Raw genomic sequence first — 144179 nt, 5'->3', positions numbered from 1 at the left:
GATGTACTCAAGTATATAGAGGGTGGAAGATTGGAGGCCCGCCAGGAGACCATTGGAATGATCAGCTCTGGAGGTAACAAAGGCATGGATGAGATTTCAGCAGCAAATCAGCTGACGCAAGGGCGGAAACGGGCGATGTTACGGAGGTGGAAGTTGGCGGCCTTGGTCCAGGAGTGAATATGTGATCGGAAGCTCATTTCAGGGTCAAATAGGACGCCAAGGTTGCGGACAGTCTGGCTCAGCCTCAGACAGTGGAAAAGGAGAAGGATGGAGTCGGTTTCTAGGGAACGGAGTTTGAGGCAGGGACCAAAGACAATGGCTACAGTATTACCAATATTTAATTGGAGGACATTTTTGCTCATCCAGTACTGGAGGTCGGACAAGCATTGTGACAAATCAAAGACAGTGAAGGGATCGAGAGAGGTGGTGGTGAGGTCGAGCTGGGTTTCATCAGCGTACATGTTGAATCTGATGTGTTTACGGATGATGTCGCTGAGGGGCAGCATGTAAACGAGATATAGAAGGGGGCCAAGGATGGAACCTTGTTGGACTCCAGAAGTAATGGTGCTGGAGCTTGAAGAGAAGACATTGCTGGTGATTCTCTGGCTACGACTGAATAGTTAATAATGGAAGCAGGCGAGCGCAGTCCCACACAGCTGGACGACGGAGGAGAGGCGCTGAAGGAAGATGGTGTGGTTAGCGTGTCAAAGGCTGCAGACTGGTCGAGACAGATCCATTCAGCTCATAAACAGACACGAGCACTCCTACACAGAGGCTGCGAGCTCCTACACAGATCCAAACTGCTCCTAAGCTTACCAGATGACTCCAACACAGTCCCACTAAGCTGGATGACAGACGAGAGACGTTGGGGGAGGATGGTGTGGTCAACCGTATCAAAGGCTGCAGACTGGTCGAGACAGACCCATTCAGTTCCTACACAGATCCAGACTGCTCCTACACAGACTTATGGGGATCTTACAATGACCTATGGAGATGCTACATAGAGCCAGAAAGCTCCGGCCCAAGCCCAGACAACTGCCACCTAGACCAAGACAACTGCCACCCAGACCCAGACAACTGCCACCCAGACCCCACAACTCATTTAGAGACCTATGGAGATCCTACACAGGCGAATGGAAATCTTACACAGAACCAGATACCTCCTCGGCAGACCCAGACATCACCACCACAGACCCGGATGTGTCGTAACGAGACGCAATCACCGCCTACTGAGATGCAGACACGTTCTATCAAGACGCAGACATCTCCTACCGACAGGCAGCCTGTTCCAACCAGACGCAGACATCACCCACCCAGACATCTGCTAGCAAATCGCAGACAGCTCCTCCACACAAGCAGATATCTCCTATTCAGGCGCAGACAGCTCCGATCCAGACACAGATAGCTCTTATCAAGACCCAGATAGCACCTACCTAGAGGCAGTCACCTCCCACCCAGACACAGATAGTTCCGACTCAGGCCCAGACAACTCCTTGCCAGTCCCAGAAAGCTCCTAGCCAGTCCCAGACAACTCTTACCCAGAACCTGAGATCTCCTACACAAACCAATTCAACTCCTTTCAATGGCTCATTCAGCTTGTTTGACAGGCACAGACTACTCCTGGACAGACCCTTTCAACTCCAAGACAGACACAGGCACTAGTACACAGACGCAGCGAGCTCGTAAACAGATCCAGACTGCTCCAGCATGGACCTGTTTGGCCAAATGGCCGGAGTCTGTGCTGTGCCGTACATTCTATGTAATCCTACTCAAACCCAGGCACTCCTACACAGACCCAGACAAACACTACACAGACCCAGTGAGCTCCTACACAGTCGCATAAAGCTCCTACCCAGTCCCAGACAGCTCATACCCAATCGCAGAAAGCTCCTACACAAACCCATCCAACTGGCACCCAGACCCAGACACTGCCACCCAAACCCAGACAACACCCACGCAGACCCAGGCAGCTCCTACTCAAACCTATGAAGTTCCTACGCAGACCTATGAAACTGCTAGACATACCCAGACACCTTCTGCACAGACCCAGACAAATGACACACAGCCCCAAGGCAACTGCCACACAGACCCAGGCAGTACATATGTAGAAGTATACAGCGCCAACACAGACCTACGGAGATTCTAGTCAGACCCAGACAGCTCTTACAGAGACACAGACGGCTCCTACTCAGACACTGTCGGCATCTACACGGACCCAGACAGTTCTTACACAGACATAGACGGCTCCAACGCAGACCCAGACAGCTCTTACACAGACACAGGCGGCTCCTACACATACCAAGACAGCTCTTATACAAACACAGACGGCTCCTACACAGAGTAAGACAGCACATATACAGACATAGACATCTCCAACACAGACCTATAGAGATCCCACACAGCCCCAGACAGGTCCTAAACAGACAGACTGTACCTACACAGACCCAAACGGCTCCTAAACAGATCCAGGCATCTCCAATCCAGAGGTAAAAGAGGGAACTATAGGCCAGTTACCCTGACATCATTAGTATAGAAAATGCTGGAATCTATTTTTAAGGGTGCAGCAACAGGGCACATAGGAAATCAGAATATGATTAGGCAGAATCAACACGATTTTATCCAGGTGAAATCGTGTTTGACATCTATTAGAGTTTATTGAGGGTGTAACTAGCAGGGTTGAAAAGGGGTAACCAGTGAATGTAGCACATTTAGATTTTCAAAAGGCATTCGATAAGTTGCCACGTAAGAGGTTGTTGCTCAAGATTAGAGCTCATAGGATTGCGGGTCATATATTAACATGGATAGAGGATTGGTTAATGAACAGAAAACAAAGAGTAGAAACAGAAATATAGAAAATTTACGGCATGGATGGAGGCGATTCGGCCCATCGTATCCGTGCTGGCATAAAAAGAGCCACTCAGACTAAGAGCACATGGAATCATAGAATTATAGAAAGGTTACAGCATGGAAGGAGGCCATTCGGCCCATCAAGTCTGCGCCTGCTCTATGCAAGAGAAATCTAGCGAGTCCTATTCATCCGCCGATAAATTTCTGAAAGTTGATAAATCAGCAGGGCCTGATAATCTGCATGCCAGAGTACTAAAAGAGGCAGGACTGTCGTATGAGAAGAGATTGGGTCGAATCGGCCTGTATTCACTCGAGTTTAGAAGAATGAGAGGGGATCTCATTGAAACGTATAAAATTCTGACAGGGCTAGACAGACTGGATGTAGGGAGGATGTTTCCCCTGGCGGAGGAGGGTCCAGAACGAGGGGTCACATTCTCAGGACAGGGTAGGAAATTTAGGACTTAGATGAGGAGAAATTTCTTCACTCAGAGGGTGGTGAACCTGTGGAATTCTCTACCACAGAAGGCTGTGGAGACCAAGTCACCGAATATATTTAAGAAGGAGCTAGATAGACTTCGAGATAAAAAAGGCATCAAGGGGTATGGGGAGAGAGCGGGAATATGGTACTGAGATAGAGGATCAGCCATGATCATATTGAATGGTGGAGCAGGCTCGGAGGACCGAATGGCCAACTCCTGCTCCTATTTTCTATGTTTCTTTATTTCTATGTTTCTAACCCCGTAGCCCTGCAATTTTTTTGCTTTCAAGTACTGATCCAGTTCCCTTCTGAAGGCCACGATTGAATCTGCCTCCAACACCCCCGCAGGCAGTGCATTCCAGATCCTAACCATTCGCTGTGTTAAAAAAGTTTTTCCTCATGTCACTTTCGGTTCCTTTGCCAATGAACTTTAATCTATGTCCTCTGGTCCTTGACCCTTCTGCCAATGGGAACAGTTTGTCTCTATCTGCCCTGTCTAGACCCTTCATGATTTTGAATACCTCTTTCAAATCTCCTCCCAACCATCTCTGTTCCAAGGAAAACATCCCTAGCTTCTCCAGTCTATCCACATAACTAAAGTCCCTCATCCCTGGAATCATTCCAATAAATCTGTTCTGCACCGTCTCTAGTACACCCTTTCCTAAAGTGCGGTGCCCAGAACCGGACACGATACTCCAGTTAAGGCTGAACCAGTGTTTTATAAAGGTTTATCATCACTTCCATGATTTTGTACTCTATGCCTTTATTTATAAAGCCCAGGATCCAGTATGCTTTTTAACCACTTTCTCAACCTGCCCTGCCACCTTGAACGATTTGTGCACATATACCCCCAGATCTCTTTATTCCTGTACCCCTTTTAGAGTTGTACCCTATAGTTTATATTGCCTCTCCCTCTTCTCCCTACCGAAATGTATCACTTCGCATTTTTCTTTGTTAAATTTCATCTGAAACGTGTCCGCACACGCCAATAGCCTGTCTACAGCCTCTTGAGGTCTATTACTATCCTCCTCACTGTTTACTACCCTTCCAAGTTTTGTGTCATCTTTAAGTCATCCAAGTCATCCAAGTCCTAGTCATTAACATATATCAAGAGCTGCAGTGGTCCCAGCACCGGCTCCCGGGGAACACCACTGTACACCTCCCTCCAGTCCAAAAAATAACCTTTCACCACTACTTTCTGTTTCCTGTCCCTTAGACAATTCTGCATCCATGTTGCTGCTGCCCCCTTTATTTCATTGGCCGCAATCTTGATGTTAAGTCCCGCACGCGGCAATTTATCAAACGCCATTTGAAAGTCCAAATACACCACATCAACTGCATTGCCATCACCGACCATCTCTGTTACCTCATCAACAAACTCGATCAGGTTAGTTGAGCACTTGGTCCGTAGCCTTATAGGTTACGGCACGTCAGGCGCATATCCGGGTAATTATTAAATGTGATGATGTTATGTGTCTCTATCACCCTTTCAGGTACTGAGATCCAAACCACCACCACCCTCTGGATGGAAAAGAAAATCCTCAGCTCCCCTGTAATCCTTCTTCCAAACATTTAATCAATGTCCCCTGTTTATTGACCTCTTTGCTAAGGGAAATAGGTCCTTCCTATCCACTCTATCTCGGCCGCTTATCATGAATACATCTCAATGGACTCTCCCCTCAGCCTCCTCTGTTCCAAAGAAAACAACCCCAGCCTCTCTATTCTTTCATTATAGCTAAAATTCTCCAGTCCTGGCAACACCCTCGTAAATTTCCGCCGTACCCTCTCTGGTGCAATTACATCCTTCCTGTAATGTGGTGACCAGAAATGTACGCTGTCCTCAAGCTGTGGCCTAACTTATGTTCTATGCTGTTCTAGCATAATTTCCCTGCTCTAAAATTCTATGCTTCGGCTAATAAACGAAAGGAAATAACGGACGAACGGGTCATTTTCAGGCTGACTGATTCTAACTCTTGGGGTGCCGCAGGGTTCTGTGCTTGGGCCTCAGCTATTTACAATCTGTATTAATGACTTATTCGAAGGGACCGAGCTTAATGTATCCAAATTTGCTGACGATGCAAAGCTAGGTGGGAACGCAAGCTGTGAGGAGGAGACAAAGAGTCTGCAAAGGTTAAGTTAGTGGGAAAGAAGGTGGCAGATGGAGTGTAATGTGGGGAAATGTCAGGTTATTCAATTTGGGTGGAAGAATAGAACCACAGAATACCTGTAAAATTGTCAGAAACTATTAAATGTTAGTGTTCATAGAGATTTGGGTGTCCTGGTTCACGAAACACTGAAAGTTAACATACAGGTAGAGCAAGCAATTAGGAAGGCAAATGTTATGTTGACTTCTATTGCAAGGGGTTTGGAGTCAAAGAGTAAGGAAGTCTTGTTACAATTATAAAGGGCCCTAGTGAGACTGAAGTACTGTGTACAGTTTTGCTCTCCTTATCTAAGGAAGAATACACTTGCCCGAGGGACGGTACAACGAAGGCTCACGAGATTAATTCCTGGGATGAGAGAGTTGTCCTGTGAGGAGAGATTGAGTAGAATGGGCTTTACTCTGTGGAATTTAGATGACTGAGAGGTGATCTCATTGAAACACATAAGATTCCAGCAGGGATTGACAGGGTAGATGCTGAGAGGATGATTCCCATGGCCCGGAGAGCCTAGATCTAGAGGGCATTGTTTCAGGATAAGGGGTCAAACATTAAGGACTGAGAGGAGTATGAATTTCTTCACTCAGAGGGTTGTGACTCTTTGGGATTCTCTACCCCAGAGGGCTGTGGATGCTGAGCCGTTGAGTATATTCAATGCTGAGATCGATAGATCTATGGACTCGAGGGGAATCAAGGTATATGGGGATCGGGCTGTTCAGTAGAGTTGAGGTTGAAGATCAGCCATGATCTTGGTGAATGGCAATGCAGGGAAGGCTCGAGGGACCGTATCGCCTACTCCTGCTCCTATTTCTTGTGTTCTTATGAATGTGGAATAGGACTGGGCTGGAGAGGAGGTGATGCTGAGCTCATTGAACCGAGAGTGTGGAATAGGACTGGGCTGGAGAAGAGTGAATGGTCAGCTCATTGAACCGAGAGTGTGGAATAGGACTGGGCTGGAGAGGAGGTGATGTTCAGCTCATTAAACGGAGAGTGTGGAATAGGACTGGGCTCGAGAGGAGGGGATGGTCAGCTCATTGAACCGAGAGTGTGGAATAGGACTGCGCTGGAGAGGAGGGGATGGTCAGCTCATTGAACCGAGAGTGTGGAATAGGACTGCGCTGGAGAGGAGGGGATGGTCAGCTCATTGAACCGAGAGTGTGGAATAGGACTGGGCAGGAGAGGAGGGGATGGTCAGCTCATTGAACCGGGAGTTTGGCATAGGACTGGGCTGAAGAGGAGGTGATGGTCAGCTCATTGAACCGAGAGTTTGGAATAGGACTGCGCTGGAGAGGAGGGGATGGTCAGCTCATTGAACCGAGAGTTTGGAATAGGACTGTGCTGGAGAGGAGGTGATGGTCAGCTCATTGAACCGAGAGTGTGGAATAGGGCTGGGCTGGAGAGGAGGTGATGTTCAGCTCATTAAACGGAGAGTGTGGAATAGGACTGGGCTCGAGAGGAGGGCATGGCAGATCATTGAACCAGAGTTTGGAATAGGACTGGGCTGGAGAGGAGGGGATGGTCAGCTCATTGAACCGAGAGTATGGAACAGGATTGGGCTGGAGAGGAGGAGATGGTCAGCTCATTGAACCGAGAGTTTGGAATAGGACTGGGCTGGAGAGGAGGGGATGGTCAGCTCATTGAACCGAGAGCATGGAACAGGATTGGGCTGGAGAGGAGGAGATGGTCAGCTCAATGAACCGAGAGTGTGGAATAGGACTGGGCTGGAGAGGAGGGGATGGTCAGCTCAATGAACCGAGAGTGTGGAATAGGACTGGGCTGGAGAGGAGGGGATGGTCAGCTCATTGAACCGGGAGTTTGGCATAGGACTGGGCTGAAGAGGAGGTGATGGTCAGCTCATTGAACCGAGAGTTTGGAATAGGACTGCGCTGGAGAGGAGGGGATGGTCAGCTCATTGAACCGAGAGTTTGGAATAGGACTGCGCTGGAGAGGAGGGGATGGTCAGCTCATTGAACCGAGAGTGTGGAATAGGACTGCGCTGGAGAGGAGGGGATGGTCAGCTCATTGAACCGAGAGTGTGGAATAGGACTGGGCAGGAGAGGAGGGGATGGTCAGCTCATTGAACCGGGAGTGTGGCATAGGACTGGGCTGAAGAGGAGGTGATGGTCAGCTCATTGAACCGAGAGTTTGGAATAGGACTGCGCTGGAGAGGAGGGGATGGTCAGCTCATTGAACCGAGAGTTTGGAATAGGACTGTGCTGGAGAGGAGGTGATGGTCAGCTCATTAAACCGAGCGTGTGGAATAGGGCTGGGCTGGAGAGGAGGGGATCGTCAGTTCATTGAACCGAGAGTCTGGAATAGGATTGGGCTGGATAGGTAGGGAATGGTCAACTCATTAAACCGAGAGTGTGGAATGGGATTAAGCTGGAGATGAGGGGATGGTCAGCTCATTAAACCGTGAGTGTGTAATACGACTGGGCTGGAGAGGAGCGGATGGTCAGCTCATTGAACCCTGAGTGTGGACTTGGACTGGGCTGGAGATGAGGTGATGCTCAGCTCATTGAACCGTGAGTGTGGTATAGGATTGGGCTGGAGACAAGGGATCGGTCAGCTCATTGAACCGGGAGTGTGGAATAGGACTGGGCTGGAGAGGAGGGGATGGTCAGCTCATTGAACCGAGAGTGTGGAATACGACAGGTCACCTCCCGCATCCTGCAGATGGCCGATCAGCTGGAGAAGTTCAAGAGCCGCATTTGTAAGACAACGCAGAAGGTATGTAAGGCCATGCAGATCAATCTGGACAATGTGGCAGTCCAGGTGATTCCTGCAGCAGCAAGGGATCTGGTGGAGATTCTAATGGCGTCCGTTACTTCAGGAGTGACAACCATTACCGCTTCCAAGAATCACTGTTTGATGCCCTTCATAGCATCATATGTCAGGGCTCTCACAGCTTCATTTCAACAATTTGTTCTGTCTCACGCTGAACTTCAGCCCAACCGAACCCATTCCCAGCACTAATGACCTGCAATGAGTGGTTGGAGATTTCACTGTTTCTGATGACGTGGATAATGAGGTTGTGTCATTCCAGTGTGTGGTTCTGCACTGAACCCAGTAGGCATTGCATGTACAAGTGAGATGAGAGCAGAAACAGGTCCTGCAAGTATATTAACATCCCATTAGTCCAAGCCGCATTGCTGCTGCTGTGTTCGACCTGGCACAGAATGGCTGGAGGGAAGATAGTTTGCGGCTACATTGATAACAGGGATAACATTGAAATGTTATGTTCCTTATACCCAAGTTGACCGAGGCACCCACACATTGTATTGATACAGGGACAAAGTGTTTGACTATTCGAGATGTGGAATGTGAATTTACACTTTGGGCTGCTTGACAGATGGTCAGTGAGTTCAACCTGGAGTGAACGTGCTGAGCGCCCCGGATCAGGTCGGAGGCTGGTGGGAACACTTTGTGGATTATTAGGGATCCAATATAACTTCGACAGGGCGGAATTACAGGCTGCAGCGCATCGGCCGCCCATTTTACATTCCGTGACTTCAATGGAAAGGAGAATTGAGTGGGATGTATAATAGACGGCTCATCCACTACCGACTGTGTTGTGTCCTGGTCGAAGTTGAATTTTACTCCCATTATTTCTGAGTTGCTTTCACCAGGGTTTTCAGTCATTCCACGTTTAGAATCTGCTTCTTTAGTAACTACAGGACTGACACAACTGGCCGAGTAGCGGGGTGGGGAAATCCCGGCCCCAAGGACGGGTTTCTTCTATTCCAGTCGGTTTAAATTAGTTGGCAGAAAATAAAGCGCTTCGGCCATGTTGCTGAAAGATGGGCCCTCGCTGAGAGTGCGCTCATCGCTGGGAGCGCCCGTCCGTGGAATCAGTCCAGACATCAACAGCACTTACAGAAAGAAATAGTTCCATCACAAGCTGCCCTCTGGTGGACTGTCCACACAATCGCAGGGTATCACGTCGCACACTATTTACCACCATGAATTACAGAATTCAATGCTCTGTAAAAAAAAAACTGGGGGTGAAATTGGCCTCGGGCAGTGGTGCAAAATGATCGATAGTGAATCAGGAGAGCATTTTGTTGTTGGTCCCGATTATCATAACAATTGACTTCAATTGAAAAGGAAATCTGGAGGATTGTAAAAGGGGCTGCTGATTCGTTACCGCCCGTTTTACACTGCAGCCCGAGACCAATTTATGCCCGAGGGATCACAAAGCTTTCCACAGCTCATGTCTGGTCTGCTGTAGACCAATTTATACCCTAGGGATCACAAAGCTTTCTACAGCTTATGTCTGGTCTGCTGTAGACCAATTTATGCCCGAGGGATCACAAAGCTTTCTACAGCTCATGTCTGATCTGCTGTAGACCAATTTATACCCTAATATTCACAAAGTTTTCCACTCCTCATGCCTGGTCTGCTGTGGACTAATTTATACCCTAGGGATCACACAGCTTTCCACAGCTCATGTCTGGTCTGCTGTCGACTCATTGGGGTAGATTATGAATTTGTGCGATCGTGCAAAACGGGTGACAGCGAATCCACAGCCGGTTTCACATCTCTCCCCATTTTAATTTCAATTGCCTTCAATGAAATAAAATTGTTGAGATGTGAAAGGGGCAGTCGATTCACTCTCACCCGTTTTACACCATCGCACATGTCACAATCTACCCCATTGACGGAGATCGATTGCCATGATTAATCACGAGCTCCTTTATGGTTGTATGGAACTAGATGGACTTTGCTCATTTTTTGTCCAGAATTCTTATGTTCTTCCGAGTTGATATTTATATATAATTCCCTTTTTATCTGCGCATTCAGTCCCCTACACCCTATTATTCCACATCTGCTCCCTGAGGTGATTTTTTAATATTTAAGTCCTCCTTTATTATACTTTCTTCATGTTTTGCGTCACTCCCTGCGATCCGGAATTTCATTTTTAAAACTGAATTCCCAATTTCAGACCCTAGCTCCGTGTGTTTTTCCTTGTGTCCCTCTAGAAGTTATATGTAGATTTAAATCTTTGCTGATTCCCAGTATTAGATCCTTCTACTAATTTATTCGCTCTCTTGTTCCTGAGGTGATTTTCATACTTTATCTCTGCACATTCCGTATCTGCAGGAAATTCCCAGTCTATCTCCTGAAGTGCTCGTGGCCAGTTCCAGGCCTTCTCTGCATGTTATTTCCTTTTTTCCTTCTTATGGCGATTTATGTCCTTAAATTATTTATGTTTGTTCTCCAGTTTCAGATCGTCTCTCCATGTTTCCTCTCTCTCCTTCTGGAGGAGGTTTATTTTATATTTAATTATCTGTACAAATGTATAGCACAATCTATAATATAATAAGAATAATAGGTTAAGTATACATAAGTAAATATTAATGTAATATGAGAATGTATTCTGTCTGATAGAGGCACAACATGGTTTAGATTAGGTCGTTAGGATTCCATAGGGGAAGGTAAAGTAAGGAGAAGCTGTCAGGTTAATGCAATTTAAGAAGCACCCAAGGTTTTGTATAAAATTTATAGCCAGTTTGGAGACAACATGTCTATGTTTCAGCTGTCATTATTCTATTAAAGTGTGATGTTTATGAACATGTAAAATTATCTCATCTTCTCGATGAGGAAAACATACATTCCAGTCAGAGCTTGCTATGGTGAGAGACAGGGAAGGGCTTCATTTGCTGTTCCTGTTAATTCACTGTTACACTTTAGTTAAAGATTCAAACTGAGTGAGAATGTCACTAGCTGCCGTTTAACTCAAAGACAGCGGTGCAGTGAAGGAATTAAACACCAAAACGTGAACTTCTGCGACAAAATGGATTAACATTTGGTATTTCGACGTAATGCTTATGGAAAAGGAAGGACAGGCATTCGGAGGAAAGTAAAATCGACCCTTTTGTGCAGAGAATGCAATGCTTGCGTCTATGAAATAGATCAGCGTAAGATTGGATTCAATCTGAATATAGTTCTGATCTGGGATTTGGTTTACTTCTCCATTATTCATATTTTCTTTAAACTTAAACATTAACATTATTTTAACAGTAACAGAGCAGGAGAGTGCTGTGGGACCTTTTCCAGTTTAGTAACACTGCAGAAGGGGTATGGATGCATTGTGATTTATTACAAAATGTAGCAGGTTTTATATATACATACAGGGAAAGTTAGACATGGTACTGATGTAGGACTAAAAAGGTGCAAAGTGATTTTACAATTTAATTTGGGGCAATGCCTTTTTATCTCCTCAAGGTTTAATTTTATATTTAAATTAATGGGCTCTTTTTCCTAAAGAAGCTTCAGACACAAACCCTAGCCTTATAGAGAAAACAATCATTTATTAATAATACGCTACAAAAATTGGCATTAGGATTGAAACTACATCATGGGTTTAGAATTGCTTTACCAAGAATAAAACAACACATTCTGAATTCCCAAAATGCACAATTGTTTGGAAAGCAGATGTCTATCGAGGCATCAAGCCGTGAAGGAGCGAGCAGTCATGAAGATTTCAGGTGAGGCAGTGCTGCCCAGAAGCGAAAGACGAGATTGAAGCAGTCGTGGTGGATCTGTGCCTCTCCTCACTCAACTTCTGCCCAGCTTTTAAAGATATTTTTAACACAGAACCACACCTCTGGGGCAGTGGCTTTTCAACAATAGGATCCTACAAATACAACCCATGATTGATTGACACTTCACTTGTTTTGTCTTTGTGTCTACAACATAACCAAATTAAGTCAGCAGGTGTTCAAACCTCCTGCAGCCCCCCTGGAATGGTTCTTTTTGCTATGGTGATCTGTCCTCTCCCGTGTGGTATTTCACAATGTGCCATTAACAACTCTTGTAACAGTCCTTCCACTTTTTAAGAGTCCTTTTCCTCGAGACATGCTGAAGGCAATTTGGTATCAGGCTTTCATTTATCACATGAATGTTTACCACTGAGAGCAGCTGGGGAAACTCCTGCAGTAAATAATGGGCAGGGTCATGTACACAAGACTAAGTGACTTTGTTGTGCAGCCTCCAGGCATCACCTCGAGAACTGGCAAAATTAAATCTAAAAGTATGCTAACCCAGAACAAACATGAACAGCTTCATCTGCTGCTGTTCTGCTGGTCAGCACTCACACTCCAGGCAGATTACACAGTTTGTTTGTTTCTTGAATGTTTTCTGTGCTCTATTCTCACTCATGTCTGTACCCTCCTGTCCCTTTACATGTTTATCCGTCTTTCACTATGTCTGTTCTCTGTGAATATCGTTTATTTTCTGTGTGTTTTTCTATCTTTGTTATTTCCACTTCTACTTTAATTTCTGTCTCTCTGTCACTGTTTATGTATCTATCTTTTTCTTTCTATTACTCTTGGCTTTTTTTCGATGCGCCTCTCTCTTTGTCTTCATGTCGCTGCGTGTCTTCTCTGTCTTTTTTTACATCTGCCTCACTGTCCCTCTCCCTCTCGTTGTCTCTCTCCCTCTGACTTCATCCGCCTTTTTGTCTTTAAACCTCTGTTTCCGTATCCTTCTCTCCCTTTCTATTTGCCTCTGTCTATCTCTGTTTTTGTTTCTCTCTTTGTATCTACTTTTTCCTTCTCTTTCCCTCTATTTGTTTCGTACTCCTTCCCTTTTCATCTGTCTTTGTTTCATTCTGTTTGTTCCCCACTATCTCCAACTCTGATTATGTCTATTTCTTTCTCTCTGTTGCTAGTTGCGTTCGCGATCTCTTCTTTGCATCTGCTTCTGTATTTCATTCCATTTTTTCTATTTCTGTTTTAATCTTCGTATTTCGCCCCCTCGCTCCGGTTTTCTACGGCTTTCCTACATTTCTATTCCTCTTTCTCTCTTTTTACGTCTTACACCCTCCTGCGCTGCCTCTCTCTCAGTCTCTAGTTATTTTGGTTTGATTTCTTCTGTCTATTTACCTCTCCGCTTCAACCTTAGGAACATAGGAACACGCAAAGGCCATTTAGCCCCTCGAGCCTGTTCCGCCTTTCATTGAGATCATGGCAGATCTGTGACTTTACTCCTAATACCAGCCTTCGCCCCATATCCCATAATACCTTTGGTAAACAAAAATCTATCAATCTCAGGTTTAAAATTAACAGTTGACTTAGCATCAGCTGCCGTTTGTGGAAGACATTTCCAAACTTCCACCACTCTTTGCGTGTAAAAGCGTTTTCTAGCTTCACTCCCGAAAGTCCTGCCTCTAATTTTTAGGCTATGTCTCCTCATCCTTGACTCTCCAACCAACGGAAATAGCTTCTCTCTATCTACCCTATCAGTTTCCCTAAATCTATTGAAAACGTCGATCAAAACACCCCTAAATGTTCTAAATTCCAGGGAATACAACCCTGGTTTGTGTAATCTTTCCTCGTAATTTAACCATTGGAGTCCAGTTATTATTCTAGTAAATCTACTCTGCACTCCCTCCACGGCCAATATATCCTTCCCAAGGTGCGATGCCCAGAACTGAACAGAGTATTCCAGGTGTGGTCTGACCAGAGCTTTATACAGTTGTATCATAACTTCTACCCTCGTGTACCCTAGTCATCCAGATAAAAAGGGCAGCATTCCATTAGCCTTTACCATAAAGTTCTGAACCTGTCCATTACATTTTCATGATCTATGTCCATGGACCCCAAAGTCTTTTTGGACCTCCAGTGTTTGGAGCTTTTCACCACCTAGAAAGTTCTCTGGTACCTTTTTATGTACAAAGTGAATCACCTCACACTTGTCCACATTGAAATCCATTAGTCCCAGTTTTGTCCAAATTACTGTAATTCTTTTTCAGTGTCTCTCCCGTTTCATCCATGTTTGCGCTCTCCCTCTCTATCTCTCTCTACATATAATTTGCTTTCTTTGTCGCTTTATTTTTCTTTCTTGTCTTAATAACTCTCTCTTTATTTCTCTCCGTCGCTGTCTAACTCTGTGTCTGCCCGTCTTTGTTTCTTTCTCGCTTTCACACACTCACTTCCTCTCTTTTATGTGAATCTGTCTTAATTGTCCGCGTTTATTTTAATCGTTACATTTCTTTTTTTCTTTTTGTCTCTCTCCGCGTCTTTCATTCTATTTCTATTTTTGTCTCTCTCCATATCACTTCTTTCCTCTGGCCCACTTTCTGCCTTCTCTCTGTCTCTTCACATCCTTCATTTCCCTTTCTGTCTTTTTATGGACAATCTCTGTTTTGTTTCTCCGACTATATCTCTATCTGTCTTTAAGTCTTTGCAGTGGTCTCGTATGTTTTTTCTCTATGTTTACCTTTCTTAACTCAGCCACTCTCTATAATTTTGTATTTTCCATTCCCTTCCATTCTATCTCTCTCATCCCTTATCTCTCTCTCAATTCCTCTATACCTGTTTCTGACTTTGACTCTGCCATTCCCTCACTCTCCCTTTCTATCTGCCTCTATTAGTATGACTGTCTCCCTGCCTATCCCTGTCTCCTCCTTTTCATGACTCTCTCCCTCTCTATCTTATTTCTCTTTCTCTCATCCACACGCATACACACAAACAAACACAAACACAAGCACAGACACATATATTCCCTCTCCAGAAGCACAATGAATATCCTACGGGGGTAATTCTATACATTGGAGTTGTAGGATAGTAGCAGACTTCAGGGGGCAGAGACAAACCGGTGAAATGGGCAGACACATGGCAGCTGAAATTTATTGCAGAGAAGTGTAAGATGATACATTTTAGATGGAAGAATGAGGAGTGCCTGTAAAAAATAAATTGTACAATTTTAAAAGGGTGCAGGAACACAGAGATTGGGGGGTGTATGTGCACAAATCTTTGAAGGTGACAGGACAGATTGTTAAGGCTCATAAAACCATACTGGGATCCATGGCTTTATAAATAGAGCCAAAATGTATAAAAACAAGGAATGTAAGCGAAACCTTTAGGAATCACCGTTTTTGCCTCAGCTGGAGTATTGTGTCCAATCCTGGGCACCCGACTTTAGGAAGAATGTCAAGGCATTCGAGAGGGTGCAGAAGATATTTACAAGAATGGTTCCAGGGATGAGGGAGTTCAATTATGTGGAGAGACAGGAGAAGCTGGGGTTGTTATCCGTAGAGCAGAGAAGGTGAAGGGGAGATTTAATAGAGCTGTTCAAAATTATGAGGGGTTTCGATAGACTCCTCGCTCACTAGCTACCTGTTCATCGCTCTTTCTCTATCTCTCGTTCTGGCTCACTTTTCCTCTGCTTTTTCTTTTTTGTTTCACTGTCTCTTTCTCTCTCTATTTGCTTCCCTCACCCTCTGTGTGTGTGTGTGTGTGTGTGTGTGTGTGTGTGTGTGTATGTGTGTGTGTGTCTGTTTCTCTTTCTCTCTCTCTCTCTCTCTCCTTCTGTCTGTCTCGCTTTCTCTGTCTCTCTCTCTTACCCACTGCCTGTCTCTCTCTCTCGATCTCCCTGTCTGTCTATCTCTCTCCCTCTGTATGTCTCTCTCTGTCTGTCTCTCCGTCTCTCTATCTGTCTATCTATTTGTCTCTCTGTCCATCTGTCTGCCTCTCTCTCTCCCTCTGTCTGTGTGTCTTTCTCTCTTTCTCTTTCTATCTAACTGTTTGTCTTTCTGTCCCTCTCCTTCTGTTTGTCTGTATGCCTGTCTCTCTTTCTCTCTCTCTCTGTCTCTCCCTGTGCCTGTCTCCCTTTCTCTCTCTATCTCTCTGTCTCTGCCTCTCTCTGTCTCGCCCTCTCGCTCACCATTTATGTGGAGTGTACCCATTCTGATCAGGCTTACAGCAGCTACTTTGATTGGCAGGTGTGCCCACTTTCCAGGGATGCCGTTTAGTTGAAGTCCAGCTGAGCTCTTTAGAGCCACCTTTTTGAGAATCAATTCATGAGTCGTCTGTAGAGCAAATAGCGCCTCAATGGATCAAATTATCATTAAAATATATCAGAAACTGATTTATGATAATTTTATGGCTCTGTTTTGCTTATATAAAATGTAATTTCTCTCCCCAGCGTAGTGTTGGGGATGGAGTATGGAATGGGATTCAGTTCTAGTACTTGAAACCCTTCAGCTCTTTCTATGATTTCCCTAATTTAACAAATAGATTAAATGGGTATTTCACCGCGTTCACCACCTCCTCTCTGAATTTAGTCTGGGTCATGACATAAATACACGTGTTTGTGCAGGAACTGAGAACCTGCAGCATCTTTGCTGTGTGGCTTGTGATAAAAACAGGGTCAGTGTAGGAATAATAATACCGAGTGTTTGTAATTCGCACATAAATGGTAAATACAACCTGTGTCACCCATAACAATATAAAACTGCCCGATATACTGAAGATTAAAATGACGGCTTTCCTTCGGTTCTCCATTTCTGGGTCCCTGCGATTCTCTCCATTGCTGCAGCTCTGGAGTCCCCTGCGGACTCTACTGGCCGCTATAATACGCCTGACCATCAAAACATTGAGCAGCAAGATCAGACAGAATGGGACACAAGGGATTACAATGAGGTGAAATACATCAAATGCGGTCCATGCGGGGGAGTTACGGAAGTTCACTTTAGCCCCACAGCCCCAGGGAACGTTATCAATTATATATGCAGGTTCATTCACGAAGTACCAGGGGACACTCTGTAAACAGCCCAGCACACTCACTGTTCCCAGAACCACAGTCGCCGTTTTCTCGGTGCAATATTTTGTTTTCAGATTCTCACAACAAATGGCCACAAATCGATCAAAGGTGAAAGCGACCGTGAGCCAGACAGAAACCACCACAGTTGCAAAAGCAAAGGAAATAATAAAACTACACACGGGAGTAATTCTCAGGAATGAACCAAGGAAATAAATCGAACTAATCTGCCTCAATATCACATCAACGATAACGACCAGGAGATCGGTCACTGCCATTCCCACCAGGTAGCGACTGATACATTTGGAGAGACCGCACTTTCCTCGGGACAAGATCACAATCGCCACCAAGTTAACTGTAAGAGAGAGAAAAGGAAGCAGAGAAATTACTGATCAGTCCTGGAGCCAAATCAACAGTATGAGAATATCTGGGGTGAAATTTCCCGCTTTGTTGCTGTATCGAACGGTTGAAACTGATTCACTGAGCTGGGCAGCACTTTAGGGCAAATAAATGTTTTTGATCACAATGATTAATAATGATTTGGGAGATCAGAACGGAAAGTGAATAAAATGAGCACCAGATACATTGGAAGGGCTGAGCGAGGGCGCAGTGCCGGTGGGGAAGGGAGACGGGGTTTTACGGAGCGGGAATCCACCGGATCGAAGCCGAATTTGGGCTCCAGACGGACAGGAAAGAGAACGAAGTTCGGGAAGGTGAGGAGACAGGGGGAGGTACAGCTGATTTGTTTCTCTGGGTTAAGAGAGACGATGGGGGCTGGCACTAAACTGGAAAGGTTGCCGAAGACCGAGCCAGTGAGTGAGATTGGGAGGGAGACAAGGAAAAAAGACATGCACTAGCTGGAGGAGAGTCAGGAGCAGATGGTTTGGGAAAGCAGACAATCTGAAGCAACGGATAGGCTGACGGAGAATTCAATGCAGTTGGAGGAGAGACGAGGATTCACAGAGAGAGAATGCAGCAGAGTGTTAGAGGAAATCTAATCTATAGGTCCCACTAACACAATTCAACAATACATTCAACAGTTCAATTCTGTGACTATTGGTGTCAGGGAACCAGTGTTGGGTATACAATGTGCCATAAATTTACTTTATACATTCAATTAAAATTAAATTTACAAGTATTAATTCTATCAAACTCGTTGTATTTAATTTAGCCGAGCTTTTCCATGTTTAATTGTTTCTCCCTTTCCCTCTCAGTTGTCGTCTCTATCACTCACTCTATCTCTTTCTGTAGCCAATTTGCATATCCGATTTAATCCTATCATCTTGGGCCTGCATTCTGTTCACCAGCCCCGGGTTCCACCGATCCTATTCTCAGTGTCAGTTTGTTAAATAGTAAAGCCTCAGCCAATAGTAAAATGTTTCTACAACTCATCCACGACTTCACTTGTTCAACTATACTATTCACTTCGTCAACAAATCATGTAATAAACAGAATCGAATGTCTCTTCCAGACAGATCTCACAATAATTGAGTTTCCTTCTCTTGTAATTATGAACTAAAGCGATAGATGGCGGGATTGTTCAATTGACAAAACGCCAACATCACACTTATAATCTACAGATAAATAGAAGGGGTCCTGATTCCTGATTACAGATACAGTGCACACCGATACAACATAACATCAAAACATTTCATTTTACAATCAAGTCCAGTGACAGTCAGTGAACTCAGTAAAGCAGAAAAGGAGATGTGAAAGAATCAGCAGCAAACTCAATTCAGTAGCCAGACATCTGAAGCGGAGTCAGATACACACATAATGGAAAAATATTTCATGACAGTGATAGCCAAAAAATACATTGAAACCCCAGTTAAACTAAGGCATGTGATTGGTGTGAGGGGGTGAGAGGTCCGGGAATTGCGCTGCCTCCTCGTAACACTAAGACCGTGAGATGTCTCATTATCAATTCCAGAAAAGACATTGACGAAAGCATGTTGCAGGAAAGGTTAGTTACCCAACAAGGCATTGCTAACAGCTCATGATGGTCTGATACCAGCTGTGATTCCAATACAATCAGTACAGAGAATAATCCATTCACAATGGATATACAAATATAATGTAACTCCTGTAAGACCAAACGTTTAGAAGTTAAAGAGGTACCATTATTCAACAATATATTCAGCACTGAGAATAATCCAGTAACAATGCCAGAGTTGGATATACAAAGGTTATTACAGGTATAATATAATTTCTACAAGGCAGTACGTTTAGAAGCTAAGGACATATCGTTATGCAACTGATCATTCAATACAGATAATAATCCAATAATAATGCCAGCAATGGATATAAAAGTTCATTACAGATATATTGCAATTGCTACACGACTGAACGTTTAGATGCTAAAGAGACACCATCATTCAACAGAACCTTCAGTATAGTGAGTAATCCAGTAACACTGCCAGAGATGGATATCAAATGCTCATTACGGGTACATTGTAGCTCCTACAAGACTGAAGCAGCAGAGAATTAACACATTACATCATTCAACTGCTAGAACAGAACAGGCGACTGTGTAAAACATGCAGTGAGAAACAAAATGCCAAGTACAGCAGCAGAGTTAACACCGATTTACACCATGAACAGATGAGACAATGGCTTACCCGGAACTCCAATGGCTGCAATAACAGGATAATAAATGTCTTCTATCCGATAGATTACTGGATATCCCATTTCTGTGAGAATCAGTGACTTCTGTTGGTCTGAAAACCAGACCAGTACCGGGCAGGCAATCTGAGCTGATCCATTCCAACAAGCCCTGATTTATACAGGGGTTAAGTCTCCACTGACACGGTTATACCCCTGATCATTGGTATTAGTTACAGTCGCATGAACAAACAGCAGTTTTGACTCCGATATAAATAATGTGGTGGATAAAAAACAACCATCTCAAACTCCAGGACATTATCTTGATCAGACCTCTCTCAGCAATAAGTTAAAAGCTGAGCTCCAACAATAATGAGCGGCTTCATTTACAGTTTTCATATAATTGTATTCACCATATTCACTCCTGGCAATTCATTTATAAATTATACCGATTCTCCATAGTGTATCCAGGGACACAAGCAGACCTGTTTCACCCTGTTCCTCTGTCGGGAATAAGGCTGAAAGCTGTACTCATGCAGAACTGTTCCAACAATAGTGAGCAGCTTCATTTACAGTTTTCAGATAACTATACTGACCATGTGCAATCCTGCTAATTAATGTATAAATATTATCTATTTCGCCACAGTGTAGAGTGAATCCAGGTACACAAGCGGATCCGTTGCACTCTGTTCCTGCAGTTTCCGAGTTAAAATATAAATTGTGAGTGTCTGACAGGAGGGCAGCTGCATGCAATATTCAGGATTGCAGCCGAGAAATTGCTTTGGGTAATATTAGGGGACGGACACTGAACGTGCCCCAATGATACTCCTCTCTCCGCTATTTAACTGCAGATGTTTACCCGTTTATTCTGCATTGGTTAACGGCTCCAGTAAAATTGGCACCGTGTGACACTGAGCTGAGCTCATGACACGATTTGAAGTCCATCACAAAGTGCCCCGTGCTTCTCTCACCCACCTCCATTGCTTCCTCAGCCCATTGCCATTGAAACCCTCATCAATGTTTCTGTCCCCTCCAGACTCCATTCCTCCAAAGCACTCCTCGCTGGCCACCGAATCTCCTCCTTCCTTCAACGTGAGCTCGTCCAAAACATTAAAGGCGGTCTGTGCATAAAGTTATTTTTGATTTTCATTGGAATGTGTTCATTAATTGTCCACTGTTCCAGCTGAAGTAATTTCTGGGATCATATTCTTGTACCAGAAAGATATTTTTATTATAGATGGACTTGAAATAAATTAGCATTGGGAACATGGAGTCCAGTATCACTCCGTTTTTTAAGAAAGGAGAGAGAGGGAAACCGGGGAATTATAGACCAGTTAGGCTAACATCTGTTGTGGGGAAATTTCTGGAGTCTATAATTAAGGATAGGGTGACTGAACACCTCGAGAATTATCAGTTAATCAGAGAGTGCCAGCATGGATTTGTGAAAGGTAGGTCATGCCTGACAAAACTGATTGAATTTTTTGAAGAATGACTAAAGTAGTGGACAGGGGAATGTCAATGGGTGTTAATTATATGGACTTCCAGAAGGCATTTGATAAGGTCCCACATAAGAGCCTGTTAGCGAAGATAGAAGCTCATGGAATCGAGAGAAAAGTACGGACTTGGTTAGGATGTTGGCTGAGCGAAAGGCGACAGAAAGTAGGGATAATGGGTAGGTACTCACATTGGCAGGATGCGACTAGTGGAGTCCCACAGGGATCTGTCTTGGGGCCTCAATTATTCACAATATTTATTAACGACTTAGATGAATGCATAGAAAGTCTCATATCTAAGTTTGCCGATGACACAAAGATTGGTGGCATTGTAAGCAGTGGAGATGAAAACATAAAATTACAAAGCGATATTGATGGTTTAGGTGAATGGGCAAAAGTGTGGCAAATGGAATTCAATGTAGACAAATGTGAGGTCATCCACTTTGGATCAAAAAAGGATAGAACAGGGTACTTGCTAAATGGTAAAAAGCTAAAAACAGTGGATGTCCAAAGGGACTTAGGGGTTCAGGAACATAGATCATTGAAGTATCATGAACAGGTGCAGAAAATAATCAAGAAGGCAAATGGAATGTTGGCCTTTATATCTACAGGACTAGAGTACAAGGGGGCAGAAGTTATGCTGCAGCTATTCAAAACCCTGGTTAGACCGCACCTGGAGTACTGTGAGCAGTTCTGGGCACCGCACCTTCGGAAGGACATATTGGCCTTGGAGGGAGTGCAGCGTAGGTTTACTAGAATGATACCAGGACTTCAAGGGTTAAGTTACGAGGAGAGATTACACAAATTGGGGTTGTATTCTCTAGAGTTTCGAAGGTTAAGGGGTGATCTGATCGAAGTTTATAAGATATTAAGGGGAACAGATAGGGTGGATAGAGAGAAACTAATTCCGCTGGTTGGGGATTTTAGGAGTAGGGGGCACAGTCTAAAAATTGAAGCCAGACCTTTCAGGAGCGAGATTTGAAAATATTTCGACACACAAAGGGTTGTAGAGGTTTGGAACTCTCTTCCGCAAACGGCAATTGATACTAGCTCAATTGCTCAATTTAAATCTGAGATAGAGAGCTTTTTGGCAATCAAAGTTATTAAGGGATATGGGCTAAAGGCAGGTATATGGAGTTAGATCACAGATCAGCCATGATCTTATCAAATGGCGGAGCAGGCACGAGGGGCTGAATGGCCGACTCCTGTTCCTATGTTCCTATTTCCAATAAGACCTGCTACAATGTCTCGGATGAAGCTTTATTCGTTATTTGTTTCTTTTCCTCTTTGCTTATAACCCGTTTTACTGCTCCCTGGAGCTAATGATCAGAATGCAACTTTATTCGTTATTCTGTTCGGTTAAGAATGTTAGACTTTTTGCCATCCTTTCTGTGATAACACTGCTCCCTGGGGCTGATCGATTAAGACCCCGTGTCTTATGACATTGTCGTGTCTTGGTATGAAATTAGAAAGCTTTATTGCCTTGGGAGGGAGAGAGAAATCCATTTGACATTTACAGACCAGTGGCTCGAACCTTAGTTATGGAGAAACTCTTCGAAACCATCCTTCAATCTAAAGCTGTGAAGCATGTAGCAATGCTTGGGTAAATCAAGGGCTACCCATGTGCCAAACCCCAATCAGTCACCACTATAAAACGTCTTCTTAAACCCCTATCGCCAGCCACTAACCCCCCACCCTCATCTCCAACGAAATGTACGAGGATCTCATGGACTTCTTTATTGCTATGACTCAGACTATCCGTTCAGCTGCCTCTGCAGCATCCCTCCCTTTCCCTAGCCCAGTAAGCTAAATTTGGCATACGGTTCCCCTTGCCCTAGCCCTGAACTTGCATCTTTCTCTAGTTCCTCTCCGATTGCCCTTCATGCCCTCTCCAAGCTCATCCTGACCATGAGACCCACCTCCTGCTCCCTCGACCCTATTCCTACCAAATATTGACCAGCCAACTTCTCTTCCTGGCCCCCATGTTAGCTGATATTGTTAACGGTTACCTCTCCTCAGATACTGAACCCCTCTCCTCGAAATATGCCGTCATCACCCTCCTCCTCAAAAACACAAACTTGATCCCCCAGTCCTTGCAAACTCCTGCCCCATCTCCAACCTCCATTTCCTCGCCAATCCTTGGACGCGTTGTCACCTCTCAAATCGGTGCCCGTCTTTCCTGTATGTTTGACTCCCTCCAATAAGGTTTTCGCCCCCGCCACAGAACTGAAAAGGCCCTTGTCAATGTCACAAATGACATCCGATGTGACTGAGACCGTGGTAAACTATCCCTCTTCATCCTTCTCCACCTGTCTGCAGCCTTTGACACGGTTGACCACAAAATCCTCCTCCAATGCCTCCCCTCTGTCGTCCAGCTGGGTGGGACTGCACTAACCTGATTCCATTCTTATCTATCCAGTCGTAGCCAGAAAATCACCAGCAATGGCTTCTCTTCCCGCTCCCGCACCGTTACCTCTGGACTCCTCCAAGAATCTATCCTTGCCCCCCTTCTATTTCTCATCTACATGCTGTCCCTCAGCGACATCATCCAAAAACATGACGTCAGGTCCCACATTTATGCTGACGACACCCAGCTCTACCTCACCACCACCTTACTCGACCCCTTCACTGGCTCTCATTTGTCACATTCCTTGTCTGACATCCAGTACTGGCTGAGCAAAAATATCCTCCAACTATATATTGGGAAGAGTGAAGCCATTAACTTTGGTCCCCGCCACAACCTCTGTTCCCTAGCCACAGACTCCATCCCTCTCCCTGGCCATTGTCTGAGGCTGAACCTGGCCGTTTGCAAATTGATGACCTTTTTAACCCTGAGATGAGCTTCAAACCACATATCTGCTCCATCACCAAGACCTCCTAATTCCACCACCATAACACGGTGCGTCTCTGCCCCTGCCTCATATGAACATACGAATTAGGAGCAGGAGTAGGCCATCCAGGCCTTCGATATTGCTCTGCCATTTGATAAGATCATGGCTGATCTGATTGGGACTCAGCCCCCACTTTCCGGTCCACCTACTATAACCTCTGACTCCCTTGTTAATCATGAATCTATCTAACTCAGCCTTTTAAAAAATCAATGATCCTGCCTCTTCCGCTCTCTGGGGATGGGAGTTCCACAGACTCACTGAGAGAAAAAAGTTCTCTTCATCTCCTACTGAAATGGTAGATCCCTTATTTTAAACTGCCCCTGGGTCTAGTCTCTTCCACAAGGGGAAACATCCCCTTAGCATCGACCCCTTCTAGTCCCCTCAGGATCTTATATGTTTCAATAAGATCACCTCTCATTCTTTTAAAATCCAGTGTATACAGAGCTAACTTGTCCATTCTTTCCTCATAAGATAACCCCCCCTTCCCAGGAATCAGTCGAGTAAACCTTCTCTGAACCGCCTCCAAAGCAATTATGTCCTTTCTTAAATAAGGAGACCAAAACTGCACACAGTATTCTCGATGTGGTCTCACCAATGCCCTGCACAACTGCAGCAAAATATCTTTACTTTTATATCCCATTCCCCTGGTAATAAATGACAACATTCCATTTGCCTTCCTAATCACTTGCTGTATCTGCATACTAGGGCACCCAGATCTCTCTGTACCTCAGAGTTTTGCAATCTCTCTCTATTTAAATAATAGACTGCTTTTCTATTCCTCCTGCCAACGTGGACAAGTTCACATTTTCCCACATTATACTCCATCTGCCAAATATTTGCCCACTCGCTTAACCTATCTATATCCCTTTGCAGACTCCTTATGTCCTCTTCACAACTTACTTTCCTACCTACCTTTGTGTCATCAGCAAATTTAGCAACCATATATTCGTTCCCTTCATTCAAGTTATTGATATGGATTTTAAATATTTGATCAGTTGGTCATCTGCTGCGAAAACCGTCGTCTATGCCTTGTTATCTCCAGGCTTGACTGGGGCTGTCCTGGCCGGCCTCACATCTTCCACCCTCAATATACTTGAGCTTATCCAAATCTCTCCTGCCCGTATCCTAACTTGCAGCAAGGCTTGTTTACCTATCACCCCTGTGCTCGCTGACCTACATTGTCTCCCGCTCTATCAAAACCTTGATTTTAAAATTCTCATCCTCATGTTGTAATCTCTCCATGGCCTCACAACTTCCTATCTGAACCTAGATGTGTCAGCGTTCTCTGAGCTCGATAGTGTTAGCGCTGTGCATTCTCTGAACTCGGGTTAGTTAACACTGTGCGTGCTCTGAGCTCGGGATTGTTTGCACTGTGCGTGCTCTGAACTCGGGAGTGTTTGCACTGTGCGTGCTCTGAACTCGGGAGTGTTTAGCGCTGTGCATGCGTTAAGTCGATAGTGATAGCTCTGTCTGTTCACTGAAATGAGTTGTGTTCGCATTGTCTGTTCTCTGAAATCAGAAGTGTTAGCACTGTGCCTTGCCAGAACTCTGTAGCCTGCCTGACAACGACTGGATCAAATTGCACATTCCAGACAAAGGTTTGGCTGAGTATTGTCCTTCCAATCCTGTCGGTGGCAATACAAGAATGTATTACTGCCGCCATAGTGGTACTTATTATTGAGCCGAGTACAATCGCCTCCTCTGTTCTGGTGACATCCGGTGCATCTCCTGGCCTCTGACAGCCTCTCAGGAGCCGGCTGCCTGGCGGGACTCAGAGGTGGGATCGCAAATTCGGTGCTGGGAAATGTAACACTTGCCCACAGCCCCTGCAAACCTCCCTCATTATAAGTGACCCGCGGCCAGGACCCAGCAGAGAGAATACACTCATGGACACCGTGCTCGGAGTCGTTCCCAGCCGCTAGACGCATTCTCTCCACGGGGATCCCGAGAGTCAACCTGCGATTGGACCCACTCGAAAACCTCTTCTCTCCTCGCCACTGGGACTATCAACAGGTGAGACCAATTCTGTGGGGGGGGGGGGGTGCAGGGGCGGGAGTGGGGGCTGGTCAGCTTCCACTGCCAACCAGGGCCTAGGTGTCTCGCGGAGTGAGGCATCACTCGGTCGAAGAGCAGGGTCTGCCAGCTCATCGGTCGAGAGTGCGGAATAATACTGGGCTGTGGAGGAGAGGATGCTCAGCTCATTTTTTTTTGTGTTTAGGCCCATTTTATAAGAAGGGGGTTTTGCCTCTGCTTTATTTTTTAAAAAGCAAATCAAAGTCAAATAACAAACAAAACCAAATAATAATTTTATTATACTGGTCAAGGAAGCACTCCAGCCCCTGCGGTGCCCACCGGTCACGGGAAGCATCAAGCACCCCGGCAGACACCGCGTGCTGCCTCTCCAGGGCCATCCGGGCGCGGAGAATGTCGCGGAAGTGATGCAGACAGTCAGAGCGACCGCCCCCTCGGGCTGCTTCGAGCCTGGACCTGTGGATAGCCACTTTGGACAGGAACAGGAGCAGATCCACGCGGACCTCCTCCAAATTGCCCGCCCCCACCTCACTGGGTGGCCAAAGATCAGGAGCTTGGGACTGAAGTGCAACCAGAACTTAAGGAGCAGCTCCCTTAAATCGTGGAACAGGGGCTGCAGCCTCCCACATCGTGTGAATAAATGGAACACGGCCTTATCCATCCGCAGTAAGTGCAGGTGGAATGTGAGTCTGTAAAATGGCTAAAAATCATGTTTGTAGGGAATGCTCCTTGCAACACTCTCAATTCCAGATCCCCAATGGCACAGGGGAGGACAATCCACTGGGGACCCCCACCTCCGCCGGCTGGCAATATAGTATGTCAGGGCGTGTCCGGACGAGAGACGACGGTGAAGAAGAGGAGAGTGTGCAGGAGCAGCCCGCATAGGAAACCTATCCACGCAGAGTGAAATGGCACGGAGTGGATTTCCGGGAGATGGCTCAATTTATGATGCACAGCCCCCCGAGGTAAGTTTCGGGGCCTGGTGCCGATTAGGAACTCCGTCTGAGCGGGGGACTGGATCGTTCCACACACTTGAGCCTCCTTGACACATCTACTGGAGTCAGGGCCTAGTGCCACTTTCAATACGGAGATGGCGTTGGCCGCGTACCAGACATAATGGCAGGACATTCGTGCAGCCAATGTTCCCGGCGAAATCCCGCCCGTGCCTCCACCATCCAGGGCGTCTTCGGCTCTGGTTACTTTACAGCCAGGGCCCTCCACTCCATCAGCCAGGTGTCGCCTAGGCCAAGACTGCGGAGGTGCGGATTCCTGAGCAGCGGCTCCTGAAGGATGGCTGCCATCCCTGTCGGGGGAGAGCACTGGTAGGAGGCAACCATACTCCAGACCCTGATCAAATCCTCATAAAGGACAGGCAGTTCCTGCAAGGACGTGGCTGCCCGGCAACGTGTTAAACAGGAGCTGCATGTCGTCGTTCAGGCCTTGCAGTTCGTGGAAGCAATGCATCGCCAAACCACACCATCTTAGAGGATTCTCAACGTACAGGTATCGCTGCAGGGTCCAAAGGCGGAAAGTCGATACCTGGGCGTGGACGCACACCAGGCCCTGACCGCCCTCTCTAAGCGAGATACTCATGACTGCAGCAGCGACCCAGTGCATCCTTTTGGCCCAGAAAGAGTCAACGAGCTTCTTCTGAATCTTGGTGACAAACTCAGGAGGGGGGATCAAAGTGATCCACCAGTACCACAACATTGCGGTCAGCAGCTGGTTTATGACCAGCACTCGACCCCTGTAGGATGATACTCAGAGCAGTCCTGTCCAGTGCCCTGGGCCAGCGGTGACTTTGGCCTCCAGCTCTTGCCAGTTCGCCGGCCGGGCACCCTCGGCAGGGCGAATGTAGATTCCCAGGTACCGGAGGTGCGTGGTGCTTCAGGCAAAAGCCGTAGCTCCTCCGGCATGGAGTCCGCCCACCACTGACCTACAAGGAGTCCGGAATATTTCTCCCAGTTGATCCTTGCGGAGGAAGCGGCAGATTACACCTTTTGGCACTCGCGCATCCTCCGCAAGTCAACGGGATCCGTGTCCACGAGGAGCACGTCGTCGGCGTAAGCCGAAAGGACGACCTCCACGGCCGGCCCGCGACAACCTCTTTCGCAAGAGGCGCAGGAAAGGCTCCACGCAGACGGAGTATGATTGGCCAGACATGGGGCATCCCTGATCCATTCCTCTCCTGAAACGAAGGGGCACTCTCAAGGATCCATTAACATTAATCAGACACTCCATGGCAGCGGACAGAAGTTAGATCCGGGCAAAGAATGGTGACCTGAATCTGAGTGTGCGCAGAGTCCTGAATAAGTACTCGTGATCCACCCTGTCGAACGCCTACTCCTGATCCAGGGAGGGGAAAGCAACCGACAGACCTTTCCTCTGGGAATGATGGTACAGGTCCCGGACCAAGTGAATGTTGTCGTGGAATGTCCAGCTCGGGACCGTGTAGGACTGGTCGGGCAGACATCGCCTTGGCGAAGACCTTGCAATCCGTGCTGAGGAGGGAGACCGGCGCCAGTTTTTAAGGTGACGGTGATCCCCCTTCTTCTGCACCAGGACAAGGACCACACTGCGCCAAGAAAGGGTATCTCCCCGGTCGCCAGACAAAAAAAGATCTGCCGCAGCGGAGTATCTCTCTGAGAGAAGGAAATGCGGCCGGTGATCTTCAGTTCATATTTATTTGAGCATTGAACAAAATGTAAACAATAGCATTGCTAACAAGATTCGAATTTTCACCCAAACACCTGGTTGAGTTTCAGATCTAACGCTTTAACCATTTTGTCACCAGAAGTGGCAAATCGCGAAAACAACAAAGCTTATTAGGGAATTGAACCCAGGACCTCGAGTATATCAATCAGTAAAACACCCGAAGCAAAAATCATACCACTCGGCTAACATGCCGCGAAAAAGGCACCGCTGGAAATCGAAATGAGGACTTGTTGTTTCCGAGACAGGCAATTTGCCCAGCTGTAAAACGGAGACAAATCAAACTACAATGGCCCCAGCAATTTGAGTAAAGTATATTTATGGTAGAATGTATAATGTGACGATGCCGAGACAGACAACGATGTCGTTTCAGAACAATTCATTCTGCAAAGTGTCACTTGATAATACTGGTCGTACATTGAAAACGAACTTGATAAAGAGAGACTAATATTGTAGTTATGAAATAATTAGTTTAGAACCTGATATTGCTCTAGATCGTACATCGTACAAGAAAGCGAGATTGGATGGACATAATGTTCAAAAAAGATGGCGGATCCGCTTCATGGCAGCGAAATTTTACAGCGGCTGCACAGCTCTGTCGCCAGTTGATCTTTGGGTCTGATTCTCGCTCAGGGAGTTTCATGGTTCAAATCCCGAATGAGCCGAGTTGTGTCCCCATTTTTGGTCAAAAATCACCAATTGGATTCGCACATCTTTTCAGCGGTGTTTGACTTATCTCCAGCAGAGCTTGTTTGAGCACCAGAGGACAGAATGCAAAGGGTTTGTCCACGCAACACACGTAGACGAAATGAAGATAATCTTTTAAGAAGTTGTACAGATTGAAGCCGGCACATGAATTTATCCCAATTCAGACAATCTCATGGGTACAGAACAGAACAGGTAAAGGCTGCTGAATTGACCTGGAACCAAACCCCTGGTTTTCTGCTGGTAGGCGAGGATTCTACCAGTGAACCGTCAATGCACACACTGCAAGTATAGCGTTGGATGCATATCTGGAACATTTAGTCTGGCAGATTTCCTGCACTAACCCTACACATTCTGCTCTACAGCCGAGCGGTATCTGTGGGTTACATAACGGGTGGATTAAGTCATGGCCTTAAAATTAACTGGAGATTCAAAACCACCTCACATCGCCACTGTGGAATGCTCAAATAAATAAGAGCTGTAATTAGCAGGCAGTGTTTACTTCCCTCAGAACAAACGGGATAATCCAGCCCAAAGTTCACCGATAAGATTTCACGAAATGAGAGGGGATTTATTTTAAGCTGCACCTTAAATTCTGCTCATTCACAAAATTTGGAGATTTATACTACTTTTTTTTCTTTGCATGCATCTCTCTATCTCTGCCTGCGTTTCTTCTCTCTCTGTATTTCCCCCTGATGGACTTATCAGGCTTTCTTGGATGGCCAGGTCTGCAAGCCCGGCATGAGAAAAGGCTGTCGGATCTTCAGCCCAATTGTTGTATTTCGACGGCATGAGCTTTGCTATTTTCCGTCTCCGTTTTCGGAAAATAGAAACCCAGATGGGACTTCCCCTCCTCGGGTCCCTCACCTACGGGTAATGGGAATGAACCCGATCTAGCGCTGGTTTAATATCGGTATTCTCATTGCTTAAGAATACAATAACGGGGTTACAATTATTTTCAGGACATATTTTAGAAATTAACACGTAACAGACTTATTCGAAAACTACAAGCACGTATTATAAAAGGACCAGTGGTAACGTGGGGATGTAATTGGCTGAAGGGTAGGAGGCAGGGAGCAGTGATGAACGGATGTTTTTCTGACTGGACAGAAATATGCAGTGTGATCCACCAGGGGTCGGCATTAGGACTATTGCTTTTCTTGTTATATATAAATGACATGGATGTGAGGGAGTACAATTTCGAAGTTTGAGGATGATGCAAAACTTGGTAACGTAGTAAATAGTGAGGAAGATAGTAGCAGACTTCTGGAGGACATAAACAGAATGGTGAAATGGGCAGACACGTGAAAGATTTAATACAGATCAGTGTGAAGTGATGCACTTTTACAAGAAGAACATGGAGAGGCAGTATAATCTAAATGGGACAATTTAAGGTGAGGGGGGTTGCAAAGGCAGAGGGACCTGCGGTGCATATTCACAAAACAGGGCAAGTTGATAAGACTGTTAAGAAAGCATATGGGATATTTGGCTTTGTAAATAGACATTGAATATAAAAACATGGAAGTCATGCTCAGCCTTTACGTATCACTTGTTCGGCCTCAGTTGGAATATATTGTTCAGATCTGGGCACCATACGACAGGAAGGATGAAAAGGCATTGAAGAGGATTCAGAGCAGGTTGACCTGGATAATAACTGGGATAAGGGACTTCAGTCATGTGGAGAGATTGGAGAAGCTGGGATTATTCTCCTCAAGGTTAAGGGGAGATCTAATGGAGGTATTCAAAATAATGAGGGGTTTTGAAAGAGCAGGTAGGGAGAAACTGTTTCCTTTGGCAATTGGATCGGTAACCAGAGGTAACAGAGTTAAAATATTTGGCAAAAAAACTAGAGGGGAATTGAGGAGAATTTTTTTCACACAGAGGGTTTGTGAAGATCAGAAACGCATTTTCTGAAATGGTAGTGGAAGTTGATTCCATAGGATCATTCAAAAGGCAATTGGACATGTACTTGAAGAGGATTAATTTGCAGGGTTATGGGGAAAATTCTGGGGTGTGGATCTAATTTGGACAGGTCTTCGAAAGAGCCAGCACAGGTACGACGGCGGAATGGCCTCCTTCTGTGCTGTAAGATTCTATGATTCTATGATTACCTTCGGAATCATTGCAATTGATGCTATTCAGTGTTGAGGAACCAAGAAAATTCGAACCATGATATTCGGCTTCACCATTCCCTTATGAATATCGCAGATTATAATGTTCAGGCGGGGGTGGGTCTGAATGGGGGATAGAGTGCGGAGATTGGAATGGAAGCCCAGCAGAATGAACTTGGACTCATCAGTTTTTGTTATTTTTCCTACCAGTTGCCCGAAGCAGGCGGTGAACCTTCTTCTCGAGAGAGGATCGTCATTTCAGTTCAGAAGGAAAAAGGTATCAAGAAAATCGGGTGACACAGACAGGGAATGATCCGGGACTTACAGCACATCCCTTTTAAACAGACACAAACACGGAATGATCCGGGACTTACAGCACATCCCTTTTAAACAGACACATACAGGGAATGATATGAGACTGACAGCACATCCCTTTTAAACAGACACAGAGAGGGAATGATCCGGGACTTACAGCACATCCCTTTTAAACAGACACAGACAGGGAATGATCCGGGACTTACAGCGCATCCCTTTTAAACAGACACAGACACGGAATGATCCGGGACTTACAGACATCCCTTTTAAACAGACACAGACACGGAATGATCCGGGACTTACAGCACATCCCTTTTAAACAGACACAGACACGGAATGATCCGGGACATACAGCACATCCATTAGAAACAGACACCGACACGGAATGATCCGGAACTTACAGCACATCCCTTTTAAACAGACACAGACACGGAAAGATCCGGGACTTACAGCACATCCCTTTTAAACAGACACAGACAGGGAATGATCCGGGCCTTACAGCGCATCCCTTTTAAACAGACACAGACACGGAATGATCCGGGACTTACAGACATTCCTTTTAAACAGACACAGACACGGAATGATCCGGGCCTTACAGCGCATCCCTTTTAAACAGACACAGACACGGAATGATCCGGGACTTACAGACATCCCTTTTAAACAGACACAGACACGGAATGATCCGGGCCTTACAGCACATCCCTTTTAAACAGACACAGACAGGGAATGATCCGGGCCTTACAGCGCATCCCTTTTAAACAGACACAGACACGGAATGATCCGGGACTTACAGACATCCCTTTTAAACAGACACAGACACGGAATGATCCGGGCCTTACAGCACATCCCTTTTAAACAGACACAGACACGGAATGATCCGGGCCTTACAGCGCATCCCTTTTAAACAGACACAGACACGGAATGATCCGGGACTTACAGACATCCCTTTTAAACAGACACAGACACGGAATGATCCGGGCCTTACAGCACATCCCTTTTAAACAGACACAGACACGGAATGATCCGGGACATACAGCACATCCATTGGAAACAGACACCGACACGGAATGATTCCGGGAATATATCATAATTATGGTACGTAAGTCTCTCTTACGTTGGCCATAAGATGTACTCTTTTTACCAAGACACACTGTACATTTTGATACTCCGCGACCTTACAATCTCAACACCTTCGTAGAAGGAACTGTTGCTGATTTCAGCATACAATGCAAAAACCAATCCTGCCGTTTCGAGAAAGTTGGGACTTCAAGCCTTCTGGATGGACCGAACCAAGTAAAAGACTTCCATAAAATGACGACGAGGATGGCATTCGAACCCACGCGTGCAAAGCACAATAGATTAGCAGTCCATCGCCTTAACCTCTCGGCCACCTCGTCACATAACAAATAGGGAGAAATCCCTTTTTATTCCAAATGAAAATACTGCCGATGTTGGCAATCTGAATTAGAAACAGAAAATGCTGGAAATACTCAGCAGGTCAGGCAGAATGTGTGGAGAGAGAAACAGAGTTAACGTTTCAGGTCGATGACCTTTGGTCAGAACTGAGTCAGAACAAAAGCGCTTTTATTTTCGTCTTTCTCAATTTAAAGCCCTGGACTCTGAGGACAAGAAAGTCTGACCGTACAATATGACCTTCCCATGCACCCAAATCGAGAATGGTGAAAATATCCAGTTAGCTGCTGTAAGCAAACATTGGTGGAAGAACAGCTTTTGCCATTGGATGCAATGATGTTCGAAGGACCAACGAGTTTAATGGCGAACATGGAGAATTGCCAGGATAACAAGCAGAACGATTCACTCGATATTTTGGCGGAGAGGCTGTTGACGAATTTCAAATGGAACAGCAACATGCTGAAATCCAGTCGGTGTGTGAAAGAAAGCGAGTGTTGATGGAAGGGGCTGGGAGTTCAGCAGTGTGGGACCGTGTGTCGAACCACAGCAGTAAAATCCGATTTCACAATGAGTGAACCGATCCAAACGGAGTGGGAGGCGATGCAAAGCGACCGTAGCATTACGTAAATTCCCTGATAATACATCCTAATGTGATGCAAAGAAGAAATTTATATTTACAGTCCATATTTTTATCTTATGCTGACCATAAGAGATACTCCGTTTAACAGGGCGCCATTGTGCACTTTGATTGATACTTCACCTCGATCACACCTCACACTCCCAACACCTCCGTATAAGAAACAGTTTGGATGGCAATCAATACTTTGCTGATTTGAGCAAACAGATGTAAACCAGCAATGCGAAAAAGCACTTCTCAGGAACGAAGGATTTTTAGTGAAGAGGCCAAAACAAACAACTCCATAAATTCTGGTAGCGGTGGGATTCGTACCCACATACCCGCTAATGACGTACTTTAAAATCTGACACGTGAAGCAGATAAGCCACGCTCGCAAATGGCCGCTTGCTGAGTTCGGCTGAAAAAGGTGATCGAACTGAAACGTTCCCTCTGGTTCTTTCTCCACAGGCGCTGCCTGAGCTGCTGAGTGTTTCCAGCATTTTCTGTTTTCATCTTTATGATTTCACAACGGCTGTTTTCCTGAAAACACTTAATTTGACTCAAGGACGCAGTTCCAAGCAGAACTTTCTTCTGCTCTTCACATATGAAAGATGGCACTTTACTTTCCTGCTCAAGCGCTTTAAAGTCTGCCGTTTCCGAACAAAATCCCACCCGGGCTTTCAAAGGACCTTTCACTCAAGGCCAACCTCCTATAATCGACAATTTCTCGCCACTGCCGCTCTTTTTATTTCTCCTCATTCTCTTTCAATCGTACATTTCCACAGACCTTTTAAGATCAAGTGGAACATTTCCGACCTGACTGCACCACCCAGATTGCTCAAAGTACACCTGTCAGCCGTCATTCGCAGCTATGCAGCACCGCCCGTCTCTCACGCACACGAATTGCTCAGGGAAAAGCGCCAACGACCATGAAAACAAAACCCAGTTCTTCAGTTAACATCCCCCGTGTCACAAGAGAACCTAAGAAAGTTTCATGGAGAAGTTTGCCGCTGTCCTTCCGAATGCCAGCCCTGCTTTCTTAATGCTTGTCTCTGGAGCAGTCACGCAGATCAAAATGTATCGACTGGTTTCAAGGCAGAAATGAATATTGGTACGAACGGGACATGTGCCGTTAAAACTCTCCCAATCCTCAGACTTGCTACTATTCTTCGCAATATTATAAGCCTCTTCTTTTAATCTAATACTTTCCTTAACTTCTTTAGTTAGCCACGGATGGATCACTTTTCCGGTGGAGTTTTTATTTCTCAATGGAATGTTTATGCGTTCAAAATACTGAAATGTTTCTTTAAATGTTTGCCATTGCTTATCTACCATCATACTTTTAAATCTAATTTCCTAATCTACCTCTCCGACTCGCCCCTCATACCTATGTAATTGGCTTTATTTAAGGTTAAGACAATAGATTCGGACGTAAGTATGTCACCCTCAAATTAACGAAAAATTCTATCATATTATGATCACTCTTTCCAGAGGATCCTTGACTATGAGATTACTAATTAACCCTGTCTCATTGCACGATACAATATCCAAATTAGCCTGTTCCCTGGTTGGCATATTGTTCTGGAAAACTGTCTCAAATGCATTCCATGAACGCCTACTTTGCCAGTTTGATTTGCCCAGCCGATATTAAAGTTCCCCCGGATTATTGCAGTACCTTAGTCAAGGAAGCTCATATGATTCCTTGACTAATACTCTATCCAGCGGCATAGCTACGGTTAGAGGGCCTATAAACTGCTCACACCACTGTTGTCTGCCCCTTGTTATTTCTTATCTCCATCCATACTAAATCTATTTCCTGATCTTTCGAGCCAAGATCCTTTCTCACGACTGCTTTTATGTTATCCTTTATTACCAGTGCTACAGCTCCCCCGCCACCACCCCCACCACCACCCCACCCCGACCCCCGACCAACACTTTTCCATTCTGCCTGTCTTTCTGAAACGTCAAGTACCCTGGAATATTTAGTTCCCAACCTTGGTCACCTTGCAAACACGTCTCTGTAACGGCTATTAGGTCAAACCCGTTTATCTCTATTTGTGCAACTAGTTCGTCTATTCTGTTACGAATGTTTCATGCATTCAGACCAAGAGCCTTTAATTTTAACTTTTTACCATTATTACCTGCTTTGCACTTATTCGCTGGTGCACTATTTCCATTAAAATCCCTGTCTCCAGTACTGGTGCCAATGCCCCATGAATTGAAACCACTTCTTCCCACACCATTCTTTGAGCCATTTCACTCTCTGGTCTATTTGACCATATTCCAATTTACACGTGGCTCAGGTAGTCATCCAGCACAGACTGGCGGTGGAACCTGGGCCGCTTCTGCTGAGTGGCTCAGTAACACATCGGGTGAATTCAGGCAACTCATGTAATACATTTGGGGAGAGCAAACAAGCAAAGGAATACACAATAAATCGAAGGATACTGAGAGGTTTACAGGAAGAAAGCTACCTTGGAGTGTACGATCACAGATCTCTGAAGGTAGCAAGATAGGCAGGAAAGATGGTTAAAAATGCATTCGGGATACTTTCCTTTATTAGCCGAGGCATAGATTATATGAGCAGGGAGGTTATGCGAGAACTGTATAAAACATTGGTTAGGGCACAGCTTGAGTGCTGCGTACAATTCTGGTCGCCACATTACAGCAACAACATGATTGCACGAGAGAGGGTACAGGGGAGATTGACGAGGATGTTGCCGGCGCTGGAAAATTTTAGCTATTAGAAAAGATTGGATAGGCTGGGGATGTTCTCTTTGGAACGAAAGAGGCTGAGGGGAGATTTAATTGAGGTATATAAAATTATGAGGTGCCTAAATAGAGATGATGGGGAGGACCTATTATGCTTAGTAGAGGTGTCAGTGAGCAGGAGACATTGATTTGAAGTAATTGGTAGAAGTATTTGAGGGGAGCTGAGGAGAACTTTTTTCATCCGGGGGTGGTGGGGGTCTGGAACTCGCTGCCTGAAACGGTGGTAGAGGCAGAAACCCTCAACTCATTTAAAAAGTGCTTGGATGTACACTGTAAGTGCCGTAACTTACAGGGCTATGGACCAAGTGCTGGAAAGTGGGAGTAAGCTGGATAGTGCTTTTTCGGCCACGGGCACGATGGGCCGAATGGACCCTTCTGTGCCGTAATTCCTATGATTCTATGAATGTATGAACTCCACACGAGAGTCGAACCTGACCCTTCCTGCTCTATGTGGGATCAAGTACCACACCAGATGAGAACAGCTGACACAGCACAGGACAAGGATGGGATCTGGGCCATTCCTGCTCTGGAACTGATCCTGAGCTTTTCCTGTTCTGTGTGGCTCAGCTCCACTCCGGGTGAGACCAGGTACCACAATACAGGAAACTGGGCTTTTCCTATTCTCTGTGAGGCCCAGTACCAATCCGAGTAAAATGAACTAACAAACCTAAAGCCTGGGAAGCAACCTGAGCCCATCCCGCTCTGTGTGGCTCAATAACACAATAGTTGAGATCCGCTAACTCGGCTCAGGTTGGGGACTGAGCCTCGGCCTTTCCAGGTTTCTGTGGGGCTTAGTTTCACTTTGGGTTGGAACAGGTAACACAGCACAGAACCGAGTATGACGGAGGGAGAAAAATACACGTGTTATGTGCTGTATCATTTTATAAATGCATCAGTGTATTTCTCTCTACACTGTCAGCTTTAAGTGTTTATAAAATGTGTAATTTTGTAATTGTTATTTTGGATCAAACAGACGGGGTCGGTGCGCGGAGGTTTTGTTGGTGATTTCCGTTTCCCACCCCTTTATGGATTGAAAAGAGGAAATAACTAAACTTATTGAATTCTTGGAAGAAATAACATAAAGAGTAGACAAGGGTAATGCAGTAGATGTAATATGTTTGGATATTTCGAAGGCCTTCGATAACGTACCGCATTGTAGACTCTTGTCTAATGTTAGAGCATGTGGATTCAGAGGACAGGTAGCAGAATGGATAGCGAGCTAACAATCGGGTTTAGGGTAGCTACTCAGACTGGCCAAAGATGTGAATTGCTGTTCCACAAGAATCGGTGCTGGAACCACTGTTCACAATTTACATTAACGATTGGGATTCGGGAATTCGTACAATTTCAAAATTTGCAGACGACACAAAACTGGGGGGTTTCGTTAATACAAAGGAAGAATGCGTCAAAATGCAAGAGGACTTTAATAAACTTCCAGAATGTGCGTGCAATTGACAAACAAATTTCAGGATCGATTAGTTGTGCATTTTGGAATGAAGAATAAGGAGGCCACAAACTGCTTGGATAGTAAGAGTCTAAACAAAATAGAGAAGCAAAGGGACCTAGGGGTACAGATACACAAATCACTAAAAAGTAGTGACACGGGCTAATAAGGCCAGAAGCACCAGGGTTAATTTCTGGAGGGATAGAATTGAAAAGCAAAGAAATTATGTTAAACTTGTATAGAACCTTGGTTAGACAGCACTTGGCGTATCATGCACAGTTCTGGTCTCCATATTATGAAAAGGTTGTAAAGGCTTTGGAGAGGAGACAAACAAGATTCACAAGGATGATACCAGAACTGAGAGGATATTCATATTAGGAAAGGCTGAACAGGCTGGGGCTCTTTTCTTTTGAAAAGCGAAGGCTGAGGTGATCTGATAGAAGTCTTTAAGAAAAAGATAGGGTTTAGTACGGCAGACGTAGAGAAAATGCATCCAATTGTGGGGGAATCCAAAATTCGAGGTCATAAATATGAAATAGTCGTTAATAACTCCAAGAGGGAATTCAGGAGAAACTGCTTTACCCAAACAGTGATAAGAGAATTAGCTACAAAGGAACAGGGAGAGCCGGAGCGTGACAGACAGAAACAGATACGTAGTGAAACAAAGAACGAAATGGTCATTTTTTGGGCTACAGATGTACAATGCAAAGATTCCTTTGAACAGTTGCATTGAAGTCAATGGAAATAAAAATCACTGTAGATGTAGAACGGGCTGCCGATTCGCTATCACCCGTTTTACAGTATAGCACAAAATCAAAATTATCCCCAGAGAGTACATACAGAAAGCACTGAATAATTTAAAAACTAATTATTATCAGCCTGGAGAAACATTTCTTCACTAAAAGGGTTGTGAATCTTTCGAATTCTCTACCCCAGAGGGCAGTGGATCATGTATCGTTGAATATATTCAAGACTAAGATTGATAGATTTTTGGACACTAAGGGAATTAACGATATGAGGATAGGGTGGGAAAGTGTAATTAAAGTAAAAGATTAGCTATGATCTTATTGAATGACGGAGCAGGCTCGAGAAGCCATCTGATCGACTGCTGCTCCTATTTTTTATTTTCTTCTGTTGGGCCGAATTAAGTCATTTGTATAACAGGAAGTGTAAGGGCCGGTTTCCATTCCTTAAAGGACTTTAATGATCCAGGTGCGTTTTTGCTGCAACATTTGAACCCTGAATTAAAATTCGACACTGGAAGGACTCGAACTCACAACCTTAAAATGCCCTTTTAACAATTATCCAGAAGTCCAGATTCAGCAGATTGATACCAGGGCACAACCAACTGATCAAACCGTGCCTTCTCCTTGTCTGTTACTGCAGAGGGGCAGCTGTTGGCTCCACCCCACGGGCTCAGCTTGTTCTCCAAACCATAAACCAGCTTCCCCTCAATTCCCAGGTTTATCAATAAATCGACAAAGAAAAGTCGAATAAAGCGATGGATTCCGCTCACTGATCGATAATAAAACTCACATCTCCTGCTCTTTTTATCTTCCAAACATTCACATCCATTTGGCTCAGTATTTATTTCTCTGTGTCTTATTCTGTTCGCGCTTTTCCTTATATTGTATTTAAATTGCGAACGACGGAATATATGAACACGTCTTATAAAATACCGTCTGTCGCAGAAGGCGATAAAACCCACGACTCAATCGTTATAAACACCGCGCACCAACCAATAGAACAACATTATCTTCAACTGGGCTGTTCCTCACCTGCTCCGTATATCTACCCTGTTCTGCTTTCTTACCCCAATTACTTAGACCTTATCGACCGTGGGCCCCCTCATTTCCCGTCTCACTCTCGCCATCTCTCCACCCAATACCCATTCGCCCCCTCCCTATTCGCCCCTTCCCCATTCGTTCGCTCCCCATTCACCTCTTCCCCATTCGCCTCCTTACCCATTCGTTCCCTCCCCATTCGCCTTTACACCATTCGCCCTCTTCCTCTTTTCCCCTTCCCCATTCGTTCGCTCCCCATTCGTCCCTTCCCCATTTGCCCTCTTCCTCTTTTTCCCTTGCCCATTCGCCCCTTCCCCATTCGCCCATTCCCCATTCGCTCTCTTCCTCTTTCCCCTTCCCCATTCACCCCTTCCCCATTCATCTCTTCCTCATTCTCTCCCTTCCCCATTCGTTCCTTTGCCATTCGTCCCCTTCCTCTTTCGCCTCTTTACAAACCTCCCGGTTGAACAGCACCTTCCATCAGTTCCACCGCTCCAATGCCATTAATGTAACAGGAAAATATTCTCAACCTGACTTTTCCGGACAGTGAACGTTACATTAAGATAAGTTTAAGTTCAAAGAAGATTAATTCCCTCTAAGCACGGGGTGAGCAGGTCTCCGTGTTCAGGCTGAGAGTCAAGTGTGGTTTCTCCAGCTTTGTTCAGAGGGTGACAGACGTGTACCTTTGGCCATCAGGTGTACATGTGAATTTATTTCGTTTTGGTGCAGGCTGGTCGACCCACTTGTAGTTGGATGTAAAGTGTAAGATGGAGCGGGCTGTTAAGTCTCGATGAAGCAAACATGTTACTCACTGCTTGTTAAGGTGAGAGATCCGGAGTAGGTTAAATGAATGTTCCTGTTAAATCTCTGTCTGCACTAAATAAAAGGTTTCCACTAAACGGGATTGCAAACTTTCTTAATATGGCACGGGCTAGAGTATAACACAGAGACAGCAGACCAGAGAGGAAATTAAACCCCTGAAATATGAAGTACAGTAAAGGGATGGGCAATAAATGCCGGCCTTGCCAGCGACGCCCACATCCCGTGAACGAATATTAAAAAAAATTAAAAATGGAGCGAAGTTATTTACTTCGAAATAATATTTATGGAGATGGAGAGATCGATCACTCTGAGGGAAAGCTGCGCCGGTCATTACCTGTAGAAAATGCAAACACACTTTTATTACATAAATCTGAATAAAATTAGGTTGGATCTTAATGTAGTTCTGAAATGTGATTCAGCTTATATATCTTTTTCATCATTTTTTTTATAACCTGAAACAATAACAATATTTGTAACAATAAAAGAAAACGGGGGAGGGGGGGGCAGTGCTGCGGGACCCTGTCCAATTTAGTAACACAACAGAAGGGTAAGAGTATATTGTGATTTATTACAAAATACAGCAGGTCACTGGGAAATTTACACATTTTCCCGAACAGTTGGGAAAACTCATGCAGTAAGTAATGGGCAGGGTCAGTTATACTGGACTGAGTGACTTTATTGTGCAGCCTCCATGCATCAACTTTACAATTGTCAAAATTAAACGTGAGAGTGTTACCCCAGAAAAAAACATTAACTGTCTCGCCTGTTTCATCTGCTGCTGTTCTGCCAGTCAGCACTCACATACTCCAGGCTGATAATAATGAGTTGTTAAATTATTCAGTGCTTTCTGTATGTACTCTCTGGGGATAATTTTGATTTTGTGCTGTACTGTAAAACGGGAGATAGCGAATCGGCAGCCCGTTCTACATCTATAGTGATTTTTATTTCCATTGACTTCAATGCAACTGTTAAAAGGAATCTTTGCATTGTACATCTGTAGCCCAAAAAATGACCACTTCGTTCTTTGTTTCACTACGTATCTGTTTCTGTCTGTCATGCTCAGGCTCTCCCTCTTCCTTTGTATCTAATTCTCCTTGCTTGACTTTTTCTGACTATATCACTGCTTCTTTCTCTCTGTCATTTTTCTGTGTGTCCGACTTCTTATATCTGTGATTTCTCTCTGTGTCTCTGCCTCTTCCTCCTCCTCTCTCTGCTCTCTGTTTTATTTTCTCTCCCTTTCCCAATCCATTTCTTTATTTCCCCCCATCTCTCACTCACACTCCATCGAACTTTGTCTCTGCTCCTCAGTATATTTCTCCATCTGTGTACGCGTCTCTACCCCTTTCCCCTCTCACTCACACATACTCACCGTCTCTTTTAATGTTAATCTGTGTTATTCATTTCCGGACTCTCTTTAATGTATTAATGTTACTGTTTCGTATGTGCGTGCGCTCTCTGCCTTTCTTTCACTTTTCTCTTTCACTTTCTCTTTTCTCTGCCTCCGACTTTCTTTCTTTCTCTCTTGCTTTCTCTTCCTGTCTATCTTTTTTCTCTGTCTGAATGTCTCTCCGTCTGCGAGTTTCTTTATCTATATCTCTCGCCCTCTGTCTCGTTGTGTTTTTATTAGTCTTCCACGTGTTTTTCTTTCTTTACCTTGTTATTTTTGTCTATGACTCTCTGCCCCTTTTTAATCTTTAGTACTGTCTCTCATTTTCTGTTGATCGATCTGTCTTCCGACCTTTCCCTTCTGTAGCCGTTTCTAGCTGTTTTCCTTCTCTCTGTTTTTGACTTGTCCTCTCTCTCAGTTCCCCCTCAGTCTGCCGCTTGCTGTGTCTTTGCCTCAGTAACCAAAGCTTCATTCCCCTTTCTCACGTTATCTCTCTCTCGCTTCTTTCTCTCTCACTGTCACTTTCCAAGTGCAGCTGAAGGGAATACTATGGGTGGAAGTTGTACAGTAAAAGATCCAGAAGGTTTATTTCTCTCTGTCTCTCTATTTTATGTTTCTCCCTTACTTTACAAAAAATAATCAAAAATGCTAATCGAATGTTAGCCTTTGTCTCAAGGGGGCTGGAATAGAAAGTGGTAGAAGTTAGAACGACATAATCATAGAATGCACAGAGGGAGGCCACTTGGCCAATCGTGCCTGCTACGGCAATTTGAACGACCGATCCAATTAGACCAGCTTCCCTGCCCTTTCCCCATCGTCCTGAAAAAGTTCCCCTTCAAGTATTATCCAATTCTCTTTTGAAAGTTATTGTTGAATCTGCTACCACTACCTTCAAGGCCGTACATTTCAGATCATAACAGCTCGCTGTGTGAAAAAAAAAAACATCTCTCCTCATTTCGCCTCTGCTTCCTTTGCTAACTAACACCAATTTGTCAACTCTGGTTACTGACCCATCTGTCTCTGGAAACGGTTTCTCCTTATTTACTCTATCAAAGCTCTGCATGATTTTGAACACTTCTATTACATCTCCTCTTATCCTTCTCTATTTTAAGGAGAACAACCCCAACTTCTCCAGTCTCTCCACATAACTGAAGCCCCACATCTCTGGCACCATTCTAATAAATTTCTGCAACCTCTAAAAGGCACTGACATCTTTCCTAAAGTGCTGTGCCCAAATTTGGAAGCAATTAAATAGCTGGGGCTAAATATTAATTTATAACGGTTTAGCCTAACTTCCTTGCTTTTGCACTCTATGCTTATATTTATAAATCCAAAGATCCCGTATGCTACAGTTGTCTAAAGCTCAGGTAAGACTGCATCTGGAGTATTGCTTTCAGTTCTGGGCACCGCACCTCAGGAAGGATATGTTGGCCTCGGATGGAGTGCAGTCCAGATTCACCAGAATGATGCCAGGTCTAAAATGGTTAAATGATGAGAACACATTGAATAGACGAAGCTTGTATTCCTTTGATTATAGAAAATTAAGCGGTGATCTAATTCAGGGCATTAAGAGGCACGGAACCAAGACATGATCTAATTGAATTGCAGAACAGGATTGTTGGGCTGAATTGCCCACTCCTGTTTCCATTTTCCTATGTTCTCTCCGTCCTTTCTTTCTTGGTTTGTCTTTCTCCGTTTCACGCTCTCCCTCTTTCTCTGTGCTTCTCTCTTTCTTTCTCATTGTTTAACTCCCTTTGTTTCTCACTTACTTTGTTCTTCTTTCCCCTTTGCTCCTATCTGTCTCTCTATATATTGTATGTTTTCTCTCTCTCCTGTCTCTCTCTCTCTCTCCCTGTTTCTCTCTCTCTCTCTCTCTCTCTCTCTCTCACTCTACCCTTCTCTCTCTCCATTTTGGTGGAGTGCACCTTGTTCTGATCAGGCCCACGGCTGTGACTGTGATTGGCCAGTGTGCCCATTTTGATTTAGGTGCAGGTCGGCCATTTAGTTGAAGTCCAGCTGAGCTCTTTAGTGCCGCCTTTTTGAGGAACAATTCATGTGTCTGCAGAGCAATTCCTGCCTCAATTGGTCAGATTATCAACATAATATGTCAGAACCAGACTGGCTTTGTGCTGCTAATATAAGATGTACTTTCCGTCCTGGGGAAGTTTAGGGGATGGACTGTGAAATGGGATTTAGTTCTAGTGCTTGAAACCCTTCAGCTCTTTTTATGATTTCACTAATTTAACAATTAGATTGAGTGGGTATGTCACGATGTTCTTCAGTTCCTCTCTGAATTTAGTCTGGGTCAGGACATAAATACAAGTGTTTGTGCAGGAACTGAGAAGTTGCAACATTCCAGTTGTGGATTGTACGATATAAACAGAGTCAGTGTAGGAATAATAGTAACGACTGTCTGCAATTCGCAGATAAATGTTATACACAACCCGGCCCACCCATAACAATATAAAACTGCCCGATATACTGAAGAGTAAAATGATGGATTTCTTTCTGTTCTCCATCTCTGGATCCTTGTGATTCTCTCCATTACTGCGGCCACGGAGTCCCCTGCGAACTCGACTGGACACTAAAATGCGCCTTACCGTCAGAACATTGAGCAGCAAAATCAGAATGAACGGAGCACAAGGGGTTAAAATGCGGTGAAACATGTCAAATGCGGCCCATGCGGGGGAAGTAAAGAAAATCGTTTTCAGGATACAAAACCAGGGAACATTGTCGACGATCTTTTCAGGTTCATATGGAAAGTACCAGGGCACACACTCCAAACAGCTCAGCACACTCACTGTTCCGAGAACGACAGCCGCCGTTTTCTCCGTGCAATATTTTGTTTTCATCTTCTCACAACAAATGGCCACAAATCGATCAAAGGTGAAAGCGACTGTGAGCCAGACAGAAATTTCTATGGTTGCAAAAACCAGGAAGTAAATGAGACTGCACACTGGAGTAATGTCCAGGAATGAAAATGAGAAATAATTCCAACCAATCCGCCTCAATATCACATCAGAGACAACGACCAGGAGATCGGCCACTGCCATTCCTATCAGGTAGCGACTGATACATTTGGAAAGACCGCACTTTCCTCGGGACAGGATCACAATCGCCATCAAGTTAACTGTAAGAGAGAGGAAAGAATGCAGAGAAATTACTGATCTGACCTGGAGCCAAAGCAGCAGCTTGAGAGGATGTGGGGAGAAATTTCCAGCTTTGTTGCTGCATGAAACGTTGGAAAGTGATTCATTGACTTGGGCAGCGTTTTCGAACAGAGAGATGTTTTAAACACAATGATCAATAATGAATCGGGAGATCGATACAGAAAGTGAGTAAAGTGAGAACCGGATCCACTGGAAGGGCTGAGTGAGGACGCAGTGCCGGTGGGGACGGGAGAAGGGGTTTTACCGAGCGGGAATTCACCGTATTAAGGCTGGATTTGGGCTTCAGATGGGCGGGTACGAGAACGAAGGTGAGGGGACAGGTGGAGGTGCAGCTGGTTTATTGATTTGGATTAAGAGAGCTGACAGGGGCTGGCACTAAATCGGAAAGGCAGCTGGAGACCGAGCCAGTGAGTGAGATTGGGAGGGAGACAAGGAAAAGGCGGAGCTGGAGGGGAATCAGGATCAGATGGTTTACTAAAGTGGATCAACTGAAGCAACGGATGTGGAGACAGAGGATTCAATGCAGTGGGCGGAGAGACTGGGATTCACAGGGAGAGACTGCAGCAGAATGTTGGAGGTATTCTAATCTATAGGCCCCAGAAGCACAACGCAATCAATAAATTAACCTGTTCATGTCTGTGGTTATTGGTGTCAGGGAACAGCTCGTGAGGTACATAATGTGTGCAATAAATTTACTTTGCACGTTCAATTAAAATTAAATTAAAATATATTGAGTAAATCACCTCGTTATTTATTGAATTAAGCTGACACATAACTTTTAGAATACAGTACCTAATAGTTTATTGCGATCAAGAAATCACTGATTCTATTCTTTAAATACTTTCAGTAAGGCCTTCGATAAAGTCCCCCACAGGAAACTGGTCAAGAAGGTACGAGCCCATGGAATCCAGGGTACCTTGGCACTTTGGATACAAAACTGGCTTAGTGGCAGAAGGCAGAGGGTGATGGTCGAAAGTTGTTTTTGTGACTGGAAGCCTGTGGCCAGTGGGGTACCACAGGGATCGGTGCTGGGTCCCTTGCTGTTTGTGGTCTACATTAATGACTTGGATATGAATGTAAAAGGTATGATCAGTAAGTTCGCTGATGATACAAAAATTGGTAGGGTGGTAAATAGCGAGGAGGATAGCCTCAGTCTGCAGGACGATATAGATGGGTTGGTCAGATGGGCGGAACAGTGGCAAATGGAATTTAACCCTGAAAAGTGCGAGGTGATGCACTTTGGAGGGACTAACAAGGCAAGGGAATACACAATGAATGGGAGGACCCTAGGCAAGACAGAGGGTCAGAGGGATCTTGGTGTGCAAGTTCACAGATCCCTGAAGGCGGCGGAACAGGTAGATAAGGTGGTAAAGAAGGCATATGGGATACTTGCCTTTATTAGCCGAGGCATAGAATATAAGAACAAGGAGGTTATGATGGAGCTGTATAAAACACTGGTTAGGCCACAGCTGGAGTACTGTGTGCAGTTCTGGTCGCCACACTACAGGAAGGATGTGATCGCTTTGGAGAGGGTGCAGAGGAGATTCACCAGGATGTTACCAGGGCTGGAGCGCTTCAGCTATGAAGAGAGACTGGGAAGTGTGGGTTTGTTTTCCTTGGAGCAGAGGAGGCTGAGGGGGGACATGATTGAGGTGTACAAAATTATGAGGGGCACAGATAGGATGGATACTAAGGAGCTTTTTCCCTTCGTTGAGGGTTCTATAACAAGGGGACATAGATTCAAGGTAAAAGGCGGGAGGTTTAGAGGGGATTTGAGAAAGAACCTTTTCACCCAGAGGGTGGTTGGAGTCTGGAACTCACTGCCTGAAAGGGTTGTGGAGGCAAGAACCCTCACAACATTCAAGAAGCATTTGGATGAGCACTTGAAATGCCATAGCATACAAGGCTACGGACCAAATGCTGGAATATGGGATTAGAGTAGACAGGGCTTGATGGCCGGCGCGGACACGATGGGCCGAAGGGCCTCTATCCGTGCTGTATAACTCTATGACTCTATGACATTTCAATTATGTTTGTGTATTTATTCAGTAAATAAGTAAAAGGAACATTCACTTAAACAGACTGAGGATCTGATAGCCATAAACACAGCCGGCGAGAGTACATTGAAACTCTCACAATCTGACAACATCCTAACAACACCTTCAAGTAACATTTCCTCCTCATAATTGTGCTGGAAATTTCAGCAGTTCATTCCATGAATTGTTTACACCGCTGCCGCTCTCTGTCTCTCTCTCTCTCTCTCTGCCTGTTATCTCTCTCTCTTTCCTCGCGTTCCATCTCCCCTCTCTCGCTTTGCTTCTCAGTCGCTTTCTCTATCGCTCCTCTCTTGCTCTCCGCACTGTTTGTACTCTCTTTCTCAATGCCCCTTTTCAAATCCGATGAAATCCTATCATCCTGCGCCTGCATTCTGCTCACCAGCACCGTGTTCCAACGATCCTATTTTTAGTGTCAATTTATAAAATGCTGAAGCCTCTGTGAATAGTTAAATGCTGCTACAGATCACCCAAGTCTCCACCTGTTCACCTACGCTGTTCACTTCCTCTATATTGCATGGAATAAACAGAATGGATCGCCTCTTCCAGACAGATCTCACAATAATTGAAATTTCTTCTCCTGTAATTATCAAATACAGTGATAGGGAGCGGCATTGTTCAAAGAATAAAAGGCCAACGTTATCACTACGACTTATAATCTACAGATAAATCGAAGTACTCCAGATTCGAACAGATACAGTGCAAACTGATACAACATAACGTCAAAACATTTCATTTCACAATGCAGTCCAGTGACAGCCAATCAATCCATCGAAAGTGAAGCAGAGAATGAGATGTGAAAGAGTCAGCAGCAAACTCAGTTCAGTAGCCAGACATCTGAGGCAACGTCAGACACAAACATAATCGAATAATATTTCATAATAGTGATAATCAATAAATACATTGAAATCCCAGTTGAACTGAAGCATGTTCTGGGGAGAGCTGACGTTGCGATGCCTCCTTGTAACACTGAGACCGTGAGCCGTCTCATGATCAATCACTGAAAACACATTAATGAAAAAAATATTCCAAGACACTTTAGATCCACAATATTAAACTGTTAACCGCTCCCAATGGTCTGATACCAGCTCTTACCCCTGATAGATGATTCCAATACATTCAGCACAGATAATATTCCAGCAACAATGCCAGGCTTGATACAAAAAAGCAAAATACTGCGGGTGCTCGAAATCTGAAATAAAAACAGAAAATGCTGGAGTAGCTCAGCAGGTCAGGCAGCATATGTGGAGACAGAAACATAGTTAATGTTTCAAGTCGAAGAACTTTCATCACAACTGATCATTACAAATAATAATGCAATTGCTACAAGACAGAAAGAGCACTCGCTTAGGACATTTCATCATTCAACTGATAGAACAGAAGAGGCGGCTGTGTAAAAGATGCAGGGAGAAATAAAATACCAAGTACAGCAGCAGATCTGATACCGATATACAACATTAACAGCTGGAGATAATCGCTTACCAGAAGTTCCAATGGCTGCAAGAACAAGATAGTAAATGTCTTCGATCTGATAGATTACTGGGTATTCCATTTCTGTGAGAAGCAGTGACTTCTGTTGGCCTAAACCCAGAGCTCCGGCAGACACTCTGAGCTGATCCATTCCAACAAGCCTTGATTTATACAGGGCATAAGTCTCCCCTCACAAGGTGAAGCCTCTGATCATTACTGCTAGTTACAGTCACTTGAACAAACACATTACATCAGCAGCTTTGACTCCAATATTAATTATGTGCTGCATATAACACAAACATCTCAAAGCCTAGGAGATTATCTTAATCAGCCTTCTCTCGGGAATAAGACTAAAGGCTGTACACATACAGGACTGATCCCACAATAATGAACAGCTTCATTCTCAGTTTTCATACAGTTGTATTGAACATGTGCAATTCCCCCAAATCATTTATAAATTTTACCGATTTCTCCGCAGTGTGGAATTAATCCAAGGTCACAAGCAGACATGTTTCACTCTGTTCCGGTAGTTTACCAGTTAAAATATAAATTTTGAGTGTCTGACAGGAGGACAGTTGAAGGCCACGTTCCGGATTCCAGCCGACAATTTACTGTAGATGATAAAAGGGGAAGGTCACTGAACGTGCCCCAATGAGATTCCTCTCTCCGCTATTTTACTGCAGATATTCTACATGGCTGCAGTGAAATTGGTCCCGTGTAACACCCAGCTAAGCACATGACCCAATTTTACCTCCATCGCAAAGGCGCCGTGATTCCCTCACTCGCCTTCATTTCATACTCAGCCCATTGCCATTGACACCCTCAACGATGCCTCTGTCCCCTCCAGACTCCCTTTCTCCAATGCGTTCCTGGCCGGCCTACCATGACCTCCTTATTCAATGAACACTGGCCTCTTTTGGTGGGACTACCCTCGCTTGGTTACACTCACCAATCTCATCATAGCCAGGAGAAGCTTTTCTTCCCACCCTATTATCCTTATCTTTGGTGATTTAAAAGGTTCAATCCTTGGCTCCCTCCTCTTCCTCATCTCCATCCTGCCCTTTGGTGATGTAGACTACAGATAACGACCAGCTTTCAAATGTACACTGACAAAACCACCACCGCTCTTGACCCTTCCAATGTCTTTGTGTTGTCAGACCCACATTCTGTTATAGATTAGCCTCAATTTCCGCAAGATAAAAACTGGGAACTCATGATCTTTCGCCCCATAATATCAATACCCTTGGCACGGATTCCATCCCTACTCTTGTACTTTCATTGGTGAGAAGCTCCCAAATCAGCCAAGCCCTCACTGATCTGCATTGGATTGCTGTCTCCTAAGCCTGCAGTTTATTTTTATTCTTTCTTACACTTAAATCCACCAGGGCCTCCCCACCCCTATCTCTGTAACCTCCTCCAGCCCTACAATCCCTTCCAAGCGTTCTGCTATTCACCCCCTGGCCGCCTGTGCATCCGCAGTATATTTGCCCTACTTTTGACAGTCGTGCCTTCAGCCATATTTACACTCCAGAATGCCCTCCCTCAGCCACTCGATCTCCCTCTCCTGCTTTCAGTCAGCCGTGGCTCAGTGGTAGCAGTCTCACCTCTGAGATAGAAGGTTGTGAGTTAAGTCCCACTCCAGACACTTGAGCATATAATCCAGCTGAGATTGCAGCGCAGTACTGATGGAGTGGTGCACTGTCGGAGGGTCAGTAATGTGGCAATGCTACACTGACGGGAGTGCCGACTTTCGAAGGACACGTTAAACCGAGGGCCCCATCGGGTCTCTCAGGTACATGTAAACGATCCCCCTGCACTATTCGAAAATAGTGCAGGTGAGTTTTCTCCGGTGCCCTGGCCAATATTTAACCCTCAAGCAATATTACTAAATCCGATTTTCTAGTCATTCATCTCATTGAGGTGTGGGACCTTGCTGCGTACACATTGGTTGCTGCGATTCCTACATTACCACAGTGACTACACTTCAAACTGTACTTCATTGACTCTTTTGGAATGTCCTGAGGTCTTGAAAGGCGCTATATAAAGGCAAGTTCTTTCCGCCTTTCAGTCCTTCCATGGAACCCAGCTCTTGCTTCAACCTTTTGTCATCCCTACTAATATCTCCTTCTGTGGCCGGAGCCCTATTTTGTCCTTCAGAGATCTAAATTCTACTCTTGAAAACCAATCTTTTCCCCTCCACCTTAACACTTAGGACAATAGGAATATAGAAAGATAGGAGCAATAGTCGGCCATTTAGCCCCTTGCGCCTGTTCAGACATTCAGTGAGATCATGGCTGATCTGTGACCTAACTCCTTTGACCCGCCTTAGCCCCATATCCCTTTGGTTAACAAAAATCTATCAATCTCAGATTTAAAATTAATAATTGATCTAGCATCAACTTGCGGAAGAGAGTTCCAAACTTCTACCAACCTTTGTTTCCTAACTTCACTCTCGAAAGTCCTGGCTGTAATTTTTAAGCTATGTCCCCTAGTCCTGGACTCCTCAACCAGCGGAGATAATTTATCTCTATCCAACCTTTCAGTCCCCGTTAATATCTTGAAAACTTTGATCAAATCACCCCATATCTTCTAAATTCCAGGGAATATAACCTTAGTTCGTATAATCTCTCCTCATAATTTAACGATTGGAGTCCATATGTCATTTTAGTAAATCTACACTGCACTCTCTCCAAGGTCAATATACCCTTCCTAAGGTGTGGTGCCCAGAACTGAAAACAATACTCCAGGTTTGGTCTAACCATTGTATAGCTGTAGCATTACTTCTATCCCCTTGTATTCTAGTCCTCTAGATAAAAAGACCAGCATTCCAGTCGGCATTTTGATTATTTCCTTTACCTGTCCATGACATTTTAATGATCTATGTACATGGGCCCGTAAGTCTCTTTCGACCTCCACTGTTTCAAACATTTCACCACCTAGAAAATACTCTGATCTCTCCTTTTTAGGTCCAAAGTGAAGGACCTCACACTTGCTTACATTGAAATCCATTTGCCACAGGTTCGCATATTGACTTAATCTATCAATATCTCTCTGTAATTTCATGGTTCCGTCTGCACTGCTTACTTGTATGCCCTTTACTCCACCATTAAACCCACTCTTTGACCAAAGTTTTCGCCAGTACTATTGATATCTTCTTATTCCTATGTGCCTGTTTGTCCACAAGCCTCTGTGAAGCCCCTTGGGATGGTTTTTCATGTTGCAGGTGGTCTGTGTAACATAGAAATATGGAAAATAGGAGCACGAGTAGGCCATTCGGCCCTTCGAGCCTGCTCCGCCATTCAATATGATCATGGCTGATCCTCTATCATAACAACATATTCCTGCGCTCTCCCCTATCCTTTGATGCCTTTTGTGTCCAGAAGTCTATCTATCTCCTTCTTAATATATTCAGTGACTTGGCCTACAAAGCCTTCTGAGGTAGAAAATTCCACAGGTTCACCACCCTCTGAGTGAATAAATTTCTCATCGTCTAAGTCCTAAATGTCCTACCCCGTACCCTGAGACTGTGACCCCGCGTTCTGGATCCCTCAGCCAGGGGAAACACCCTCCTGGCATCCAGTCTGTCTAGCCCTGTCAGAATGTTATATGTTTCAATGAGATTCCCTCTCATTCTTCTATAACTCGAGTGAATACAGGCCAAGTCGACCTAATCTCTCCAAGTACGACAGTCCTGCCATCCCAGGAATCAGTCTGGTGAACCTTCGCTGCACTCCCTCGATGCCAAGTGTATCCTTTCTTAGGTAACGTGACCAAATCTGCACACAGTGCTCAAGCTGTTGTCTCACTGCAGTAATTGTAAACAATTTTACAACACCAAGTTATCGTCCAACGATTTTATTTATAATCCCACAAGCTTTCGGGGGTTTTCCCCTTCCTCAGGCGGTGTGGAAGTCTGAGGAAGGGGAAAGCCCCCGAAAGCTTGTGGGATTAAAAATAAAATCGTTGGACTATAACTTGGTGTTGTAAAATTGTTTACAATTGTTAACCCCAGTCCATCACCGGCATCTCCACATCATCACTGCAGTAAGACATCCTTGCTCCTGTATTCAAATCCTCTTGCAATGAAGGGAACATATCATTTGCCTTCCTAACTGCTTGCTACACCTCCATGTTTGCTTTCAGTGACTGGTGTACAAGGACACCCAGGTCGCTTTGTACATTAACATTTCCCTATATATCACCATTTAAATAATACTCTGCCTTTCTGTTTTTCCTTCCGAAGTTGATAACTGCATCTGCCATATATTTGCCCACTCACTCAACTTGTCTAAATCGCCTTGAAGCCTCTTTGCAGCCTCCTCACAACTCACGATCCCACCTAGTTTTGTATCATCAGCAAAGTTGGAAACATTACATTTGGTTCCCTCATCCAAATCATTGATATAAATTGGAATCGCTGGGGCCCAAGCACTGATCCACGCGGTACCCCACTAGTCACTGCCTGTCACCACGAAAAGGACCCATTTATTCCTACTCTCTGTTTCCTGTCTGTTCACCAATTTTCAATCCATGCCAGTATATTACCGCCAATCCCCTGTGCTTTAATTTTGCACATTAACCTCTTATATGGGACTTTATCAAAGGCCTTCTGAAAATCCAAATAAACCAAATCCACTGGTTGTCCCTTATCTATTCTATCAGTTACATCCTCAAAAAACTCCAGTTGTTTTGTCAAACACGATTTCCCTTTCATAAATCCGTGTTGAATTTTTCTAATCACGTTGATATTTCCTAAGTGTCCTGTTATCATATCCTTTATAATAGACTCTAGCATTTTCCCTACGACTGATGTTAGGCTAACCGGCCCATATTCTCTCTCCCTCATTTCCTAAATAGTGGGGTTACATTTGCCACCCTCCAATGTGCAGGAACTGTTACATCATGTATAGAATTTTGGAAGACTGCAACTAATACATCCACTATTTCCACGGCTCCGTCTTTTAACACTCTGGGATGCAGATTATCAGTTCCTGGGCAGTTATCGGCTCTCAGTCCCGTTAATTTCTCCAGCACTATGTTTTACTAATACTAATTTCTTTTAATTCCTCCTTCCCACTAGTCCCATGGTTTCCCAGCATTTATGGGAAGTTATTTGTGCCTTCTTCTGTGAAGACAGAACCAAAGTATTTGTTTAATTGCTCTGCCATTTCCTTGTTCCCCATTACAAATTCTCCCGTTTCTAACTATAAGGGACCTACATTTGTCTTCACTAATCTTTTTCTTTTTACTTACTTGTAGAAACTTTTACAGTCCACTTATAAATTCCTTGCAAATTTACTCTCATACTCTATTTTTCCCCTCTTAATCAGACTCTTGTTCCTTAGCTGCTGAATTCTAAATTGCTCCCAATCCTCAGGATTACTACTTTTTCTGGCAACTTTATATGACTAAAAATAAGATAGATGAGTTAAGTAGTGCCCTCCGGGGTGTCCTAAGTCAGTAACAGGACGACCAATGTAGAGTAGGAGGAGGGGGAGACCATAACCACTGTCAAAGAAAATACAGGAGCTGGAGGAAAGATTAAAGCAGAAGAAAGGCATGATGTATGCCATAACAGACAACTTAAATTTCTCACGGGATAGAGAAATCAGTAATCCTTCATGGGAAGAGATAGACTTTAGAGAGCTAGTACAGACTGCCCGTCAGTAATCCTTCCCGGAGAGATAGACTTTAGAGAGCTAGTACAGGCTGCCCGTCAGTAATCCTTCCCGGAGAGATAGACTTTAGAGAGCTAGTACAGGCTGCCCGTCAGTAATCCTTCCCGGGGAAATAGACTTTGGAGAGCGAGTACAGGCTGCCCGTCAGTAATCCTTCCCGGAGAGATAGACTTTAGAGAGCTGGTGAAGGCTGCCGGTCAGTAATCCTTCCCGGAGAGATAGATTTTGGAGAGCGAGTACAGGCTGCCCGTCAGTAATCCTTCCCGGAGAGATAGACTTCAGAGAGCTAGTACAGGCTGCCCGTCAGTAATCCTTCCCGGAGAGATAGACTTTAGAGAGCTAGTGGAGGCTGTCCATCAGTAAACCTTTCCCGGGAGGGATAGACTTTAGAGAACGAGTACAGGCCGTTCAGCAGTAAACCTTTCCGAGGAGGGATAGACTTTAGAGAGCTAGTACAGGCTGTTCAACAGTAAACCTTTCCGGGGAGGGATAGACTTCAGAGAACGAGTACAGGCTGCCCGTCAGTAAGAGTACGACCGAGACAGGGAGCAGGAGGACCAGGGTCTGGAATCAGGACCTCATGAAAAATACCAAACTCCCCAAGCGGTGATGAGACCAATACGAGTAGCAAAAACAGATGGGGCAGGAGCTGAGCTGGGATTCTCTAATATCCCATAGAATGCCCCTCAATTACAGGCCTTGGCCACTAAAATCTCGTCAATTAAACACAAGATAGATCTGAGCATGAGTCTGGCGAGTGTAGATCAGACTGACGAGTTACATCCCATAAATGGATTGAAAAAAATATTAGGATTGCCTTCAGTCTGAAACAGAGAGTTACAGATTGATTAATGGCGATTGGAACCGGACCCGTCTCCCACATTGAGAGCATTTGGAGGCGGAAGCTATCTTCTAAGTTTTTCCTATACTAACCATCGCAATAGAGTTTCCGTAGTGTAGTGGTTATCACGTTCGCCTAGCACGCGAACGGTCCCCAGTGCAAAACTGGGCGGAAACATTTTCTAAAAGTTATCCACCAAAAGTCAATAAATTTATAAAAAAGCAAGAATTCACTCTGTGCTTAAATGTGAATAAAATACAACACCTCACAGAACCGGTATATTTTCCTTTCTCTGTCCAGTTCTACACACACTCAAACACTACACAGATACCGACAGTGTCTCCCACTCACTCCCGTTTCCTGTCCCGACGGTGCAGAAAGCCCCTCTCAAAGCTATACATTGCGACTGATTTCTGTTGATTTGTGAGAGATCATTAAAGGATCCTGCAGCGATGCCTCGGTTAATAATTACAATTCTAAACAACATTGCAGCCGCGGCAACAAACACATCGGTTTTTCGATGTTCGATGTTCCCCAGCTCCCGGATTGAGTGAGGCCACGACAGGCCGCCTATCCGGCTCCACTCTCTCCAATCACACGTTCCGAGCGGAAAGCAGCGAATGCCGCTTCAGACAGTGCATTGCTGCCCAACCCTGGGAAACAAGAATCTACCGAAGCTTTGACCACACATCGCAGGCATCGTCTGTCCCGCGGTTCTTGCTCCGCTGCAAAGACAGAACTTGCCCACTCTTTCAAAATTTACAGCCTGAACAGAGACTTCAACCCTGGAACCTCAGATCTCTCCCCGCTTTAAAATTCTGATGCTGTGCCGACTGAGCTACACAGGATCGCTTTAGAGAAACTTCCATTGTATAGATTCTTGGTAGGACTTTGAATTATCCCTCGTCGACCTCGAAAGATGGTGAGGATCCCTGTTATAAAATTCTCAGTAACGTGTTGAGGAGAATCCTTGTTTCTGTTGAACATGATGTAAGAAACATGGACAGTGAACTCGTGAGTTTACAATTTTTCTTGTTTGTGCCAAATGTTTTGTCATTCGTTAGCACCAATTAAAATAACACTTTACCCAATGTCTCAAAATCTAAACTTGTCCCACACGGGAGTTGGAAAAGGCCTCTCGACCTTTCAGCGTATTAACATCTGTAAGCTGAATAATTTCTCCCGTTGCACAGTGACAACAGGCAGAATATTTCCCTTCCAAATTTTCCACACACGAAACTTCCAACCGATAAATATCCGCTTAACGAAATGAAGAATTGTGTGTTTGGTTCATTAGATTTAAAGATATCGGACCGGCCCCTTTGCCTTAACGACTGCCGCAATAGCCCCCTCTCCCCCTATAAACAAGTAAACTCGCACCTGCTATTGAAAGACGGGAGGCCACAGGAACCTTAGTGTCCACATGGAAACACGAAGAAGTAAATGCGTTATGGAACATACCAGTTGTACCTTCAACTCCGGTCAAAATGTTCGTAGTAAAAGGTTTGACTATTTTAAATGAGGCTTGACCTGACAACATGGGCATTTCTGGAGCCGATAAAAATACCGCACGCTGACCAATTGTGCAACAAGATCGGCGCCTGATTGATAAAATCAGTGCTCCCGTCAAACATTGTCGATCTCTCAATTATCGCTTGGTGATTGTTCTCAAACAGATGCCTCCAATCAAGATGCGCTTCGTTGAACATCCGCAGTGACCTTTAAAAGCCGTGGAATCTGGGTTGTTACTGGTTAATTTATATCAGTGAGTGACCGATTTTAAACTAGCTGAGGGTCTAAACCTGAGGTAAGAGCCTGGGATATAGAAGAGATTCTACAATGTATCAAGTTATATTACACTGATTCCACCAACACTGTACATCACATCCCTTAAACATTGTTACCTGTTACTATATAAAACCGGTGAAGGTGGAAATTGAAAATATCTGAAAAAACTTTCATCATATCAAACTTAATTCTGATCATTATTATTATCCAATCATTGTACAGTCTGTTCCTTTTAAAAGACTTAATATTAAACCAGTCGCCTTCCCCGAGCGGCTCTGCGGATGTGATTTGCACCCGCTTCTGACTGACTTGGTGTTTGACGCACTCCGGTCAACAACAAACGGATAAGGCCGGATCCAGAAGAGAAAAATGAAGACCGACCTCGGCGATTCCCCCAGAGTGCGGGAGGCGGACAAACAGCAGCAGACAGAGCGATCTCTCTGTTGGCCAGGGGCTGCAGAAAACTATTGAGTTTAATACGAATTGCGAACAAAGACACAAACTTTTGAACTGAAGTGACCTGGAGTTCAGTCACTGGTCTGAACTGGCCAGAACCGGTTTGAATTCGTTCTGCTTCTTAGAGGGACAAAGGAGATGTGATGAGACACCAGTCCTTATTTAGAAAAGGAGTAGTGAGCTGATGCGACCTCGCCCCTTGGAACAGAGCCAATCAGGGGATGACACCGACAACTCGAGGAACTTAAAGCCAACCGGAGAAGACAGCATCATTCCAAAAGACAGGCTTGAATTTAAAACTGAAGAATTGCAGGCTTGGTGCCAGTGTGTTTGTGAGGGAGACTCCGGAGACTAACCATCGCAGAAGTAGGGACCCTACGTCAGGGACGTAGAGACTAGGTCAGGGACGTAGAGACGACGTTCGGAGAGAGAGAATGAATCGCCTGGCCAGCGTTATCTCTCCTTTCCCGGTAATATAATATCCTTTCTATTCTGTGACCACTCAGGGAGTGTTAGTCAGAGAAACCGAGTGGATGTGCGTTTAAATCTTAATACTCAGGGGGTGTTAGTCAGGGAAACCGAGTGGGTGTGCGTTTAAATCCTAGTTTGAGGATAAAACTGCATAACCTGCTGTAAACTGCATGCCTATATCTAACCAGACCTATAAGCGGTATGTACATGATCTAATAACGTTAATAAAGCGAATTGAGATTTAAGAGAGAATTGACCATTTCCTCTGTGTACTAAGCCAATAACTGTAACCGGTGACTTCCGGTCAACATCTTTGGCGTCCCTGGGTGGGCTCGAGGATAAATCTGTCCGTTGCGTCAGCGGGAGCCTCGAGGCGAACCGAATTTGGCAAAGTATACAGAGAACAGGAGTTTGGGTTAATTCATAGTTAATAACACAAGATGACGAATAAATGGAAGTCACCAAGCCCTGGGGACTTGGACTGTTTTGATTGGAAGGGACTCCTTCAAAAAGACATAATAGGGAAGTGGCCGCAATACGGGGAGTTTGCGGGTCACATTGGAGACAAGGAAACGCCTGTTGTGGGGGTCCTTTGGAAAATTGCGCAAACAAAGATGTCAGATAGGAAATTTAAAAAGATACAGAAGTCCGTAGCGATCGGATGTTTACTTGAGGAATGGCTAGAATGCCGACAGCAGGCGAGGAGAGGGAGAGAAGAGACTCAGGAAATCCGAGGCGGATTAGAAGTGGAGAATAAAACACTCCGTGAGGAGATCGCCCGCCTTAGTGAGAAAGTCACTGATCTACAGGGACAGAGAAGTGCAGATTTGATGCACATGAACCAATATCAGTTACAGTGCGAAAAATTAACTAATGAGAAGAGTAAGAGAGAGCGAGAAGCCCAAGCAGCTAAAGCTGAGGTGGAGAGATGGAAACAACAATGTAGTGATTTAAAAACTGCTATGAATGTGATTCACAGATCAGCTCAGGAGAAGAGGTGTAGTACTGGCGATCACACAACGTGTCAGAAACTGATAGGGAGGCTGCAAGATCAGCTAGCCGCACAGAGGGGCATATTGTGTGCTTTTGCACCCGAAAGAGGTGCAGAAAGTGGTCGAGGGGATGTAGATTGGGATGATTAAGCAGACAAGGCGGATAGATACAGCAGCGGTGATAGGGAACCTCCACTAGGGGACCCACCGCCAGCATATGCTCCAGAGCAGAAAGAACCGTCTGCCCCAATGGCCCCCCTGGTAACCACCAGAGCACAGATGGAGGAAGATGGCCAGGATATGACATATTCCACCCCACTTGGGGTACAGGAACTGAGGGTTATTGCGAAAGATATTGGAACGTGTGCGCCCGGGGATGATCCCAGGGAGTTGTTCCCAGCGGTCAGGCAACAGAGAGCGATACACGGCTTAGACGATGCTGAGGAAAGGAAATTAATCCTAATGTGCCTACACCCACATATACACTCCGCCCTACCGGAGGAACAAAAACTTGGTAGAGGCACGAATGAGGCCTTAAAGGACCAGGTATTATCTGTCATGGGTGATAACAGAGGGGATCCAGTGTAGGCGCTGATGAGATGCTATCAAAGGAAAGGTGAACACCCCGCTGTATTTTCGGCCCGCATTTGGGCGGTGTTTCAAGGTGTCTATGGTACAGAATTAGATAGGGATAATTTACAGCGGGAGGTTAGGAACCGATGGCTGAGAACATTAGTGTCGCATGGCACTGAGGATTCGAGGAAGGCACTAGATCAGTTTGACCCCGCTGATGACACACATACGGAACCCTGGATAATTAGGAAAATGGTTAGACTATGGGAAATGGAAATACCAAAACGATCCAAGGCATCCGGGGACAGAGCAATGCCTGTTAAAGATCAGGTGATAATTTGGAGAAATGAAGGGAGGGGACCGACTCAGGGGGAACCCCCTCCAGCTTATCAGAGAGTGGGAAGAGATAGAGGTAGAGGCAGAGGAAACTTCTCAGGAACGGGGAGAACTCCAGGCAAGGTGTCCAAATGCTATAACTGTGGCCAAGAGGGACACTTCGCAAGGGACTGCCCGAATACGAAACGAGAGAATGCAGGTCAGGGAAGAAATCAGAGCCGACCCGTGGAAGAGCCGAATAGACCAAGTCCTCAGTGTGATACGATAGAAATATCACCGAGTTCCGGGTTGTACCCCGAACTGCAATGACGGTCTCAGGCCTCTCCGTTATGGGTGTGTGACGCGCGGTTGGATGACATGGGGAGACCCCTAGTGAATGGTAGGGTCAGAGGCCGCCCTCTTACATTCCTTTGGGACACAGGGGGATCCCGAACCACCGTTAACACCACTCAGACCAATGACACAGATTGGAAAATTCAAAACAAAATTATTCTCAGTGGATTCACAGGGCATTCACAAGTGGGATATGTGAGTGTACCGTTGGAAGTCGGTGTGGGATACATAGTTATAGAGCATTCAGTGGTCCTTATTAAATTACCCAGAGAATAAGAACATATATTAGGGAGTGACTATATGGCCAAAGCGGGATTCAGCTTCGACCCTGTTAATTGTATGATTTGGAAAATGCCTTTGGGCATGGGCAGTATAAATCACACACTCGTCCCGGTGGGGGAATATCAGGATAGGATATGCACGATCGGGGAAATGTGGATAGAACCAGGAGAAATGAGTAACGATCGTGAAGTGCAACAGATTATTGTACAAAACTCAATCGTATTTGCCCGACATAAACATGATTGTGGGAAAATGACCGGGAGTTTGTGTATACAAGGTCCAGACCCCAAACCACAGAAGCAGTATGGTTTCCCAAAGCAAGCAGAAGAAGAGATAGAGAAGGTGATACAGAGTCTGCTGCAGCAAGGGATATTAAGACCAATAGCTTCTACTAATAACGCACCTATTTGGCCAGTAAGGAAACCAGACGAGAGCTGGCGACTAACGATAGACTACAGAGAATTCAATAAAGTCACCCCGTTAACAGCGCCTACAGTAGCAACTAGCCCAGAGACCGTAGTTCGACAAAATGAGGATGCGCAGTGGTTTACGGTTTTGGACATAAGTAACGGTTTTTGGTCTATTCCACTGGAGAAAGAATGTCAATATAAATTTGCATTTACTTTCCAAGGACAGCAATATACATGGACCGCCCTGCCGCAGGGGTTTCACAATTCCCCGTCGATATTTCACCAACGGCTGAGGGAAGGGTTAAAAGGATTCTCAAGGCCTGAATGTCTAGTGCAGTATGTAGACGACTTACTCCTACAAACTGAAACCAAGAAGGAACATTATCAACTGCTAAGTGAATTACTGCAGTTGTTACATGACTTGGGATTAAAGATTAACCCTAAAAAAGCTCAGACCATGAAACAAAAAGTTACTTACTTGGGAATGATTCTGACGCCGGGACAAAGGGACATTGACAAACGAAGGGTAGAGACAGTCGGCAGACTCCCTGTTCCGGGGGATGTGAAAGGGTTAAGGTCATTCTTAGGGTTGGTGGGATATTGCAGGGACCATATTGATGGATTCGCCACAAAGGCGGCCCCACTGATGGAATTATTAAAAAAGAATGTGGCCTGGGAGTGGAAAACAGAACACAGCCAGGCCATGACTGATTTAAAGCAAGCACTAGCTGTTGCGCCTGCTTTAAAAAACCCAAATCCAACGGAACCATTTGCATTGGAGGTGGCTATCACAGACACCACCCTCTCGGCAGTTCTGTTACAGGAGACACACGGGAAATTACGACCAGTAGCGTACGCCTCACGTATGCTCTCACCGGTAGAGCAGGGGTATACGGTATGCTGAAGACACTTGCTAGCTGTCTTTTGGGCAGTGCCGCATTTTACTTATATAGTGGGACTAAATCTACTTACAATATTAACAGAACACACCCCAGTACAGTTACTGTTAGATGGAAGGATTAAGGATGGTTCAGTTAGCCAAAATAGAATTGCTAGATGGACATTGTTGCTGCAAGGGAGAAATATCACCGTAAAGGGGGTAAAAAACACCACTATGTTAGCAGACAACTTAGTTTATCAGGGAGAAAAACATGAGTGCCAATTGATGATAGCAAATGACCCCAAGGGCCCATTTGTATCAAAACAAAAAGGAGGGGGTAAGACGGGGCCTGAAAGCAGAAAGACAAAGGAAACAGGAAAGGAAGAACCCTCTTTTAAAATTTTTGTGGATGGCTCTTCATCAGTACAGGATGGGGAAAGGAGAACTGGCTGTGGGATATACATATACCAGCCCACCTCATTCTTGAGTCCAAAGTTTGCCGGTCCCTATGAGATAGTAGACAAAGCTAGCCCATCTGTATACAGGATATTAACGGCACCAGATAAGAGTGGCTGGTACCACATTAATCAGCTAAAGTTGGTAGGAGAAAAACAAGATAATCATCATTGGCATGTGCTGCTCGATGCTAACGATGTTCTGAATTCTGAAGGTCAGGGAGATCAAGAACAGGACCAGCTACTGGTCCAAGAGGAGGTGATTGAACACAAATTTGATACTGTCCGTTCGCATGCAGAGGCGAATCCAGGAACAAAACGAAAGGAACATAAAACAAAAAGGGGGAGTAAGTGGGTTCAAAGAAACGGACGGTTAGAATCTGAAACAAATTGGGAACAGGATTTGGACGGTCTGGCTCAGTATATGGAGAGACTGGACTTATGATAGTACCTAAAAGAAACTGTACATAAGAGCAGAAATTACGCTTGTTTATTCCAGGTCCAGCCTAGAATGAAGGGGATGATGCATTTTGTTGCTATCGGATTGATCGTCATCAGAACTGTGGTTCAACCTGCCTCGGAGCCGTCACGACGAATGAACGTGCCTGAAGCAGTGTCGACGACGGAGGGATATCCCGAGACCAGGGACAACTTTGCTCCGCAGAATAAGACAGTCCGAACCAACAAAGGGAAAAGGGAGGATTTAAGTTTGTATTATACGGGAGTGAATGGGTTAGCGTGTGTAGGAAAGACTTTGGGTATACCGGAGGGAGCGGGAGTACGGTTTTCATGTAACACAGTTCTCGAGGTGACATTATCGGTAATCCCAGAGGGAAATATTATTAATCAATTTGTGGGTCCATTTATGGAGCGACCATCGGCGAGCGACGGTCGAGGTAAAATTATGGTCCACTGGGACCACACTTATGTAAATATTGACTGGAGTAGTGACTCATAAAGGGACATATTACGTTGGGGCGGTGTTTCATATTCCCCAGCACGGAAGCAATTTGACCTATCCGTTAAAAAGAGTTCATAACGTGGGCAAGTATCATGAGGGTACTTGGATCTCTTTGAGCAATCCACCATCTCATGCTATTGTAATGGACGGTGCTGAGAAAGGGGTAGATTTGTCAAAGTGTCACCAAGGAGGGAATCACTGGGCCTGTCCAGAAGAGATAACGAGACAGAGACTTACTAATTGTGGGTTCAGTACTTATGAAAATTGTTCATTTTCCATTTTGCCAGTTAACAACCAGTCCTTTTTACAATACGCCCTTGTGGGACAAACTTATTACATAGCCACAGCGGCTATGAGCTATAACAAAGGATGGAAACAGTGCCCTCTGGAAGGACACAATGTGGCCATTAACAATGTGACCTCAGACTTGGTTGTCGGTGGACATGTTCTGCCTAAGCCAATAATGAGGATGGTAATAAACGAAAACCTCACAGTCCAACGTACCGATATAGACCAAGATCTGTGGAAATATGTTCCTACCGAACTACCATCCATTCCGCACCTGACTGCAGATTGGATGCAAATAGCGGAGGAAGCTAATGAGATAACTCATCAATGGACTAAACACACTAAAATAATTAAAACGCATGCTGATAAAGCAGATGAACTGTTACGGGACCCTGGGTTCTGGAATAAGTTTTGGAATTGGGGATCTAATGTTCAAATACATCCATGGGTCAGGATTTTATCACATGCTGCTGTAATTGTGATTTTATGTGCATTAATACTTGTCATATTCAATGTATATCAGCTTAGAAGGTGGAAAATGAAATTTTGCAACAATTGAGTGTTAGTGCTATAATGAAACAGAAGAAGCGATTATCAAAATAAGGACACTGTGTGAAGTATATTTTATACGCTTCCTTTTTGTATTGTTTATATAAGCATTTATATTGTTTTTTCTATAATCATATGAAATCGCGGATGTAACATGCCCACTGGGGGACAATGACGGCCTCAGGAGTAGTACACAGAAAGGGAGAATAATGATCCTAAGATAGGCATCTTTGGATCAAAAGGGGGGAGATGTTGGCCAGAGGCTGCAGAAGACTGCTGAGCTGAATTCGAAGTGCTAACAAAGACACTGACCTTTTGAACTGAGGTGACCTGGAGTTCAGTCACTGGTCTGAACTGGCCAGAACCGGTTTGAATTCGTTCCGCTTGTTACAGAGACAAAGGGACGGTGATGCTACCTGACCCCTTGGAACAGAGCCAATCAGGGGATGACATCGGTCACTCCAGCAACTTTGAGCCAACCGGAGAAGACAGCATCGTTCGAAAAGACAGACTTGGGGAATAAAAACTGAAGAGTTGCTGGCTTGGGCTCAGTGTGTGTCTTTGTTTGTTTGTGAGCAAGAGAGAGAGTGTGTGTGTGTGTGTTTTTGTTGGTGTGTCTTTGTTTGTGAAGGAGACTCTGGGAGACTCTGGAGGCGAACCCTCGTGGAAGTGAATACCTTACGTCAGGGACGTAAAGACTGCGTCAAGGACGTGGAGACGACGTCGGGAGGAAGAGGGAGAATTGCCTGGCCAGCAGCGTCTCTCCTTTCCGGGCAATATAATATCCTTTCTATTCTGGGACCACTCTGGGAGTGTTGTCAGGAAAACCTAGTGGGTTTGCGTTTAAAGCCTAATACCCGGGGAGTATTACTCAGGAAACTTAGTGGGTGTGCGTTTAAAGCCTAATACCCGGGGAGTATTACTCAGGAAACTTAGTGGGTGTGCGTTTAAATCCTAGTTTGAGTATAAACCTGTATAACCTGCTGTAAACTACATGCCTATATCTAACTAGACGTATAAGCGGTATGTGCATCATCTAATAACGTTAATAAAGCGAATTGAGAATTAAGAGAGAATTGACTCTTCCTCTGTGTCCTAAGCCAAAACCGTTAACCGGTGACTTCCGGTCAACAGGATCCTCTACACTTAAGCAAGAGGTGACAGTCCTTCTCTGGTACAAGTAGTTCCCTTTTATGAAGAAATGGAGAGTGTTGATGAGGATGGTGCGGCTGATGTTGTGTATATGGACTTGTAAAAGGCATTTGATAAAGTGCCACATAATAGACTTGTTAACAAAATTAAAGCCACGGTATTAAAGGGACACTGGCAGCGTGGTTACAAAATTGGCTAAGGAACAGAAAGCAGAGCGTAGTGAACGGTTGTTTTTCAGACTGGAGGGAATTATACAGTGGTGTTCCCCAAGGGCCAGAATTAGGACCACTGCTCTTTTTGATATATATTAATGACCTGGACTTGGGTATTCAGATTATAATTTCAAAGTTTGCAGATGACACGAAACTCGGAAATATAGTAATAAATGAGGAGGATGGTAACAGGAGGACCTAGGCAGACTGGTGAAATGAACAGTCACATGGCAGATGAAATTTAATGCAGAGAAGTGTGAAGTGATAGATTTTGGTAGAAACATAAGAGCATACGAAGTCGGAGCAGGAGTAGCTCATACGGCGCCGCGAGCCTGCTCCGCCATTCAATAACCTCATAGCTGATCTACCTCGACTCCAATTTCCCGCCCGATCCCCATATCCCCTGCGTCTAAAAATCTATCGATCTCAATCTTGAATATACTCAACGACGGAGCATCCACAGCCCTCTGGAATAGATAATTTCAAAGTTTCACAACCCTCTGAGTGACGAAATGTTTCCTCATCTCGGTCCTAAGTAGCTGACATCTTATGCTGAGACTATGACCTCTAGTTCTAGACTCTCCAACCAGGCGAAACAGCGTCTCAGCATATACCCTGTCAAGCCCTTTTAGATTTTTATGCGTTTCAGTGAGATCACCTCTAATTCTTCTAAATTCCAGAGAATATTGGACCATTCTTCTCAATCTCTCCTCACAGGACAACCAGGAATCAATCTGGTGAACCTTCGTTGCACCCCCTCTAAGGCAAGTACATGCTTCCTTAGGGAAAGATACCAAAACTGTACACAGTACTCCAGGTTTCGTCTCACCAGAGTCCTATATAATTGCAGCAAGACCCCCTTATTATTATACTCCAAACGCCTTGCAATAAAATACAATTTGCTTTCCTAATTGCTTGCTGTGCCTGCATGTTAATTTTCTGTGATTCGTCGACAAGAACACCCAAATCCCTCTGACTACCAACATTTCTTAGTCTCTCGCCTTTTAACAAATCTTCTGTTTTTGTATTCTTCCTACCAAAATGGATAATTTCACATTTCCCCACATTATACTCCATCTACCACCTTGCCCACTCACTTAACCTGTCTATGTGCTTCTGCAAACCCATTGCATCTTCCTCATAGCTTACTTTCTCACCTAGATTTGTATCGTCAGCAAACTTGGATACATTACGCTCGGTCCCCTCATCTAAGTCATTAATATAGATTGTAAACAGCTGAGGACCAAGCATTGTTCCTTGCGGCACCCCACTGGTTACAGCCTGCCAACCCGAAAATGACCCGTTTGTTTACACGCTCTGTTTTCTCTCCGTTAACCAATCCTCAATCCATGCTAATATAGTACCCTGAATCCCATGAGCCTTAATCTTGTGTAACAGCCTCTTGTGTAGCACCTGATCAAATGCATTTTGAAAATCGAAATCCACTGGTTCCCCTTACCAACCCGAGTAGTTACACCGTCAAAAAACTAATAGATATGTCAAACACGATTCCCCTTTCATAAAACCGCGTTGACTCTGCGTAATCATATTATGATTTTCTAAGTGCCCTGTTACTCCGCCTTTAATAATGGATTCTAGTATTTTTCCTACCACCGATGTCAGGCTAACTGGCCTATAGTTCTCTATTTTCTCTCTCCCCTCTTTCTTGAAAGCAAGGCTACATTTGCTATATTTCAATCCACGGGGACAGTTCTCGAATCTCCTGCTACAAACTCTCTAACCCTCCCCCAACCCGTGCTATCAATTTTTACCAGTCCTCTTCCCCAAATCCTCATTAACTTTGCCTGCTCCGCGACTCCCTCTCATTCTCTGCCAGGTCCCTCCACCCTACCCCCATGCCGACTTATTCTCTTCCAACTCCCCGAATCCACCTAATTCTCCACTAGCTACCATGGTCTCCCTTATTTTTTGCCAGCTCCCTGATACCCCCTTATTCACTGTCACATCCCCGAGTTCCGCTCATTGTCTACCAGCTCCCCGGTTCCCTTCAATCTCACTGGACCCCTTTCGTTTCCTGCCAGCTCCCAGTCCCCGCATTCTCTGCTAGCTCCCCGAGTACCCCACATTCTTTGCCAGCTCCACGCACCTCTACTCTCAGTTATCTCCCCGCCCCTCTCCTCCCTGTTAGCTCCCCGCCCCTCTCCCCTCTCTTATCTCCCTGCCCCTCTCCTCTCTGTTATCTCCTCGCCCCTCTCCTCTCTGTTATCTCCCTGCCCCTCTCCTCTCTGTTAGCTACCCGCCCCTCTCCTCTTTGTTAGCTCCCCGCCCCTCTCCTCTCTGTTATTCCCCGCCCCACTCCTCTCTATTATCTCCCTGCCCCTCTTCGCTCCGTTATCTCGCTGCCCCTCTCCTCTCTGTTAGCTCCCCGCCCCTCTCCTTTCGCTCCCGCCTCTCTCCTTTCTGTTAGCTTCCCGCTTCTCCATTTCTTTGTGATCTCCTCACCTGCTGCATCCTTTTTCATTTTGCTGTGGACAGATTATTCCCCGCAGGAGCATTGAATGGTACAGGTCAGTAAATAACCCCATGTGGTCCCATCTGATGGGAAATTGTGTCTGTAAAATCCCATCTCCCTCCTCACCCATCATTCTCCTGTATTCAATTTCTACCCAGAGATTTATCCAACTGTTGAATTTGTTCATAAAGCGCCCACCTGCCGCCCTCCATTCCATACACTCACCGACCGCAGTATAAAGTAGTTAAATATAGGAGATTAAACAGATTCCCTTGAAGTTTGTGACCAGTTTTGTCCTACCCTCTTGACAGGTTGCCCTCCCAACTGCCCATTCTCGGGGTGAGATTTCAGGCAATTAGTGTCAACATCATTTGATCTGATCCTCTCGTTACCCGAAATACACCTAGCGGCAATCATCGGATACCCGTGAGCAACATGAACTCCTGGGCAATTCTCCACAGTTTTGAACTCCAAGGCCAATAGCATCAGTCCCTGCTCCCATCCATGGCTGAGATCAATTAATTCAGCACAGCGGTGGAACAGAGCCAAGAGTTTAGAGTTCACGTGGCTGAGTTTGCAGTCGCCTTCATCATCTGATCTGTTAATAATATATTCCTGCAAAAATCAGGCACTTACATATAATATAATGAAAATCAAACTTCATTGACTGCTAAATGGAGAACTATATTCGGTGTGAGGATTGAATTAAATGGCGCTCCCATTGTCCCATCACCTTCGAAATGGAAACTGTTCTAACCGAGTTCTGAAATGACTGTGAATCATTGTAAAACTCAGTAAGCTCACTGTAGTTTGCATCCATTCTAGTGGGATGTACATTTGCACTGCTGGTGGCCAGACACCAATCATTGCTGATCCTCTATCTCCACACCCAGAGGCAGAAGCATTGCACGTTTAAGACTGGGCAGACCCTTGGTTCTGAAAAATGAGAGTAAACCCTCTGCCATTTATCATGCCTAAGGCAAGTCGTTATACAGAAAAATAATATTTCGGGATAGAGTATATGAATTTTTTGAGACAGGACATGTGGTAAGTGTAGCATGCTTGGGAGGGAGAGGTGACGTTCGACCGATGGTTCCCAATGTTTTTCACCGCTGGGGTTTTCCTCGCCTCATGTCTGGGTCTGTTGTAAACTCATTGATAGAGAATGATTGCCATGATTCGTAAACAACTCCATTATCAATGTATGATACGGCGACCAGGATGGCAGAAGACGAACTAGATGGACTTTGGTCTTTTTTTCGTCCAGCAATTCCTATGTTCCTATGTTATCACCATGAATAATAGAAACTAAACTGCATTTTGTAACCAAAACTGCTCTCTGTTACAGAACTGTACTGTAGTTTGTTGCAGAATTGAGCCACGCTATTACCAGAAGTAAACCAAACACTATCACCAGAATTGAATCATATTCTATTACCTGCGGCGAGTTGCAGCCGTCTTACCAGACCTGAGCCATCCACTATTAAAGAACTACGCTGCACTGTGAAGAGAATCGAACTGTATTCTGTTACTTGCACTAACCACGCTTTGTTTCCAGAATATAGCATTAGTTTTTTTTCCCCAGAACTGTGTCATACTCTTATCAGAACCGAACCAAACTGTTACCGGAACTAACCACACTTTGTTACCAGAACTAAGCAGCACGCAGTTATAAAATGCATTTTTTTTGGAAATAGGCGCCTCTTCATGTCTGAATACATGTGGTGCAGGTGTTATTATCTGGCAACATGGGAACATAGGAACAGGAGTAGGCCATTCAGCCCCTCGTGCCTGCTCCGCCATTTGAGAAGATCATGGCTGATCTGTGATCTAACTCCATATACCTGCCTTTGGCCCATATCCCTTAATACATTTGGTTGCCAAAAAGCTATCGATCTCAGATTTAAATTTAGCAATTGAGCTGGTATCAATTGCCGATTGTGGAAGAGAGTTCCAAACTTAAACCACCCTTTGGGTGTAGAAATGTTTTCTAATCTCGCTCCTGAAAGGCCTGGCTCTAATTTTTAGACTGTGCCCCCTGCTCCTAGAATCCCCAACCAGCGGAAATAGTTTCTCTCCATCCACCCTATCTGTTCCCCTTAATATCTTATAAACTTCGATCAGATCACCCCTTAACATTCGAAACTCCAGAGAATACAACCACAATTTGTGTAATCTCTCCTCGTAACTTAACCCTTGAAGTCCAGGTATCATTCTAGTAAACCTACGGTGCACTCCCTCCAAAGCCAATATGTCCTTCCAAAGGTGCGGTGCCCAGAACTGCTCACATTACTCCAGGTGCGGTCTAACCAGGGTTTTGTATAGCTGCACCATAACTTGTGCCCCCTTATACTCCAGTCCTTTAGATATAAAGGCCAGCATTCCATTAGCCTTCTTGATTATTTTCTGCACCTGTTCATGACACTTCAATGATCTATGTACCTGAACCCCAAGTCCCTTTGGACATCCACTGTTTTTAACTTTTTACCATTTAGAAAGTACCCTGTTCTATTCTTTTTTGATCTAAAGTGGATGATCTCACATTTGTGTACATTGAATTCAATTTGCCACAGTTAAAAGCACATCTCATCATTATACTTCCTCAGAAAGACTGTTTGACTCCTGATTTAATTCAGCGAGTTTAGGCGACTGAATGAGAAATTATAATTAATCAGAATAATGATCTTCCTTTCAGAACCAACAAAACAAATGGTCCACATTAATGTGTGGACAATGACCAGGGAATCCGAGATGAATGATTCCCAGGGTTTGAGATTACGTGACTGAAACATGTGCTTAGCTGTCGATACGGGGGTTTTGCAACACAAGGCCCAAGTAATCTGCTGAGGATCCTGAGATGACATTTCTCAATCCCTGCCTCCAACAATCTATATATGTAAAATAAAACTTTGGCCTCATCCAATTACTACACCTTGATTCATGGTCTCATTTTCTCACCTTTTGATAGCTGTGTAGTGTCTTGCTTTATATCGGTCAGAGCGAACGCGGTAAAGAGTCCCACAGTTTTCAGTATCTGAGACCAATGAATTAGAACTTGGAGACAGTACGACGATTCATGAGTCCAAAGCAATGGGGATACAGGGAGGAGGAAGAGTGTGTCGGATGGAGCATTAGAAGCACACTAAGGGAAGGCTGGGTGTAACACATACAACAGATAGGTAGATATGTGGGAACTTGCTCCATAGGTTGTCCTAGGCAGCTGCAAGTAGCTGCTTCAGTCCTGCTGGAAGCTTAATTAGTCACAGGTTGTCACGGAAACGCAGCGTTAGAAATCTCACCATATTATTATCTCAAGGGAGGCTCTTTCCAAAGTTCTACTGCTGATCAGTTTTAGCTCATGTCCTGTTCGGAGACGCACTGATGGAGATACATCTCATAGAGCTGTGTCTGCAACAGGGAAAAGAGAGCCCTCCGTTTTAATAAAGGAGATCCAGTAGTGAATTTATATCAAACACTGGACTGCCTAGTTGCAATCATTGTCGAGATACAGAGATGTACATACAGAAGGTAAATACAGGACCTGCAAAGGCCAATGCAATGCAAATGTAGATGTACAAATGAACGCTGATCGAGTTTTAAAATCAGTTAACGGGCGGGGAGACAGATGAATTTTACCTTTTTCTGAACCACAACACGTTGGACGTAATCAAGTTTTGCCTCTAGTTTCTTTTTATCCTTCCTCGATAGGGTAGTTTTGGTGCTGAAAAATAGAGACAACAATTCAGCAGAGCCCAAGATGCAATTTGTGGAAGAGCAGTTTCCATTTCTCCTCAATTGTAAACTACCTTTTTTTTACATGTGCAAACTGCAACTACAGAATTCTTCCTAAGAAAACATCAGAGGTATATTGTGTCTCATAATCTTGTGTAATCACCTTAAGCAAATACTTGCATTTACATCCCATCTCTCGGCAGAACATTAGAAGTGAGATTTTTTTTGTGATTAGATCCCAGAAATAACAATCGACAATTGGTATGTTTGCAGTGGTGTTGGGTGACTGTGCAATGTTGGCAATGACGGGAGAATCCGCTGGTCATCTCGCCAAGGCTTCTTCGACAGCACCTCCCAAACCCGCGACCTCTACCACCTAGAAGGACAAGGGCAGCAGGCGCATGGGAACAACACCACCTGCACGTTCCCCTCCAAGTCACACACCATCCCGACTTGGAAATATATCGCCGTTCCTTCATTGTCGCTGGGTCAAAATCTTGGAAATCCCTTCCTAACAGCACTGTTGGAGAACCGTCACCACACGGACTGCAGCGGTTCAAGAAGGCGGCTCTCCACCACCTTCTCGAGGGCAACTAGGGATGGGCAATAAATGCCGGCCTTGCCAGCGACGCCCACATCCCGTGAACGAATAAAAAAAAAAAAAAAATAGGGTCATGGGGTCTTCAACGTCCACCTGAATCCACTGGGACAGGTAGATGGTTCTCACTGAAGGCCCGAATTTCTCAGCTGAGATTATGGGCTTGAGCAATGGGACTTCAACAAAGGCCATCTGGTTTGGAGCTGAGGTTATTTCCAACGGAACCACATTGGCTGAGTATAAAGGCTTTCCTTTCACGTGAGGCCCATAAAACTGTTCGGTTTATGATAACTGTCCTCTAAAAATCAACAATATGTATATTTAGAGTGACCAATAAAATGTATAATGTACATAGGAACATAGGAACAGGAGTAGGCCATTCAAACCCTCGTGCTTGCTCCGCCATTTGATAAGATCATGGCTGATCTGTGATCTAACTCCATATACCTGCCTTTGGCCCATATCCCTCAATACCTTTGGTTGCCAAAAAGCGATCCATCTCACATTTAAATTTAGCAATTGAGCTAGTATCATTGTGTGTAGAAATGTTTTCTAATCTCGCTCCTGAAAGGTCTGGCTCTAATTTTTAGACTGTGCCCCCTACTCCTAGAATCCCCAACCAGCGGAAATAGTTTCTCTCTATCCACCCTATCTGTTCCCCTTAATATCTTATAAACTTCGATCAGATCACCCCTTAACATTCGAAACTCCAGAGAATACAACCACAATTTGTGTAATCTCTCCTCGTAACTTAACCCTTGAAGTCCGGGTATCATTCTAGTAAACCTACGCTGCACTCCCTCCAAGGCCAATATGTCCTTCCGAAGGTGCGGTGCCCAGAATTGCTCACAGTACTCCAGGTGCGGTCTAACCAGGGTTTTGTATAGCTGCAGCATAACTTCTGCCCCCTTGTACTCTAGTCCTCCAGATATAAAGGCCAGCATTCCATTAGCCTTCTTGATTATTTTCTGCACCTGTTCATGACACTTCAATGATCTATGTACACGACCCCGAAGTCCCTTTGGACATCCACTGTTTTTAACTTTTTACCATTTAGAAAGTACCCTGTTCTATACTTTTTTGATCCAAAGTGGATGACCTCATATTTGTCGACACTGAATTCCATTTGCCACAGTTTTGCCCATTCACCTAATCTATCAATATCGCTTTGTAATTTTATGTTTTCATCTACACTGCTTACAATGCCACCAATCTTTGTGTCATCGGCAAACTTAAATATGAGACTTTCTATGCCTTAATCTAAGTCGTTAATAAATATTGTGAATAATTTTAGCCCCAAGATAGATCCCTGCGGGACTCCACTAGTTACATCCTGCCAATGTGAGTACCTTCCCATTATCCCTACTCTCTGTGTCCTTTCGCTCAGCCAACTTCCTAACCAAGTCCGTACTTTTCCCTCGATTCCATGAGCTTCTATCTTAGCTAACAGTCTCTTATACTTACAGTGACCCTTAAACCTTAAATATATATACCTTTGAGTGATCCTTAAACTGTGTTTTGCATTTACATAAAACGACACTTAAAATGTAGAATGTTTTACCGCACTGTGAATCTTAACCTGTCCAATGTACATATGGTAGAGTGATCCATAAAGCGTACAATGTAAATTCTTATACTGAGCATTAAACTGTATACAGTTATGCCATAATATAATCTCCAAACGCTGCAATGTATTTACTTAGAAGCAACCTTAAACTGTAAAATATATATACCTGGGAGTGATCTCTGAACTTCACAATGAATATATCATAAGCTTACCCATAAACTGTACAGTGTATGTAGAGTTGCCCATCAACTGTACAGAGTATATATAGATATACCCATAAACGGTACAGTGTTTATAAAGTTACCCATGAACAGTACAATACATATAGAGTTACCCATAAACTGTATCGTGTATGTAGAGTAACCCATCAATAGTACAATGTATATATAGTTACCCATAAACTCTACAGTATGTATAGAGTTACCCATAAACTGTACAGTACGTATAGAGTTACCCCTTAAGTGCACAATGTACAGAGTTAGCCAAAGGAGTAGTGTTTATAGATTTACCCATAAAGTGTACAATGTGTATAGAGTTACCCAGGAACTGTAGAGTGTAAATAGATTTACCCATCAACTGGAAAGTGTACATAGAGTTACCCATAATCTGTACAGTGTATATGGAGTTACATATGAACTGTACAGTGTATCTAGAGGCCATATCTGAAAAGTGATGAGTGGCCGAGTTGTTTGCAAGGATACACAGAAATCTGCCCCTCTGTGGCATGAGGAGCGAAGGTTCGACTTGTGAGAACAACTGATGTACGGAGCAAGGCAGAATTTGGGGAGGGGAGATGTTAATCTAAAGGCGAGGGAGTCGGAAAATTGTCAGGAAGTTTGTGAGGAAACTAGGCAAGAGTTTATTTTTCCTCATGGATGGATGGTGAGAATGGGAATGTTGACAGTGGATCAGGGGTGAGTACGGCAAATGAGACTAGAAAGTGTTCAGACTTAACCTTTTTGTTCAGATGTTGAGAGGTCATGAAGGATGTCTCTGTCTCCTTCGGTCTCTTTAAATAGATCTCTTTATCTTTCTCTGTGTATTTTCTGTCTTTCTGTTTCTACCCCTGCCTCTGACTCCCCATCTCTCTCTGAGTGTCTCTGATTCTATACCTGTCTCTCTCTTTCTGTTTTTCTCTCCTAGCTTACATAGTTTATGTTTGAGTGACACGGTATGTTTCTCACAGGGTGGAAATCTCATTCCTAAGTGTGTAACAGTTGTCAGGAGTCAGGAGTAAGAATAATGTTCATGTTACCTGGAGTAGGATTTTGAAAGGAACAGCGAAACGAACGTGAATCCAATCAGCAGGATCAGGGCCAGAAGGTAGCTGTCCCCAGTTAGCCAGTTCCAGGTTGTAGATACGCACCACTAGCCAGAAGAGAAGAAAAAAAAAAGTATATTGACCGGGTTGCATACAGAGTAAAGCTCCATCTCCAGTGTGCCATCTAAAAGTCCCAGGACAGGTACAGTACGGGTTAGATAGAGTAAATCTCCCTCTAAACTGTCCTATCAAGCACACCCTGGGCAAGTACAGCACCGTTAAATTCAGAGTTAAGCTCCCTCTACACTGTCCCATCAAACACTCCCAGGGTAGGTACAGTACCGGTTAGGTACAGAGTAAAGCGACCTCCACACTGTCCCATCAAACAGTCCAAGGGCATCTACGGCACGGGTTAGATAGAGAGTAAAACTCCCTCCACACTGTCCCATCAAATACTGAGAGGACAGGTGCAGCACATATTAGATATAAAGTAAAGCTCCTATATTGTCCCATCAAACAGTCAGAGGACAGGTACAACACTGGTCAGGTAAAGGGTAGTGCACCTTCCACACTGTCCCATCAAACAGATAGGCCGCTAGCACTGACGGACTCTGACTGTTTATACTCAGGATATTAAAAGAGAGCCATACCGCCCAGATCTGCGAAATGTTGGCCATGTCCTCTCCCATAATATCGTTGAGGCTTTCTCTTGATGTGTTGGAAATGATGAAACTTGTCAGCAGTGAGAGTGGTACGAGGTATGCCAAGGAGCTGAAGAACATTCGCTTGATCCAGGCTGACCTGTTCTTAGATGCTTGTTCGCTGAAATGAAAGCTGCAATCACTGTCTTAAGTAACTGGCGGCAAACAGCTTCCTAACCTCCACCAAATTACTGTAATAATGGTCACTTAGCACCGCATGACACCAGAAATCAACACCAGTGATCCGAAACTGGAGCATTTCTTAATATCTGAGTTCATCTGCCCATACTACACCTTCATCTCATTTACACTCAATGGAAGTGGAATTGGACATGGGCAGGGATACAAAACAGGTGGAAACGAATTTTCCGCCCATTATATTCCCCGCGCGATTTTGCCTTTCATTGACTTCCTGGTGTTTAATAGACGGCTAATTCAATATCGTTCATTTTACGCCATCGCCAGAGTTTAAATTATCCAACGCCACACCCACCCTGAATTCTTAATTCCTTAGCAGTCCTACCCTCTCTAACTATTTGTTTATACTTTATATATACATAAAACCCCTTACTATTTGCGTTCCAATTATCTGCTATCCTTTTTGTAATATTCCATTTTAGCCTTTCCAATCTCCCTTTAAAATCCCACACTAGCCTTTCTCTAATTCCTTATTTTTAATATCGTTAGCCCAAACTTTATTGGATGTCTCTGTTTTAAGTTTCAGTTGACTTTTAATGGGGGATAATTTTAATTTTGGCCAATAGTGCAAAATGGGGGCTAACGAAGCGACCGCCCGTTTTCCATCTCTCCTGATTGACTTCAATAGGAATGGAAATAGGGCGGGGCGTAAAACAGGCGGCCGAAACAAACTCACCAGTTTACACTAATGCTCACGGTAAAATTACTCCCTATCTTGATGCACTCCTTTCTCCTTTTAGTAATGTATTTATTTGAACTCTCTACCTCATATTTCAATATTCTCACTGCTGACCTATTTCCCCTTTTGTCAACTTTCTTGCTCAGGTAGTTTTGGACAGATCCATTTTTATTGATCTGTTGCTGCAGTTCCAAGAAGTTTTCTCAACTTTGACCAGGTGTATTACGTTTATTCCCGTCTACCTTGGGATTGCTAAAACGTCCCAACATTAATGACTGGTTGTTATTACATTATCGCTCTGAACTGGTTGCTGTTCCCCCCTCTATCTCATAGGTTTAATGTTTTGTAGTTCACATCGAGAATTGTACCATAGCCCTTCATATTCCTTAAGTTTATCCACTTAAATTCTGTCTCATTGCATCGTCTAGGATATCACTACGTTCTATCGTTATTACAGAATCCTTCGCTAGCACTGCCTCACCACCACCTTTCCCCCTCCATTTCTCAAACTTTAACCATATAGCGCCTTTAACCCAGTAAAATGTCCCAGGGCGCGGCACAGGAGCGTAATCAGACAAAAATTGGCAACGAGACAAAGAAGGACATATTAGGATAGCTGATCAAAAGTGGTAGCTTTTAAGGAGTGGCTTAAAGGAAGAGAGAGGTGGAGAGGCGGCGAGGATTAGGGAGGGAATTCCAGAGCTTAGGATCTTCACAGCTGAAGACACGGCCGACAATGGTGCGGCGAAGGAGGTGGGACATGCGCAAAAGTGGCAAGTAACATTCACGCCAGGAAAGTGCCAGGCAATGAGCATCTCCAACAAGAGAGAGTCTAACCACGTCCCCTTGACATTCAACGGCATTACCATCGCTGAATCCCCCACCATCAACATCCCAGGGGTCACCATTGACCAGAAACTTAACTGGACCAGCCACATAAACACTGTGACCACAAGAGCATGCCAAAGGCTGGGTATTCTGCGGAGAGTGACTCACCTCCTCACTCCCCAAAGCCTTTCCACCATTAACAAGGCACAAGTCAGGAGTGTGATGGAATACTCTCCACTTGCCTGGATGAGTGCAGCTCCAACAACACTCAAGAAGCTCGACACCACCCAGGACAAAGCAGCCCGCTTGATTGGCACCCCATCCACCACCCGAAGCATTCACTCCCTTCACCACCTGCGCACCGTGGCTGCAGTGTGTACCATCCACAGGATGCGATGCAGCAACTCGCCAAGGCTTCTTCGACAGCACCTCCCAAACCCACGACCTCTACTACCTAGAAGGACAAGAGCAGCAGGCACATGGGAACAACACCACCTGGACGTTCCCCTCCAGGTCACACACCATCCCGACTTGGAAATACATCGCCGTTCCTTCATCGTCGCTCGGTCAAAATCCTGGAACTCCCTTCCTAACAGCACTGTGGGAGAACCTTCACCACACGGACTGCAGCGATTCAAGAAGGCGGCTCACCACCACCTTCTCAAGGGCAATTAGGGATGGGCAATAAATGCCGGCCTCGCCAGCGACGCCCACATCCCATGAACGAATAAAAAAAGGGGCCAGAAGGAGGAACACAGAGATCTCGGGGGGTTATAGGGCTGAACGAGGTTACAGAGATAAGGATGAGCGAGTTGATGGAGGGATTTGAACATGAGGATGTTCATATTAAAATCGAAGTATTGCTGGACCGGGAGCGAGCACAGGTATAATGAGTTAACGGAACTTGTTACGAGTTAGGATATGGGCAGCAGCGTTTTGCATGAGCTGAAGTGCATAGACTGTGGAAGATCAGAGACCGGCCAGGAGAGCGTTCGAATCGTCGAACCTGGAGGTAAGAAAAGCACGGATGAAGATTTAAGCAGTAGATGGATGAGTCAGGGGCGAAACCTGGAATATTCAGCAATCTGTCCGGTCCAAATCTCAGATATGCTCGCGTAACATTTACATCCAATCCCTCCATAGTTATTAATGCTTCAAAGTCCAATTTTGTTTTGAAAGCTTTGTACATCCACTTACACATAACTCAAACCTGACTCCAGGTTTTACGTCCTCCATGCTTCAATTCTCTTCCTTGGTAACTGAGTTACGTTCTCAATACATTTTGGATAAAAAGTGTCATCCGATTGCTCTTCTTGCTCCTAATTCCCCGATTCTACCTCGTGTGCCTTGGTATATGAACAGTTCACAATAATCTCTGTCACCTCCCCACATAAACTTGAAATCTTCGATTAAATCACCTTGAAGTATCATATTTTCTGAAGAAAACAAACCCAACTTTCCGAACATGATAAAGAACCCCATGCCGTCCTCAATTATAATATCATTTTTCTGTAACTGTTCCTGACAATGTTGTTTATCCCCATCATTGTTTCCCCAGTCTTACTGCAATTGTCCTGAACACAACACACACTAAAGCCTCACCTGCTCTCTTCGAGTTTGCACCTGCTTGAGTGGATGATCAGCTCGCAGTCCTTCTCCAGCTGGTTCAGCGTGTTCTGAACTCTCTGGTTTATGGCCTTTTCTATTGTCGTGCACACCTCTTGGATCTGATTCACACAACGTGTTGGCTGCCAATCCAATGGACATAAGAGAATCAACTGATTCCTTAGTGGCATCTCATACCCAAAGCTACTCTGAGCATTCTCTTATCCACGTTGATGATTGAACTGATAATTCGGCGAGCTCCCTGCCTCCTGACTGTATTGAACTGATGATTAATGGCATTGTTTTCTACTCTAACTGAATGGGGGTAATTTGAACTTTTGGCAATTGTGTGAAAATGGCGACATTGGTTCGATATTGGATGGCTGCCATGGAAAGGAAAGTCAGGAGAGTTGTGCAACGAGCTGCCGATCAGACATCGCCCGTTCGACACTAACGCTCAAATTTAAAATTACCCCAATCTTTCTATGGACGCCAGAATACAAAGGTTCCCGGCCGACATGACCATCCCTTTCGTCCCAGTATCCACTGTTTTTTCAAACCCAAATTTGACGATGTTTGACCATTCCTTATTCTGCTCTACCGCTCTTTTCAACCTCCGTATAATCCTTGTGCCCTCGCCTAGGCTTTTCAATAAAAGCGGAGTTATTTGACATTCTCAATTAGGATACACATACGAATATACCTAAAAGTTGTCTAAAGGTCCTTAGATTGATAAAGCCCACCCCACAGACACATTGCAGCCAACGGACAATATCGACCTCCTCCTAGTCATAGTCTCCTGGGAAAGGCAAAACACAGAAAAAGAACTGATATCAATTTCGGAAAACTCAGTGAAATTCTTCTCTGACCCTCTAAGGTAATCGAGGAAAGCTCCAGGAGACCACAACAATCAATACGACCCCGTAAATACTCCAGGGATTGAGAACTCTGAGCCCGAATATCTAAAATGAACACTTTGCTGACGTTTTTTATACTCACTATCCATACAACTGAGCAGAATTGAATCTCTTCATCGTTTTAATACCCTCAGTTGTATCTATACCGAGCTAACATTCCTCTTATGAAAGTCTCTCAAACTTATCTAGCCTACCCCAATAAAAAAGAAGCCCAAGAATGGCATTGCTTTTATCGCTCTCCTCTGTAACTTCTCCCGGCCTCGATATCCCTCACCATGTGTGGCGAAAAAAACTGGGCACAATATTCCAGGTATCAATGCCTCGGTATAGTGTCCTTAGTTCTATATTGCACTGTTGTAGCAATATAACCTAAATCTCTATTTACCTTCACAATGTCCTTGCAACACTGCTTTTGGACGTTCAATGATTTATTAGTTACGATCCCCACGTTTCCTCCCAACTTCTTAACCGTTCACGTAATCTTGCATTGTATGCACATCTCTAGAGTTTCCCAGGCCCAAATGCCTCACCCCACACTTATCCAAAATCAAGAATATCCGCGACAACGGGACCCAACCCCTCAATCGGCCTGTATTCGACCTAATACCCACCCCTCCACTTTCGGCACAATGCGGCTACTGTATGATCTGCAGGATGTATTGCAGCAACTCAACGAGGAACTTCATCAACACGTTTCTCCTCTGCGAACTCTACCACCAAGAAGGACAAGCACAGCAAAATCATGGGAACTCCATCACCTCCAATTTCCCGTTCATGTCACACATCAGGCTCACAGGGACCTATATCACGATTCCTTCATATTATTGGGTCAGTATCCCGTAATGGCTCACCTGAAGCCATCTTGGGAGCACCAGTATCACAAGACTTCAAAGAATCAAAGAGATGGCCCACCATCACCTTTCAGGTTAGCTTGGGAGGGACAATGAATACGACCTAGGCAGCACTACCTCCATGTAGAGAACAACTAAAGGAAAATGATTTAAATTCCCAACTCCCACGCGCAAATGTGTGATATGGAACCTTGTTAACACTCCATCAGGTCTCTCTTTCAAATCATTTATGAATTTGGTTTACTGCAGTCAACCAACATAGTGCCCTGCAGGACTGAAATTGTGATCTGGCTTTATGTGGATCTACCCCTACCTCTGCCTACTAGATTGCAACCAGTTTCTTATCCAACATGCACATTGCAAACACACGGTTAACCTTCATAGACCGTTGCGTCTGTTAGGTCAGTATATTTCTGATTAACATTCAGAAAAGACGGCCCTACCCTATTTGGATCTGGGATGTAGATGGTCGGCATATCAAAGCCACACTTGTTCAGCCCGGGTCTCTTGCACAGCTCTTGTACTATCTGCATCATCACTCTCTGAAGAAGAACACAAACATATCCCACTGTAAATTTGAGCACACGTCCGGCCTTTAGGAAACAACATTGGATTAGAAATAAAGAATTGCCATTTTTATAGAGCTTTTCCTATCATCAAAATGTCCCAATGTGCTTCACAACCAATGAAACATATCTAATGTACAGTCACTTTTATTTTACAGGCTAATGCGGTGGAATATTTGCGCACAGCAAGGTCCTGTAAACAGTATTGAGAAAAATGACAGTTATTTTGTCATATCGTCGTTCTGGTTAAGGAATTAATGTTGGCCAACATTTCCCTCTTCTTCAAATAGTGCCAGGGGATCTGTTACATCCACCTGAACAGGCGGGCGAGGCGTCAGTTTAACTTCTGATCCAAAAGGCGGTACCTCCGACAGTGCCGCACTCCCCCAGCACTGCACTGCAGTGTCAGCCTGGATTATGGGTCCAAGTTATAGAATGGGGCATGTGCCTATGACCTCCTGATTCAGAGGCGAGTGTGCTACAATTTACATTAGGAATAAATGGGAGCCATCTGTGCAATCAGTGTGAAGCTGGTGAAAGCCAATCAGTGCTGCATCCTCTTATATATCTTGTAACGTTAGTGTTGATCTGCAAATTATCAATTATATCTGAATTAATATGGTTTACAAAGACTGCACTTGAAACCTGAAACACAGCAGAGGACTCTGGAGATTCACTGCAGCTCAGTACGTACCTGAATTCGGGAAGACAGTTTACTGTTTTAGATATTTAGGCACTGAATCCAAAATAGTCTTTCACTTTTCTCTTTTAGATCCTGCTGGGAATGAGAGTATCTGCTACTTTATTGTGATGAGATGGAGGGATGAATGGATGATCAAACTGCCGGAGAAGGAGCACGAATGCAACGAAGTGGCATTAATAGCTTGTATCACATCAATTCCCCACCCTCTTTTCACGTTTTTGTACTGCCCTTACAAGCATTTTATTAAATTTGCTCTTGGGACGTAGCTGGAATTATTGCCCATCGTTAGTTACCTTGGGAGCAGTAAGGGTTCAACTCGTCGTGTGGAACTGGAGTTATGTGTTGGAACACACCAGGAAGTAGTGGCAAGCTCCCTTTCCTGAAGGACATTAGGAAACATGTTGGAATTTCAGGACAAACGCCGCATTGAGATAAATGACTAGTTAATCTCTCCTTTGGTGCTGTTGGTTAAGGAATGAATGTTAGCCGATTCCGCTATCCTCTTCAAACCCTGAACCCTGCCTGGGGATCATATATGTCCTCTTGAACTTCAGTAACATTCTCGGTCATTTCTTCTGGTGCAAGTCCACAAATTATCAGATTTTATTGAATTAAATTTCACACTTTCCTGTGGTGGGTTTTGAACTCACGACATCTGGGGTGCTAGCCTTTGAATACCCGACCACACATGGAGTCCAGCCTGGTATCTGTTTTGCGCGACATTCCTCTAGTACCATCAAAACATTATATTAAATGGATTTACTGTGCTGTTAATCTGATCCCAGATCTCTTTTACGTTACTTTGTGTTTGTGCCACTCGACAGATGCTGCTGATGTCGTCAATCTAGACCCGATACACAGAGTCAGGATTGGAGTACAGTTCGCAATATGGAGCACTTTGTCTGCTATTGCAACAGACTGCAATTGTCAACTGTTAATCATTTTATTACCTACAGTATACTAAAATCTAATGTCTGCGCGTACGTCGTGTGTACAAAGCCTAACATCCTGTTGTCACATTTCCATGTCAATCTTTTTCCTGTTATGAATTCCTTTATCACGTTTATAATGGAAACTGCTTAACTATCCTGTAACTATATCCCGCCAGTGTGGTGGCGCTGGACCGTAATCAGGTTTACGTCTCCCCACTCCTGAGCAGAGAAAGGCCAACAAACTTCAACAAAATCGACTTCCCAAATTGCAGTGAGCTTTGCGACTTAATTATAAGTAACAATATGAAATCAAAGTAGCATATAAAAACAAGGACAGAATATATGACTTTTAAATGGGAATCCACTTACACATCCTCTTATTTGATTAATGAGTTGGCGTGGGACTTTTAATGGCATAACGCTCTCATTCAAATGGAGTACCTTACTATATGTGTGCGAGGACAAATTAAAGGCGGTGTGAATACAGAATCTCATTGTACACATGGATTCGACATTGCATCTACCTTTTATTGTCCGTAATTAGTCATTCTTTTCATAGAGCACCGTGATAAAATCTCAGAATTTGGAAATCCATCCAGGAAGGGGATTCTCGGATGCAATAAAATGAATTGTGTCTGTACCTGTCTGTCACTCTCAAGACCAGCTTCATCGGCTTTGCTCAGATAGAACTTGAGTTTATCGCCGTGTTTTTCGTTCAGCTTTTCCACCACGTTCAGTGTCCGCTTGCACAGGGCCTGGCCCATTGGGTCAAAGAAAACAAAGATCAGATCGGCCTGCTCACCTGCAGACAGAAAACAATTGAAAAATTCGATTATACACGAAGAGGTATCTCCATGTTCGATGTAATATGTCCAAAGTGTATCTTAATAATGTACAATGAAGTAACACACAGGGTGGGTAAGTACACTGAAAGGTGACGCACTGAGGCACCAGAAAAATGACTATGAAAACTGCTGGATTGTCATAAAAAACATCTACTAACATTCACTCACATCCCTTCGGAGAAAGGAACCTGCCAGCCCAACCCGGTCTGCCCTATATGTGACTCCACTCCCGTACTATGTGATTGTTACTTAATGCCATCTGCAGTGATGTAGAAAGAAACCCAGTTGTACAATTGCTTCAAAGAGATCCACTTTCTTCGGGCAACTACGGATGGTCGACAAATGTAGTACGGCCCTCATCCTCAAAATAATTGAAACAATTGATCATTTTAAACATGAAATTCTGGATTGGAACTCAACCAAACTCTACGACAGACTGAGTAAATCCCATTCCTGAGCCAAGCAGGTTCAGTTCTACTCTAGGATACGCTGAGTGACCAGCCATCTCATTCTTTAATTGGAAGATATGGGGTAGACTGTCGCTGGTGGGCGGTATTTCTCCTACTTCATTTCAGAGGGCCCTGCAGGTCAACACAAGCTCACCACCGGGTGAACAATCAGTGAGACGTTTACCAGTGATTGGTGTTGGTTTTACCCCAGCATGTGTAGACTTTCTTAGTGGATGTGAACTATGGAGAGCGAATCTGATTGTACAACAGGCAAACTGAAACTCTACCTGAGTGGAATTTCAAATCCTGAAATGACGAAATGTAACGCTGCCAACACTCGTTTAACACATTCATTTTAAATTCCTTCCGCAGCCTCCCATATCCCGTCACACTGAGTCATGGTCGCCCATCAATCCCATCCTCACTCCCTACGTTGTATCCTTATTCTCCAGGTTCCTTGAATTGAAAACCCTCATCCAGCCTTCAGTTCTCTTTGCAGCTCTTACCCCACCCTATTTCAGGAACCTCCTCCTGTCTCAAATTCTACCTCCACCACGTACTATTCACTTCCCCTTCCGTATACTTCACCCCCTCCCATACTCTTCACTTCCCCTCCCATACACTTCACATTCCCCCATACTCTTCACCCCCTCCCATACTCTTCACTTCCCCTCCCATAGACTTCACATTCCCCCGTACTCTTCACCCCCTCCCATACTCTTCACTTCCCCTCCCATAGACTTCACATTCCCCCATACTCTTCGCTTCCCCTCCAATTCCCTTCACCCCCTCCCATACACTTCACCCCCTCCCATACACTTCACACCCTCCCATACACTTCACATTCCCCCATACTCTTCACTTCCCCTCCCATACACTTCACATTCCCCCATACTCTTCACTTCACCTCCCATACACTTCACCCCCTCCCATACTCTTCACTTCCCCTCCCATACACTTCACATTCCCCATACTCTTCACTTCCCCTCCCATACACTTCACCCCCTCCCATACTCTTCACTTCCCCTCCCATACACTTCACATTCCCCCATACTCTTCGCTTCCCCTCCAATTCCCTTCACCCCCTCCCATGCTCTTCACTTCCCCTCCCATGCACTTCACATTCCCCCATACTCTTCGCTTCCCCTCCAATTCCCTTCACCCCCTCCCACACTCTTCACTTCCCCTCCAATACACGTCACCCCCTCCCATTCTCTTACCTTCCCCTTCCACACCCTTCACCCCTCCCATATTCTTCACATCCCCTTCCATAGCATTCACCACCTCCCATACACTTCACTTCTTCTTCCATACTCATAAATTCCCCTCCCATATCCATCACTTCCACTTTCATTCACTTCAGCCCCTCCCATAACCCACACTTCAACTCCCAATCCCTTTACTTCCCCTTCTAAAAAGCTCCACCCCCTGCCATACTCTTCACTTCCCCACCCATACCGTTCACCCCCTCCCATGTCCTTCACTTTTCCTCCCATACCGTTCATTTATCCTCCCAAATCATTCATCCCCTCCCATACTTTCAACCCCTCCCTTATCCTTCACCCCTCCCATATCCTTCACTTCCCCTCCCATATCCTTCACTTCCCCTCCCATATCCTTCACTTCCCCTCCCATACCGTTCACTTATCCTCCCATATCCTTCACTACCCCTCCCATATCCTTCACTTCCCCTCCCATATCCTTCACTTCCCCTCCCATACCGTTCACTTATCCTCCCATACCATTCACTTTTACTCCACACACTTCTGCCCTCTGACTTTGACTATCTGTGCATTCCACTTCCTCAGTCCTATCACCAACTTCATTCTCACTCGCTCAAACTCTTTCCTTAAACCTATCACTTTTCTTTCCACATTTAAACAGCGAATTTAATTCAGTTTTTCCACCAAGCCTTCATTCAGTTTCTGAACCCTAAAACCATGGCTCCGAAGGCTGTACTTAGATCTGAACTTAGATTAATTTCTAAAAACTGATGCAAGGTAATAATTTAGAGCAAGAGAATCCCTTGCTCATTTTTGAACAGCTCCCAGTTCTCCCTCAGGTCTCTCTGTTTCCTTTGGCACCTGATTTCCCGATATATTGGATTAGATACGGTAGTGTAGTGGATATGTTACTGGGCTAGTAATCCAGTACACGATAGTATAGTGGTTATGTTACAAGACTAGTAATCCAGGGTACGATCATGTACTGGTTATGTTATCGAGCTAGTAATCCAGGACACAGAAATGCAGTGGTTATGTTACTGGACTAGTAATCGACGGTACGCTAATGTTGAGTCTGTGACTGAACTAGTAATCCAGAGGCCTATGCTAATACGCGAGATAAAGTATATTCAAAGCCCACTTGAGCAGTTGAGAATTTGTTTCAGCTTTTTAAAAAATCTGGAAATAAAACGTTGTTATCAGTAAGCATGACCATGAAGCTGTCGGATTTTCATTAAAAAAAATAATTGGTTTATTAATGGTCTTTTCGGGAAGGGAAACTGCCATCCTTACTCTGTCTAGCATATATGTGACTCCAGTCCCACAACAACATGGTTAACAACTCCCCTCTGAAGTAGCCTAGCAAGCTAGCAAGCCACTCAGTTGTGTCAAAGGAAAGGAAGCAGCAGTTCAAGAACAACATCCCCTATCACCTTCTCAGGGCAACGAGGGATTGGCGATAAATGCCAAGGTTGCCAGCGACGCCCAGATCCCAAGAATGAATATAAAACAAAATTATAGCAATCTGCCACATCTGAATGTTAAAATGTGCTGACGGCTATTTCCAAGTGATGGTGGAGCACTGGTGTGTGTCTCACGGTGCGGGTTGATCTCTTACCCATCCAGATCAGCGCTTTATCCACATCAAATTCATAGGTCATATCTCCATCCACAAGCCCTGGTGTATCGATAAAGGTCACCAGGCTAAACTTCTTCTGTTTGGAGCTGCTGATCTCGGTAGCCAAGTAGTCTGCTATTCCTGTGGGAGCACAGAACGAGCAGTGAGCAGAAGCAGAAGTAAAGGTTCAGCTGCCGGAATGGGACTTTCATTTCATGTCTTGTCGTTTAAATTGCGAAATACTTTCGTTGTAGATCAGACTCCTTTTATATTAGAATGTTTTAAATCAAAATAGATCCCACTATAATATCCTGCATAGAAAATAAGGGCTAGCTATATTATATAAATATAGGTAAAATAATTCTTATGTCTGTACACAGTTCCTGCCTGAATTTTTCCCCCAAGTCAGGTTTCTGTCACACATTTGTGTCAACTTTTTCTGCATTATAAATTCCGATATTCATTTTCATAACAGAAACTGTCTATGTAAACATCGCACTGTAATTGTATCTTCTGTCAGTGGCGGTGCTGTAGTACCTCAGTTTCCTATCACCCAGCTCCTCAACCTTCATCTCAGAAACGTCTATACTCCACCCAACTCTAATTCTCTGCTTCGCAAATTGCTCTAAGTTTCGATTCTACTAGTTTCTATTCTCGCTATTTATTTTCCATTTGGTTTCTATTCCCCTTGTTTATTCCCCATTTAGTTTCTATTCCCTTGTGTATTTCCCATTTGCTTTCTAATTCCCTCTTTATTCTCCATTTAATTTTTATTCCCCGTTTATCCCCTATTTAGTTTCCATTTTCCCTGTATATTGCCCATTTAGTTTCTATTCTCCCTGTATATTCCCCATTTAGTTTCTATTCTCCCTGTGTATTCCCCGTTTAGTTTCTGTTCTCCGTGTATATTCCCCATTTAATTTCTATTCTCCTTGTATATTCCCCGTTTAGTTTCCATTCCTCCTGTATATTCCCCATTTAGTTTCTATTCTCCCTGTATCTTATCCATTTAATTTCTATTCTCCCTGTATATTCCCCATTTAATTTCTATTCTCCCCGTATATTCCCCATTTATTTTCTATTCTCCCTGTATATTCCCCATTTAATTTCTATTCCTCCTGTTTATACCCCATTTAATTTCTATTCCCCGTTTATTCCCCATTTACTTTCTATTCCCTTGCTTGTTCCCCATTTAGTTTCTGTTCCCAGTGTATTATCCATTTAGTTTCTATTCCATTGTTTATTCCCCATTTAGTTTCTATTCCCCGTGTATTCCCCACTTAGTTCCTATTCTCCCTGCTAATTTCCAATTTAACTTCTATTCCCCCTGTTTATTCCCAATTTAATTTCTATTCCCGTTTTATTCCCCATTTATTTTATATTCCACTTGCTGATTTCCCATTTAATTTCAATCCACGTTCTTTATTCACAATTTAGTCCCTATCCCCACTGTTCATTTCACTTTTCCACTTTCAATACTTTGCAACTGCCCACATTAAATGCCATTTGTCGTTCTTCAGCCCACCTTCCCAACCTACACAGACCCATTTTATTTGGTTTGTCTTGTCTCTGCTATTTCACACCACTCCATCAGATTTGGCATCATCGTTAAACTCAGACCTATCTGACTCACATTCATAATTATTCCATGGCCCGTAAACAGCAATTGCACTGGCACTGATCTATGTGACACCCGCTAGTGAACTCTCACCTTGTCCACAAATATCCCATCATAACCGTGCTTTGCTTACTTTAGTGCGGCCAGTTTTCAATCTCCGACAGAACCCTCCCTTCTATTTCAATCCCTTCATGTCTTATGGAATAATCTCTTGTGTGTTATAGGATCACAATCCTGGTTCAAATCAAAATAATTGCAAGTAAAAAAATCCAATCACTTATCTCAAAACATGTATCCTTGAAAACGATATTCTACTGTGAAATTCTTAGAGACGGCGAAATTCGCATCACCAGAGAATAAAAGAGAAACATCAACAGATTGGGTGGTTAAATGAAAACAGAAAACAGCGGAAATACCGAGCAGGTCAGTCACCGTTTAGAATAGAAAAGGGAGGTTAAGGTTTCAGCTGGGATACTTCATCAGAACGAGGAGATCCACGTGTATAGATGGGGAGAACAGAAACACCTTGTGGAAGAGACAGCTAGTAGTAGGTTTAATAGTTCATAAATAGAAATAACTCCCATTGATAGAAAGCATTTCACTTCCCCACAGTGTCCCAAAGTGTTTCACGGCCAAGAAGGATCAGTCATTATGCACAGCAATGTCCCACGAGTAGCACTGAGATAAATGACCAGATAATCTGCTTTATTGGTGTTGGTTGAGGGAGCAATATAGAAACATAGAAAATAGGAGCAAGAGTAGGCCATTCGGCCCTTCGGGCCTGCTCCTCCATTCAAAATGATCATGGCTGATCGTTTAGCTCAGTACCCCGTTCCTGCTTTTTCCCCATAACCCTAGATCCCTTTAGCATTAAGAAATATATCTATCTCCTTCTTGAATACATCTAATGACTTGGCCTCCACTGCCTTCTGTGGTATAGAATTCCATAGGTTCACCACCCTCTGAGTGAAGAAATGTCTCCTCATCTCGGTTATAAATGACATACCCTGTATCCTGAGACTGTGACCCCTGGTTCTGGACTCTCCAGCCATCGGAAACGTCCTCCATGTCCAGTCCTGTTCGAATTTTATATGTTTCGATGAGATCACCTCTCATTCTTCTAAACTCGAGTGAATATAGGCCTCGTCGACCCAATCTCTCCTCATACGTCAGCCCTGCCATCCCAGGAATCAGCCTGGTAAACCTTCGTTGCATTCCCTCCATGGCAAGGACATCCTTCCTCAGATAAGGAGAAAAAAAACTGCACACAATACTCCAGATGTGGTCTCACCAAGGCCCTGTATAACTGCAGTAAGACATCCCTGCTCCTGTACTCAAATCCGCTTGCAATGAAGGCCAACATGCAATTCGCCTTCCTAACTGTTTGCTGCACCTGAATGCTCGCTTTCAGCGACTGGTGTACAAGGACACCCAGGTTTCGTTGCACCTCCCCTTTTCCGAATCTATCATCATTCAGATGCCTTTCTGTTTTTACAACCAAATTGGATAACCTCACATTTTTCCACGTTATACTGCATCTGCCATGTTCTTGCCCACTCACCCAACTTGTCTGAATCAAATTCGAGCCTCTTTGCATCCTCCTCACATCTCACATTCCATCCCAGTTTTGTGTCGTCTGCAAACTTGGAAATGTTACATTTAGTTCCCTCATCCAAATGATTGATATATATTGTGAATAGCTGGGGCCCAAGCACTGATCCCTGCGGTACCCCACTAGTCACTGCCTGCCACCCGGAAACAGACCCGTTTATTCCTACTTTCTGTTTCCTGTCTGTCAACAAATTCTCAATCCATGCCAGTATATTCCCCCCAATCCCATGTGCTTTAATTTTGCACACTAACCTCTTGTGTGGGACCTTATCAAAAGCCTTCTGAAAATCCAAATACACACATCCAATTTTTCTCCCCTATCTATTCTACTAGTTACCTCCTCAAAAAACTCCAGTAGATTTGTTAAGCTTGATTTCCCTTTAATAAACCCATGCTGACTTTGTCCAATCCCGTTAATGCTCTCCAACTGTTCTGTTATCACATCTTTTATAATAGACTCTGGCATTTTCCTCACTACTGATGTTAGGCTAACTGGCCTGTAATTCCCTGTTTTTTCTCTCCCTCGCTTTAACCATTCAAAATATAGCACCTCCGTGAGTACTGTACTGAAGTGTCAGCCTGGAATATGTGCTCGAGTTCTGGAAACCTTTAACCCACTGTATTCTGAATCAAGTGAGAATGCTACCACTGAGCTACGGCTGACTGTTTTATTCAAACCCACCTTTTTGATGCGTGCTCCAAGCCTTCCAATGCCTTTGTATTACTTGTCTCATGAACACTAATTTAATAAAGGTTAAACTGCAAACAAAATCCTCAGCATTCCATGTACGTGGAAATAGATACATCGTGACAACAAACAAAGAGAATTGCAGAATTTTACAAAGCAGAAGGAGGCCATTCGGCTCATTGCACTTGTGCTCGCTCCCTGATAAAATTATCCCATTTCTTCCTTTTCCCCATAGATTTTTATTTTCTTTGTTCCTTTGTTAATTATTTATCCCCGTCCCTTTTAAAAGCTATTCTGGATCTGTGTCCCCCACCAGCAGGACTTTCCATATTCCAACAACCAACCGCATGAAAAAAACTCTCCTAACCTCTCTATTTAGGTGATAATTTGAAACTTATTCCCTTTAATTATCGATTCACCGACCAGTGGCAATTTTCTCGATTCTCCTTCTCAAAACCCCTTATAATTCTGAGCCGCTATCAGATCGTCTCTTAACCTTCTTTGTTCTAATGGAAAAGATGTCTCATATGTCTGCCTCTATCTTTCTCTCTCTCACTTCTCGCTTTCTCTCTTGCTTCCTCTCTATCTCTCTTTCTCACTCTCTTATCTCTTCATCACTGCCAAAGGACCAATATCAAAACTTACTCTGGGAAGCGCAATTGGATAACCTGCCTATCAACCTACAATTTCCAACATGACGCAGCCCACACAAAATGCCGATCAACTCCCGAGGATGTATTCGAACGGTTTCCCGGCAAATGGAGCACGTTCTCACTGTTTAATGCTGCGTTGCTTTAACACGTCACCTCCTATTTTCAATTCCCAATCCCTCCTCGTAACATATAGGAATCATCGATTATTCTCGGAGGCATGCTGCTTGTGGAAGGCTCACAGTTCAACAGTTGAAACTTTATTGGATTACGGTGACTGACAAAGTGAGCATTTCCCTTCCTGTTGTCTCTAACTCTGAGAGTCACTGTGTATTTACCTTCGATCTGTTCGAGGGCTTGGAAGTGCGGGTAAAGGTCGAGTGTAGCATAGCCCTGTGAAAATTTAAAAAAAGATTAGAGGCAAAAAACGCTCAATCCTCGTAACTTGTTAATTTTTTTCATTTTGGAGCACCTATTAGACGAGTATTTCACAGTGTGATAACGAGATATACAAGTAACGCGCCAGTTTCTCTCACTGGTCCGTGCGACGTTTGCTCTTCTCAACCAGTGATCACAGCAGACTAACCAAATCCATTTGCGCTCGACAGGTATACACTGTCCAGGTTTCCTATCCATTCAGCTATGCTGGAAAATCCATGATTGCGGACGTTGGATGGGGCACCATAAAGGTGATGCCTCACAAGGTATAATAGCACATTGGCACTAAGCGGGTGACATCCCTCTTTTGGATAATCTTCCCAAAAACATAGACGTGAATAAAAGTATTTGAAATACAGTTTACTACAGAACACAAGTGTTGGGGACTGGAGTGAAACCCACTGTAAAGCATAAGTGGTGATTAAATAGATATTAGCGTCACTTTCTTTTCGAGGGGAGGGAGTGCACTAACTTAATGTTCCTTGAAGGAGAGGTCAGCAGGTGGCGGTAGAGAGGGCACTGTGGATGTCCTGGGTTTGACAGGTCAAATGAGCCATTGAATGTACATTGCTGCAGAGTGGAAACTACTTTTGGACCAAGAGTCAACATCAAACGTGCTTGGATAAAGTAAAAGATGAAATGGACTCACGCTGATTCCATATAAAATTCGACGGTAGGATAATAGCAATTAAATGCAGAATAATGCTACATGTCTCCAGAACACTGTTCTATTTATTAGTTTTTCCTGCTCAATGAGTGCCAAGGTCACCTGGTAGGATCCCGAATTCTTGCTGGTTTTGTGGAGCCAACTCAGTCCGGAGTAGGGATTGACCCATGGAGCTCCCTGGTCTGTATGGCGCAGTAGCTGATTGGGTATTTTAAGCGCCAGTTCGTGGGTGAGGAGCCTCATGGAGTCGATGTTCCTCTGCACTGCCTGAGCGTTAAGCCTCGCCTGGACGTAGCGCAGAGAGGAAAATCGGGCGCGAAGGATCACACGTCAAACAGATCCCGCCTGAGTTTCCTTTCAATTGATCCTTAAAGCCTAGGCTGTCAAGGCGAAAATATCTTCCCCTTTCTTAGTCATTAAATGAATCAATTGGTCATAAATGACAGGTCGATAAGAGCTGACATATTTATTAAATAAGAGTTAATTCATTTAATGCGGTTACTTATTCAGAGGTCACCACAATAGAATGAATTATCTTGCAGTGTTGGATTGGAAAAAAGGCATAGGAAACGCAGCGACGTACGAGGTCTTTCAGCCATCACACCGGTGTCACTGTTGTCTCTTCAACTGGAGGTGCTTAATGTAATTCCATTGGTCCACTTCCGCCCTGCGTGCTTTTATGTTCTTCCATTTCAAATACGAACCCAATTCCCTTTTATAAGATATTACAGTTTATTCAACTAAAAGATCCCAGGGCAGATTGTTTCCTCCAATCCTCAATCCGGAGAAGCAGCGTGACAAATCAGAGGCAGTGGAGGGGTTGAGAGAGGTGATATATAAATGCGAATTGTTGTTGCTGGGTATTCTCCGAAGTTACGGAGGAAACTCTACCGGAGTGATTCCTCTCTGTGAAAACAAAAGCGTCTAACTCCCCCATCTAGTGACAATGCTCTGTGTCTGCCTTCACGTTACCGATTCGCCAACTGACGCATCACTTCTAACCCTCTGTAATGCTCTCTGAGGGATGGTTTCCTCTCCTAGTTATAAAACTGCGATAAAGGTTTAGGTTCCCATCGCACCGGGTTTACACACCCTTTTGGAATTCCCATGGGATTTCCAGCGATTCGGAGCGTTTGGGGAGCGGGAGGATGTCCGAGCCCTCACACTTTGGCGCGGGAGTAGATATCCTCTACTCTAGTGTTTGCTGAGAGTCCCACTGTGTTGTACCGAGGGTGCTGTCGTGTTTACTGAAGTTCCTTCTCAGAGAGTCAATCAGAAGCACAGAATGAGTCGGAGTTCGGGGTTAATTTGTGGAATTACTCACCGTGAGGCATTCCCTTCTCTTGCCACTGGTGACGAAGGTAAATCCTTGTGTTTCTGTTGCAACTCCTGTTTTCTGTATATGTTCTTCAACGTACCTACAAAACGCAATGAACAGTGGAATAAAACTTAGAGGTTCTGTCTGACTTGATGCTCTCAAAAACTCCCAACAGATAGCCGGATGGGCGACAAGGCGTCTGAGTGGACAGATAAAGAGACAGATTGCTTCTTAAGGACAGAGAAACGAGTAAGAAATGCTTCTCCTAAAATAACAGGGAGGTGAAATGAAGAGGAAGGCTGAAGGCATTTGTACCTATTATCCCACAACAACATTCCAAGCCCTTGTATCTTGCTTTGGCTCTCTTTTCCATTAAATTCAGTTGGAATGGCAAATCGGGCAGTGTATATATTGGGCGCCTGACTCACTATGGGTCAGTTTTAGAAAGGAAAATTGGGCTTTGAAAAATTGGGCTCGTGATTCACTATGAGTCAGTTTCAGAAAGCTAAATTGGGCGGTGTATGAATTGGATCCTGATTCACTATGGGTCAGTTTTGGAAAAGGAAATCGAGCGGTGTATAAATTGGATCCTGATTCACTATGGGTCAGTTTCGGAAAAGGAAATCGGGCGGTGTATTTATTGGATCCTGATTCACTATGGGTCAGTTTTGGAAAAGGAAATCGGGCGGTGTATCAATTGGGCTCATGATTCACTATGGGTCAGTTTCGGAAAGGTAAATCGGGCGGTGTATTAATTGGATCCTGATTCACTATGGGTCAGTTTCGGAAAGGTAAATCGGGCGGTGTATAAACTGGATCCTGATTCACTATGGTTCAGTTTTGCCACACACTGTGGGATTATTCAACTTCCTAGTGTCTCATTACTGCTTCATGTCTGATCACAGGAACTGACGGCAAGCCATTCAGTCATGGGGGGCATCATAATGAATCCCCATCCTATCTCCATGCAACATGTATGTAAGCGCACTTTTAGATCAGGAGTCTCTGGACCAGGAACAGAGACCCGGCTCATTTTCCCTTGTCTAGTCGACGCGGACCTACTGGTTATGGACCGAGCTGAGATCATGTACGTGAGCACAAACAGCCGATGAATCCAAACTGAGACCATTTTGGTTTGATTGACTCAGTGTTTGAATGAATTCCCATAGCAACACAAATAGGAATCTCACAACTCATTCTGAAATGTGAGCCGTGGAAGAGCCGCAATGCAGGAATGCTGAGTTATGTGCGCTGTGATGCCGCATAAATCAGATATATCAGGATTGGTAATTTATTGAAAATAGAAGCTCTCTGATAATTTAGTCATGGAATGCTTCAAACTTGTAATGCCGGTGTCATTTGGTTTTTTCAATCCATGCAGCAGATTCGGGCCATTGGTAGATCCTTCCCAGGCTCAGGGCCATCAGTGGGCCGAATGTTTCACTTTGATGGGTGTTGACTCACACTGTTCGATATCTACTTGTACGATACCAGAACCCATGGGAGTAACAATAGAACCCAACCACGATATGAGCTGAGTAATCGTGTGATTTGGTTGGTTCGAATTGTAAACTGTTTTACTCCAAAGCAAGGTGAAGCATACAGAGCAACGAGGATGTTCAGAGCCCTTTAGCTCAATCGATACAACTTCATGGAACAATGCAAAATAAAGAATAGACCAAACTATCCCACTTTGGTGGGTTGTCTTACATAATGTACAGAATAAGCCCTCTCCATTCCGCCTGTCTCCATTCCCAGCCTTCTCTTGCTTTACTATCCACTCACGTCTTCTTTCCAAAAAACAGACTGCCATTTTGTTCTCTGTATTCTGATTTTTAAAAGCCAATCTCATTGTGCAAAAAGCCCGCCCGTTTCTGATGGTGATCAAAGGGTTTTCTAACACATTGGGTGAGAGGCCGCTTTCCAAATACCCAGACAAACTAGAGATGTGCTTATTGTTTGGTTTATGGAAGAAGTATTTTTTATTCGTTCATGGGATGTGGCCTCACAGGCGAGGCCGGCATTTATTGCCCATCCCTAATTGCCCTCGAGAAGGTGGTGGTGAGCCGCCTTCTTGAACCGCTGCAGTCCGTGTGGTGAAGGTTCTCCCACAGTGCTGTTAGGAAGGGAGTTCCAGGATTTTGACCCAGCGACGATGAAGGAACCGCAACATATTTCCAAGTCGGGATGGTGTGTGACTTGGAGGGGAACGTGCAGGTGGTTTTGTTCCCATGTACCTGCTGCTCTTGTCCTTCTGGTTGGTAGAGGTTGTGGGTTTGGGAGATGCTGTCGAAGAAGCCTTGGCGAGTTGCTGCAGTGCATCCGATGGATGGTACACACTGCAGCCACAGTGCGCCGGTGATGAAGGGAGTGAATGTTTCGGGTGCCAATCAAGCGGGCTGCTTTGTCCTGGGTGGTGTCGAGCTTCTTGGGTGTTGTTGGAGCTGCACTCATGAAGGCAAGTGGAGAATATTCCATCATACTCCTGACTTGTGCCTTGTAGATGGTAGAAATGCTTTGGGAGTCAGGAAGTGAGTCACTCATCGCGGAATACCAAGACTCTGACCTGCTTTTGTAGCCACAGTATTTATATGGCTGGTCCAGTTAAGATTCTGGTCAATGGTGACCCCCAGGATGTTGATGGTGGGGGATTCGGCGATGGTAATGCCGTTGAATGTCAAGGGGAGGTGGTTCGACACTCTCTTGTTGGAGATGGTCATTGCCTGGCACTTGTCTGGTGCGAATGTTACTTGCCACTTATGAGCCCAAGCCTGGAGGTTGTCCAGTTCTTGCTGCATGCGGGCTCGGACTGCTTCATTATTTGAGGGGTTGCGAATGGAACTGAACATTGTGCAATCATCAGCGAACATCCCCATTTCTGAACTTAAGATGGAGGGAAGCTCATTGATGAAGCAGCTGAAGATGGTTGGGCCTCGGACACTGCCCTGAGGAACTCCTGCAGCAATGTCCTGAGGCTGAGATGATTGGTCTCCAACAACACTACCATCTTCCTTTGTGCTAGGTTTGACTCCAGCCACTTGAGAGTTTTCCCCCTGATTCCCATTGACTTCAATTTTACTCGGGCACCTTGGTGCCACGCTCGGTCAAATGTTGCCTTGATGTCATGGGCAGTCACTCTCACCTCACCTCTGGAATTTAGCTCTTTTGTGCATGTTTGGACCAAGGCTGTGATGAGGTCTGGAGCCGAGTGGTCCAGGCGGAACCCAAACTGAGCATCGGTAACAGGTTATTGGTGAGTAAGTGCCGCTTGATAGCACTGTCAACGACACGTTCCATTAATTTGCTGATGAATGAGAGTAGTCTGATGGGGCGGTAATTGGCCGGATTGGATTTGTCCTGCTTTTTGTGGAGAGGACATACCGGGGCAATTTTCCACATTGAAATTAAGTTCCAATGAGCACATTATCCATCTTTCGTCAACCCTTTCTCTTCTTAACAAAAATCTAGTGAGAATATGCAATGCTTTTAAAGCCCCCAAGCCCAAGACGTAACTTATTTTCCAAGTCATTTCTGGTGGATAACATGGTTAAACAAAACAGAAATATGACTGTCCCAAACGTTCATCTTTTATTCATTCCCTTTGTTATTCAATCCATGTTGATAATCGTGCCATTATTGAAAGGGCATTTGAACAGTTTCCACACTGGGGCACTGTGACCACAGGGAAAGACGAGGGTATTGGCAAAACAAATTGAAATGCACAGTGAGTATTGCTCCACAGGGCTGTGTGCTGGGACTGCTCATATTGTCCATATATAGAAATGCACGTTGGGAGGCGCTATACAGTTCTATGTGGTGGGACTGTTCGTATTGCCCATATGCAAAATGACCTGGCTGTCTGAATCAAGGGAACAATATTACAATTTGCTGATGGCGACAAATTGGCTGTAAGTAAAATTGTTCTGAGAACTGTGAAAAGCTGCAGGCAGAAATAGATAGTCAGATCGGATGGGTAAGGAGGTGCCAGATAAAGCCTAATGTAGCAAAATGCAAAATTTTGGCAATCGGGGGATAGGAAGCCCGATTCAAGGGAGGTCCAATATTTCCTTGTCAAGCACGGAGGAGCACTTCTGCTCCTCTTGGCCCACAAAGAAACCAAAACAAACATCAAAAAACTTACATTGGGCCTCTTCTGGCCCTTGATCCAGCTCCCAGTGCGTTTGGCCTTGCAGAGAATCTACCACTACTCCTCCGCTAGGCCATTGGTTAAAATAGCAGACCGGGCTCCGATGGCGTCATCGGAGCCTTGTCCGCATGTTTAAGTGGACCCCACCATTTTGGAATGGTTGTCATTGCGGCCTGCAATTTAAAATTTCAGGCAGTCAGATCGGGGCAGGAAAGGATTCGGTAAGTCCCCCATTCTACTGAACTGCCCACTGTCTGGTTTCCGCCAGTGGGTGGGAAGTTATAATCGAGGTCTGTGTTTCTCCAATTTTATTATAAGGTGGTTCTGTGATTCTTCAATTCCGTTACTAAGTGACTCAATAATTCTGTGCTTGCATGAATCTCTGGTTCTATGACTCTAATTGAACTACACCATTATTGTACTAATATGGCACTAATACATTCTGTCACCAGCTCATTTGGTAAAAGAAAGAAAGACTTGCATTGATAGAGCACCTTTTACTGCGTTCCATAGCACTTCAGAGCCAATGAAGCAATTTTGAATTGTCGCGCACAGTAATGTCCCACAAACAGTATATGGCCAGATAACCTGTTTTAGTGATGTTGGTTGAGGGATGAATATTGTCCAGGACAACCGGGAGAATTCCAGTGCTTGTTTTCTAAATAGCGCCAAGGGATGTTTTACGTCCACCTGAGAGCTCAGAAGAAGCCTCCGTTTAACTTCTCACCCGAAAAGCGGCACCTCCGACTGTGCAGCTCTCCCTCAGTACTGCACTGAAGTGTCAGCCTGGATTGTGTGCTCATGTTTCTGGAGTGAAATTTAATCCCACAACCATCTGAATCAGAGGCGAAAGTGCTACCCACTGAGCCACAGCTAACACCTGCAGCTAGGCATTTCCTAATGTATTAAAGCACCTGGTTCTGTTTCCGTTATTGCAAAGTTAAATACGGTGTTGGACTTGTAACTGAGGATGCTCCACGAATTCAAATCCCACTGTAGCATATTGGGAAATTGTTGAATTCATTTTCTCTGGTAAAGTATAGGAATGCAGCAGGAAAAAATAACAATAATAAAAGTTACAGTACAGTTCAAAAACTCAATTAGTTCACAGAAGGCCTTCAGGGCAGGGAATCTATGACCTCTACCTGATCTGGCCCACACATGACTTCTGCCTCAGTGGTTAACTCTGAACGCTCTCTGAAACAGCAAAACATAATTACTTCGGGGTGAAGGCATCACCCTGGTGAATCTATGCTTTAATGCATTTCTCTGATGGGGTGCCCAAAATTTCGTTCCTGTACTCCACGCCCTCTCTGTTTCCCAAATCGCTGGTTTGTCTCATGAGCAAATTTTGAGACTATGCTCCCTATGCTCAATTCAAAATCATTTCTATGCACCGAAAGCAAAAACGCACCCAGTGCTGGCGTCTGGAGTATAACATTTATACCCCTTCTCCAAGCCAAGCTATCCCCATTTGCCTTAACTCCTTGTTTCCCCTGCGGCAACCAACTGTCTCAATGTTGTGCGATATTTCCTCGAATATCGTTTTCCTTTATTTTCTAACAAGCTTCCTGTCAGACAACTTATCAAACGCCTTCGGAAAATTCATATATATTACATTTACAGAATAAGAACATAAGGACATAAGAAGTAGGAGCAGGAGTAGGCCAATCGGCCCCTCGAGCCTGCTTCGCCATTCAATAAGATCATGGCTGAACTGATCCTAACCTCAAATCTAAATTCATGTCCAATTTCCTGCCCGCTCACCGTAACCCCAAATTCCCTTTACTTCTAGGAAACTGTCGATTTCTTTTTAAAATTTATTTAATGATGTAGCTTCCACAGCTTCCTGGGGCAGCAAATTCCACAGACCCACTACCCTCTGAATGAAGAAGTTTCTCCTCATCTCAGTTTTGAAAGAGCAGCCCCTTATTCAAACATTATGCCCCCTAGTTCTAGTTTCACCCATCCTTGGGAACAACCTTACCGCATCCACCCGATCAAGCCCCTTCACAATCTTATATGTTTCATAAGAATGACCTTTTATCAATCGAATTGTTCACTTCTTTTTTGATAAAAAAGGCTACATTTTTAAATATAACTTTCCTTTAACAAATCCGTGCTGCTTGTCTTTGATTAACCGCTACCTGTTTTGGCCTAAACTTGACTCCAGTCCCACACCCCGTGAGTGTTAATGCCAGCTGGACAACCAGAGATGGGAATAAGTGTGGCCTTTCTAGCGTTGTCAACGTCCCGGGAGAAAAGAACAAAACGACATACTCACCAGTTGATAAAGGAGCTCTTGCCAGCCGAATGGTTTCCCATCAGCATCACCGTGACCTTCTTCCTTGGAGCCAAGAGGCCGAGACCCAACCGGTTGGCAATGCCCAACAGGCCTGTCAACAACAAAATGGTCTCTCGTCATCTCATTCAAAACAGCAAAGTTGTCGGTTCGGTGTGTGTAGAAATCACACAGAGGGGCGAATTTAACTGTGGGCGATGGTGTAAAACGGGCGAGATCGAATTAGCCGCCTACTTTATACGTGACCTCATTTTCCTTTCGACTGAAGTCAATGGAAGGCCAATTATATATTCTCAATTTTACATTATTAACAGAAGTTAAAGCTCCCCCCCCCCCCCAGAGAACGATAGCCGGATGGAGAAAGTAACTACGTTAAATAGAGGAAGTTAATGCCTGTTTAATGTACATGCAAATTGTTTGTAAGAAAAACACAGAGGCGGTAATTTTAACTCTCGGCAATGGTGTAAAATGGACGATGTATCATTGACCGCCCAAAGTACACCCACCGATTTCCCTGTCTATTGACTTCAGTACAAAGGAAATTCGGGCGTATTGCATAATGGGCGTCTAATTCAATATCACTCGTTCTACACCATCGCCCAAAATTATAATTACTCCCAGAGAGAGAAGGGGGGCGGAAGTGGGGTTATATGGATTTATCTTCCGCAGCGATAGTGAATTGACAGCCCGCTTCGCTCTCCATCCGATTTACCGTTCCATTCAAGTTAATTTTGAACTAAGGAGACGATAGGTGGACTGGTCTATTGTTAAATGGTTTATCCCTCTCACACTTCTTGCACAAAGGCTACCCTTCAGGCCCACAAACTTATAAATGTAATTTCCATTCTCAAATTCTGTCCATCTCAGTCCGATACCCATCCTATCACTCTGTAAATCACACTCCCATCCTATCACTCTGTAAATCTCACTCCCGTTAATTCACCACGTAAATCTCATTCCCATTCCCTCACTGTGTAAATCTCACTCTCATTCCCTCTCTCTGTAAATGTCACTCCCAACCCTTCACTCTGTAAATCTCACTCCCATTCCCTCACTCTGTAAATCTCACTCCCATTCGCTCACTCTGTCCATCGCACTCCTATTCCCAGACTCTGTAAATCACACTCCCATTCGCTCACTCTGCAAATCTCACTCCCATGATCTCACCCTGTAAATTTCACTCTCATTCCCGCACTCTGTAAATCTCACTCCCATTCCTGCACACTGCAAATCTCACTCCTATTCCCACACTCTGTAAATCTCACTCCCATTATCTCATTCTGTAAATGTCATTCCCATTCCTGCACACTTTCAAGTTCACTCCCATCCCTGCACGGTGTAAATCTCATTTCCATTGACTGAATCTGCAAATCTCACTCACATTCCTGCAATCTGTAAATCTCACTCCCATTCCCTCACTCCGTAAATCTCACTCCCATTCCCGCAATCTATCAATCTCACTCCCAATCTCCCAGTCTGCAAATCACCCTCCCATTCCCGGACACTGTAATTCTCACTCCCATTATCTCACTCTGGAAATCTCACTCCCATTCCCGCACTCTGTAAATCTCACCCTCATTTCCGCACTCTGTAAATCTCACTCCCATTCCGGGACTCTCTAAATTTCATTCACAATCCTGCACTCTGCAAATCTCACTCCAATTCCCGCACTCCGTAAATCTCATTCCCATTCCCTCATTCTGTAAATCTTAATCCCATTCCCGCACTCTGTAAATTTCACTCACATTTCTGCACTCTTTAAATCTCACTCCCATTCCTGCACACTGTAAATCTCACTCCCATTCCTGCACACTGCAAACCTCACTCCCATTCCCACATTCTGTAAATGTCGCTCTCATTATCTCAATTTTTTAATGTTATTCCAATTCCTGCAAGCTTTCAATCTCGCTCCCATTATCTGAATCTGCACATCTCACTGGCATTCTTGCAATCTGTAAATCTCACTCCAATTCCTGAACTCTGTAAATCTCACTCCCATTCCCGCAATCTATCAATCTCACACCCATTATATCAGTCTGCAAATCACACTCCCATTCCCACACACTGTAAATCTCCCTCCCATTATCTCACTCTGTGAATCTCACTCCCATCCCCACATTCTGTAAATTACGCTCCCATTCCCGCAATCTGCAATTCTCACTCCCATTCCCGCCCTCTGTAAACCTCACTCCCATTATCTCACACTGTAAATCTCACTCCCATTCCCGCACAATGCTAATTTCACTCCAATTATCTCATTCTGCAAATGTCACTCCCAATCCTGCGCACTGTAAATCTCACTCCCATTCCGGCACACTGTAAATCTCGCTCCCATTATCTCACTGTGCAATTCCCACTCCCATTCCAGCACAACGTAAATCTCACTCCTATTCAATCACTCTGCAAATCTCACTCCAATTCCCTTAGTCTGCAAATCTCACTCTGCAAATCTCAATTCCATGCTCCCAATCCTTAAATCCTGCACACTATAAGTCTCACTCGAATTATCTCACTCTGCAATTCTCACTCCCAATCCATCACAATGTAATTCTCACTCCCATTTCCTCACTCTGTAAATCTCACTCCCATTCCGGCAAACTGTAAATCTCACTCCCATTATCTCACTCTCCAATTCTCACTCCCATTCCAGCACAATGTAAATCTCACTCCCATTCCCGCACTCTGTAAATCTCACTCCTATTCCCTCATTCTGCAACTCACACTCTGCAAATCGCAATCTTTAAATCTCTCTCCCATTCCCGCACTCTATAAATCTCACTCCCATTCTCTCACTCTCCAAATCTTTCTCCCTTTCCCTCGGTCTGTAAATCTCACTCCCATTCCGCTCTCTATAAATCTCACTCCCATTCTCTCACTCTCTAAATCTAACTCCCATTCTCTCACTCTCTAAATCTCACTCCCATTCTCTCACTCTCTAAATCTCACTCCCATTCTCTCACTCTCTAAATCTCACTCCCATTCTCTCACTCTCTAAATCTCACTCCCATTCTCTCACTCTCTAAATCTCACTCCCATTCCTGCGCACCGTAAAACTCACTCCCATTCCGCACTCTATAAATCTCACTCCCATTCTCTCACTCTCTAAATCTCACTCCCATTCTCTCACTCTCTAAATCTCACTACCATTCTCTCACTCTGCAAATCTCACTCTGCAAATCTCACTCCAATTCCCTCACTCCGTAAATCTCACTCCCATTCCCTCACTCTCTAAATCTTACTCCCTTCCCTCACTCTGTAAATCTCAGTCCCATTCCCTCACTCTGTAAATCTCACTACCATTCCCGCTCTCCATAAATCTCACTCCCAATGCTCTCAGTCTGCAAATCACACTCCAATTCCCGCACACAATAAATCTCACTCATATTATCTAACTCTGTAAATCTCACTCCCATCTCCTCACTCTGTAAGTCTCACTCCCATTCCCGCACTCTGTAAATCGCTCTCCCATTCCTGCACTATGGAAACTCACTCCCATTCCCACACTCTGTAAATCTCACTCCCATTCCTGCACTCTGTTTAAATCTCGCTCCTATTCCCGCATTATGTAAATCTCACTCTTATTATCTCACTCTGCAAATTTCATTCCCATTCCTGCACACTGTAAATCTCATTCCCATTCTCTCACTCTGTAAATCTCACTCCTATTTTCTCACTCTGCAAATCTCACTCCCACTCCCTCACTTTTCAAATCTCACTATGCAAATCTCATACCCATTCTCTTGCTCTGCAAACCTCACTCCCATTCTCACGGTCTGCAAATCTCACTTCTATTCCTGCTTAGTCTAAATCGCACTCCCATTCCCTCACTCTGTCAATCTCACTCCCATTCTCTCACTCTGCAAATCTCACTCCCATTCACTCACACTGTAAATCGCACTCCCATTCTCTCACTCTGTAAATCTCAATCCCATTCCATCACTCTGTAAATCTCACTCTGTAAATCTCGCTCCCTTTCAGTCACACTGTAAATCGCATTCCCTTTCTCTCACTCTGAAAATCTCACTCTGCAAATCTCACTCCCATTCCTTCACAATGTAAATCTCCCTCCCATCCTCTCACTCTGAAAATCTCACTCTGCAAATCTCACTCCCATTCTCTCACTCTGTCAATCACACCCCCATTTCCTCACTCTGAAAATCTCACTCCAATTCCCTCACCTTGTAAATCTCACTCCCATTCACTCGCAATACAAATTTCACTCCGATCCTTCCTCTTTCTACTGTCCTGCAGTACCTGTACCATAGGAGCCAGCGCATTGTAAGCAAAAATAATCCTTAAAGCTGGAGTAAACCACTGAGCTTGCGTTTCCAATATATATTATGGATATATTTAAAACTTGATGTATATATATATATATATATATATACACACACATCTATAGATATAAATATATATAAAACTAAAGCATTATAGATATTTTAAATATGTTTGAAAGAAAAATGTTTCACCCAAACAGATCTCTGAGAGATGGTTCTGACAAAGTCACGCTGAAAGTAATATCACAAAGTGGAATCGGTGCCAACTCAGGCTGAGTGAAACCCGAGAGTCAAATGACTCAGAAGCACCGAAATAAACTTGTCAGTTGCTGCCTTTCACATACGCGGGGAGGGACTGGGCTGTGTGCTGTAAACATGTGTAGAAAATACAGCTCAATACCATCCCTAAAACGCTTACCGTGCTTCGAGTCCGTGTAGAGCAAGTGACATTCCCTGAGGATCTTCTCATTAATGGAGAGGCTCAGACTTTCCAAGGGATTCGTAGAGGATCGTACCTTCAGGCTTCCTGACATTGCTGGGGGCACCACAGATTCCTTCAGCCTGACCTGAGACGGGCAAGCTCAGAGCTGACCAGACCAAAATACTGACACGTTTGGTGAAGCAGGAGGAGCTTTAAGTCCATGTGTGAGTGACAGAGCATGTGTGCGAGCCTGCTCACATCATCTGTTTAATCGCTCAGGGCATCTGTCCAACAGGATCATTAACCCCCGCGCTCCAATCCAGCAGCTGACTGGGGTCAACAGCGTTGGTGTTCTGTTTAATTGAATTTGGTAAAACGAAAGCTGTGGCTGAGCTCTCAATGTTCTGTTTAATACTTGTTGTAACCAAACATTTATTAACCCCTTACTTTCATGTAGAATTCGGTAATTAGGTACATTTGAAGGCTTTGTTAATTTCTCGGTGTCTAATGAAATAGCTAAAATAAATTCCAGGATTAACCCTTAATTTCCCAGTCTCACAGTAACTATAACAAATATCTTACTAATCCCTTAATGTAGCTCAGTCCTCTGTCTAAAACAGTAACTAGTTATGATCAAACTACAATCAAAATTATGGATAATCCTTAGATGTGCTGGTTTATTTATTTACTAGTTTTAATCAAGCCCCTTGTTGGCCACTTAATGCTATGTTCAGTGCAATAACTAGTGATCCTCTGTTTAATATTCCAACTCTTCATTGTGTGCTCCGAGCTCTGGTGATGCCCTAGTTCACTCAGGTAAGTAAAGATGAGGCAGGACCTTCGGTCCATCGAGCGTATAAATTCACTTGGATCCACAATTCCATCACCGTCTGTAACTGTTCCTTCAATGATTGAACAGTCTCCCCCTACCCCCGACCAAAATAGAACTTGAAGTTTCAGTCAACCAAGTATGAATTGCCTCCTGGTCCAAAATCTGGCCCTTTACTCCTCTTTACCCTTTATCCTACTTCCGATCAACCTTGTTTACTCCCCCCCCCCCCCCCCCCCCCCGCAGTGCCTTGCCTAGGTCCACAGGTTCCACGCTCTTAGAGGCCACCTTAATGAGGTATATAAAACAATGAAGAGTGTGTCTGTTGAGAGATTATTTCAGTTTGACAGATTGGGGTGGATCAGGGGACTTGGATTGAAATTATGCTTAAGTAGGAATAGGCTAGATGTTAGGGAGCTCTACTTTTCCCGGAGGGTAGTGAGCCTGTGGAATGTGTTGCCAGCTTGTGCGGTGTGTGCTGATTCTCTGCACGCCTTCAATAGGGAGCTGGACTGGTTCTTGACCTGGACAGAGATTGCATCATTTAGAAGGTAAGTAGATGAAGAGTTGATGTACGCTTGGTCCATGTCATCTATTGGACTGTTTTCCATTGCTTGAGGGGGTATGGGAGGAATTTTGCAGCGTTTTCCCCTTAGTGGCCCTATATTTTTTCTGGTATTTAGCTGTCCCAGGAAATGACAAATCTGCGGAGAGGTAGAAAGTGTTTAGTCGCGATGCTCCTGATAACATGAATGTGGAGCAGGCTTGATGAACCAGCTGGACTTATCCTGTCAGAATTTTCCTGTACTTATATGTTCTTGCGCCGCCTCTCACGGTTGAACAAATGTGACATTTCCCTTCACTTCCCTGGTGGACGAGATCTCTTGCACTGGACCTCGGTCTAGTGGTTCCTTTCCACCCCGCTCTCAACGGTGGACTCTACCCTTGTACAAGCGTGACCAGAAGTAAGGTCAGTACCCAGGGTCAGTTCTGACTGGAGCACTTCACAGCTGCAGTATGAGAGCCTGAAACATCATATTGATTGGGTGATGTAGATCAGTCCTCTGTTTGTTTGGTTGCTCCTCCACAGTGCTCAGTGTACCAGGTCTCCTCATTCACATCACCATTCATTAAATGGTCACTGTAAGGGGTGACCGTCCTGCACATTTCTACAGCAGTTCTGTATTTTATGCATATCTAAAAAAACTTCCATTATAGCGCCTTTTACGACCTCCAGACGTCCAAAGCGTTTTACAGCCATTTATTACTTTTGAAGTGTGGTCACTGTTATAATGTGGGAAACGTGGCTACCAATTTTCACACAGTAAGCTCCCACAAACTGCAATGTGATAATGACCAGATAATCTGTTTTAAAGATGTTCGTTGAGGGATAAATATTGGCCGGGATGTAGGTGAGAACACCCTTTGCCTTCTTCCACATAGTGCTATGGGATCTTTTACATCCTTCCGGGAGGTCAGACGTCTTAACGTCGGTTTAAGAGCTTTCCAAGATACGGCACCTCCAACAGCCTAGATTCTGTGCTCAAGTCTCTGGAGTGGGACTTGAATCCACAACTTTCTGAGTTAGAGGCGAAAGGGCTACACTGAGCCAAGCCTGACACTGCATTTACTCCAATCATCACAGTGTGAAAGGGCTACACTGAGCCAAGCCTGACACTGTATTTACTCCTATCATCACGGTGTGAAAGGGCTACACTGAGCCAGGGCTGGCACTATACTTACTCCAATCATCACGGTGTGAAAGGGCTACACTGAGCCAGGGCTGGCACTGTACTTACTCCAATCATCACGGTGTGAAAGGGCTACACTGAGCCAGGGCTGACACTGCATTTACTCCAATCATCACGGTGTGAAAGGGCTACACTGAGCCAGGGCTGGCACTGTACTTACTCCAATCATCACGGTGTGAAAGGGCTACACTGAGCCAGGGCTGACACTGCATTTACTCCAATCATCACGGTGTGAAAGGGCTACACTGAGCCAGGGCTGGCACTGTACTTACTCCAATCATCACGGTGTGAAAGGGCTACACTGAGCCAGGGCTGACACTGCATTTACTCCAATCATCACGGTGTGAAAGGGCTACACTGAGCCAGGACTGACACTGTATTTACTCCAATCATCACGGTGTGAAAGGGCTACACTGAGCCAGGGCTGACACTGTATTTACTCCTATCATCACAGTGTGAAAGGGCTACACTGAGCCAGGGCTGACACTGCATTTACTCCAATCATCACGGTGTGCAAGGGCTACACTGAGCCAGGACTGACACTGTATTTACTCCTATCATCACGGTGTGAAAGGGCTACACTGAGCCAGGGCTGACACTGTATTTACTCCTATCATCACAGTGTGAAAGGGCTACACTGAGCCAGGACTGACACTGTGTTTACTCCTATCATCACAGTGTGAAAGGGCTACACTGAGCCAGGACTGACACTGTGTTTACTCCTATCATCACAGTGTGAAAGGGCTACACTGAGCCAGGACTGACACTGTATTTACTCCTATCATCGCGGTCACCATCAGTAATGTTAGATTAGGTTCACCGTGAGAAATTTTAGACTAGGATCACCACCAATAATGTTGGAGTCGGGTCATCACCAGAAATGTTAGAGTAAGGTTACCACAAGTAATGTTAGAGTAGGGTCACCGCCAGTCATGTTAGAGTGGGATCACCACCATTAATGTTGGAGTAGGATCACCACCAGTAATGTCAGTGTGGAATCTGCACAAGTAATTTTAGAGTAGATCACCACCACTAATGTTAGAATATTGTCACCAGCAGTAATATTAGATTAGGTTCACCACCAGTGATTTTAGAGTAGTATCACCAAAAGCAATGTTAGAGTAGGGTAACCACCAGTAATGTTAGAGTAGGATCACCACCGGTAATGTTAGAACAGGGTCACCACCAGTGATGTTAGAGTACGGTCAACACCAGTAATATTAGAGTAGGGTCATCGCAATAATGTTAGAGCACGGTCAACACCAGTAATATTAGAGTAGGGTCATCGCAATAATGTTAGAGCACGGTCAACACCAGTAATATTAGAGTAGGGTCATCGCCAATAATGTTAGAGTACGGTCAACACCAGTAGTATTAGAGTACGGTCAACGCCAGTAATGTTAGAGTAGGGTCACCACCAGTAATATTAGAGTAGGGTCAGCGCCAGTAATGATAGAGTACGGTCAACACCAGTAATATTAGTGTAGGGTCAGCACCATTAATGTTATAATAGGAGCACCACGAGTAATGTTAGCGTGGATTCACCACCAATAATGTAGAGTCGACACACGGAAGATTAGATCAGTTTCACCACCAGTAATGTTCGATCAGTGTCACCGCCAGTAATGTTAGAGCAGATTCACCTCCTGTAACGAAACAGTAGAGTCACCACCATTAAGGTTCGAGCAGGGTCACTACCATTAATGTTAGAGTAGGGTCACCACCTGTAATGTTCGATTAGGATCATCACCCGTAATGTTAGATCGGAGTCACTACCAGTAATGTCAGAGTTTTGTCATCACCAGTAATGTTAGAGTAGGGTCACCACCAATAATGTTAGAGTAGGGTCACCACCAATAATGTTAGAGTAGGGTCACCACCAATAATGTTAGAGTAGGGTCACCACCAATAATGTTAGTGTAGGGTCACCACCAATAATGTTAGAGTAGGGTCACCACCAATAATGTTAGAGTAAGGTCACCACCAATAATGTTAGTGTAGGGTCACCACCTGTAATGTTTGATTATAATTGCCAATTGTAATGTTGTAGTAAGGTCACCTATTGTTAGAGCCGAGTCATCATCAGTGATCATCTCAATACAAAACACATTTCAATTATGTAATAGATGGGTGAAGATTTTACTGAATTAATATGAGCCATCAATAACATAACGCGGTGTCCAGGAGGGATGTTCCCTTCACAATTCACGGGGCGTGCACAGAGCACATTCACTCGGGGATTACTTTCCGTTCATTGATGTTAATGGACGGAGTTTCATGGACTGAGCTGTAGAATTTCCCCATTGACGTCCCGGGCGCACTCAAGCGGAAAATCTCCTTGTTTGTTAAGCGACTGTAACTAACACCAATTATTTTCTCAGCGGGGCACCGATTGTTTTATGAAGGGGGAGTATTTACGGATCTCAGATGTTCTCCAGTCGGAACCCTGAGGCCGGACAGAATTCACACATTCTTCTAACAAATGGAACGGCCAACAATTCAACAGATAAAGGACATTTACTACCCTGTCCTCGCATCATTTGGTTTTCCTGGTAAGTCAGTTAATCCTGTTATTTAATAGCTGTTCACGATCTCATTGTTAATGATTATGTAACAGATTCCGAGAATGTCCTCATTACCGAGTAACTTATCCAGCGGGATAATTGGGTTAATATCAGCGGGAATGCTAGCAGTCTGAGCCGCCGGTGAGGCGCTGCTCTGATCGGTAGATCGTGGGCACCGGGCGATCAACTTTCCTCCCTATACTGAGGGAGGGCGAGACTAATTCCCCAACCCAATTAATAGTACATAGATCACTAAAGGATGTATTGCCCAGTGTCCCTGGTAATCCTTTTAATTGTACCGATGTTCGCTGTCTACTTTCAGTTGATAATTCCTCGGTCTGCAGCCACCTCCACCCAACAGAAGGCTTTGAACGATAATTTGAGAATCAATTGCCGTTCAGCGAAGTGCTCCCCTCCCCTCAGCTGCAAATAACTTTCGCGTTTCCACCAATTGCCTCTTTCTTACCGAGCAGCTCCCTCGGGGCGATTATAAATAGAAAAAGCCCAGAGTTTCCACCTAAATTGAAGCTTCTGTCTCAGCTGAATATTTTATTTGAATTCATATCTTTCCAGTAATTGTTGTGAAATTATATTTAGTACTGCTGACATCTGATGCAGCTCCCGAGACCCCGCTCGCCAAAGAAACTGAAGGAACGAAATATAAATTTCGATCAATTGTCACATGGGGCCGCAGCAGTAAAGTATAAAATTTAGTCGGTGCATCACATGGGTACAAACCTCATGGCCGGATGGTTTTAGCGCTCAACACTGCATTGAAATATATGTTTGGACGTATGTAACGAAATCCGTTTATAGAACCATTCAATGTTTCCCTTTTAGGCGCTTTTATCTGCATCTGTACCGTCCCTGCGAGGTGCTCCTGCTTAGCCTGGACCGCACAGTAATAGTGTGAGTGGAACCTCAATCTAGTGTTAGTGGCGATAGAGTTGGAAATGAAATTCGGGACAGATGTATGACGGACGGATGGTCCGATGTCGCCTGTTTCACATTATCGCCCAAAGTCAAAATCCCCCGTTGACTCATAAGTACCTGGGGTGTCGGTAGTCATGGGGTCGCTCTCCGTTATCATTCCCAAGACTGATTCCGAGCGACCCTACCCCCGCTGCCTTGACCCGTCTGACTGAAGTAAGCAGGAAGGACGGCGGATTTTCAGTCCCTCTATAGTGAGTGTTTAATGTTTGGTTTTTTTTAAATGAAGCGTCGTCATCGCTTGCCTATATTAAATAAGAACCCTAAGTCGGAAAACAATTGAACATGTCCCCACAATATGCTGTGAGATTTATCTGAGTATGCCTGTTACTTACCTCTTGTCCCTCTTTCTTACAGCGAACTTGGTGACAGTTGTGATTCTCTTCAGAGGAAATTGCGGCCTTTCCAAATGTATCTCTATCTATATGGTGGCCATGGCGACAGCAGATCTGCTTGTCATCATCTTCAATGTAATGGAGTATGAAATTTTCAGTAAACTCTTTCCACTTTCATTCTTGTCCTACACTGCCGTTTGTAAGTTCATGATGTACATTAATTGTACCAACCTAGATATGTCGGTGTGGTTTACAGTCTCCTTCACATTTGACCGATTTGTATCTATATGTTGTCAGAAGTTTAAAACAAGATATTGCACATCGAGAACTGCGGCCGCGGTTATAATGACGGTCTCTGTGCTGATCTATTTGGAAAACATCCCCTATTGGTTTGCATTTGAACATAAACAAATAATTAACAATGTTCAGTGGGGTTTCCGCCCTAGATTGGCCTTTTATTCATCGCCTGCAGGTATACTGTACACATGGTTAGAAAGTATTTTAATTACATGGATTCCTTTTGTTTTAATATTACTGTTTAATTGTTTGACGGTCAGACGCATTTTAATGGCCAGCAGAGCCCGCAGGGGTCTCCGGAGTCACAGTAGTGAGAATCAGATCGATCCAGAGATAGCGAACCGAAGGAAATCTATTATTTTACTGTTCACTGTATCGGGCTGTTTTATAATCTTGTGGCTGCCAGCTGCCGTGAATTCTTTAGCTAGCAGTCTGACCGTGTATTACCGACCCAATTATACAGCTCCTGCATTTATCGCCTATGAAGTTGGAAATATGCTTATGTATTTGAGTTCCTGTACAAACACGTGTATTTATGCAGTTACCCAAACGAAATTCAGGAACGAGCTGAAGAAGGTGGTGAAATCTCCTTGCACATTTATTCTGATTTCTTTAAAGAAATGAAAAATCAAACCAAAGCTTCCTGTCCTAACCAGAGCTCAATTACAGTCCGTGTTCCATTTTAAAATGGCCGTCTTTCTGTTACGACGAAAATGGATTGTTATTATGGAAATGAACAGGGATCAGAAAATATTTCTTCCATTACTTGCCCTGTGTTTGATGTCTGTTGCTTTCCCAGGTGAACAGAATCGTTTCCTGCTAAAACAGCGCACTTCCCGCTCAAAATTCAAAGCGAACAGTCATGATTGAGATTCAGCAGTGGAGTGGAACATGTGGCTTCAGCGTTAACTGTTTTACACCATAGTTACTGGAATGAGACGCGCTAGTTGAATTAATGGATAAAGTTTTCTTTAGTGTAAAAACAATGAAGTGTGTTACAATCATGGTTATTTGTAATTATTCTGTAACCTTGGTGTGAATGTTGCAGGCGCTGGTCTCCCCATCAGACACCACTCCCCATTGTCTCTTGGCCTAATAGAACGAGGCTCTGTCTCCTGATAAGTGACTAATGATGGAGACGGTAGGAACTTGACCGTCGATGTGATGTTAGGTATCCCTGTTATCAAATATTTATTAAAATATCAAGTGATCATCAAAATGTCGGTATGTTATAACAGACCATTCGGCCCAACCAGTCGTTGTCGGCGTTTTCCCTCCACCCGAGAAAATAGCTCCAATCACTTAACCCGAGCAGTCTCAAAATCCCTTCAAACTATTTTTATTCACACACCTGTACAATTTCATCTTGAATATTGACATGATTTCTGCCTCTATATGTTCACAACTCTCCATGTAAAGATGTTTCTCCTACTCTCCATTCTAAACCTCTTACATTTATTCTATAATCTATGGCCGTTATTTCTTGATCCATCAAATAAATGAAGCAGTCTGCTTCTATCTATCCTGTCCCGTCCCTTGTTTTCCTAAATCACCCGGACACGACTAACTAAAAGATATCAATCTGGTATCAGTACACAATCTAGTGAAAGTCAGGAAAGTGCAGTTAAGATAGTTAATTGATATCTTTCTCTTGTAGATGTTTGAGTCCTTTGCTTATACTGAGCAATGGGAAGAATGTATTTGATGCTTGGCCACTACCCGAAACATGGGACCGTGCAGGGGGAGATTCTAATCAAACACCTCCCGAGCTCACGATCATTTGAGAGGGATCTCAAATGGCTTGCATCGAATGTCTCGTGCTGCATGATCTTGGGATATCGCTGAGTTTGCAGAAGTGACGTTTTGCCCTTGAAGCAACCAGCATGCGATATGCATGGATGCATTTCAGGCGACGCTAGTTAAACACGTGAGGGAGAAAGAATAGAAAGTAATGCTGATAGTGGTAGATGAAGAGGGTGGATGGAGGGTCTTGCGAAACATAAAGAGAGGCATGTGCCATTTGGGTCGAATGGCCTGTTTCTGTGCTGTATATTCTATATAATTCTATATAATTCTGCGATGAAGCTGCACTGAACAACCGGTCCAAGACAAAGTCAGTCACGCTGACAACACCACTACCTGAAATGGTTAATCTGGCACTGGACAGTATGTAAAACCAATGGGTAGAGATCTCTACATTAGAATAGACCGAGACAGATATATAATGCTGATGAGACATTGTTCAGTGTTGGCCTTAAATATTCAAACGCCAACAAAGCGGGCACTGTAAGGAAATGGTAAATCATACTGTCCTGAAGAGTGATGATATGATACTGCATTGGTTTCTCCTTATATTGTAGTAATGATAACATTTAGCCTTTGCCTATTTAACAGGGAAGTATACGTCAATTTGAAGTCCCACTGGGCTGTTGGGCAAGGGCTGACCTTTCATCAATGATCAGTTTCAGGATGAAGTAATAAGAAACTTAATTAAAGACGGACCATTATATGCTGATTCAAACATTTCAGAGAACTTTAATGATTTGTTAACAGTGTGGGAAAACAGGTAGTTCTTCAAAGGAAAACATTTGAGCTTATATAACCAATTTAATTGGTACGAGTGATACAGAAACAAGAATGGACTTATTGTTCGAGGTAGAATTGCAAGTGTATGGATCAAGGGTGAAACTTTCGTTTAAATAACGAAGCAAGGGAATTAACCGTCTTATCCCAATAGAAAAAGAGCTCGGTTTGTAAAGAAACCTATCATATTGATAAAGGATAATTCAATTCCATTCTCCTTATGTGGAGTTTTATTTTAACTTCCATATAATTATGTGATCTATAATTGTGTTTATTTCCAGGGACAGAAAGTGAGAAAAATGAATAAAAACTGTCTATTTGAAATAAGTATTCTGATTCGTAAAGTGCTAAGATACTGAGCTCAGAACTGTTAAACGGTTCATTACCCAACTGACCATCATCAGGTGTGGTTGTAAGTACAACCTTTTCAGTTTATGTTTAAGTACTATTGTATGTATTGACTGCTTAATAAACTTATGACAACTCACTTCAATGTTCAAGAACCTTATTGAAAACCTTTCGCTAACAATACCCTTCGTACTTTAATTGTGAATGGCCTTCATGTATTAATTGTGATTAAGTGGCCCCTTTGCCCGTCTTTAACGTTCCACTTAATCATGACGTTCTCTAAAAAATCAAACTCCAAATGGGTGCAGGTCTCCGTGGATCACAGGCTGTGCCTATCCGGTTGGCATCGAACTTCTGGGGAAATGGTGGTGGGTTATGGGCAGTTCCGTATAATACGCACATTCCCATTTAACTGCATTCAGACGACCAACTGTATTTAAGGCACGAGTCCAGCAGCAGGCAGGTGTTTTAACTTAATCGGTCAGCGATGTATCTGCACCCAGCTACAATCGGGAGAGACCGATGTGTAATCAACCACATCATCCAAAATCAACAGGTTAAATAGAAAGCAAAGTCATGATCAAGTAAACCATTGTATTACAGTGTCAAATTCAATCCCACATGGCTGCGATTCGCCGGGGCGGGGAACGGGGAAACACAACCTTATGGCATTGAATCACGAACTGTTGTTTACTTAGAAACTTCTTTTCCCTTGAGTTCCCCTATTTCTAATTGAACAGAGACTGTGTATCACCGACATTCTTGTATCCTTTATATCTAATTCAAAAGCTTCAGTTTTCCCGTGTCGCCTACTTCTATCTAAGTGGTGGTTGTGTTCCGCTGGCCTCCATTGCTAATGGAAGAGTTGCTGTATTCTCAATCGTTAATTAAATATTTACTGTATTCACCTAATTTTCCCAGTTCTCAACCTTTAATTAAACAGTTGCTCATTTCCTCCTATATTCCACTTTGCTCTGTTTCTAATTGAACAATTACTGTCTTCCCCTAAATTCCTCTTTCCTCCAATTCTAATTAAACAGTTGCTAATCACTGAAATTCCACAGTCCTCTATTTCTAATTAAATGTAAGGAATCTTACAACACCAGGTTATAGTTCAACAATTTTATTTTAAAATCACAAGCTTTCGGAGATTATCCCCTTCTTCAATTGTTGGACAAAAACCTGGTGTTGTAAAATTCCTTACATTTGTCCACCCCAGTCCATCACCGGCATCTCCACATCGAATTAAATGGTCACTGTAGTCCCCTAAATTCCATTGCTGTCCATTACTAATTTAACAGTTATTCTATTCCTCTAAATTCCCATGAATGTTATTTATAATTAATCAGTTACTGTGTTCCCCTAAATTCCCCCTTTTCCATTCATACTTAACGTTACCCTAACCGCCTGAATTCACCTTTATTTTATTTCTAATTAAGCAGCTCATGTTCTCCTAATTTACTCCGTCCTCGATTTCTAATTAAGCAGTTACTGTGCCTTTCTAAATTCCCATATCCTCTAATTTTAATTGTACTGATTGGGAAAGGAGCCTGTTCCATAGATCGATCACTCGTTCACTGAAATAGTATTTCTGCAGATTAGTTTTGAATTTAACCCCTTCAAGCCCAGACCGTGTCCCCTGGTTCCACTGTTCTAGATAAGATGAAACAGCTTGTCATTTTTTACATTTTCTGTTGCAGTAACCGTACTGTCTCGCACACACTCAGGTCCTGGCTGTTCGTGGGGTCTCTGTATGTTGGTCAGAGGAATGTTAACACGAAAAGCGGAATTAAACTGCTGGTGCTAAGGCCAGCTACAATTCAATAGTTTCAGTGTTTTGGATAACATTTTAATTCATAAACTTTCAGTCACTATCTTAGACCTGTATATAATAAAAAACAGACTTGTCCTGTTGGTGAAATCTCAACATGGAAATCTCACTCACTAACCCACTCTACTTCACTACAAGTCAATAAAAATAAATGCAATGCTGCAGGATCCCATTCGATTTAATGTTTGTTGAGTAACTTGCTTGTGGCCTATTCAAATAAGCTAATGGAAAGTTGGCCTTTATCTCAAACGGTCTGGAATACAATGGGAAGCAGTTATGCTTCAGTTATACAAAGCCTGGGTCAGACCCCATCAGGAGTACTTCATTCGGTTTTGGGCATTGCACTCAGAAAGGATACATTGGCCTCAGAGGGGGTGAAGCGTGATCATCGCCTTAAATATTCAAGGCTAACAGAGGGACTACGAGGAGTTGAACCCGCGCTCTTTGTTTCATAAAACTTCGGCTTCCCTGCTTGGCTACTGCGCTGCTTCCATGCACCCTTCGTGACACTGGACATGATTCTCCAGATGTCTCACACCAGCTGTCCATCATTCTTCAATGTTAATATCTGAATTGACCTTACTTTCCAGCTTCTCCTCAAATGTATCTATGCTATTCGCCTGAACTACGCCATGTGGTGGAACGTTCCATATTCAGACTTCTGAAGAAGTTCCTCCTGAATTCCCTGTTGTATTTATTAGTGACTATCTTATATTTATGGCCCCTAGTTTTGGATGCCCACTAATCGGAAAGATTTACTTTTTGATTACCCGATCGAACCCCTTCATGATTTTAAAGACCTCTATTAGGTCACCCCTCCGCCTTCTCTTTTCCAGAGTAAAGCGCCTCAGCCTGTTCAGTCTTTCCTGATAGTTATATCCGCTGATTTCTGGTATCATCCACCTAAATCTTTTTTGCACCTTATCCATTGTCTCTACATACTTTTTGTAATATGGAGATCAGAACTGTGCGCAGTATTCTAAGTGTGCTCTGACCAATGTTCTATACACGTTTAACGTAATTTCTATTTAGGAGGAGGTGGCCTCCTTATTCCTCCGACCAAAATACAACACCTCGCACTTATTTATGTTGAAATTCATTGTCCATTTTCATTACCATTCTGCAAGTTTGTTAAAGTCTTCTTGTGTTTTGTGGCAGTCTTCCTTAGTATTAATTATCCTGCAATTTGGTGTCAGCCACAACTTTTGATATTGTACTTCTGATTGTCGAGCCCAAATAATTTGTGTAAATGTTGAACAACAGTGGTCCTAGTACGGATCCTTGTGGAACATCATTTTCCATCTTCCGCCAGTTTGAGTAACAACCTTTAACCCCTACTCTGCTTTCTGTTTTGTAGCCAGTTTGCTATCCATGCTATTACTTGCCCTGTGACTCCATATGACGTGAGTCACGAGTCTACTACGAGGTATCTTATCAAAGTCCTTTGGAAAGTTCAATGCATTGGGAGAGTCAGTGGATTAGGACATGGCAGTAGTTTGGGAAAGCTAATGGACCAGTTCATATTATAGGATTTGGAAACTCAGTGGACTGGGATATATCAATGGTTTTGGAAACTCAGTGGACTGGGATATATCAATGGATTGGGAAAATCAATTAACTGGGACAGATATATGGATTAGGAAAATCAGGGATTGCAAACACCAGTTTCAGAAACAGCAACGGATGGAGTGATGTCATTGAACTGGCAATGCCAAGGGTTTGCAAATTATCAATATTTAGGTAAATCAATCGCTGATTTTAACGTACTCTGCCTCTGTCATTGTATCTGCCACTATCTCTGCCTGCCTCTGTATCCATCTGTCTCAGTTTCTTTTGTCTGTTGTAAAGTCTGGGTCCTTTGACCCCTCTTTACGTGACGCCGATGCAGGAGATGAGACTATAGGTTGAGGATCAAGAGACACGTGGTCTCCGAGTGAACTTAAGACACACACTGTCTCTATCTCTCTAATACCAGCACATTTGCGAATCAGAATGTCATAAGAGCATAAGAACACAAGGAAAAGGAGCAGGAGTAGACCATACGGCCCCTCGAGCCTGCTCCGCCATTCAATAAGTTCATGGCTGATCTTCAACCTCAAGTCCACTCTCCTGCCCGATCCCCATATCCCTTCATTCGCTTAGTGTCCAAAAATCTATCGATCTCAGTTTTGAATATACTCAACGACTCAGCATCCACAGTCCTCTGGAGTAAAGAATTCCAAAGATTCACAACCCTCTGAGTGAAGAAATTCCTCCTAATTTCGGTCCTAAATAGCCGATCTCCTATCCTGAGACTATGACCCCTGGTTCTGGACTCTTCAGCCAGAGGGAAGCAACCTCTCAGCATTAACCCTGTTAAGCTCTCTAAGAATTTTATACGTTTCAATGAGATCACCTCTCATTCTTCTAAACAGTTCTGAATAGATTTGTGCCTCTGTCTTGTTTCAAAACCACAAAATGAAGGAATTGCTACCCCGGGGAAAACGGCCTGCAGAATTGTTAAATATTCTAAGTTTGTACGGGAATTTTGATATTGCAGCTGAAACGTCTAGAGACAAGGACACGCGCTCTCAAGTTGCTACGGGAAAATCATTTCATTTAAGATTTGCGCTCGTAAAGTCGTTCCATAACGGGGTCAAACCCGAGCTTTTCGGTTGAGAAGGTTTACCCCTTGGCTACCGCATCACATGCCAGCATTGCTAACGACAACTGACTTACTCTTCTTGCAACAGTGCCACTGGGCTCGGTACAACTTTGATTCCGAAGAAACGACACCCCGAAGAACGCGCCACGAGAGTTCCAGCCAGGATTGTGTGTTCGGTCCTTGGAGTGCGGCTTGAACACTTGGCCTCGTGACTCAAAGGGGAGAGAGTTCCACCACAAAGTTCACCTCAAATGCCTAACATCTTCCTTTACCCACGATTCCCCACCCTGACCGTGCACAGGCACTTTGACCCTGCAATCTCACAAAAAGTGCCTCCACAGCCCAAAAATCTCCCTCTTCTGCTGCTCGTATATTGCCTCTCAGACCCAATGCGACCGAGTGCTGCAGAACATGCGCCTCCTATCTGCTTATGCCGGTACTGTATCCTGGGACCCTTCCCGACCCCAGTGAGGAACTGGGGTAGAGAGCGCTGCTTGGACCATTGTCTGTTTGGAGGCAGTTCACTGATAACGTCCCGTCGGTCAGTTCTGCGGCCAGGAGGAACCCGTGTATCACAGATATCTGAAGTGTGAGAGTTTTGCAGCCCCAATTCTGTTATTTTAAGGGACTGCTCCTACATTCTTGGCTCCACTTCAGCCCAACACTCCTGATCCTGGGACACCCGGTACATGAAGCAGATCGGAGGAGATCCTCGTGGGTCAAAAACCCCATCGACAGGATATGGGGGGTCCGTGGTCGTTGAGGTTCGCTCCAAATACCCGCCTCTCTTCCGCTTTATCAACCAGAACAGCACCTCGCGCGTCTGCTCGGGAATTTACTGGTGGGAAATCCGCATTTATCAGCTTCAATTCGACCTTTTTACAATTAGGTTTATATTTGTGCTATCAAGCGGCAATTACGCACCAATAACCTGCTCACCGATGCTCAGTTTGGGTTCCGCCAGGACCACTCGGCTCCAGACCTCATTAAAGCCTTGGTCCAAACATGGACAAAGGAGCTGAATTCCGGAGGTGAGGTGAGAGTGACTGTCCTTGATATCAAGGCAGCATTTGACCGAGTGTGGCATCAAGGAGCCCTCGTAAAATTAAAGTCAATGGGAATCAGGGGGGAAACTCTCCAGTGGCTGGAGTCATACCAAGCGCAAAGGAAGATGGTAGTGGTTGTTGGAGACCAATCATCTCAGCCCCAGGGCATTGCTGCAGGAGTTCCTCAGGGCAGTGTCCGAGGCCCAACCATCTTCAGCTGCTACATCAGTGACCTTCCCTCCATCATAAGGTCAGAAATGGGGATGTTCGTTGATAATTGCACAGTGTTCAGTTCCATTCGCAACCCCTCAAGTAATGAAGCAATCCGAGTCCGCATGCAGCAAGACCTGGACAACATCCAAGCTTGGGCTCATAAATGGCAAGTAACATTCGTGCCGGACAAGTGCCAGGCAATGACCATCTCCAACAAGAGAGAGTCTAACCACCTCCCCTTGACATTCAACGGCATTACCATCGCTGAATCCCCCACCATCAACATCCTGAGGGTCAACATTGACCAGAAACTTAACTGGACCAGCTATATAAATACTGTGGCTACAGGGGCAGATCAGAGGCCGGGTATTCTGCGGCGAGTGACTCACCTCCTGACTCCCCAAAGCCTTTCCACCATCTACAAGGCACAAGTCAGGAGTGTGATGGAATACTCTCCACTTGCTTGGATGAGTGCAGCTCCAACAACACTCAAGAAGCTCGACACTATCCAGGACAAAGCAGCCCGCTTGATTGGCACCCCATCCACCACGCTAAACATTCGCTCCCTTCACCACCGGCGCACTGTGGCTGCAGTGTGTACCATCCACGGGATGCACTGCAGCAACTCGCCAAGGCTTCTTCGACAGCACCTCCTAAACCCGCGACCTCTACCACTAAGAAGGACAAGAGCAGCAGGCACATGGCAACAACACCACCTGCGCGTTCCACTCCAAGTCATACACCATACCGACTTGGAAATATATCGGCGTTCCTTCATCGTCGCTGGGTCAAAAACCTGGAACTCCCTTCCTAACAGCACTGTGAGAGAACCGTCACCACATGGACTGCAGCGGTTCAAGAAGGCGGCTCACCACCACCTTCTCGAGGGCAATTAGGGATGGGCAATACATGCCAGCCTCGCCAGCGACGCCCATATCCCATGAACGAATAAGAAAAAAAATTGCCTAAAATAATATGGAACTTATCCTGATCCCTGTATTTAAAATTTTAAGAAAGATATGAAAGGAAACAGAGAAGGAAATGGACACGTACACAATTTCTCACTCTCTGTCCCTCCCTCCTTCACTCACATATTCCTTTTTTTAGCCAGGGATAGAATATAAGAGTCGGGAGGTTATGCAAGAACTGTATAAAACACTAGTTAGGCCACAGTTTGAGTACTGCGTACAGTTCTGGTCGCCAAATTACAGGAAAGATCTAATTGCACTAGAGAGGGTACAGGGAGGATTACGACGACGCTCCCAGCGCTGGAGAATTTTAACTATGAGGAAAGATTGTGCAGGCTGGGTTTGTTTTCATTGGAACAGAGGAGGCTGAGGGGTGATTTAATTGTGGTGCACAAAATTATAAAGGGACTAGATATGCTGGATAGGAAGTATCACATTATAGAAGACTTTTGGACAACCAGGCCGAATATCGAAAGTTCAGAACGAATGGAAAAAGGAAATAAAAGGAGAATATTGCAGTACCAGAGAAAGAGGATGTCATGTAGGGGTCAAAGACCGAATTTATTTGTTTCGAGTTAAGAAATAAAAGAGGTGCCATTACACTACTGGGTGTATTCTACAGGCCACCAACTAGTGGGAAGGACATAGAGGAGCAAATTTGTAGGGAAATGGCAGAAAGCTGCAAAAGCCATAGAGTAGCGATAACTGGGGACTTCAATTATCCGGGTATGGTAAAATAATGGTTATGTTCCTGGCACGAGCAATCCAGAAGCCCAGACTAATAATCAGTGAATTATGAGTTCAAATCCTGCCACGGCCGGTGGGGAATTTAAATTCCATTAATTAAATAAAATCCAGCATTAAAAAAGTAGTATCAGTAATGGGGGCTATGAACCGACCAGATGCGTGTTAAAAACCAATCTGGTTCACTAATGTCCTTTTGGGAAGGAAAACTGCCGTCCTTACCCGGCCTGGTCTATATGTGATTCCAGACCCACAGCAATGTGATTGATTCTTAATCGCCCTCTGAAATGGCCAAGCCAGCCACTCAGTTGTACAATCTCCGTACAGAGATTCACCATAAGAATAAAACCAGATGGACCACCGCACACGACAAAGACCAACCAAGCCCAGTCAACCCTGCAAATTCCTCCTCACTGACATCTGGGGACTTGTGCCAAAATTGGCAGAGCTGCCCACAGATTAGTCAAGCAACAGCCTGACATAGCCATACTCACAGAATCATACTTTTCAGCCTCCGTCCCAGACTGTTCCATCACGATCCCAGGGTATGTCCTGTCCCACCGGCAGCACAGACCCACCAGAGGTGCCGGTACAGTGATATACAGTCAGGAGGGAGTGACCCTGGGAGTCCTCAACATTGACGCCCGACCCCATGAAATTTCATGACATCAGGTCAAATATGGGCAAGGAAACCTCCTGCTGATTGCCACCTACCGCCCTCCCTCAGCTCATGGATCAGACCAGCTCCATGTTGGTAAACACTGAGGGTAGAAAGGGCACAGAATGTACTCTGGGTGGGGGACTTCAATGTCCATAACCAAGAGTGGCTCGGTAACATCACTACTGAGCGAGCTGGCCGAGTCCTGAAAGACACAGCTGACAGACTGGGCCATGTGGCAAGTGGTGAGCCAACCAACAAGAGGGAAAATCTATTTACCCTCGTCCTCACAAATATACCTGTCACAAATGCATCTCTTCAAGACAGTATTGGTCGAAGTGACCATCACACAGTCCTTGTGGAGACGAAATCCCGTCTTCACACTGAGCATACCATCCAACGTGTTTTGTGGCACCACCACCGTGCTAAATGGGATAGATTCAGAACATATCCAGCAGCTCAAAACTGCTGTGGACCATCAGCAGCAGCAGAATTGTATTCCAGCACAATCTGTAACCTCAAGGCCCGGCATATTCCTCACTCTACCATTACCAACAAGACAGGGGATCAACCCTCGTTCAATAAGGATTGCAGAAGAGCATGCCAGGAGCAGCACCAATCATATCTAAAAATGAGGTGCCAACCTGGTGAAGCTACATGCATGCTGAAGAGCGGAAGCAACATGCCATGGACAGAGCTAAGCGATTCCACAACCAACGGATCAGATCAAACTCTGCAGTCCTGCCACATTCAGTCGTGAATGGTGGTGGACAATTAAACAACTAACTGGAGGAGGAGGCTCCATGAACATCCCCATCCTCGATGATAACAGAGTCCAAAATGTGAGTGAAAAAGACAAGGCTGAAGCGTTTGCAACCATCTTCAGCCAGAAGTGCAGAGTCGATCCATCTCGGCCTCCTCCCGACATCCCCAACATCACAGAACCAGTCTTCAGCCAATTCGATTCACTCGACGTGATATCAAGAAACGGCTGAATGCACTGGATACAGCAAAGGCTATAGGCCCCGACAAAATCCCGGCTGCAGTGCTGAAGACTTGTGCTAAAGAACTAGCCGGGCCTTTAGCCAAGCTGTTCCAGTACAGCTACAACACTGGCATCTACCCGACAATGTGGAAAATTGCCCAGGTATGTCCTGTCCACAAAAAACAGGACAAATCCAATCCGGCCAATTACCACACCATCAATCTACTCTCAATCATCAGCACAGTGATGGAAGGTCTCGTCGACAGTGCTATCAGGCGGCACTTACTCGCCAATATCCGAATCACTGATGCTCAATTTGGGTTCCGGCAGGACCACTCGCCTCCAGACCTCATTACAGCCTTGGTCCAAAAGTGGACAAAAGAGCTGAATTCCAGAGATGAGGTGAGAGTGACTGCCCTTGACATCAAGGCAGCATTTGACCGAGTGTGGCACCAAGGAGCCCGAGTAAAATTGAAGTTGATGGGAATCAAGGGGAAAACCCTCCAGTGGAGCCATACCTATCGCAAAGGAAGATGGTAGTAGTTTTTGGAGGCCAATCAACTCAGCCCAGGATGCCGCTGCAGGAGTTCCTCAGGGAAGTTTCCTAGGCCCAACCAACTTCAGCTACTTCATCAATGATCTTCACTCCATCATAAGGTCAGAAATGGCGATATTCGCTGATGACTGCACAGCGTTCAGCTCCATTCGCAACCCCTCAGATAATGAAGCAGTCGATGCCCGCATGCAGTAAGATCAGGACAACATCCAGGCTTAGGATGATAAGTGACAAGTATCTTTCACGGCAATCAAGTGCCAGGCAATGAAAATCTCCAACAAGAGAGAGTCTAACCACCTCCCCTTGACATTCAGCGGCATTGCCATCACCGAATCCCCCACCATCAACATCCTGGGGGTCACCATTGGCAAGAAACTGAACTGGACCAGCCACATAAATACTGTGGTTACAAGAGCAGGCCAGAGGCTGGGTATTCTGCGGCGAGGGACTCACTTCCTGACTCCCCAAAGTCTTTACAACATCTAAAAGGCACAATTCTGGAGTGTGATGGAATACTCTCCACTTGCCTTCATGAGTGCAGCTCCAACAACACTCGAAGCTCGGCACCATCCAGAAGAAAGCAGCCCGGTTGATTTGTACCACATCCACCACCCGAAACATTCATTCCATTAACCACCGGCGCACCGTGGCTGCAGAGTGCACCATCCACAGGATGCACTGCAGCAACTCGCCAAGGCTTCTTCGACAGCACCTCCCAAACTCGCAACCTCTACCACCTAGAAGGACAAGGACAGCAGGCACATGGGAACAACACCACGTGCACGTTCCCCTTCAAGTAACACACCATCCCGACTTGGAAATATATCGCCGCTCCGTCATCGTTGCTGGGTCCAATCCTGGAACACCCTACCTTAGAGCACCGTGGGAGAACCGTCACCACACGGACTGCAGCTGTTCAAGAAGACGGCTCACCACCAACTTCTCAAGGGTAATTAGGGACCGGCAATAAATGTTGGCCTTGCCAGCGACGCCCACATCCCATGAACGAATATAAAAACGTCGCAGAACCACGTAATAATTAAATTGGAGAAACATGGACCTCGATTATAACTCCCCACCCACCTGGCGGAAACCAGACAGGGGGCAGGTAAGTAGAGTGGGGGACTTGCTGACTCCTTTCCTGCCCCGATCTGACTGCCTGAAATTTTAAATTTCAGGCCGCAAGGACAACCTTTCCAAACCAGTGGGATCAACTTAAACATGCGGAACAGGCTCCGATGACGTCATCGGTGCCCGTTCTGCAATTTTAACCCAATGCCTGAGTGGAGGAGTATTGGAAGATTCTCTTCAAAACCAAATGTGCTGGCAGCTGGATCAAGGGCCCCAAGAGGCCCAAGGTAAGTTTGTTAATGTTTGTTTTGGTTTCTATGTGGGCCAAGAGGAGCAAAAGTGCTCCTTCGTGCTCGACAAGGAAATCTTGAACCTCCCTTGAACCATGCTTCCCGTTCTCAAATTGCCGAAATATAACATTTTTCCACATTAAACTGCATCTGCCACCTCCCTACCCATCCTACCTGACTATCTACTTCTGCCAACAGTTTTTCACATTTCTCAGAACAATTTTACTTACTGTCCAATTTGGTGTCATCAGCAAATTGTAATATTGCTCCCTCGATTCAGACAACCAGGTCATTCTGCATATGGGCATTATGAGCAGTTCCAGCGCACAACCCTGTGGAACACCACGAACCGTAAATTTCTACATATGGGCAATACGAGCAGTCCCAACATTCAGCCCTGTGGAGCACCACCCACTGTGCATTTCTACATATGGGCAATACGAGCAGTCCCAGCACTCATTTCAGTCTCAAATGGCCGGTCCCTTTTCCTGAGACTATGCCCCCTAGTTCTAGACTCCCCGGCCAGGTGAAACCACCTCTCAGCCTTTACCGTGTCAAGCCCTCTCAGAACATAGAAACATAGAAAATAGGAGCAGGAGTAGGCCATTCGGCCCTTCGAGCCTACTCCGCCATTCAATATGATCATGGCTGATCCCCTACCTCAATACCATATTCTCGCGCTCTCCCCATACCCCTTGATGTCGTTTGTATCTAAAAATCTATCTAACTCCCTCTTAAATATGTTCAGTGATTGGCCTCCGCAGCCCTCTGTGGTAGAGAATTCCACAGGTTCACCACCCCCTGAGTGAAGAAATTTCAACTCATCTCAGTCCTAAATGTCCTACCCCGTGTCGTGAGACTGTGACGCCTCGTTCCGGGCCTCCAAAACAGGGGAAGCATCCTCCCTGCATCCAGTCTGTCTAGCCCTATCAGAATTTGATACCATTAAATGAGATTCCCTCTCATTCTTCTAAACTCGAGTGAATACAGGCCGAGTCCACCCAATCTCTCCTCATAGACAATCCTGCCATCCCACGCATCAGTCTGGTGAGCGTTCGCTGCACTCCCTCTATGGCAAGTATATTCTTTCTTAGTTAAGGAGACCAAAACTGCACACAATATTCCAGGTGTGGTCTCACCAAGGCCCTGTATAACTGCAGTAAGACATCCTTGCTCCTATACTCAAATCCTCTTGCAATTATGGCCAATATACCATTTGCCTTCCTAACCGCTTGCTGCACCTGCATGTTTGCTTTCAGTGACTGGTGTACAAGGACACCCAGGACCCTTTGTACATCAACATTTCCCAATCTATCACCATTTAAATAATATTCTGCCTTTCTGTTTTTCCTTCCGAAGTGCATAACTTCACATTTATCCACATTATCCTGCATCTGCATGTATTTGCCCACTCATTCAACTTGTCTAAATCACCTTGAAGCCTTTTTGTATCCTCCTCACAACTTACGATCCCACCTATTTTTGTGTGGTCAACAAACTTGGAAATATTATATTTGGTTCCCTAATCCAAATCATTGATATACATTTTGAATAGTTGGGGCCCAAGCACTGATTCCTGCGGTACCCCACAAGTCGCAGGTGGTGATTTTATTGAAACCATCTCATCCCAGGAATTAATCTAGTGTACCTTCGTTGCACCACCTCTAAGGCAAGTATATATTTCCTTCGATAAGGAGACCAAAACTGTACACGATACTCCAGGTGAGATCTCACCAAAGCCCTGTACAATTATAGTAATATTTCCTTACTCTTGCAGTCCGACCCCCTTGCAATAAAGGCCAACGTGTTATTTGCGTTCTTAAATGCTTGCCGTACCTGCATGCTAATTTTTTTTGTGTTTCTTTTACCAAGACACCCAAATCTCTCTGGACACCAACATCTAATAGTTTCTCAGCATTTAAAAAATGTTCTGGTTTTCTATTCTTCCTGCCAAATTACACTCCATCTGCCAACTTCTTGCCCACTCACTTAACCTGTCTATATCTCTTTGTAACCTCTTTGTGTCCTCCTCAAAACTTACTTTCCCAATTAGCTTTGTATCATCATCAAACTTGGATACATTACAGTCGGCCCCTTCTACAAGTCGTTAATATAGATTGTAAACAGCTGAGGCCCAAGCACCGATCCTTGCGGTACCCCACCAGTTATAATCTGCCAACATGAAAATGACCCGTTTATCGCGACTCCGCTATTTGTCCGTTAACCAGTCCTCTATCCATGCTAATGTGTTACCACGAACCCCATGAGCCTTTTGAAAATCCAAATATACTGCACCCACTGGTTCCCCTTTAACTGCCTGCTAGTTATGTCCTCAAAAAACGATAATAAATTTGTCAATCATGATTTCCCATTCATAAAACCATGTTGACTTTGTTGATCATATTATGATATTCTAAGTGCCCATTACCACTTCCTTAACAATGGATTCCAGCATTTTCCCGACGACTGGTGTCAGGCTAATTGGTCTATATCTCACTGTTTTCTCTCTCCCTCCTTTCTTGAAGAGCGGGGTTCCATTTGCTACCTCCCAATCCATTGGGACCGTTCTAGAATCTAGGGAATTTTGGAAGATCATAACCAATTAATCCACTATCTCTGCAGCCACCTCTTTTAGAACCCTCGAATGTAAGCCATCAGGTCCAGGAGCTTTATTGTTTTTTAGTCCCATTAGTTTCTCAAATATTTTTTCTCGACTGATAATAATTACTTCAGGTTCCTCACTCTCATTAGCCCCATGGTTCCCCACTATTTCTGATAAGCTTTTTGCGTCTTCTTCTGTGAAGGGAACGGGCAATGGTATTACCACTATCACAAGAATCGGACCCCAAATAATGCCTCTCTGCTTGCAGGCTTCCTGGTGTAATACACCGATCCAAATCTTCGCACCTTACACCAATCCATATTCCCACCTGATTTCCAAATTTTCAGTTGCCTATGTAATATAAAATTTGGGATCCCCTTGTTTTCTATGGAAGTTAACTACTTTTGAAGCTGTTTCAGCGCATATCCTCCACACATATTACAAGTGATTGCTTTTGTGATCAGCTGTTCGTTGTAAACTTTGTTGTTCTGAATGATTACCATATTAACTTCATCCACAACACTTATGTCAGATCTTGTATTCAAACCATGGACTCTCTTTATTCCTCTAAGCGATCCCTTTAGTTTTTGTGCACTACTTCTTCATGTTCCCACATCGTCTCTATATTAATCAATCTAAACATCGTCCCGAATTGTGCTTCGTATAATCGTGTAGCATTTCTCTAACATTACATGTTAAAAGTCTACATACGCTTGATTACATAAATCGGAAGTCACAGATACATAAGACAAACTTAACAGAGTAACTAGAACTGGGAATTGAAATTCACTATATCAAGTATCACGACAAGTCCGTTCACAGGTCCTTCCAGAAGACTGGGGCACTTAGCTTGCCTTCTCTCTAGTATCGCAGTTCTCAGTTTGCAGGTTAGTTCTGCAGGCTCTAAAAGTTTTTTCACAGTCGCCAAAGCAGTGCAGGGACGAGAAGGAATAGCATGGACCCACGTCGTGTCGGAAACAACAATTACTAAAGGGTATTTATTTGCCTTTGCCATCTGAGGCTGCTCGCCTGTGTAGTCAATTTGCAATCGTTCCCAAGGTCACTTAGGGAGTTCGCTCAGAAGCAAGGCCCGCTTCTTTCGGGAGGGAGGATTGTATTGTGCACAGGGAGGCAATTAATAAAGTGGGCCTTGATATGGTATTTCCACTGCGGCCACCACCATTGACACGGTCTCGGGGTATGATTCTCGCTTCGAGGGCTGCATTGATTAATATGCGAGAGGCCCAGGATTCCAATCCCCGATGAGCCCTGCTGTCTTACTGCTTTTGGTGAAAAGTCACCAATTGGCTTCTGACTTCATTTCGGTGTTGCTGCTGGTAGAATTACATTATCTCCAGAGCATGTTTGATCTCCAGAGGACAGAGTGCGGAAGTTTCCAAGGAGCAACACAGGTGAAGTAAATCAAATCCCTCAAGATGATGAGGAGATTGAAGTTGAATGTGAATTTGCCCCAATCCAGGAGGTCTCATTGATATAAGATGATGGGATAGAGAGCGACATATCCAAGTTCGCCCGTGACAGCAGGATGGGCAGCATTGCAAGCAGTGTAGATGGAAGCGCAAAATTACAGTGAGACATTAATATAATCAATGAATGGGCAAAACTGTGGCAAATGGATTTCAATTTAAACAAATGTTAGGCCATCAACTTTGGACCTAAAAGGATGGATCAGAATATGTGCTAAATGGTGAAAAGCACGAAACTGTGGTGTTCCAAAGGGACTTAGGGGTCCATGTACATAAATCATTAAAATGCCATGGACAGGTACAGAAAATAATCAAAATGGTTAATGGAATGCTGGCCTTTCTATCTAGAGGACTAGAATACCAGGGGATAGATTTAAGCTACAACTATACAAAGCTCTGGTTAGACTACACCTGAAGTACTGTGTTCAGTTCTGGGCACAGCACCTTAGGAAGGATACATTGGCCGTGGAGGGAGTGCAGTTTAAATTTATTAGAATGATACCTGGACTCCAAGGTTTAAATTACGAGGAGAGATTATACAAATTACCGTTATATTCACTGGAATTTAGCGGATAAAGGGCTAATTTGATCAAAGTTTTCAAGGTATTAAGGGGAACTGATGGGGCAGGCAGAGATAAACTATTCCCGCTCGTTGGGGTGTCTAGGACTAGGGGACATAGCCTAGACATTAGAGTCAAGACATTCAGTAGTGAAGTCAGGAAACACTTCGACAAACAAAGGGAGATTGAAGTTTGGAACTCTCTTCCGCAAACGGCAGTTGATTGTTAATCTTAAACCTGAGATTGATAGTTTTTTATTAAACAAAGGTATGAAGGGACAAGGGCCTAAGGCGGTTATTTGGAGTTAGGTCACAGATGAGCCATGATCTCATTGAATTGCGGAAAAGTCTCGACGGGATAAATGGCCTTCTCCAGTTCTTAAGTTGCTTATTGGTGCAGAATGCAAAACGATCTTGCTTTGGACAGGAATCAAAACCAAATCACACGCATGGCAGCATTCTACCCCTGAACCACCAATGCTAGCACTCCTAAAATTTTCATATGTCCATTTACTCCACTTCACTCTCATAGTGAATGAAAGCACTAATTTGACTAAAGTGTACTTATGGTAGATTGTAAACCATGACGATGCTGAGACAGACGACAATGTCGTTTCAGAGCAATTCATCCTGCAAAGTGTTACAAGTCGTACATTCAAAATTTGATAAAGAGAAATTAATATTGTTGATATGAAATAATTAGTGTAGAACCTGATATTGCTCTACCTCATACATCGGACAAGCAAGCGAGATTGGATGGACATAGTGTTCTGAAATGATGGCGGATCGGCTGCTTGGCAGCGAAATTTTACAGTGGCTGCACGGCTCTGTTGCCAGTTGGTCTTTGGATCTGATTCTCGCTCAGGGAATTTCACTGGTTCAAATGCCGGATGAGCCCCGTTGTCTCCCCATTTTTAGTCAAAAATCTACTATTGGCTTCGGCGGTGCAGAAGACAGGTTTGACTTATCTCCGGCAGAGCATGTTTGAGCACCAGAGGACAGAATGCAGAGGGTTTGTCCACGCAGCAAACGGAGACGAAATGAAGATAATCTTTCAAGAAGTTGTACAGATTGAACCCGGCACATGAATTTATCCCAATTCAGGCGATCTCATGGGTACAGAATACAAAAGGTAAAGGATGCTGCATTGACGTGGAATCAATCCCCTGGTTTCCCGCCAATAGGCGAGGATTCTACCACTGAACCACCGATGCACACACCGCCGCATGCTGCATGTGTAGCGGTGGATACATGTCTAGAGCATGTAGTCCGAGAGACTTACTGTGCTAACGCTACGCAGTCTGCACTCCAGCCGTATAGTACCTGTGGGTTACCGAACGAGTGGTTCAAGCATGGTCTTGAAATTCACTGGGTGTTCGAAATCAGCTCACACCGCTATTGTGAAATGTTCAAATAAATAAGAGCTGTTGTTACCAGGCAGTGTTTACTTCTCTCTGAGCTTAAGGGATAATCCAGCCCAATGTTAACCTGTAGGATTTCACGACATGAGGCGGAATTTCCTTTCAGCTGCACCTTAAATTCTGCTTAATCACAGAATTTGGAGGTTTGTACTATTTTCTTCTTTGCATGTATCTCTCTATCTCTGTCTGGGTTTCTTCTCTCTCTGTGTTTCCCCTAATGGACTTATCAGGCTTCCTTGAAGGACCAGGTCTGGAAACCCGGGATGGGACTAGGCTATCGGGCCTTCAGTCCAATTGTTGTATTTCGACGGAATGAGCTTTGCTGTCGTCCGTCACCGTTTTCGGAAATTATAAACCTAGATGGGATTTCCCCTCCTTGGGTCCCGTCACCTCTGGGAAATGGAAATGAACCCGATCTAGCACTCGGTCTAAATATGTGCATTCTCATTGCTTAAGAATAAAATTATGGGGTTACAGCAATTTTCAGGACACATTTTAGAAATTAACACGTTACAGACTAATTCGAAAACGAGAAGCACGTGAGATTAAATGAACGCTGGTAACGTGGGCACGTAATTGGCTAAGGGATAGGAGGCAGAGAGTAGCAGTGAAGGGATTTTTTATCTGACTGGCGAGAAATATGCAGTTGAATCGCCCAGGGGTAGCTTTAAGGCGATTGCTTTTCTTGTTATATAAAAATGACTTGGATGTGGGAATAGGGATACAACTTCGAGGTTTGCGGATGATACAAAACTTGACAACGTAGCAAATAGCGAGGAAGGTAGTGGCAGATTTCTGGAGGACATGGACAGACTGGTGAAATGGGCAATCACGTGACAAATTTAATGCAGATCAGTGTGAAGTGACGCACATTTGGGAGAAGGACATGGGGAGGCAGTATAATCCAAATGGAACAATTAATGGGGGTTTGCAAGAGCAGAGGGACCTGAGGGAGCTGGGGGATGTGGGGGGGGGGGGGCTGTGTGTGGGGGGTGCATATACGCAAAACAGTGCAAGTTGATAGAGTGGTTAAGAAAGCGTATTGGATAATTGGTTTCGTAAATAGGGGCATCGAATATAAAAGCAATGAAGTCACACTAAACCTTTACAAATCACTGGTTAGGTGTCAGCTGGAGTATCTTGTACAGTTCTGGGCAGTACACCTTAGGACGGATGGAGAGGCATAGAACGGGATTCAGAGAAGGTTGACCTGGATGATACCAGGGATGAGGACTTCAGTTTTGTGGAGAGATTGGAGAAGCTGGGATTATTCTCCTGACAGCAGAGATGGTTAACTGCAGACCTAATAGAGGTATTCAAAATAATGAGGGATTTTGAAAGAGCAAGTAGGGAGAAACTGTTTTCTCTGGTAAGTTGGTCGGTAACCAGAGGTCATAGATTTAAAATAATTGGTAAAAGAACTAGAGGGGAATTGAGGAGAATTTTTTTCACACAGAGGTTTTGTTAAGATCAGGAACGCACTTCCTGAAACGGTGATGGAAGCAGATTCCATAGGATCATTCAAAAGGCAATTGGACATGTACTTGAAGAGGACTAATTTGCAGGGTTATGGGGAAAAATCTGGGGTGTGGGTCCAATTTGGACAGGGATTCGAAAGAGCCAGCACAGGTACGACGGCCGAATGGCCTCCTTCTGTGCTGTAAGATTCAATGATTCTATGATTATCTTCTGAATCATTGCAATTGAATCTATTCAGTGTTGACGAAACAAGAAAATTATAACCATGATATTCTGCTTCTCCATTCCCTTATGAATATCGCAGATTATAATGTCCAGGCGGGGGTGGGTCTGAATGGGGGATAGAGTGCGGAGATTGGAATGGAAGCCCAGCAGAATGAACTTGGTCTCATCAGTTTTTGTTATTTTTCCGACCAGTTGCCCGAAGCAGGCGGTGAACCTTCTTTGCGAGAGAGGATGGTCATTTCAGTTCAGAAGGAAAAAGGTATCGAGAAAATCGGGTGACACAGACACGGAATGATCCGGGACTTACAGCACATCCCTTTTAAACAGACGCAGACACGGAATGATCCGGGACTTACAGCACATCCCTTTTAAACAGACAGACACGGAATGATCCGGGACTTACAGCACATCCCTTTTAAACAGACACAGACACGGAATGATCCGGGACTTACAGCACATCCCTTTTAAACAGACACAGACACGGAATGATCCGAGACTTACAGCACATCCCTTTTGAACAGACACAGACACGGAATGATCCGGGACTTACAGCACATCCCCTTTAAACAGACACAGACACGGAATGATCCGGGACTTACAGCACATCCTTTTTAAACAGACACAGACACGGAATGATCCGGGACTTACAGCACATCCCTTTTAAACAGACACAGACACGGAATGATCCGGGACTTACAGCACATCCCTTTTAAACAGACACAGACACGGAATGATCCGGACATAAATCATAATTATGACCGATAAGTTTCTCTTACGTTGACCATAAGATAGACTCTTTTTACAAAGACACCACTGTACACTTTGATACTTCGTGATCTGACAATCTCAACACCTTCGTGGAAGGAACTGTTGCTGATTCTAGAAAACAACCCAAAAACCTCTCTCTGCCGTTTCGAGTAGCATGGGACTGACAACCACAACTTCTGGGTGGACTGAATGAGAGAAACAAGAATTGAACACAAAAATTGACTAAGATGGGATCCGAAGCCACGCGTGTAAAGCACAATACATTAATAATCCATCGCCTTAAACTCTCGACCACTTCGTCACATAAGCAACCAATGGAAAGCCCTTTTATTCAAAATGAAAATATTGGCTATGTTGCCAATCTGAAACAATAATAGTAAATGCTGGAAATCGTCAGCAGGTCAGGCAGAATCTTCAGATATTGAAACAGAGTTAATGTTTCAGGTCGATGACCTTTCGTCTGAGCTGAATCAGAATAAAAGCGCTTTTATTTTCTTTTTTGAATGTAAAGCCCTGGACTCCGAGGACAAGAAAGTCTGACCGTACAATATGACCTGCCCACGCACCTAAATCGAGAATGTTGAAAATGTCCAGTCAGCTGCTGAAAGCAAACTTCGGTGGAAGAACAGCTTTTGCCACTGGATGCAGCGATGTTAGAAGGACCTAAGACTGTAATGGAGAGCGTGGAGAATTGCCAGGATACCAAGCAAAACGATTCACTCGATATTTTGGCGGAGAGGCCGTTGATGAATTTTAGATGGAACAGCAACATGCTGAAATCCAGTGGGTGTGTGAAAGAAAGCGAGTGCTGATGGAAGGGGCTGGGAGTTCAGCAGTGTGGGACCGTGTGCCGAACCACAGCAGTTAAATCCGATTCCCAATTAGTGAACCGATCCAAATGGTTTGTTTGTTTATTCGTCCATGGGATGTGGGCGTCGCTGGCAAGGCCATCATTTAATGCCCATCCCTAATTGCCCTTGAGAAGGTGGCGGTGAGCCGCCTTCTTCAACCGCTGCAGTCCGTGTGGTGACGGTTCTCCTACAGTGCTGTTAGGTAGGGAGCTCCAGGATTTTGACCCAGCGACAATGAAGGAACGGGGATATATTTCCAAGTCGGAATGGTGTGTGACTTGGAGGGGAACGTGCAGGTGGTGTTGTTCCCATGTGCCTGCTGCCCTTGTCTTTCAAGGTGGTAGAGGTCGCGGCTTTGGGAGGTGCTGCAGTGCATCCTATGGATGGTGCACACTGCAGCCACTGTGCGCCGGTGGTGAAGGGAGTGAATGTTTAGGGTGGTGGATGGGGTGCCAATCAAGCGGGCTGCTTTGTCCTGGATGGTGTTGAGCTTCTTGAGTATTGTTGGAGCTGAACTCATCCAGGCAAGTGGAGAGTATTCCATCACACTCCTGACTTGTGCCTTGTCGATGGTGGAAAGGCCTTGGGGGAGTCAGGAGGTGAGTCACTCGCCGGAGAATATCCAGCCTCTGACCTGCTCTTGTATCCTTAATATTTATATGGCTGGTCCAGTTAAGTTTCTGGTGAATGGTGACACCCAGGATGTTGATGGTGGGGGATTCGGCGATGGTGATGCCGAATCACTCACAGAAGAGATTTACTGGAAAGATTCCAGGGATGAGGGGCTTTAGTTACATGGATAGACTGGAGAAGCTCGGTCTGTTCTTTTTGAAACAGAAACGGTTGCGAGGAGATTAGATAGAGGTGATCGAAATCATGAATGGTCTAGACAGAGTACATAGAGAGAAATTGTTTCCATTGGTGGAAGGGTCAAGGACCAGAGGACAAAGATTTTTAAGGTGCTTGGCAAAAAAAATTATACGGTGACATGAGGAAAAACTTTTTTACACAGCGAGAGGTTGGGATGTGGAATGCACTGCCCGAGGGGGTGGTGGAGGCAGATTCAATCATGGGCTTCAACAGGGAAGTGGATAACTAATTGAAACGAAAATAAATGCAGGGCTGCATGGAAGGGGCGCAGGAATGGGTCTAGCTGGATTGCTCTTGCAGAGAGCCGGCACAGACTCGATGTGCTGATTGGCCTCTTTCCTTGCTGTAACCTTTATATGATTCTGTTCTATGTGTAGGGGGCGATGCAAAGCGACAGGAGCGTGACGTAAATCGACCAGCTCATGTACTTTCCCTGATAATAAATCCGAGTATGAGGCAAAGATGAAATACATAATTATGGTACATATTTTTTACCTTATGCTCACCATAAGAGATACCCGCTTTACCAGGGGGCCATTGTGCACTTTGATTGATAATTCACCGAGATCACACCTTACACTCCCAAAACCTCCGTGCAAGAAACAGTTTGGGTGGTAATCAAGACTTTGCTGATTTGAGCAAACAGATGTAAGCCAGCAATGCGGAAAGGCACTTCTGAGGAAAGAAGGGTTTTTGGTGAAGAGGCCAAAATAAGCAGCGCCATTAATTCTTACAGCGGTGGGATTTGAACCAATATAATGCAGAGATTAAAATCCAACATTTTCGAAAACTAAGCTGCTCTCCCACATGGCAGTCGATTCATTTCGGATGAAAGATGTCATAGAGCTGAAACGTTACCTCTGGTTCTTTCTCCACAGGCGCTGTCTGACCTGCTGAGTGTTTCCAGCATTTTCTATTTCATTTTTGTGATTTCACAATGGCTGTTTTCCTGAAAACACCCAATTTGACTCAAGGACGCAGCTCACACTTCACTTTCCCCACGCGCTTTAAAGTCTGCCGTTTCGGAACAAAATCCCCTCCGTGCCGAACATTCAAAGGACCTTTCGCTCACGGCCAACCTCCTGTAATCGACACTTTTTCGCCAATGCCGCTCTTTGCATTTCTGCTTTTCAATCGGACATTTCCACAGGCCTATTAAGATCAAGCGGAACATTTCCGACCTGACTGCACCGCCCAGATTGCCAAAAGTGCACCTTTCAGCCGTGATTCGCAGCTATGTAGCGCCGCCCGTCTCTCCCGCACATCAACTGCTCGGGGAAAAGCGCCAACGACCATGAAAACAAAACCCAGTTCTTCAGTTAACATCCCCCGTATCACAAGATACCCCATGGAAATTTCACAGAAAAGTCTGCCGCGGTCCTTCCGAATGCCCGCCCTGCTTTCTTAGTGCTTGTCTCTGGAGCAGACACGCAGATCCAAATGTATCGATTGGTTTCAAGGCACAAATGTACATTGATGCGATCGGGACATGTGTCCCCGAGAAACAGCGGTCGATGTAGAGCAAACTTAAAAGCGTAAGAATGTAAAAGTGAGTGTTAGAGTAGGCAAGGCCGCAGTAAAGTCTCAATAAAATGGACCATGTTTGTGGAAGCAAAAAAAAGCTGGAAGAAGCGGCGGGTCTGAATTTTGGATCACCCAGCAGGGACACACGAGAGAACAAAGACAGGATACAGACAAAGGTGCAGAAAGAAAAAGAACGAAATAAGAGGAATGAAAAGAGAGTGAAAGAAAGGATGGGAGAGAAGGCGGTGAAAGAAAGAAAGAAAGAGAGAAAGAAAGAAAGGAGTGTGAAAGTCAACCGTGCAATACTCAGCCCGCAAACGGGCGCTGCTCCCAATCAGCTGCACTTCGCCCCACAGACCCTCGTCCCATTCACACCATCCTACAATACACTGTCAATGCTGTGCAGTGAAACAGAGAATTTAAAGGTATATCTATATATATTTTTATTCGTTCACGGGATGTGGGCGTCGCTGGCAAGGCCGGCATTTATTGCGCATCCCTAATTGCCCTCGAGAAGGTGGTGGTGAGCCGCCTTCTTGAACCGCTGCAGTCCGTGTGGTGACGGTTCTCCCACAGTGCTGTTAGGAAGGGAGTTCCAGGATTTTGACCCAGCGACAATGAAGGAACGGCGATATATTTCCAAGTCGGGATGGTGTGTGACTTGGAGGGGAACGTGCAGGTGGTGTTGTTCCCATGTGCCTGCTGTTCTTGTCCTTCTAGGTGGTAGAGGTCGCGGGTTTGGGAGGTGCTGTCGAAGAAGCCTTGGCGAGTTGCTGCAGTGCATCCTGTGGATGGTGCACACTGCAGCCACAGTGCGCCGGTGGTGAAGGGAGTGAATGTTTAGGGTGGTGGATGGGGTGCCAATCAAGCGGGCTGCTTTATCTTGGATGGTGTCGAGCTTCTTGAGTGTTGTTGGATCTGCACTCATCCAGGCAAGTGGAGAGTATTCCATCACACTCCTGACTTGTGCCTTGTAGATGGTGGAAAGGCTTTGGGGAGTCAGGAGGTGAGTCACTCGCCGCAGAATACCCAGCCTCTGACCTGCTCTCGTAGCCACAGTATTTATATGGCTGGTCCAGTTAAGTTTCAGGTCAATGGTGACCCCCAGGATGTTGATGGTGGGGGATTCGGCGATGGTAATGCCGTTGAATGTCAAGGAGAGGTGGTTGAACTCTCTCTTGTTGGAGATGGTCATTGCCTGGCACTTATCTGGCGCGAATGTTACTTGCCACTTATGAGCCCAAGCCTGGATGTTGTCCAGGTCTTGCTGCATGCAGGCTTGGACTGCTTCATTATCTGAGGGGTTGCGAATGGAACTGAACACTCTGCAGTCATCAGCGAACATCCCCATTTCTGACCTTATGATGGAGGGAAGGTCATTGATGAAGCAGCTGAAGATGGTTGGGCCTAAGACACTGCCCTGAGGAACTCCTGCAGCAATGCCCTGGGGCTGAGATGATTGGCCTCCAACAACCACTACCATCTTCCTTTGTGCTAGGTATGACTCCAGCCACTGGAGAGTTTTCCCCCTGATTCCCATTGACTTCAATTTTACGAGGGCTCCTTGGTGCCACACTCGGTCAAATGCTGCCTTGATGTCAAGGGCAGTCACTCTCACCTCACCTCTGGAATTCAGCTCTTTTGTCCATGTTTGGACCAAGGCTGTAATGAGGTCTGGAGCCGAGTGGTCCTGGCGGAACCCAAACTGAGCATCGGTGAGCAGGTTATTGGTGAGTAAGTGCCGCTTGATAGCACTGTCGACGACACCTTCCATCACTTTGCTGATGATTGAGAGTAGACTGATGGGGCGGTAATTGGCCGGATTGGATTTGTCCTGCTTTTTGTGGACATGACATACCTGGGCAATTTTCCACATTGTCGGGTGGATGCCAGTGTTGTCGCTGTACTGGAACAGCTTGGCTAGAGGCGCAGCTAGTTCTGGAGCACAAGTCTTCAGCACTACAGCTGGGATGTTGTCGGGGCCCATAGCCTTTGCTGTATCCAGTGCACTCAGCCGTTTCTTGATATCACGTGGAGTGAATCGAATTGGCCGAAGACTGGCTTCCGTGATGGTGGGGATATCGGGAGGAGGCTGAGATGGATTATCCACTCGGCACTTCTGGCTGAAGATGGTTGCAAACGCTTCAGCCTTGTCTTTTGCACTCACGTGCTGGACTCCGCCATCATTGAGAATGGGGATGTTTGCAGAGCCTCCTCCTCCCGTTCGTTTTTTAATTGTCCACCACCATTCACGACTGGATGTGGCAGGACTGCAGAGCTTTGATCTGATCCGTTAGTTGTGGAATCGCTTATCTCTGTCTATAGCATGTTGCTTCCGCTGTTTAGCATGCATATAGTCCTGAGTTGTAGCTTCACCAGGTTGGCACTTCATTTTTCGGTACACCTGGTGCTGCTCCTGGCATGCTCTTCTGCACTCCTCATTGAACCAGGGTTGATCCCCGGGCTTGTTGGTAATGGTAGAGTGAGGAATATGCCGGGCCATGAGGTTACAGATTGTGCTGGAATACAAATCTGCTGCTGCTGATGGCCCACAGCGCCTCATGGATGCCCAGTTTTGAGCTGCTAGATCTGTTCTGAATCTATCCCATTCAGCACGGTGGTAGTGCCACTCAACACGTTGGATGGTGTCCTCAGTGCGAAGACGGGATTTCATCTCCACGAGGACTGTGCGGTGGTCACTCCGACCAATACTGTCATGGACAGATGCATTTGTGACAGGTCGATAGGTGAGGACGAGGTCAAGTCAGTTTTTCCCTCGTGTTGGTTCGCTCACCACCTGCCGCAGGCCCAGTCTTGCAGCTATGTCCTTCAGGACTCGGCCAGCCGTGGTGCTACCGAGCCACTACTTGGTGATGGACATTGAAGTCCCCCACCCAGAGTACATTTTGTGCCCTTGCGACCCTCAGTGCTTCCTCCAAGTGGTGTTCAACATGGAGGAGGACTGATTCATCAGCTGAGGGAGGACTGTCGGTGGAAATCAGCAGGAGGTTTCCTTGCCCATGTTTGACCTGATGCCATGAGATTTCATGGGGTCCAGAGTCAATGTTGAGGAATCCCAGGGCCACTCCCTCTTGACTGTATATCACTCTACCGCCACCTCTGGTGGGTCTGTCCTGCTGGTGGGACAGGACTGTCCCCAGGGATGGTGATGGACGAGTCTGGGACGTCGGCTGAGAGATATAATTCTGAGAGTATGGCTATGTCAGGCTGTTGCTTGACTAGTCTGTGGGACAGCTCTCCCAAATTTGGCACAAGTCCCCAGATGTGAGTAAGGAGGACCTTGCAGGATCGATTGGGCTTGGTGTTTTGCCGTTGTCGTGTCCGGTGCCGAGTGGTCCGATGCCGGGTGGTCCGTCCGGTTTTATTCTTGTTATGACTTTTCGTAGCGAGATTTTACAACTGAGTGGCTTGCTGCGCCATTTCAGAGGGCAATTAAGAATCAACCACATTGCTGTGGGTCTGGAGTCACATATTGGCCAGACCAGGTAAGGGCGGCAGGCTTCCTTCCCTGAAGGACATTAGTGAACCAGATGGGTTTTTACGACAATCCGGTGGTTTCATGGCTATCATTACTGATACCAGTATTTTAATTCCAGCTGCCGTGGCGGGATTTGAACTCATGACTCTGGATTTTTTTAGTCCAGGCCTCTGGATTACTGGCCCAGTAACATAACCACTATGCTACCGTACCGTCCTACAGTGCACTTTCAAAACCTGTGCATAGAGACAGAGAGTTTACAGGTACAGAGACACTCACACACCGTCCTACGATACACTTCAAATGCACGTGCAGTGAGACAGAAAGTTTAAAGGTATCGTGACGCTTACCTTTTATTTCAAAAGTAGCACATCCCAGGAGCAAGAGAGAGCGTGGGTCAGTCTCCCTCTCCTGGTGTTGCTGAGGCTTGTCAGTCAAGAGTCCCCTCCTATCACTATTGGCTGTGGAGGAAGTACAGTGTAGATTTAATGGAATACCTCCAGCCTGACGGAAGTTAGGCTGACTGGCCAGTAATTACTCGATCTATCCCTTTCTCCCTTTTTAAACAACTGTACATCTTTAGCAGTCCTCCAATCCTCCGGCATCACACCTGTAACCAGGGAGGATTAGAAAATGATGGTCAGAGCCTCCGCTATTTCCTTCCTTGCTTCTATTAACAGCATGGGATATATTTCATCCGGGCCTGGGGATTCAGGTGGAGTGATTTGGGGACTTTCTTTTTCCTCTTTGCGAAAGCTTGCACCGCAGGTCAAGATCACAAGCCCAGATCCAAATTCGGACTACTTCCGGGTTTGAACCTCAAATCGTGAATTATACCACAACCCCAACAACAAATAAATTAACGTGTTACAGACACATTCTATGAGAGGTCTGTCTGTACAATGAAAGGGCGTTTTTGATCAGTCATTCTGATATCCGTTTCCTCCTGAAACTTGAACAAATACAAATACCACACTGTTATTTTGTCATTCAATTCCACAAATTAGGTGAAAATAACAAATTACGGAAGGCACTGCTGGGCGTTGAACCCAGGATCTCCTGTTTACTAGACAGATGCTTTAACTAACTAAGCCACAGCGCCAATTGATAGTATCGTTCACCCACCTCCTCTCACTAATATCTATCAGCGACACGTTACTGTCGGTTTGGGGTTCAGACCGTTTTATCTTTGTCTATTTCGCTTGTCCGTTTCCCTGTGCATCCCAATTTCGCCTGCATTTCTCTCTGTGTTTAACTTTGTGTATCCCTCAGTGCGTTGATACACGGATGATTATGTGTGCTTGTGTTTGTTACATTAAATAAATTAGGGGTTCAGACAATTCTCGCTCTGACATTGGACAACTATTGAGCCAAACTTTACAGCGAAGTGTTGTTTATTATGGTGCCGAAACTAAAAAATCGTAAGAGGTCCAAAAAGGGAAAAGGAGATAAACTTGTGAGGGAAAATATTGACAATAATCAAGGTTTTTACACGTATATTAAGAGAAAGAAGGGTGACTAAGAGTAATGTGGGCCCCTTAAAGACAGATGGAGGTGATATTGTAATTGAAAATCAGGAAATGCCAGATTTGCCAAATATTTACTTTTCATCGGTCTTCACAGAAATGGATGGAGCTAACATACCAGAGACACGGGGAAAACTGAAAATAGATCAAAGGGATTCGAATAAGTAAAATAATGGTAATGGGGAAAATAATGAGACGAAAGATAGACAAATCTCCAGGACCTGATGGTTACCATCCCAGGGGACTAAGAGGAATAGGCGAGGAAATTGTACATGTTTTAGTCATGATCGTTCAAAAGTCTCTTAATTCAGGAATTGTTCCTTTGATTGAAACATTGTCAATCTCACTCCATTATTTAGGATGGGTAGGAGAGATAAAGTTAGAAATTAAAGACCCATTAGTCTGAAGTCTGTTGTGGGGGAGTTACCAGTATCTGTTATTAGGGAAATAATGACTGAACACTTGGATAAATATGAAGTCATCAGCGAGAGCCAGCATGGATTTGTAAAGGGTAAGTCAAGTCTAACAAAACTAGTTGAACTTTTTGAAGGTGTATCTAACGTGGTAGATAATGGAGTTTCCTTGGGTGTTATATAATATTCACATCCAGATGCATTCGATAAGGTACCACATAAGAAGCTGTGAACAACAATGAGAGTGCGTAGAATTTAAGGCAACCTAATGAAATGGGTTCGGAGTTGGTTAGAAGGTGGGAGACAGAGAGCCAGAATAATAAGGTATGTACTCAAATTGGCAGGATGTGATTAGTGCTGGGGCATTAGCTTTTGACTGTATGTATAAATTACGTAGGTGAAGGTATAGGAAGCCGTATCGCCACGTTTGTCGCTAGCATCGAATTAGATATCACAGTGAGTAGCGTTTCTGGGTGTATAAGGTTGTGGTGCAATCGGTCAGCCTGCGGTAATTAGAGGGTTCTAGAAATACCTAGGTTCTGAATTCGAGTCGCACCTTGGATAGACAAACCTTCCAATCCGAGCATTTTGACCGGAGTTCAAGGTGCAACTGGCATGTTCCATAAGGCATCTACTTCTTAGTGTTCCTATGTAGGCACTTGTGGGTACTTGAGTTCCTCTGGCCGACCGTCTTGCAATCGCAGGTGCGAGTTTACTTGTTTATAAGGGAAGAGGGGGCGATCAGCGACAGCTGATATGGCAAAGCGGCCGACACGAAGTCCTTAAATCGAAAGAACCAAACACACAAATCTTCTTTTCGTTGAGTGGATATTCGTCGATTGGAAGTTTCGTGTAAGGAAAATTTGGAAGGGAAATCTGCTGCCTGGTGT

At 44.6% G+C, this 144179-nt stretch overlaps 1 protein-coding gene and 3 non-coding genes across 6 annotated transcripts; 1 reads left to right on the top strand and 3 right to left on the bottom strand.

Moving 5' to 3' along the window:
* Positions 1 to 33205: 33205 nt before the first annotated feature.
* trnas-gcu (transfer RNA serine (anticodon GCU)) lies at positions 33206 to 33287 on the bottom strand. Its single transcript has one exon. It is a non-coding gene; the product is annotated as a tRNA-Ser (tRNA).
* A 22158-nt stretch (positions 33288 to 55445) lies between these two features.
* Positions 55446 to 55518, top strand: trnaa-agc (transfer RNA alanine (anticodon AGC)). The gene has a single exon. It is a non-coding gene; the product is annotated as a tRNA-Ala (tRNA).
* Positions 55519 to 70954: 15436 nt separating this feature from the next.
* LOC137336102 (uncharacterized) lies at positions 70955 to 105568 on the bottom strand. 3 transcript variants are annotated; one of them, XM_068001590.1, is made up of 12 exons: positions 105360 to 105568; positions 100647 to 100758; positions 94222 to 94315; positions 92131 to 92185; positions 87226 to 87366; positions 83732 to 83892; positions 81333 to 81482; positions 79119 to 79264; positions 75761 to 75944; positions 75105 to 75217; positions 71589 to 71673; positions 70955 to 71360 (listed from the first exon to the last, which is right to left on the bottom strand). In XM_068001590.1, exons 1-12 carry the CDS (start codon positions 105472 to 105474, stop codon positions 71304 to 71306), a joined length of 1413 nt encoding a protein of 470 aa, XP_067857691.1. In that variant the 5' UTR covers positions 105475 to 105568; the 3' UTR covers positions 70955 to 71303. The 3 variants fall into 3 exon arrangements, with proteins under 3 accessions (XP_067857691.1, XP_067857692.1, XP_067857693.1); XM_068001591.1 differs by having other exon boundaries at positions 75761 to 75932; XM_068001592.1 differs by having other exon boundaries at positions 81333 to 81431.
* A 36810-nt stretch (positions 105569 to 142378) lies between these two features.
* trnat-agu (transfer RNA threonine (anticodon AGU)) lies at positions 142379 to 142452 on the bottom strand. The gene has a single exon. It is a non-coding gene; the product is annotated as a tRNA-Thr (tRNA).
* Between the last annotated feature and the right edge of the window lie 1727 nt (positions 142453 to 144179).

The sequence above is a fragment of the Heptranchias perlo genome, chromosome 20, assembly GCF_035084215.1.
Source record: "Heptranchias perlo isolate sHepPer1 chromosome 20, sHepPer1.hap1, whole genome shotgun sequence".
Lineage (NCBI taxonomy): Eukaryota > Metazoa > Chordata > Chondrichthyes > Hexanchiformes > Hexanchidae > Heptranchias > Heptranchias perlo.
The sequence above is the reverse complement of the archived record's forward strand: the minus strand, read 5'-3'. Positions and strand labels throughout refer to the sequence as shown.

Coding starts and splice junctions, on each gene's coding strand:
- LOC137336102 (XM_068001590.1), bottom strand. CDS start 105,474: ATGTCAGGAAGCCTGAAGGTACGATCCTCTACGAATCCCTTGGAAAGT. Junction 81,483..83,731: donor GTCTTGAGAGTGACAGACAG/GTACAGACACAA, acceptor TGTTTCCTAAAG/GCCGGACGTGTGCTCAAATT. Junction 75,945..79,118: donor TGCAAACTCGAAGAGAGCAG/GTGAGGCTTTAG, acceptor CAGTGATTGCAG/CTTTCATTTCAGCGAACAAG.